The 121,896-nt window shown below is 40.7% G+C and overlaps 1 protein-coding gene across 1 annotated transcript; it reads right to left on the bottom strand.

The window, feature by feature from the left end:
* Positions 1-8,322: 8,322 nt before the first annotated feature.
* On the bottom strand, positions 8,323-70,111 carry LOC126297528 (lysosomal Pro-X carboxypeptidase). Its single transcript, XM_049988436.1, has 9 exons — positions 69,942-70,111; positions 62,695-62,835; positions 58,214-58,315; positions 57,900-58,090; positions 51,430-51,587; positions 44,085-44,257; positions 28,737-28,892; positions 9,131-9,318; positions 8,323-8,929 (listed from the first exon to the last, which is right to left on the bottom strand). The coding sequence occupies exons 1-9, from the start codon at positions 70,020-70,022 to the stop codon at positions 8,728-8,730; spliced, it is 1,392 nt and encodes a 463-aa protein (XP_049844393.1). The 5' UTR covers positions 70,023-70,111; the 3' UTR covers positions 8,323-8,727.
* Between the last annotated feature and the right edge of the window lie 51,785 nt (positions 70,112-121,896).

Here is a 121,896-nt window from a genome sequence, read left to right as displayed (position 1 = left end):
AATCTGAACTATATTTCTGAAGAAGGCTTTTGGCTGAAATTTTCAGATGTTGGTTGATCAGTCTTTTCATTGTGCCTGTCTGTGATTCACTGCTTCCTCTGTATGACATCTACAGCAGTACCTCTGTCCATAGGAAATTTACCAACCACAAGCAGTACCACCACTTTGATAGCTGCCACCCAGTCCATACCAAGAATTCCCTTCCATACAGCCAAACCATCTGTCGTCATTGATCCTGTTGTGATGAGCAGCCCCTCACCAAATATGCCAAGTGTCTCACTGAGATCTTCACAGACCAAAATTACCCTTTAAACCTTGTATGGGAACAGATCTCCCAGTCGCCCATCACCTCTCATACACTCACTGCCTGGCCACAAAGGAACACTCTGGATTCTCCCTACCAACACCAGCCGTCCTGAAATGTGCAAGTTGGAAGTCACCCTAAAATACATTATTCTTTTCTGTAACCCTCCACTAGTTCCTGTCCTACACCTGCCTTTTACTTCCACTGCTCCCACTCCAGTACTACACATGTCTTCTCTTTCACCAACACACCCACTAGTCTTTTACCCTTCTTTGCTTCTCCACTTTTCCGCCTCTCCCCCCACCACAGCCTATGACTCTGCACTTAGCAGGCCTACCCTGTCCCCACCTTGTCCATGCAGGCTCCCACTAGTAGCACACCTTTTCTGACTCCTACACAGCTATCCCTCTCTGCCACATGCCTCCTCCTTACCCCCTCCACCCACACCAGATGGCTACTCCTGTCAGATGCAGTTGCAGTACACAGTTTGGCTACAGTGGCTGGAGACAGCAGTCGTGTGTGTGTGAGTTGAGCTTCTGTGAATGTGTATGTGTTTTCTATCTCCAAAGAAGTCTTTTGGCCGAAATCTTAAATATTTAGTAGTCTTTTCTTTGTGCATGTCAGTGACTCATGCCTATATATGGTGAGTAGCAATCTATCCTTTTTGTGATATTGTTGTTATTCCACCCTGGACTTTCCATTATTTAAGTTACTTCTCTTAACACTAAAAGATAAATGCATACATTGATATAAATAGTGAAGATCAGAAATTATGGAAAGGATAGTTCCTACTGACCATATAGCGGAGATAGTTGTCTATTTCTGATGAAGGTCTTGTTGGCTGAAAGCTCACTTTCTGACAGTCTTTTTGTTGTGCCTATCTGTGACTCATCACCTCAGCTATATGGTGAGTAACAACTATCTTTTTCACAATATTGTTACATTCCATCCTGGATTTTCCATTGTTTCAAGATCAGAAATTATCAGTTTTCTGTTACAAAAACAAGCTTTTGGTTATAAACACTAACAGTTTTACAAGATTACAGTACAATTTGAACAGCGTTCCTCTATTAATAAGAGCTTCATTTTATTCTTTAATGTATTTAAACAAATTGTCTTAAAATTGGGTGGTAGTCTGTAAAAAACAACATTCCTGTGGTGTGTGGATTTGTTAGTATTAAGCATACTGCTTTCATCTGCCAATAGTTTTTGTTCTTTGCCTTTGGAAATGATAAAATTTGCCTTTGATTGATAGTTGCTGGTACATTTAATGAGCTATAACAGAAATATTTTGCTCCACATCTGCCTTCAATATTGTATCCCCTCATTTGGAAGAAAAGACCTACAGCAATGTTTCAAACATAGTAACTGATTTCGAAGACAATACAAATGTTGAATCCATATCACTTAAGCTGGAAGTACCTAACATGAGAGAGATACAAGCTCCATCAGGTTTTTCTGATGAACATACAAATTCCACACAAATAAATAAAGATCCTGATTCCAGTGCCACAAATTTATGTAAGAGAAAGAAGATGAGTGCCAAGGACAAGATGTATCTGCTGTTCACAAATAAACAGATTGAAAAGGGAGAAAGCATTCCCATAATGCAATATAAATTATATAGAGGCAACTGAGAAGGAAGATGATGTAGAGTGCTCCTATGGAACATGGGTATGACTATGAGAACATTCCATCCAACTATTTCAGCTGAGTAAAAAAGTAGCTAGGCATTTCAATAAATACTGCTTATATTATATTCTTTATCTCTGTGTGACTATGAACCCAATGATAGTGGGAGAGTAAATTAATATTTTTATCCCAATGATTCAGTATAAGGTTGAGAATTTTTTTTTAGAACTGCTCTGGTGTAGTGCTAAAAGGTTATGCTCATAAGGTATACAACGGCCAGTGTCTTCTTTTTCTCCCCTTGGATACAGAAACCATCGAGTGGCAGGAATTTCCAGAATGATAACAAAGAGATTTTCGAGGAGTAATGTTTCCTGAAACTCCAAAATACAAACTTCTACAATCAAGGTCTCCATAAAGTGATCAATAACTGGAAAAAAATGTCATGTCGAAGGCTGAGTGTGTAGAGAAGGACTAACACAGCACTTAGTTTCATGGTCACAGCTTGATTTTTTTATTTTTTTATTTTTATTTATTTATTTATTTTTTTGAGGAGATAATTAAAACTCTATGACCACCCCTAGTACAGGACCTTGCGAGATATGCCATTTCTTAAGCTACTTCTTGAAAGTCTCTCCTGTCAACACTCAGTTCACTTCTTAGTGAATGATGACGCTGCTCCTTGGAAAAAAGGATCATTTTTGTCTATGCCTATCTTCTACTGATCATGTGAAAAATCTGTGCTTTGTATTATGATTCTGAACTTGGAAGTTCCTACTCTGTATAAATAACTAGACAATATAAATAAGTAACATAAATTATTGGAATATTATAGTTATTTGACATATTTTTAGATAATATGTTTTTGTTACAATCCTCATGGCTCTCTTCTGCAAAATAAACTTGTTGTTTTCATGAGAGCCTCTCATCTTTGTACAGACTCAAATATTCATATACTGAACAGATGGAGTCCGCGATCTCTTCATTCACAGCAATTTCTTTATTTGATGCATCTTGTTTAATGTAAATGACACTTGTTTGGGCTGGATTAATTATTAAATTGCCTTTCTTGAAATGTTTTCTTATAATTTATAAACACCCATGCAGTTATGTACTTTGATTAGCTGTCCTATCTGCCAAGTAGATGCCAGACATATTGTTGGCATAATGAGGGGTTTATTGCCATACAGTACCTGGAAAACAACAATTGGCATACCCCAAACAGGAATGAGCCCAAGATGGACTCTTGAGGAACAAAGGAGACAGTATCTAGTATCTAAGAACAGCTCTGATGTTAGAATTGTAATGCATTACAAATAATACTGCATAATATTGAAGCAGCTTTATTATGAGAAAAAGATAATTACATCAGGCAACAAAATAAAAAACTCTATGGGATATGGTGAAGGCAGAGACAGGTGGGGCCAAAAAGTAAGAGGTACAGATAGCTCTAAAAATAAATGAGACTTTGGTAACAAGTGCATGTATTGTTGCAAACCTCTTAAACAAATACTTCATTTCTGTTACTGACAGCTTGGCGTTTTCAGGTTCAAAGAACACTGCAATGGAGTATCTGAGACCAGTTTTTAAAAATAACTTCAGTAAAATGGAAATGATATGTCACCCAAAGAAGTAGCATCCATCAAAAAATCATTAAAATCTAAGAATTCCAGTGGGTATGACAACATATCAACAAAGTTAATCAAAGAGTGCTCATGTGAGCTGCGTTCTATCTTCATTATTTGTGTAATCGATCTTTTATCAGCAAAGCATTTCCAGACTGGCTGAAATATGCTGAAGTTAAGCCTCTTTACAAAAAGGGGGATAAAGAGATACCATCAAATTATCGACCAATTTCTCTTTTGCTGGCTTTCTCAAAAATATTTGGAAAGGTTTTGTTCAAGTGTCTCCTTAAGCACTTGACTGAAAATAATATATTGTCCAAGTCACAGTTTGGATTTCTTAGTTCTGATATAGAAAAAGCTATTTACACTGACAATGATAATTACTTAATTCATTAGATAATAAATTAGAGGCTATTGGCATTTTCTGTGACCTGTCCAAAGCCCTTGACTATGTGAACCATAGCATTCTCTTAAATAAATTAGAATATGCAATGTTGCGAATTGGTTTGAGTCTCATATGTCTAACAGGAAACAAAGGATGTTGTTGCAAAATACCTGTGCAGTAAGCAGTCAGTCTTCACCTTTGGAATTAATCACATGTGGTGTTCCTCAAGGTTCCATCTTGGGTCAGCTGCTTTTTCTAGTGTACATTAATGGCCTCTCGTCTGTTATATTGCCAGATGATAAGTTTGTTTTGTTTGCAGATCATAGAAACATTGCAATAAGTAGCAAGTCAAGTACAGATTTAGAAATAGCTGCTAATCAAATTTTCACTGACATTAATAAATGTCACTGTCATTAAACTTTCAGAATACCCACTATATGCAGTTCAGAACCTGCAATAGATTTCCTTCCAGCACATGCATAACATATGAAGACATGCAGATCGAAGAGGTTGACAGTGTTAAATTTCTGGGATTTCAACTTGACAATAAATTCAGTTGGGAAGGGCATACCACAGAACTGCTTAAGCACCTAAACAAGTCTGTATTTACAGTGAGAATGATGTCAGATATAGGAGATAAAATATAAAAAAACTTGCATACTATGCTTGCTTTCATTATATTATGTCATATAGGATTATATCCTGGGGTAACTCATCAAAATGAGAAAAAGTTTTTAGGGTGCAAAAGCTTGTGATAAGAATAATTTACAGTGTAAATTCGAGAAAATTATGTAGAAACCTCTTCAAGAACTTTGTTTTCTAACCACTGCTTCTCAGTATATTTATTCCTTAATGAAATTTGTTTCAAGTAATATATCTCTATTTCCAACCAATAGCTAAATACATAGTATCAGTACTAGGAATAAGAAAATCTACATAAAGACCTAAAATCATTTACTTTGGTCCAATACGGGGTCCAATATTTAGGAATACACATTTTCAATAAATTGCCAGCAACCATTAAAAACTTGGTTTCAGACACAGCACGGTTTAAACAGAGTCTGAATAACTTTTTGATATGCAACTCCTTCAACTCTATAGATGAATATCTTAACGGAGACTGTTAAACCAGCTTAAGTAAAAATGTCTGTTACATTTCAGTTTTGACAGCACTTGGTCACAACAGACAAGATTAGGTATTTTGTTTATGATAAATTTATTAATAGTGTGTTTCATTCTGACAGCGTGTTAATTCTGTAAATATTAGCTGTTCCAGTTTACCACATTGTATTCACCTATTTCGACAATCTCCTGATAAATGATCAGGGTAGTAAGTACTATATTCAAATGTTTTATGTTTTTATTTTATACTTTCTGACATGTTCCACACCCACAAGAATCATCTCATTTTTTGGGCCTGTGGAATGAAAACTGAATCTAATCCTAAAATGTATGTTTCTTATCATGAACCTTGTTCTTTCTATTACTTCTCCATCATCATATCTGACTTCTGAGTACTGTTTAATAACTTTTTAATACCATTGTATTAATAGCATGACTTTTACAGTAATCATTATGTGCAGCTTTAGATAACAGAACACAACAGTGAAAGATATCAAACATTTTTGAGAGGTTTAAGGACACTTCTGTTGCTGGGCATTTATCATAAGTCCTTTCAGTTTCATAATGATCAAGTGAGCTGCTGTTGACATAGTATTCCAGCAATTTTTGAAACTGTGCTAGAGATAATCTAATATCAAACAATGGAAAATCTAGGATGGAATGTAACAATATTGTGAGAAGGAACGATGCTACTCACCATATAGTGGAAATGCTGAGTCACAGATAGGTATAACAAAAAGACTCTTACAAATGTAGCTCTTGTCCGTTAAGGCCTGCATCAACAATAGACACACACACACACACACACACACACACACACACACACACACACACACACACACACACACACACACACAACTGCAGTCTCAGGCAGCTGAAACCACACTGTGAGTAGCAGCACCAGTGTATGATGCGAGTGGTGACTGGTGGGGGTAAGGAAGAGGCTGGAGCTGGGAGGTGGAGGGATAGTATGGTGGGGGTGGTGGACAGCAAAGTGCTGCAGGTTAGACTGAGGGCAGGGGAGAGGTGGGGATGGGGGAGGGGGGGGGGGGAGTAGCAGAAAAGGAGAGAAATAAAAAGACTGGGTGTGGTGGTGGAATGACGGCTTTGTAGTGCTGGAATGGAAAAAGGGAAGGGGCTGGATGGGTGAGGACAGCAATTAATGAAGGCTGTCGCCAGGAGGGTTATGGGAATGTAGGATATATTGCAGGGCGAGTTCCCACCTGTGCAATTCAGAAGAGCTGGTATTGATGGGAAGGATCCATATGGCATAGGCTGTGAAGAAGTCATTGAAATGAAGGATATCATGTTTGGCAGTGGTTCAGCAACAGGGTGGTCCACTTGTTTCTTGGCTACAGTTTGTCGGTGGCCATTCACGTAGACAACCAACTTGTTGGTTGTCATGCATACATAGAATACAGCATAGTGGTTGCAGCTTAGCTTGCAGACCACATGACTGGTTTCACAGGTAGCCCTGCCTTTGATAGGATAGGTGATGTGAGCGACTGGAGTAGAGTAGGTGATGGTGGAAGGATGTATGGTACAGGTCTTGCATCTAGGTCTATCACAGGGGTATGAGCCATGAGGTAAGGGACTGGGAGCACAGGTTGTGTAAGAATGGACAAGTATATTGTGTAGGTTCGGTGGACGGTGCAATACCACTGTGGGAGGGGTGGGAAGGATAATGGGCAGGACACTTCTCATTTTAGGGCACGACAAGAGGCAATCGAAACCTTGTCAGAGAATGTAATTCAGTTGCTCCGGACCTGGGTGGTATTGAGTTATGAGGGTAATGCTCCTCTGTGGCCGGACAGTGGGACTCTGGGTGGTGGTGGAAGATTGGAAAGATAAGGCACGGGAGATTTGTTTTTGTAAAAGGTTGGGAGGATAATTACGGTCAGTGAAGGTTTCAGTGAGAACCTCGGTATATTTCAAGAGCCACTGCTTGTCACTGCAGATGCGACAACAACAGGTGGCTAGGCTGTACAAACAAGACTTCTTGGTATGGAATGGATGGCAGCTGTTGAAGTGGAGAGGTAATGCTGGTGGTTAGTAGGGGTTGATATGCATGGAGGTACTGTGAACGTTATGTTCCTATAACCCGTCTGGACTCAACCTTCGTTAGTCTCTGTCCTCACTCATCCAGCCTTGTTCCCATTCCAGCACTACACAGCCATCATTCCACCACCACACCCAGTCTTTTTATTTCTCTCCTTTTCCGCTACTCCCCCCTCCCCCCCCCCCCCCCAATCCCCACTTCTCCCCTGCCCTCAGTCTAACCTGCAGCACATTGCTGTCCGTCATCCCCACCACATACTATCCCTCCCCTCCCTGCTCCAGCCTCCTCCTCAACCCCACCCCCCACCCAGTTACCACTCCCATCATGCACTGATGCTACTGCTCACAGTGTGGCTTCAGTTGCCTGCAGTCGTATGCGTATGTGTGTGTGTGTGTGTGTGTGTGTGTGTGTGTGTGTGTGTTTAATGTTGATGAAGGCCTAAACAGCTGAAAGCTATAATTGTGAGAGTCTTTTTGTTGTGCGAATCTGCGACTCAGCATTTCCGCTATATGGTGAGTAGCAACTTTCCTTCTCATAATACTGTTAGATAATCTAATATATTATACAAAAACATTATCATAAAATACTAGCACGTCTTTTGTTGTTCAAAGAGCCTTTTAAACACTACTTTTTCAATCAGTTGCTCTGGGAACAGATTTCATTCAGTAATATGATTATTAACACTCAACTATATTATTATTGCATTTTCTCTCACTTCATTTAACACAGACCACAGAATGTAGAAATGCTTTACAAGTGTAGCTGTTTAGTGCAGCTCACTATAGTGACTGTACGTTGAGTGTAATGTTGAGTTTATGTTGCTGATTTAGAGAGAAGGATAATGGGTGAATGTTGGTGCTAGCACATAGCTAGCTCCTCTTGAGATTTATCATGGACACATGATGTTAAACATCCCATCTGAAGAATGAATCACCATCAAGAGTGTCACATGCCTCACTCCTTGAGATACTGTGGAGTGGTCTGGGATTCAACCATCTAATCAAGGATAAGTACAGTACCTGGTGATCAAGAACTGTACTCTATCACCTCTTCACCCTTTGCCAGCCAAATAGTGGTGACGAAAGTTTCTAACATTACCAGAATTGGAATCACCAAGCTCCATTGCACTGGCATGTGTTAGCAACCTCATTTATGGCACTGTTGTTGATCACCATCAAAAAAGTGTGGGGCAAATTGATTACCATTTAGAAAAGGATTTATTAACAATAAATTAAAAAAGACTTTATGAATGTACAAAATTTTCAAACAAATATTACATTCATGTAAAAACAAAAGTGTGAATGATGTTATGATAAATAAAATGTTGTTTCTTAAGGAAGAGATTGGAAAACTTACTGATGCTGCTGATTGTTACACTGTTATTTCTTACTTGCAGTAGATATAATATTGTGTCTTAATTTTATATAATCTATAGTATCATTTAGATATAACTAATTAAGATGTTTTAAGTCATCGATTACAAAGTCCACTACAACAACAATCAGTGTACAACGAGTAACAATGACACATAATGGAATTAATGTGCGTGTAAATCACTTTAATATTCAGGATTAACACACAAGACAGAAGTACAAAGTGGTTTTCAACTCTTATAATGTTGAGTTATCCATGAACTAATTGAGCGTTGATGAAACCGTCGAGCCCACTTCACAGAGGAAGGATCTGCATCATTGGATTCCCTCAAGTCAAGATGATGAGCACCTTCTGGAATAAGAACTGCCACTGCAGTCTCTGAGACATTTTTCAAAACACCACCACTTGACCATGGATCCAAGAGACCATTGCTGTTTTCCACAGAAAAAAAATTATTAACAAATACTAGATGGTCAAATACTGCTATAAAAATCTATTAATACTCAGTTACCTAAATAAATTTTGATCAGTATAAGCAGAAGCATATGATATAAGTTTCCAGACATGCTCCAAATGTTTTAAAAGACATTGACATAGAAGTATTTTAGACATGAAATACATTATAAGGCTACCTGAACACAATGTTTGATGCTGTGGATATATCCTTTCCACCATATGTTTTTATAGCTAAGTCTGCTTGGGGATATACTTTCCACTTCTTGTAGCAAGACTGTGAAAATGATGTGAAGTTCCACTTCACTTTGTCAAACATATCTGTAACTCCATTGGAACACATCGGCATCACCATTTCTGTACATGCCTGAGGAAGAGAAACACAGACTGAACAGGTTGCATTTACTTGCTAAAGAAACACATGGAAGGAATTTTTATTGTTGTCACAATAGTAACATGTATGACAAATTAATTAAAGAACTCAATGAAAGATTAGAAATTTCAAATTTGAAAATATGAAGTTCAGAGCTTCTAATTAACTGTTTCTTACAAGATAGCAAAATGTGGCAGTGTGGAATGTCGCAGGTAGATTAATACGACAACATTTGGAAAGAAAAATGCAATAGTCAGTATCAAAATATAGAGCTCAATGAAATATGAGAACATGATGTGTTAAAGAAAAAGCTCAGTATAGAATGGAAATGATTATCCAGATAATTAATCCATTTTGAGAGCTAATTAATAGCAAGAGAAAAAGAAGAGAATGCATAATTTGACATGTACAACTGGGGTAATATGTGGCAAAACTGAAGTAGATGAGATAGCCTATGAACTTCAAAGCATGGTCCTCCAACTAGGTTTAGTAGTGTGCCAAAGAATGAGAAAGATGTATTGCCTGTTACAGTTGCTGAACAGAAGCATGGTTCATGTTGATAAACAAATGGAGAAAATCAAGTGTATGCTTATATTTTTTAATGTATAAGAAAAAAATCTGAATAGCAGTATAATAAAAACAAATCTAAAGAAAAATCAGATAAAGTAACAAACAAATACACTGTAAAAAAAGAAAATGATTAAGATTCATGAGACTCATTACAAACTGAAATTACAAACTTTGAAAACTGACATAATGCTGTAAGGGAACTGATATTGATTGTACCAACGTGTGATCTACATGCTCTCTCATGTACAGGATGCCAGCCAGTTGAAGAATACTTTAGGGAATTGGTCGCTTTTTTTTTCCAGGCTGCTATTTTCCATTAAGACTTTCAAACACACTCCTAGAGCACCAGTCTCTACAGTTCCTTTGAGCCCAGAATCACAGAGCTGGAATTGCGGTGTCATACAGTATCAATACCACACCAGACACAACACATCCCAAGGTTGGTAGTAAACTACATGATGCCTAATCTACAGCCACCTTGAAGCAACACCTCCACCTATATGTGCATGTAGAAACACAACCAGTCCAGAATATGAAGACACCACAACAAGGCCAGCCCAGTTGACTACCAGTCTAAACGCAGAGTCAGCTGAAGCCTTGACAGTTTATAGTAGGGTTTCTGTATTGGGATCATTTTTGAGGATTAGGCTCTGATTAACAGACCATCTCTCAGACTTGCTGTTCAAGTAAAGTAAAGTTATAGTACCATTCAGATCATGTGTGCTTCTAATCATTTCTGCATACTGTCTAAGCATTCACCTATTCCTCAGTACCGGAATGATCTTAGTACTCTGCACAGTTCAACGACCTCTTGAAGGCATGTCATATTGAAGGTAGGGACAAGAAATCTGATTTTCTTGCGACAGTCAGAGTGTCTGTCTACCAGCTTGCCTGCAAACTCTTCCCTGCCATTTGCCCTGAATATTTTCCTTATGACAAACAAATTTCCACTCTAGACAAGTACTGTGATGAGCAGATTAATGTTACCAATTTTTTTCAGGTGAGGAGACAACTTCATTAAACTCATAAGCAGTGGGTAGCAGACTTATAAGGGCTTACAAGTCATGACTTTTCAAGAATCATGAACCTGGTTTGCAACAGATTTTGGAACTAGTGGAGCATCAGGCTTCATATGACAGTGCAATAGTAGACTTTGATTTCACTCCTACTCATGCACTACAGAGTAGTGGTCATAATAAACAGGCGGTGCCTGTAGCTCATGCGCTGCAGCATGCCAAGTCTCAGGAAGGGCAGAAATGTAAACAGACTTAGTGTGCTATGCAGAAAACTAGTAGTGTTAAATCTTGTCCTCACTGTTTTATGGCTCACAAGCAGCAGGCATGTCCTTGCCATGATGCTAAGCAATATCACTGTGGCAAGTGAAGTCACTTTCAAGCTGTCTGCAAAATTGCAAGTGCAACATTCACTTCACATTTTCTCACAAGTTTCAGTCAATGGATGGATGTCAATATAATTTTTTTCGTACCCATGTAGTGACTCCAGTGTTACACAGTTCAAATCAAGTGCAACATTGAAGACGTCACACACTTTTTGTGTTCAGTGTCAGGCAAATATGTTGTTTGTCACTCTGCACATCGCCAATGGCAAAACATGTATGCAGTTGGACACATCTATGTCAATGACCTTGTTGAACAATAGCACTTATGAACTGTTAGGTAAGCCTTCTCTACACTAGTCACAGGCATCTCTTTCCGGTCATGGTGGGAATGACATTCCTGTGCAAGGTATTTGCAACTTACCTGCCACTTTTTGCAACATTTCAAAAACAGTTTCATTCACAATGTTGTGCTCATGTGACAGTAAAAATATTTTTGGTATGGATTCATTTGATTTGTTTGGTTTGCACATTCAAGATAACTCTTCTGGCCTACAGGCAAGGTAGCTCAACTTTGTGATGAATTTAGTGACTTTTTCAAGATGGCCTAAGCAAAGATAATAATTATGAGGCTCACATTACGATGAAAAACAATGTGCAACCACAGTTTTGCTATGCACAGCCAGTCTCTCATACTATCAGAGATCAGGTGACACAAGAACTCATATCTTTGAAGAACAATGGTATGATTTCCCCTGTTGCAGCTAGTCAGTGGACATCACCATTGGTGATAATAAAGGAGCCTTCAGGCAGATTATGTTTATGTGCAGATTTCAAGGCAACAATAAATCCACAGACTGTGACTGACTATTTTCCTTTGTAACAGCCTGAGGAGCTTATGGATAAACCTGGAACACGTTGCTTCTTTTACTAAATTGATCTTCACAATGCTTATTTTGCAGCTTCCCTTGAATGAACAGTCATAAGTTTTTGTGATCAATACCCATATGGTGTTATTTAAGTTTTTGAGGTTGCCCTTTGGCAGTACATCTGCACCTGCAATTTTTCAATGTTATTCATCACAGTTGATTGCTGTAGTTCTTTTTTGTTCAAAATATTTGGATGACATAGCTGTTTTGGGTTGTACTCCTGGTGAACATCTTTTCGATCTCAGGAAATTGTGTCAAGTGCTCTCAGATGCTGGATTAAAGTGTAATAAAGTCAAGTTCTCCTTCTTCCATACTGAATACTTAGAACATATGGTTAAAAATCAGGGGATCCAACCTTTGCAGTCACACTTCACTATCAAACAGGACCTCCAAGCTCCTAGGAACATTGATGAACTGGGTAAACTGACTTAACTCCGTTCCGCTGTCTTTGGTAGAAGAATGTTCCCTTTGATGTGAGGTTCTACAGGGTTGTGCCCTTCTTTTCTCACTGAACCACTTCTAGCAGAGAATCAGAAACATCAGTAATGGTTTGACAGCGAGTGGCTTGAAGCTTTAAACATTGGCAGGAGTGTGTTTTTGTTTCAGAGTAGACACAGATGTGAATCTCTTGTTTAGGTTTTGGAAGAAAAGCCACATATGATTAAGTTTTTCTATCTCCACTGTGTCTATCAGACTGATAATGGGATTACATGACTTTAGGCCTACATATGTGTACACAGTCACTAAAAGGCAATTAGGATCTACTGCCATAGAGAGCGTTAGAAAGCTTTATAATGTCGACCTTGTAAGATGACAGTATTAAACTTTCTCCATCTTCCCTTTCTCTTCTTTCTGCATCTCACTATACTTGCTCTCCCCAGGCTGTATTCCTTTTCTGTCTGTGCTTTTTCTTCTTCATTGGTAGTTGCCTGTGAACTGATTAATTCAATACTCATCATAAGGATGAAGTGCCCTTGTATTGAGTGGAGTACTACGAGTACATGATATAAGATACAGGTTCTTGTTGTGATGGTCTTTCCTTCTGCATCTTAACATTCAGCATACCTGTCCAAATGCGATTGAGAAAAGGTGATGCTTTTGTTTGTAACAGTTGGTGTAACGTTTCTTATGAAAGTTTAATATGTGATGTATACTGATCTTGATGTAGGTAAAAGTTGAAGTTGCCAGGACACAAGTCAGGGTACCATCTGAAATGTATAAAAGCCAAATTGCACTGATTGCTACCTGAGTCACGTCGGGGTCAAATGTCGATATCCTGAAGCAACAAGCAGTTCTGAATGTTATAGAGAAAGATATGTTTAATCGGAACATGGCCTTAGCTGAGAAGAATGCCTCGACTACCATATGTTAAGGTGATGCGTGATTATATAGTCTGTGAGAGATGTAAGTGCACTTGTACTGGATATTATTAAGTGAATTATTTTCTACTTTTACCACAGAGGACAGCAAAGATCTACCAAGTCGCTTGTTAGTTCTGTGTTAGTGATTCCCCATAACTGACAAAATGAATTTACTTTTGATGTTAACTAACACAACTACCCACTTTATACATATAAATGCTGATTACATATTGAAATCTCTAACTTGTACTCAGTTCCTCTTGATTCAGTTGGATCACTTTTGGTGTTTAATACTAATGAATGGAAATGCTTTGAATGTTAACTTTCTGTGAAATACTCAGTTAGTAGCTGACAGTGTTGAGAAACCAGCTTTAAGAACCCATACAGATCAGTGAACTTACATAGTCTGTTCTTATATTTTTAGATTTTAAATGTTTATAAACATTAATAATCTTTTTGGAATGAAGGATCAATTCATAAGTGTTTTTAGACTTATTGTATAGATCTTTGCCATTTTGCCAATGGCCTTGCCACAGTGGTAACACCGGTTCCCATCAGATCACTGAAGTTAACTGCTGTCAGGCTTCACTAGATTGGATGGGTGACCATATGGTCTGCCAAGTGCTGTTGGCAAGTGGGGTGCACTCAGCCCTTGTGAGGCAAAACTGAGGAGCTACTTGATTGAGAAGTAGTTAGCTCTGGTCTCAGAAACTGACATACAGCCAGGAGAGTGGTGTGATGACCACATGCCCCTCCATATTCGCATCCAGTGATGCATATGGGCTGAGGGTGACACGGTGGCTGGTCAGTACTATTGGGCCTTCATGGCCCGTTCGGAGGAGTTTGCCGTTTTGTTCTATTAAGCAGTCACATCATAAAGTTGTGTAGTAGAATTCCAATCCGCACTGCTAATGAGGAGAAATCTTTTAGAAGTTGATTTCTGTGCAGCGATAACTGTTACTTTATTTGTTTTACCTTGTACTGTGAACACTGAGAATGAACAGAAGACTTTGTCTTTTTCTAGAGGTGGCTTCTTAGTCAATGCTGAGAGTTTAACTCCACAGGGAAATTATTCTTTGACTATTTTGGGAAATGGAAGAATGTATGAAGTCTGCATTGCTACCCAAGTAGTTCTACGGTACTATGTGTTACAATTTTCCTTGCTTATTCTGTTTGCTTTTATTTTTCATTGGACTATTGTACTTTAAAATTTCACGTTACTCTTTGTAACTAATGTTGCACTGATCTGCAGATGAGCTAAGTTTATCTTATGTTAGATTCATTTATTTATATTCTTGTCTTTCAAGGCATCAGTCATGAGTTAAAATAATTGTGCATTTTTAAGTCTTATATCCGCTGAACTGACTGTTTCCCTTCAGCATTTTTCTATAAAATTTTCCTGCCTGGTGCTCATTAAAACTAATCCACACTCTGTTCCTGCTGCTCTAATTAGTGTAAATTTATTGGAAGTCTAAGTTACAATACTATCTGTGCACCTTGGTTCTTTCGTTATCAAATTTTTGACATCTCTAACAAACCTGTTGCATTTTCTATGCAGATGACAGATTCTAAGATAGAATCTTGGTCTGTGAAATTCAACACACAGGAGTGCAAAGGCACCATATAAAATTTAAAATTTGTGCACTCTGTTTCTATTATTTGCATTTCAAATTGATGTGAAATAGGTATTGTTGATCCAAAATACAAAACTTAAAACAGAGATACAATACGTCACCTTATTACCATCATCTGCTATTTCAAATTGAGGCTTTCATACTACTTGTTTTGCCTGTTGAGTCACAAGTGTAAAGATGAAATTTTGTTGTTGTTGTTGTGGTGATCTTCAGTCCAGAGACTGGTTTGATGCAGCTCTCCATGCTACTCTATCCTGTGCTAGCTTCTTTATCTCCCAGTACCTACCACAACCTAGATCCTTCCTAATCTGCTTAGTGTATTCATCTCTTGGTATCCCTTTATGATTTTTATCCTCCACATTGCCCTTAAACAGAGTAGGCTGAATGAATTTGAGTAAAATGGTTACACACATCTGTAAAATCATCAAGAACAAGGGAAACTGATACCATGTGGAGGGGGTGAAAATTCAAAAGTGAAAATTCAAAATAAAAAATATCGTCCAGGCAGAAATTTCAATATAAATATAAGTACTAAGGATAGTAAGTTTTAGAACCTGACAGTATTTCATCAAAATGTACAATCCCTATCCAACAAAGTAAACGAATTTCAAATTTTGTTGGAAAGTGACATGAAAAACACCTCTGTATTATGTTTTACTGAACATTGGCTTGACAAAGAGAAACTTCATATGCTATGCATTCCAGATTTTGTATTGGGTAGTTATTTTTGTTGTAAGTTCTATAAACATAGTGTTAGTTGCATTTATGTTCAAAATAGCATAAATTTTAAATGTATGCCGTATGTAGCAAAATTATCCACAGAGAAAGATATTGAGGTAAATGGAATTGGAATCACATACGAAAAAATTGCTATAATTTGTTTATACAGGGTGCCAACTGGCAATATTAACATTATGTTAAAGAACCTTGAAAATATCTTACACAAGATTACACAAAAAAATAGAAAACTTTTTATATGTGGGGATTTCAACATTGACTTTGCAAGTGAGTCTAATGAAAAAACTGCTTTAATGAACCTCTTAGCAACTTTCAATTTAAAGGCTACTACAGAAACGCCAACACACATCAAAAAAACCTCAGCCACAATCCTTGATCAAATATTTACAAATGTGCCCTTGAAACATACAACACAAACCCACAATACAGGCTTTGGGGACCACACAGCCCAAGAAATTAGTATAATATTAGGAATACTGCTTAGTTCAACTGAATGTCTAACTAATACATCTAGGAAATATAATGACCAGAATATACAACATTTCCTTAACTATCTGCATAAAGAAACTTGGGAAGACATCTATGAATGTGAAAGTACAAATGATAAGTTTGATAAATTCCTAAATAGTTTTACCTATTATTTTGAACTTTGCTTTCCACTCCATAAAAAGACAGTCACAAAAAAGGATCTGAAAATAAAATGTGTCACAACAGGGATACAAATATCTGTGAAGAAAAAGAGACTACTTCATGAAATATCTAGACAGCACACCACATCCTCAGAATTTGATTCCTATTTTAAGAATTACAAAAAGATTTTAACTAAAGTCATAAAAGAAGCAAAACAAATGGCAAATAGTTCCTTCATAGCAAATGCACAAAATAAAATGAAAGCCATATGGGAGATTGTAAGGCATGAAACAGGAGTAAAACCGAGAGAATACCATAATATCAAACTGAATGAAAACACTTCTGTAATATCTGATCCCCAGCAGATAGCAAATAATTTTAACTCATATTTCTCTGAGGCAGCTGAGATTCTGGTGAAGCAAAACTTTCAAAATGCTGTCACTGCAAATCAGATTAAAACTATCCCTAGTAACAAGCCTCTCTTCCTACAACCAACAGATGAACAGGAAATGCTAAAAACAATAGGGGAGCTAAAATCAAAATTTTCCTCTGGTACTGACAAAATACCAGACCATATCATTGTACGGACGCAGGAGGAGCTGGCCACTCTTCGCGAACAGCTGAGCGTGTTGATGGCCGCGGTCAGCCGTCTTCAGGCTGCTGCCTCGGAGTGTAGCGGCAGTGGGGAGTCTGGTGCGTCGCATGGTGCACCCCAGGTGTTAGATGCTTCACCCACTGTCCCTGCTGTCAAGACATCTTCGCGGGTACCGGGCGCGGTTGGGCCACCCTCTCCCCAAGGGGAGTGGCGGGTTCAGCGGCGTTCGCGGCGCACGAGGCGGAGGGTCAATGTGGAGGCTGGCCGTGTGGCATCGCCCGCTCTGCCTGTGAGTGGACATGTGGCTGCTCCTTCAGCAAGGTCCGAGCAGGCACACGGGGGGAGGGGTTTATTAGTTATTGGGAGCTCCAACGTTAGGCGGGTGATGGAGCCCCTTAGGGAAATAGCGGAAAGGTCGGGGAAGAAGGCCAGTGTTCACTCTGTCTGCTTGCCGGGGGGTCTCATCCGAGATGTGGAGGAGGCCCTACCGGCGGCGATAGAGAGCACTGGGTGCACCCGACTGCAAATTGTTGCTCATGTCGGCACCAATGACTCTTGCCGTCTGGGTTCAGAGGTCATCCTCAGTTCGTACAGGCGGTTGGCGGAGTTGGTGAAGGTGGAAAGCCTCGCTCGCGGGGTGGAATCAGAGCTAACTATTTGTAGTATCGTTCCGAGAACCGATCGCGGTCCTCTGGTTTGGAGCCGAGTGGAAGGCTTAAACCAGAGGCTCAGACGATTCTGCGGAGAGCTGGGGTGCAAATTTCTCGACCTCCGCTATCGGGTGGAGAAATGTAGGGTCCCCCTGAATAGGTCAGGCGTGCACTACACGCCGGAAGCGGCTACGAGGGTAGCGGAGTACGTGTGGAGTGCACATGGGGTTTTTTTAGGTTAGAGAATTCCCTCCCTAGGCCCGACAAGACGCCTCCTGAGACGCGGCAAGGCAGGAGTAGGCAAAATGCAACAAGGAATAACAATATTAATGTGCTAATAGTAAACTGCAGAAGCGTCTATAGAAAGGTCCCAGAACTGCTCTCATTAATAAACGGTCACAACGCCCATATAGTACTAGGAACAGAAAGTTGGCTGAAACCAGATGTAAACAGTAATGAAATCCTAAACTCTGATTGGAATTTATACCGCAGAGATAGGCTGGACAGTGAAGGGGGAGGCGTGTTTATAGCGATAAGAAGTGCAATAGTATCGAAGGAAATTGACGGAGATTCGAATTGTGAAATGATTTGGGTGAAGGTCACGGTTAAAGCAGGCTCAGACATGGTAATTGGATGTCTCTATAGGCCCCCGGGCTCAGCAGCTGTTGTGGCTCAGCACCTGAAGAATAATTTGGAAAATATTTCGAGTAGATTTCCCCACCATGTTATAGTTCTGGGTGGAGATTTTAATTTGCCGGATATAGACTGGGAGACTCAAACGTTCATAACGGGTGGCAGGGACAAAGAATCCAGTGAAATATTTTTAAGTGCTTTATCTGAAAACTACCTTGAGCAGTTAAACAGAAAACCGACTCGTGGCGATAATATATTAGACCTTCTGGTGACAAACAGACCCGAACTATTTGAATCAGTTAATGCAGAACAGGGAATCAGCGATCATAAAGCGGTTACTGCGTCGATGATTTCAGCCGTAAATAGAAATATTAAAAAAGGTAGGAAGATTTTTCTGTTTAGCAAAAGTGACAAAAAGCAGATTACAGAGTACCTGACGGCTCAACACAAAAGTTTTGTCTCAAGTGCAGATAGTGTTGAGGATCAGTGGACAAAGTTCAAAACCATGGTACAATATGTGTTAGATGAGTATGTGCCAAGCAAGATCGTAAGAGATGGAAAAGAGCCACCGTGGTACAACAACCGAGTTAGAAAACTGCTGCGGAAGCAAAGGGAACTTCACAGCAAACATAAACATAGCCAAAGCCTTGCAGTCAAACAAAAATTACGCGAAGCGAAATGTAGTGTGAGGAGGGCTATGCGAGAGGCTTTCAATGAATTCGAAAGTAACGTTCTATGTACTGACTTGGCAGAAAATCCTAAGAAATTTTGGTCCTATGTCAAAGCGGTAGGTGGATCAAAACAAAATGTCCAGACACTCTGTGACCAAAATGGTACTGAAACAGAGGATGACAGAGTAAAGGCCGAATTACTAAATGTCTTCTTCCAAAGCTGTTTCACAGAGGAAGACTGCACTGTGCTTCCTTCTCTAGATTGTCGCACAGTTGACAAAATGGTAGATATCGAAGTAGACGACAGAGGGATAGAGAAACAATTAAAATCGCTCAAAAGAGGAAAGGCCGCTGGTCCTGATGGGATACCAGTTCGATTTTACACAGAGTACGCGAAGGAACTTGCCCCCCTTCTTGCAGCGGTGTACCGTAGGTCTCTAGAAGAGCAAAGCGTTCCAAAGGATTGGAAAAGGGCACAGGTCATCCCCGTTCTCAAGAAGGGACGTCGAACAGATGTGCAGAACTATAGACCTATATCTCTAACGTCGATCAGTTGTAGAATTTTGGAACACGTATTATGTTCGAGTATAATGTCTTTTCTGGAGACTAGAAATCTACTCTGTAGGAATCAGCATGGGTTTCGAAAAAGACGATCGTGTGAAACCCAGCTCGCGCTATTCGTCCACGAGACTCAGAGGGCCTTAGACACGGGTTCACAGGTAGATGCCGTGTTTCTTGACTTCCGCAAGGCGTTTGACACAGTTCCCCATAGTCGTTTAATGAACAAAGTAAGAGCATACGGACTATCAGATCAATTGTGTGATTGGATTGAGGAGTTCCTAGATAACAGAACGCAGCACGTCATTCTCAATGGAGAGAAGTCTTCCGAAGTAAGAGTGATTTCAGGTGTGCCGCAGGGGAGTGTCATAGGACCGTTGCTGTTCACAATATACATAAATGACCTGGTGGATGACATCGGAAGTTCACTGAGGCTTTTTGCAGATGATGCTGTGATGTATCGAGAGGTTGCAACAATGGAAAATTGTACTGAAATGCAGGAGGATCTGCAGCGAATTGACGCATGGTGCACGGAATGGCAATTGAATCTCAATGTAGCGAAGTGTAATGTGATGCGAATACATAGAAAGATAGGTCCCTTATCATTTAGCTACAAAATAGCAGGTCAGCAACTGGAAGCAGTTAATTCCATAAATTATCTGGGAGTACGCATTAGGAGTGATTTAAAATGGAATGATCATATAAAGTTGATCGTCGGTAAAGCAGATGCCAGACTGAGATTCATTGGAAGAATCCTAAGGAAATGCAATCCGACAACAAAGGAAGTAGGTTACAGTACGCTTGTTCGCCCAATGCTTGAATACTGCTCAGCAGTGTGGGATCCGCACCAGGTAGGGTTGATAGAAGAGATAGAGAAGATCCAACGGAGAGCAGCGCGCTTCGTTACAGGATCATTTAGTAATTGCGAAAGCGTTACGGAGATGATAGATAAACTCCAGTGGAAGACTCTGCAGGAGAGACGCTCAGTAGCTCGGTACGGGCTTTTGTTGAAGTTTCGAGAACATACCTTCACCGAAGAGTCAAGCAGTATATTGCTCCCTCCTACGTATATCTCGCGAAGAGACCATGAGGATAAAATCAGAGAGATTAGAGCCCACACAGAAGCATACCGACAATCCTTCTTTCCACGTACAATACGAGACTGGAATAGAAGGGAGAACCGATAGAGATACTCAGGGTACCCTCCGCCACACACCGTCAGGTGGCTTGCGGAGTACGGATGTAGATGTAGATGTAGATTAAAAAATGTGCACCCTTAGTAGTTAAGCCCATGGTAGACATATGCAATAGTTCACTTTCTCAGGGAATCTTCCCAGAAAGGCTAAAAATAGCTGAAGTGAAGTCATTGTTCAAAAAGGGTGAAAAAACAGATATAACATAGGCCAGTCTCTCTACTATCTGTTTTTTCTAAAATAATTGAAAAAATCTTTTATAAAAGACTCGTAGATTTCAATGAAAAAAATAAACTTTTCTCAGCTACACAGCATGGTTTCCGAAAATGTAAATCCACTGAGACAGCTGTTATTGATTTATTAAATGAAGCTTTAAATGTATTAGATAAAAAAGAACACATAGCAGCAGTATTCCTAGATCTTTCAAAAGCATTTGACATCATTAACCATGGTCTTTTGCTTAGAAAGCTAGAAAATGTTGGTGTCAGAGGCCCAGCCTATGAATGGGTAAAGTCATATCTACAAAACAGACACCAAATAGTTGAAGTCTTGTACAAAGGAGGAAAAAATTTGACTTCCTATCAATCAAAAAAACAGTGTGTTAAATATGGTGTGCCCCAGGGTTCCGTACTGGGACCGATTCTGTTCTTGCTGTTCGTAAATGACTTGGAACCATCCATCCCTAACTATAAGTACATTAAATATGCCGATGATACAAATATACTTATCAAAGGAAAGACCCAAGGAGAGCTCCAAAATGAAATAAAAAAGAGCACTACACATGTATCAAAATGGCTCGCAATGAACAACTTAATAATAAACACACATAAAACAAACACTATGCATCTACACACAGTGCAGAATAAACAGCCTTTAACTGCAACCATAGAACTGTTAGGCAAAAGACTTGAAATTGTAAATAGCACCAAATTTTTGGGAGTTTGGATCCAAGATGACCTAAGGTGGCAGAAACACACACAACACCTATGTAGTAAATTAAATACCATTTGTTATAGTATAAAAATTCTTGCTGGATGCACATCTATGCAAGCCATAAAAAATGTGTACTATGCCCAAGCAGAATCATTACTAAGACATGGTTTAATTTGTCGGGGAAATTCACCACCCAGCAAAAGCTGTTTTATTGCACAAAAAAGAATTATAAGAGCCATAGAAGGCTTAGTACCTCGAACTTCATGCAAACCCACGTTTAAAAAGCTCCATATTCTTCCATTACCATGCCTATATATCCTAGAAACAATAATGTTTATAAGGATAATTGTAGATGAAAATAACAAGATTGCTCCAAAAAACCAAAATATCCATTCACACAACACAAGAAACACTAAAACAAAAAGGACCCTAGCAAGCAGGAAAAAAAAACTGTATAACAAACTACCCAAAGAAATTAAGGCAATAACTGGCATGCATAAATTCAAAACTGCAGTGAGTGACTACTTGCTACAGAATTGTTACTATAGTGCTGATGAATTTTTATCCACAATGTAAATATGTGAAAAATTTAAATAGTTTATACACTTAAGGTCAAAATAAGAAATGTGTACATTAGATTTATCTGTGTATTATATGTGGTCTATTACATAAATGTGTGTGTCTGTATAATCAAGGCCAAAAGTATGAAATGTGTGCGTGTAAAATTTACTTGTGAAATGTTATTCCCATATGTTAAAAGTTATATTGCTATATACTGAAAACCATACAACAGCTTTTTTTTGTTAAACTTAATTGCAAATTATTTGACTTGTCCTATATCATTATGTACCCCTGTACAGTGTATGATTTACAGGACCAATAAATATACAATACAATACAATACAACTAAATTGGTGATCCCTTGATATCTCAGAACATGTCCTACCAACCAATCCCTTCTTCTAGTCAAGTTGTGCCACAAATTTCTCTTCTCCCCAATTCTATTCAGAACCCCCTCATTGCTTATGTGATCTACCCATCTGATCTTCAGCATTCTTCTGTAGCACCACATTTCAAAAGCTTCTATTCTCTTCTTGTCTAAACTATTTATCGTCCATGTTTCACTTCCATACATGGCTACACACCATACAAATACTTTCAGAAAAGACTTCCTGACACTTAAATCTATAATCCATGTAACCAAATTTCTTTTTTCAGAAACGCTTTCCTTGCCATTGCCAGTCTATATTTTATATCCTCTCTACTTCGACAATCATCAGTTATTTTGCTCCCCAAGTAGCAAAACTCATCTACTACTGTAAGTGTCTCATTTCCTAATCTAATTTGCTCACCATCACCTGATTTAATTCAACTACATTCCATTATCCTCGTTTTGCTTTTGTTGATGTTCATCTTATATCCTCCTTTCAAGACACTGTTCATTCCATTGAACTGCTCTTCCTGATCCTTTGCTGTGTCTGACAGAATTATGATGTTATCGGCGAACCTCAAAGTTTTTATTTCTTTTTGGTGGATTTTAATTCCTACTCTGAATATTTCTTTTGTTTCCTTTACTGCTTGCTCAATATACAGATTGAATAACATGGGGGATAGGCTACAACCCAGTGTCACTTCCATCCCAACCACTGCTTCCCTTTCATGTTTCTTGACTCTTATAACTGCCATCTGGTTTCTGTACAAAATGTAAATAGCCTTTCACTCCCTGTATGTGACCCCTGCCACCTTCAGAATTTGAAAGAGAGTATTCCAGTCAACAATGTCAATTTTACTGTGTTAATTATTCCACCTCAACTAATAGCTGTTCTAGTTTTGATTATTTACGTTTGATCTCCTGTTAAATAACAATGTCTTATTCTGTTTAATGTGCACCTAGAATCATGTCGATGGTTAATAGTACCAGCTGTTAACAGGACCTGCAGCACCCATCTCAAAAAAATATGGCTCTATGATAAAAGATGCCATCAATCTGCACCACACAATTACCTTTGCAAAATGAAGCTGTGTGAGCGGATTTTCTGCTGCACATATTCTGCAATTGTGTGTACTGACATCTCCTTGGAAAAGAAAATGGGCTTGGTCTGTCAACAAAATGTTCCATGGCCATTCGTTGTCCACTTCCATGTGAGCCAGAAATTTTAGAGCAAATGTTTGTCTTACTAGCACGTCAGCACGAAGCAACTGCTGAACAAGGGAAATTTTGTATGGATTGTAATGCAGTATGTTTTTTTTTAGAATTTTATGCACCATGCTCAAAGGCATGTCCATAGTTGAGGCAATTCCCCATGCACAGCAAGTTTGCACACTACTGCTCCACACCTCCTGAAATGCTGTAACCACATCTACAGAAAGCGGATAAGTTGTTTTCCTCCCTCTGCCACATCGCATTTTGAATTTCTTAATCATTTTCTTCAGACGCTTGTCAGACATTGGACCAGTGCCCCTCCTCATATTCTCGAGTCTCCAGAACTTTTGTAGAGCTGCTGGTGCACAGTCACCATTCCAGAACTACTAGTGCATGGTCACCATTCCTGTAAAAGAGCTTTACCAGCAGCACATCTGCACTGATACAATCATGCTGAGCATCTCAGATGCCAACTGAGGATTAGCCATGTACCCTGTGACTTTTGTTTTGCATATTCTTCTGCATACAGCACCACCTAGTGGTACAATTTTCATTATTTTTTTTCCACACTGTTTCCCCCTTCAATAATATTCCACACAAACTGAATATCATTCTGACTAGTGGTTATTTTTAACATCATTTTGAAACTGGAACTTTAATTATAATCACCTTTTAGACTGAAAAGTTCTGAAACATTAGCAATATCATTGTGAAATGAGATTTCTGAGCATTTACCATGTCATTTCCAACAACTAGGTACAACACAATTTTTGTGGTTACTTTCTTTTTCTTTTAATTTCTGACTGACATTTTCCTTTGAGGCTTTCAAACATACTCCTAACATCAGTCTCTACAATGCCCACATGCCAAAAACAGTAGAACTGGTATCACACCACATTTCCTGTCAGTTGCCAAAATTAGTATCACACCATCCTTTCAGCCCTCTGCTGGATTCACTGCATATCCACATTACCACCTAGCTGATAGGAAGATTGAGGAAGAGTCATGGATGTGGTTGCTGGGCAGTCTTGGAGAGCAGATCACAACTGTTGCACTCTTAGTAACCAGCTTTCAAACAGGCTAGATGTCTCTCTCGGGAGACAGAGTCTGTGGCTCTGCACTCTGTGACCAGCAGAAATCGAAATGAACTGCTGCCACCTCTCGCTCTTGCTATTTGATTATATTTTGGTTCACATATGCTAGACTGGTCTTCAACCTGAAATTTTCGCTTCAGGGCGTGCCTTGTGTAACCCTACTGTGGAATGTATGTTTTCTTTATCACAAATCCTTTTCTTATTATTTGAAATAGCCATTCTGGAAGCCCTCTCCCAAGTCCTGATCCCTTTATGTTTTGTAAATTTATCTGACAACAGAGATGTTGAGTATGCACATACAGTTTGACACACAAGTGGGTAAAGTACTGGTTTTTGTGGAAAATTGTCAAAGTCTGATTTTGGTGAGATGAATGTTTTTAGGCTAATGAGTAATAAATCATGTTTTGAAAAAGAGTGACGGTTTTTTCCTAAATAATCTAACTGACAGTGTTACATCCCAACTAATGTTAATCTCATTGTTGATTGTGATTAAATGTTGTGGTAAGTCAGTAGTGAATTTTGTTACATCTTCAGACACAGATCCCAGTATCAGCCAGTATAATGTGCACTGAATCCAAGAATTAAGTTTTAGGCTCGACAGGGTGTTGATTATTGCTGTTGAATAATTAACTCAGTTTGAGAATGTAGTTTTTGTGGCAATGTTCTTGGATAAATGCTTCACGGATTTCTTGCCATCTCAGATTTGCATATAATCTCAAGATTTTGATGACTTTCTCTGTCATCATCATCAAGAGTTATCTGTAGGTCATGTGGTACTTTATTTAATTGGCCAAATTATATCATGGAATATCACAAAGTCACAGAGCTTCCATGATTGAACAACATTGGCAGTGATGCTTATTTCTTGTGAAATTAGTGTACATACAGTATATATGATTAATGAAGAGGTGAAGTCTTGATCCCACGTAGAAAGACCACAAATGTGAAGGAAACATAATGACAGACACAAGATGGATGAAGAGGAGCTGAATTTAACATGCACTCTTTGAAATTCTGTATAAAGAAATTATCCACTGCTAGAGACAATGACTATGTAATCAGCTGTTTCATAATATTTACAACTTCACAAAAAGTAGGTGGTTGTCAAAGTATGGTGAAACAATTTACTACTCTCAGGAGAGAAGTGGCCTGCTGACAGCTTTAATGTATCTCGAACAGGGTTGTTTTTGAGCAAAGAGACCATATCCAAACTGCCCATAGTTTCGTCTGGATTTGTAATGATTTGTTTAATTATGTTACAAACATTTAAGAGTTTTTAATATGATGAGTTTTGTAACTTGGTAAGATATTTTACTAGCCTATACGTGGGAAAACCTATAATAATATCAATAGGTCACAGCGGAATGTCATCTTTGTGGATTTCAGGCAAACCATTCAGCCTTAGAGCCTAGGATATCACATTTGCAGATTATTACATTGTCCAGCAGGCCAGAATTCATCAGTATCTTCTCCACTTTTGTGTTAAGTGATAAAGTAGGATCACCATTTTGTAGTTTTGTATGCAATATCTGCCAAAAGTAGTGATGCCTACCATGATATGTTATGTCATTAACGATGAACATTAAATTTCACTTGTCAGCAGGCTGCACAATATGATCTTTATTTCTCCTGAAATTACAGAGCCTATCTGTCTTTGTTACTGTGAACAAGCTATTATCTTAGTCATCTTGAAGAAATGAAAACATGGAAATACTTAATCATCACAATATGGTCAGCCTAAAACATTTATTACTTTCTTTAGAGCTGCAACAAATAAAAGAGGCAGAGTCCTCAGCAGATAAGATATTCAATCCATTTTCTCACCACCCATGAGAGTTAAAGAGATGCTGTATCAGTAAAAGGTAGTGGTCCTGGAATTTTTAAAATTCCTTGTGAATGCAGAAGCAGTTACATTGGTCAATACAAGCAGTTTCAGAATGCTGCACAGAGCACCAGTACCACATTAAATATCACAATTTCAACAAATACGCTATTGCTGAAGACAGCCACACTAACAAACATATGATTATGTTTATCCCATGCACCCACCTACTGACATTCTGTCATCAAAGAAGCCACTGAGATCAGAATGTGTAACAAACACGTTAGCCAGGACAGCAGCTTTATCTTTAGTGGTGTATGGAAGTGAACATTTCATCCCAAAAGGCTACAGAGAAATAACAAAGTATGCATCATCTCCAGAACGAAATTTTTACTCTGCAGCAGAGTGCGCACTGATATGAAACTTCCTGGCAGATTAAAACGGTGTGCCTAACTGAGACTCGAAGTCGCGACCTTTGCCGTTTCCAGGCAAGTGCTCTACTGACTGAGCTACCCAAGCATGACTCATGACCCACCCTCAAAGCTTCAATTCTGCCAGTACCTCATTTCCTACACTCCAAACTTCTCAGGAGCCCCCTGCAAACCTTGCAGAACTAGCACTCCTGGAAGAAAGGATATTGCAGAGACATGGCTTAGCCACAGCCTGGGGAATGTTTCCAGACTGAAATTTTCACTTTGCAGCAGTGTGTGCACGGAAATGAAACTTCCTGACAGATTAAAACTATGTGTTGGGCCAAGACTCAAACTCGGGACCTTTGCATTTCATGTGCAAGTGCTCTGCATGTCTCTGAAATATCCTTTCTTCCAGGAGTGCTAGTTCTGCAAGGTTCACGGAAGAGCTTCTGTGAATTTTAGAAGGTAGGAGACGACATACTGCAGAACTGAAGCTGTGAGGGTGGGTCATGCTAGCTCAGTTGTAGAGCACTTGCCTGCAAAAGCCAAAGGTACTGTGTCAAAGTCTCAGTCCGGCACACAGTTTTAATCTGCCAGGAAGTTTCTAATGCATCATCTAACAAAATCAGCATCACTATCAATGTTCCTTCATCACAGACATTGACAAATCTCTGGTAGCATACGGAAGTTCCATCACTTGACAGCTCCATGATACAATTGGAGCAACTAATGAAATACCACATGCTTCCTGATGATGACAACAGAGAAAGTCATCAAAAGCTAGAGATTACATCCAAAACTGATATGCCAAGAAATCTGTGTTGAATTTATTAAAAAAACTCAGCTGTTTTTAAAAACTGTTTTATTTCAGCTCTCCTATGCCCTTGTATTTTGATAGCTGAGCAGTGGATTTTTTTAAATGAGCATATGCTTGTTCTCAAGCTCACAACCATAAAATATGCTGCATCATAGTTCTATTAATACCCCACTCCATAAACATCTGTTCATGAACATCAGCTAAAAGCTCAGAAAAATGGGGGATAAAATTTCTTATATTCATCTGGGGAGAGAGGGTAGAGATGGGAGTTTATATCACAATGCAAATGATGGAAAGAAATGTAGGATATTAGCAATTGACAAGAGAGTAAAGGTGAATGAAGGGGGAATGAGGCTGGCAGATATACTGGACAGAAGTTCAGAGCTTTCAAATACCAAATTAAAAAATATTATATGACAACAGATCTCATCAGCAGAATATCAGAAAAATAGTATTAGAAAAGGAAATGGGAGAGATTCTTATATACGTGCAAATGTAACATTGTTTGGTATATTTCAAATTTTAACGTGTGTTACCTTAAAAGCACACATGAAGTTGTTCTTGGTAATAGTTTAATAATATAACATTGTAGCAGTGGTGAAAGAAATACATTTCAAAACAAGAGTATTTAGCGATTTTTATCTGTTTTTGTTTTTTAAAATATTTAACAGAAAATATAAGATAATTCATACCTGAAAGTCCCAGCCAAGTTCACCAAGTTTTGGTGAAGCATCTACACTGATATTCAAACATTTCTCTTTACCGGTATACACATTCAAACCACTGAATAGCATTTGCAGAAGTGGTTTATCTGGTAAAGATGAATTATACAGCTTGCTACACATAGTCTGTAAGGTAACAAAAAGACAGTTCAGCGGAAAATAGGATAAACAATGAAAAAATACCATGATATTTTATCAAGTACAAAAAATTGTTGATTACATTTCATTTTAAATTTCTGTTGCAGTAAACTGAAGTTGTTGAATGTGGCAAGGTGTCTGCAGTATTGTATAATTAACATAACTGAAGAACATAAACAATGTTTTTCAAAGTTCTTTATGCACCAGGAGTAATCCAATGGAATCAAATAATTCCAAACAGTGACACCCACAATGCTACAAATGGTCACTAAGAATTGTACAGTATGATGATGAGTCACTAGCACCTTGACATTGGTAATGGGAAAATAAAAATTCTACCATCACCAAAGGTAGCTGGTTGCAGTCATTTTTGAAAACCTTTATTTGTCATAGTGACAGTGTTCCACAACCACAATGGACAAAAGTTTTAGTATTTACAGGGAGATGGGCCTCCTGGAGGGAAGAAAGGAAGGAATAATACAGTTTGATGTCTGGTTAATATTGAGGTTATTAGACACAGAGCATAAGATTGGATATAATTACAATGAGGAAGAAGATAAATGACATCCCTTACAAATGAACCATCACCATAACTAATTTATGAAAACTACGTAAAACCTAAAGCTTGATGACAAGATTAGAAGTGTAATCCTGTTGCTCCTGAATGAAAGTCCAGTGCCTCAATTGCAGTGCTGCTTCACTTGTTGCATAATATGCAGATAAGTACTGGACAGACACACTGTCTATATGACAGTTTAACAAGTACTTTTCACCTCTGACCCACTGACTATTTCCAGCACCTTTATTTAGGCTAGCAAGTCACTCATTCTCATCTTGTGGCAAATCAACATCCTGACAAAACAAAAATTAATGGAACAGGGCTGGATTTCATTGCTCTCGGAAGTGCATATTTTAAATTTACAATTAGCAAACAATGTGGCAAGCTATACCAAATGTTCCTCTAAATCCTCATTTTGTAACAGTCAACCAAACAGTTATGTTTTACTGTAATCTTCAATGATGGTTATAATTATGAGACACCCTAGTCTGCTTTGTCACTTCCATTAATAGTAATCCAGAATGATATAAGAATAATATTTAGTATACTTCATCAAAGTCTTACAAGTATTACCGAGCGAGGTGGCGCAGTGGTTAACACACTGGACTCGCATTCGGGAGGACGATGGTTCAATCCTGTCTTCGGCCATCCTGATTTAGGTTTTCCGTGATTTCCCTAAATCGCTTCAGGCAAATGCCGGGATGGTTCCTTTGAAAGGTCACGGCCGATTTCCTTCCCCATCCTTCCCTCACCCGAGCTTGCGCTCCATCTCTAATGACCTAGTTGTCAACGGGACGTTAAACACTAATCTCTTTCTCCTCCTCCTCTTACAAGCATTGGAATGAATGTTGCTCACTAGGGGTATTTTGTTGGCTGTTTCAATCCCGATATGTGCTCTCACACCTGCTGAACAAAGGTCCTAAGGCACAATAAATAAAAACAATCCACAGAATCCTGTACATACTTCTTTTATTGTCTGGCACTTATATACACAGTGACAATTAACCCATGAACCTTGGACCACCTAGGCTGTCGTAAAGGAAATAAATTCAATTTTTCTCCATACCAGGGCATAAAGGAAACATACACAAATGGACAAACCACCGAAATAGTAAAAGATGCTTGCAGGAAACACAATCTTCAATTATGCAACACTTGTGTGTTCGTATTTCAGAAATAAACTGCTTTCAGCAATATACAAACTTTTATTTACAGGAACCTGACTGATTTCATGATATCAGGTCATATCTTCAGGTGTACATCTACAAGATAGGAAACATACAATAGATATTATGATAAAAAGAAGAGAGGCATTATGTGGAGAAAACCTGTAAGTTCTTCATGAACAAACAGATTGAGGAATGTGTTAGGGACCCAACTGCTAAACATGCTGATGTATTAAAAAAGTACTTTAAGAATACTAAGGTCTTCCCTCAGAAGTTTAAAATTAAGAAGTTAGTTCCCATAAGCCTAAGGTCTTCCCTCAGAAGTTTAAAATGAAGAAGTTAGTTCTCATGAACCTTGGACCACCTAGGCTGAGAACCACATTTAAGGTGCACAGTGGTGGGCTCCAGTAAGTACTATTGTTAAAACAAGAGGGAGGGGGGCAGGGAGAGTTGGGTATCAGAGTAAGCAAGCACTAGCAAAATACATAAATGAACATTATTCTCACCCGAGTAACTTTAGTATTCATAATAGAGAACAGCTAATCAATAAGCTGTCAGATTTGAATATTCTGCAGGGCATGCATATGGCATAATAGATATAAAAAACATGTATACCAACATTCTGGTCAACATTGTACAGGGTATGATTGATCAAAACTTGAGGCATTACAGAAGATGGCCTGCTGATGAGGTTGATGATGTCCCTAAGCTACTGAGTGCAATGCTCAGCTATCATTATTTCATGTTTAGGGATCCTACCTACATTTGGAAGCATGGGCTCTCTGTTGTCATATGGCAGTGCTAATATATTTATGACTAACTCTTAAAATGACATTGGTGCTTTGCTTCCCACCTATGCCAATAATATTGTCCTATGGTGCAGATATCTTGATGCCAAATTTCTGCTGTACAACAGTTCTAAGGTCGAATGCTGTGATTTTGTTGATAAAATTAATGCTGTACATGAGAAGGTACAGTTTATCATAGAATACAGTGAGGGAGGTTGACTACACCTACATCTACATCTATACCTACATAGATACTCCACGAGCCACCATATGGTGCGTGACAGAGGGTACCCTGTTCCACTACCAGTCATTTCCTTTCTTGTTCCACTCGCAAATAGGACGAAGGAAAAACGACTGTATATATGCCTTCGTATCAGCCCTAATTTCTTGTATCTTATCTTCATGGCCCTTACATGCAATGTATGTTGGTGGTAGTCTCTAAACTTTCTCAATAGTGTTTCTTGAAAAGAAAGTCGCCTTCCCTCCAGGGATTTATATCCAAGTTCCTGAAGCATCTCCGTAATACTCATGTGTTGTTTGAACCTACGGGTAACAAATCTAGCAGCCCACCTCTGAATTGCTTCGATGTCTTCCTTTAATCTAACCTCGTATGGATCCTACAAACTTGAGCAGTACTCAAGAATAAGTCAGACCAGAGTCCTATATGTCATCTGCTTTACAGGTGAACCACTTTTTCCTAAAATTGTCCCAATAAACCAAAGTTGAGCATTCGCCTTCCCTACCACAGTTCTCACATGCTTGTTGTATCTCATACCGCTTTGCAACACTACGCCCACATATTTAAATGACTTGACTGTGTCAAGCAGGAGATTATATCTGAACATTATACATTTGATTTGCATTACCTTATATTTTTCCACATTTAGGGCTGGCTGACATTCATCACACCAACTGGAAATTTTGTCTAAGTCATCTTCTATTTTTCTACAGTCACTCAACTTCGACACCTTACCGTACACCATGGCATCATCAGCAAACAACCATAGACTGCTGCCCACCTTGTCCACCAAAGCATTTATGTGTATAGAGAATAACAGCAGTCCTATCACACTTCTGTGGGGCAGTCCTGATAATAACCTTGTCTCTGATGAACACTCACCATCAAGGACAACATGCTGTGTTCTATTACTTAAGAAGTCTTTGAGCCACTCACATATCTGTGAACTTATTCCACATGCACATACCTTCATTAACAGCCTGCAATGGGGCATCTTGTCAAACACTTTCCAGAAATCTAGAAATGTGGAATTTGCCTGTTGCCCTTCATCCACAGTTCACAGTATATCATGTGAGAAAAGAGCAAACTGAGTTTCGCATGAGCAATGCTTTATAAAACCATGCTGATTCATGGACCTAACCTTCTCAGTCTCAAGAAAATTTATTCTATTTAAACTGAGAATATGTTCAGTGATTCTGTACCAAAGAGAAGTTAGGGATATTGGTCTTAATTTCACGGGTCCATTCTTTTACATTTCTTATATACTGGAGTCACCTGCACTTTTTACCAGTCACTCAGGACTGTGTGCTGGGTGAGAGATTCACGATAAATGCAAGCTAAAAGCACTCCGTCTTCAGGACACGAGTGGCCTACCGGGACCATCCGACCGCCGTGTCATCCTCAGTGGAGGATACGGATAGGAGGAGCGTGGGGTCATAAATGCAAGCTAGGTAAGGGGTCAATGCTGTAGAACAATCTTTGTAAAATCGAACTGGTATTCCATCCAGACTTTATTTACTTTCAAATCTTTCAGTTGTTTCCCTACGGCAGGGATACTTACTTTGTTGTCCATATGGGAGTCTGTCCAATAGTCAAATGATGGTATGCCTGTATGATTTTCCTGTGTGAATGATTTCTTGAATATAAAATTTAAAACTTTAGCTTTCGTTTTTCTATCTCCAACTGCCACACCAAACAGGCCAACAAGGGATTGAATGGAAGCCTTAGAACCACTTAGCAATTTTACATAAGATCAAAATTTTCTTATGTTCTCTGCCAGATCTTTTGCTAAGGTGCGACGGTGGTAGTTGTTATATGCTTCACGCATAGAACTTCACAGATGCCTGAATCTCTACTAGGCTTTGCTTATCATTTGTGCATTCCCTTTTGAACTGAGTTGAAACAGCCTCTGCTTCCTCAGCATCCTCCAAATTTCATTATTAAACCATGGTGGGTCATTTCCATCCTTTATCCACTTACTAGACACATAACTCTCCAGACCAGAATTTACAATCTGCTTAAACTTTGCCCATTATTTTTCTGTGTCCATCTTATTGGAACCATGTGATACCAGTTCCCTATCTAAGTGAGATACTATAACAGCTTAGCTGTTCTATCTAGCAGAAATACTCTCCTAGACTTCTTAATTGACATATGAACTTTTGTAATCATAGTTGCTATAATTATATCATGATCACTAATCCCTGTTCTATTCTGACATTGTTGGTAAGGTCTGGCATATTTGGAGCCACAAGGTGTAAGATATTTCCATTGCGTGTGGGCTGCTGAGCTATCTGCTCAAGACAGTTCTAAGAAACACCTTTAAAAGTATTTCACATGACTGTCTGCCTGTACCCTCTGCAATGAATCCATAGACATCACAATCTATACTCAGTAGGTAAAAGCAGCTTCCAACTAGTATTGCATGCTCTGCGTATTTACATGCTATTGACCCTAGACTTTCTTTGAATGACTCTAGAACTGCCACAGCAGTATTGGGTGGCCAGTAAAAATCTCCAACAATTAATTTGGTTTCACCTCACCTGCTGTATGTGACCAGATAACTTCACTGTCACACTCAACTTTGACCTCAATAGAGACAATATTTTTGTGAAATGTAATGAAACACTCCCCCTCCTATGGTCTCTAAATGGTCTTTCCAATATACATTTCATGACTCACTAAATATCTCAAAGCTTTCCAACTCAGGTTCTTACAGCTCTCAGACCCAAGAAATTTATTACGAATACTTCATCTACATCTACATCTACATGACTACTCTGCAATTCACATTTAAGTGCTTGGCAGAGGGTTCATCAAACCACAATCATACTATCTCTCTACTATTCCACTCCCGAACAGCGAGCGGGAAAAACGAACACCTAAACCTTTCTGTTCAAGCTCTGATTTCTCGTATTTTATTTTGATGATCATTCCTACCTATGTAGGTTGGGCCCAACAAAATATTTTCGCATTCGGAAGAGAAAGTTGGTGACTGAAATTTCGTAAAAAGGTCTCGCCGCGACGAAAAACGTCTATGCTGTAATGACTTCCATCCCAACTCATGTATCATATCTGCCACACTCTCTCCCCTATAACGTGATAATACAAAATGAGCTGCCCTTTTTTGCACCCTTTCGATGTCCTCTGTCAATCCCACCTGGTAAGGATCCCACACCGCACAGCAATATTCTAACAGAGGACGAACGAGTGTAGTGTAAGCTGTCTCTTTAGTGGACTTGTTGCATCTTCTAAGTGTCCTGCCAATGAAACGCAACCTTTGGCTCGCCTTCCCGACAATATTATCTATGTGGTCCTTCCAACTGAAGTTGTTCGTAATTTTAACACCCAGGTACTTACTTGAATTGACAGCCTTGAGAATTGTACTATTTATCGAGTAATCGAATTCCAACGGATTTCTTTTGGAACTCATGTGGAACATCTCACACTTTTCGTTATTTAGCTTCAACTGCCACCTGACACACCATACAGCAATCTTTTCTAAATCGCTTTGCAACTGATACTGGTCTTCGGATGACCTTACTAGACGGTAAATTACAGCATCATCTGCGAACAATCTAAGAGAACTGCTCAGATTGTCACCCAGGTCATTTATATAGATCAGGAACAGCAGAGGTCCCAGGACGCTTCCCTGGGGAACACCTGATATCACTTCAGTTTTACTTGATGATTTGCCGTCTATTACTACGAACTGCGACCTTCCTGACAGGAAATCACGAATCCAGTCGCACAACTGAGACGATACCCCATAGCTCCACAGCTTGATTAGAAGTCGCTTGTGAGGAACGGTGTCAAAAGCTTTCCGGAAATCTAGAAATACGGAATCAACTTGAGATCCCCTGTCGATAGCGGCCATTACTTCGTGCGAATAAAGAGCTAGCTGCGTTGCACAAGAGCGATGTTTTCTGAAGCCATGCTGATTACGTGTCAATAGATCGTTCCCTTCGAGGTGATTCATAATGTTTGAATACAGTATATGCTCCAAAACCCTACTGCAAACTGATGTCAATGATATAGGTCTGTAGTTAAATGGATTACTCCTACTACCCTTCTTGAACACTGGTGCGACCTGCGCAATTTTCCAATCTGTAGGTACAGATCTATCGGTGAGCGAGCAGTTGTATATGAGTGCTAAGTAGGGAGCTATAGTATCAGCGTAATCTGAAAGGAACCTAATCGGTATACAATCTGGACCTGAAGACTTGCCCGTGTCAAGCGATTTGAGTTGCTTCGCAACCCCTAAGGTATCTACTTCTAAGAAACTCATGCTAGCAGATGTTCGTGTTTCAAATTCTGGAATATTCCATTCGTCTTCCCTGGTGAAGGAATTTCGGAAAACTGCGTTCAATAACTCCGCTTTAGCGGCACAGTCGTCGATAACAGTACCATCGGAACTGCGCAGCGAAGGTATTGACTGCGTCTTGCCGCTTGTGTACTTTACATACGACCAGAATTTCTCCGGATTTTCTACCAAATTTCGAGACAATGTTTCGTTATGGAACCTATTAAAGGCATCTCGCATCGAAGTACATGCCAAATTTCGTGCGTCTGTAAATTTTAGCCCATCTTCGGGATTTCGCGTTCTTCTGAACTTCGCATGCTTTTTCCGTTGCCTCTGCAACAGCGTTCGGACCTTTTTTGTGTACCACGGGGGATCCGTTCCATCTCTTACCAATTTATGAGGTATGAATATCTCAATTGCTGTTGCTACTATATCTTTGAATTTGAGCCACATCTCGTCCACATTCGCATAAACTTCCAACAGTTTACTGATAAAATTATGGCAGTCGAAGTGTCTTTTGACGTCCCTTGCTGCATAGTGATTGGCGAGTGTTCATCAGAGCACCTCAAACTACTGCCTGGCCTAAAAGACCCTTATGAGCACTCCACAAGTACTTGGCTATGTGAGTAGCTGCTTCCTTTGTGTAGCACACCCCTGACCTGTCAAGGGGAGTCCTGCAAATCCCCACATGATAATGCAGATCTAGAAATCTGCAGCCAACATCACAGAGTTGACAAAGCCTTTGGTTGAGACCCTCCACTTATTTATTTATTTCTCAAAATTTCCTTACAGGATACAAGGATTGGGTATGACAGTTTTAGAAAGGCTACAATGATGGATACTGTCATACACTGTAGTTTTAGTACCCCACTTGCATACAAGATGGCAGTTTTTAGATCAATGTTTCAATGCGTTCACAGTGTACCCTTGTGCCACAAGGTGTATCATTGAGAATTTTAGTGTATTCTACATGTTGTGTATGTCAACAGATATGATGCTATTGAGATAATTAAATATTAATAAATGTATACTGTGCAAAAAGGAATTTTCTAGGAATAGGCAGAGATCAAATGGTAATGAATTCAAACTACTGAGGTTGGACAAGGAGGAAGACAAATTCATTGGTTGCCACAAGATACCATACTTTGGCACGATTTCACAGAAAGTAGACAAAAAGCTAATGACAAAAAAAAAATGAAGCCAGTGTTCTTTATTCCACAGAATCTTGGCCAAAGACTTGTACACAGAGAGAAGGTAGCTTGTAAAAAGTATAACGCTACTGGTGTATATTCCATCAGTGCAGCAACTGTCTTGCCAGGCATGTGGGGGAGACTGACAGAGGGTTTGGCATAAAGTTCCGAGGACACCAAAGTCTGAGGAATTCAAATTCTACTTTAAGTAACCACTCATGTGATACTGGATACTCCATAACAGGTTAGCTAATAATTTAAAAGCCTTACCCAGAGAAGTAAAGGGGCACTTTAAACATTCTGGAAGAGATTGGAATTATACAGAGTCTAAAGCTATACCCTTAACACACCCTTAATAATCGTGTGGAGTTAAGACAGTACAATGTACTATCCAACTTTGCCTTTCAAGGAATAATGTCATAGTTCTCTGTCTCCTTAGTTACTGATCCTAGGTTTGATGTTATACACTCTAGTGTCTGGTCTAATTGGTTTTATCTATTTTATATGCTGAAGTATTCTATAGTTTATATGGTTGTGTTAAGTAATGGGGGGGGGGGGCTCAATCATTTCCACCATACTTGAATGTGCACAAAAATGTTTGTAGCTTTCCCTGTTATGTGTAGGGTGGCACTAGTGCCCTCCAAGACACACATGAGCATATTGGCTAGCAGTGTGCCCCTGCACAGCAACATGGTTGGAGGCTTGCTGTGCACTGCTCCCTGGTACGAAGTGAGTTTTCTTAACCATTGGGCTTTCAGCATTACTAGCTGGGATTTTTTAGGTTTTTTTTGTTGTCTTATTTTGCTCTTTCTATTGTAGGTTAACATGCTTTTAATATGTCAGTTTTTCAACTGGCCAATCTGATGCCCTGCTTTTTGTGAGTAACAGTATTTTATTTTGAGAAGGTTGACTCCCCTTTCTTCCTGCATCATGAGCTTAATGTTTTACTGACATGTGAGTATTTCATATTGATTGTCACAGAGCTTAGATTATTAGGATAGGTTTCCAGAATGAGATTTTCACTCTGCAGCGGAGCGTGCGCTGATATGAAACTTCCTGGCAGATTAAAATTGAGTGTCCGACCGAGACTCGAACTCGGGACCTTTGCCTTTCGCGGGCAAGTGCTCTACCATCTGAGATACCGAAGCACGACTCACGCCCAGTACCCACAGCCTTACTTCTGCCAGTATCCGTCTCCTACCTTCCAAACTTTACAGAAGCTCTCCTGCGAACCTTGCAGAACTAGCACTCCTGAAAGAAAGGATATTGCGGAGACATGGCTTAGCCACAGCCTGGAGGATGTTTCCAGAATGAGATTTTCACTCTGCAGCGGAGCGTGCGCTGATATGAAACTTACTGGCAGATTAAAACTGTGTGTCCGACCGAGACTCGAACTCGGGACCTTTGCCTTTCGCGGGCAAGTGCTCTACCATCTGAGCTACCGAAGCACGACTCACGCCCGGTACTCACAGCCTTACTTCTGCCAGTATCCGTCTCCTACCTTCCAAACTTTACAGAAGCTCTCCTGCGAACCTTGCAGAACTAGCACTCCTGAAAGAAAGGATATTGCGGAGACATGGCTTAGCCACAGCCTGGGGGATGTTTCCAGAATGACATTTTCACTCTGCAGCGGAGCGTAAAGTTTGGAAGGTAGGAGACGGATACTGGCAGAAGTAAGGCTGCGAGTACCGGGCGTGAGTCGTGCTTCGGTAGCTCAGATGGTAGAGCACTTGCCCACGAAAGGCAAAGGTCCCGAGTTCGAGTCTCGGTCGGACACACAGTTTTAATCTGCCAGGAAGTTTCATATCGGCGCACGCTCCGCTGCAGAGTGAAAATCTCATTCTGGAAACATCCCCCAGGCTGTGGCTAAGCCATGTCTCCGCAATATCCTTTCTTTCAGTAGTGCTAGTTCTGCAAGGTTCGCAGGAGAGCTTCTGTAAAGTTTGGAAGGTAGGAGACGGATACTGGCAGAAGTAAGGCTGTGAGTACCGGGCGTGAGTCGTGCTTTGGTAGCTCAGATGGTAGAGCACTTGCCCGCGAAAGGCAAAGGTCCTGAGTTCGAGTCTCGGTCGGACACACAGTTTTAATCTGCCAGGAAGTTTCATTAGGATAGGTATCTGCCTTTTTATCATAATGTTGATTGTATGTTTAGCATCTTGTAGATGTACACCTGAAGATGTGATTTGATATCACAAAACAGTCATGCTCCTGTAATAAAAGATCATATACGGCTAAAGCAGTTTATTTCTAAAACATGGATACTTCAGGGGCAATTGACCTCAACAACAAAAAAACTATTTGTAACTTGTGTGATTGTATTTCATTGCAACTGAGAATAAAGCTGGTGAGTCAATGGGAGAATGAGTGGTAAAATGTTATTCTATAGGTTTTTAGTCTCTCAAACAGAAAGAAGTCTTAACACAGTTACTGATATGGTACTACCCTTATCTCATTACATAATGCTGTGACATACCTGTTCAAAGTTTTACATTTTAACTGAATGCATTTATACAATAACAAAAGAGAAAACAATGGGTACCATTTTTAAAAATTTCCTGTTCTAAGAGGTCTTTTCTGCATCACCATGTCACACAGAATGGCTGGTTCATGAGTTTTTCTGTTGCTAGGTGATGTCTCAGCTACATATATCTGATACAATGCATTAACTTTGTTTTATACTACATTATAGTTTTTTAACATACAAATTGATAATGATAATAGATGGTAAATGGAAGGAGAAATCATGCAGAATGGCTAAGCTCAGATGATGAAAGAAGCACACAATGAAGTTAAGCAGTTGAAATTCAAAATCATGAGAATTGGGCACTACATCGTAAAAAGAATGAAGTCAACTAATCACAGAACATCAATTGATTATAAGGAAAATGTAGCAAAATATACTAAGAAATGCAACAATGAGTCAGTGGAACAATAAAGGGAAAGAAATCAAATGACAAAGTTAACAATAATAACAGTGATAATAATAATGGTAATGGTAATGGTAATAACAATAACAATACTCCACACACAATTCATCAAAAAGAGGACAAAATAGGTTTCCAGTACCTCAAACAGAAAGAAGAAGCCTTGAGAAAATTACTAACTTCATCTCAGAGAAAACTGATATGGCACTACCCGTATCTCAGAGGAATTTCATTACTATAATTAGAATATAAAATCTTATCAAAAGTTTCTCTGGACATATTAAAGCCTCAATTAAATAAACAAGCTGGAGACTATACAACTGGATTTAGTAATAGCAGATCCTGTCCAGAGAAAATTCTAAACCCCAGACAAATAATTAAGTACATGAAGAAAATATCAAATAAAAAGGAAGGGTCAATATTTGATTTTAAAAAGGCTTATGTTTTGACAGGCAGAGACTCTCTCCTCAGAATCATGAAAGAATTTAGAGCATATAGGGAAACTCTGAAAATAACTAAACACACTTTTACAAACACAGTATCTAAAATTAAATTTTTGGGAACAAGTTCTAGTTCCTTAAAAACTGTACCAGGAGTCAGACAAGGAGATAGTTTGTCACCTCTAGTTTTCAATTGTGTGTTGGGAAAACAGCTGTAAGAGAATGGAAAACCGAGGCGGAAAAAAAAAAGTTGATAACTACTTTAAGCTGAGTAAATCAAAAGAAGCAATACATTCTTTGGGCTTTGCCAATACCCTCATAATAATAGAAGGGACCTTAGAGAATGCAAAGAAAGGACTAGAACTTCTGAAGGACACAGTTGAAAAGGCAGGTCTACAAATAGCTTTTGAAAAGACAGAATACATGACCAGTGACACTAACTCACCAAAATTTTTAAAAAACCAAGGAAGACAGACCACTGCAAATTTTTGGGGAAAAATAGAAATAAGCAATTAAAATCAGAACTGAGGAACTGAAAAGAGCATACTTAAAAGTGAGAAACCTGCACACTAAAAAAATTATGTTCCAGAGATGTTAAATTACGGCATCACATTACAGTTTTAGAACTGGGAGTCCTCTATGAGTTGGAAACATTACTTTTATCTGTATACAAAATGCCATCAGATGATTTGGAAAAGAAAGAAAAAAAAAATTGTACAACCAAGAACAAAGATGGCAATTGTGTTTTCAGATCAAATAAAGAAATAGACTAATTTTGCTCTAAAGTAACAGATGAGATCAGGAAAAGTCATGGTAAACTCTATGAACATCTAGAGAGAATGAAGGAAGACATATTAACCCTTTAAGTGGGAATGACGGATATATCCATCCACACACTGCAAATTCACAGTGGGTTGGATGGATATATCTGTCCGCTGGATTCTGTGGCTAGTAGCTGATGGGAATGATGAGTTATTGGCCTGCCATTGAAACTGTGGTACCAGTTGAGCTTCGTATACTATATCATAGCTCTCTTCAGGCATCAAAGCATATTCTGGGCTAGTTACAATATTTTCCATTTTTTTGTCTTTGTTTACCAGTGCATCAGTGAATGATATTTTGCAATAGTGAAAAGAAATCATTTAGCAGATTTGGAGAGAGACAGCTGCTTTTAGGACATGGTGATAATTTCAGTAACAGTTCTGAAAGTTTTCAAGACATGGACATTGAGGTTACCGCAAGTGATTTTTATTCAGAAACATCAGACATCAAGACACCGTTGCCACACGTAGTACCTAGTGCATTTGTGCATGCTAGTTCAGTTTGTGATCAATATTTGTTCAGTGCTAGTAGTGGTACAGGCATGCTTCTAAAACAATATGATGTGATGAGTTGTTTTATGTGTTTTGTGGATGGTGCTTTGTGCAAAGTAATAAATGAACATACAAATTTATATGCACAATAGTTCATAGCTTCTTATAAAAATTTATCAGCATGCTTCGGGGTTTGCAGTTCGCACAATACTACAAGAGATGAGATAAAAACACTTATTGGAACACTCACACTTCAAGGAATTCTCCACAAACCAGAGCACAAGATGTACTTTTCAAAGCAAGAATCAGCTGACACACCTTTCTTTAGTGAACTGATGAATGAAAAGTGGTTTCATCTTTTATTGAAATTCCTCCACTTTTCTGACAGTGCCTCATACAATCTGCTACACACTGTCAGCAGAAAATTACTCAAAATTCACCCAGTTATGGAGTATCTGCACCATAAATTCATTTCAGTATACTTGCCAGAAAGGAACATCACCATTGATGAATTGTTGTTACTTTGGAAATTATAGCTTGGATGGAGGCAATTTAGTCCAACAAAGTACAGCAGATTCTACACTTCTGTGTAAGCAACTCCAAGTATGTATGGGACTTCATTGTTTACATTCGAAAGGACACTAATTATGGTAGCCACTATCCAGAAGGAACAATAACCTCTAAACCGGTTTTGAGTTTGCACATGATCTACTTGGGAAAGGCCACTGCATTTATCTAGACAACTAGTACACCAGTCAAGATATGGTGGACAAACTAATGTTGGCACAGTGGAACAAGACAGGAAGGGGGTTTCCTAACTTCATAAAAAATGAAAAACTGAAGAAAGGAGAGTACATAACAGGGTACAGATGCAAGCAGATGGTAATGAAATGGGACAAAAGATATGTTGTTATGGTCAGCACTTTCCATGATGATACATTTTTAAATGTAAACCTAAAGAAGGGTATCATTCAGTAACTGCAATTCTCAGATGCACAGCTACCAGATGGCCAGGAGCAGGCTGAAAAAAATATTATCAGAAGGTTTCCCAATACAAGTTCGACACTGCATGATTCAATGCAGATGTTCTGTACAAGATGCATGGTGTCAAACAAAGTAAAATGAGCTACATGGTTAGTCTTGGTGGACAACTTGCCATATCTTCACCATAACAAGCGCCATCAGTATGATGCCCATCTCTAACACTGAAAGCAATATGCCTTATAGTCAGGCATTTTCTAGATTTTCTACCACCCACAAAGAATAAAAGGCACACAAGGAGGTGTACGATGTCCACAAGAAAAGGCATTCACAAAGAGACTTGACCCTGGTGTGCAGAAAGCTAAGTTTCCTTGTGTGCAGCACCTAAATTTAAAATGTTTCACACTGAAAATGTCTTGTAAAATAATGAAAATATTTTTTTTGACTTCTGCAATATATTTTGTTCATTCCCAACCAATATTAATTTAAATTAAAAAATGAAAACATGATGGAAAACTTTTATGTATGAGAAAAGTACACAGCACCACCATGACAGTATGGGCTGGTGCAAATTACTCAGTGAGGATGAGGTGCGAGCACATGAACTAACCACTTAACAGGTTAACAAAGAAGATCTTCACATTCTCCCAAAACAGGAAAACAGGAAAGGAAATTGAGTGGGGATGCAAGACTAGAGAGGGCTTAGAAGAAATAAAGACTGAACAGGAGACCTTATTCAACAGAGACAAATTCAGACCAGAAGTCAACACAGGAAGACAAACCAAACAGAAGAAAAACTGGAGTCAAATGGTCAGAGGAGAAGAAAAGAGCTAATTCTGAGAGAATGAAAGTGTTTTATATACGGAAGAAAGAAAAGAGAAATGAATAGTTATTTTGATGTGGTCATTAGTTGGATAAAATAATAATAATAGTAATAACAAATACAATGGTAGTGATGTTTAGATGACAAATAAAAAGGAAGTATAAAATGACAGGTAACAAAAATATATGGGAGAAAAGAAATAAAACCAGTTAGTGACATAAAGGGAAGGAAGCGAAAATGTTGGAATAATAACATGCAAGCAGACCATTAAAAAGACAATAGGGAACAGAAAGAGGAAAGGCATAATCTGTCGAGAGTATATTATGGTTTTCATATTTGCTTCTTCACAAACACTTTAACTAATTTGTGTTAATCAGTTACATGGCAGCTCATGTTAAATATATAATGAATAGAAACTTAACTTTTTTCAGAATGTACACTGAATGTAGAATTACCTTTATAGGGTAAGCTGGAAGAGGAAGAAGAAAATTTGTGGCATATGGGTAGTCTAGCATTGCTAGATTTGTGTACACATCAGTTAGCCAAGACATTAGAAGATCTGCGTCAGCTTCAGACTGAAGTGGTTTACAAAGTGTCCAGTTGGTTGACAGCCATTTTCGACCTTCATCTGGAATGACAGTCATCTAGAGGTGTTACTCTGTGATTCACTAACATAGTTGAACATTATATTTGTTAATTTTCAGCAGGAGTTATATATGAATACATAACAATCAAATGATGCAGTACCTGCAAACATGCAAATAAAAATTAAATATTACAACTCAAAAAGGCATAATTAGTAAGTTAAATAATGTTCTGTGCACTGACCATATATGGGCATATTAGTGTGAGCCCGGGTGGCATATTGCAGCAGCTGACAGCAACCGAGCATGGGATAATGTTACCGTAATAATTCAATGAGCCCTTCACAATTTTGTGAGACATGTGAGCTGGCTGAAACAGCGGACTCAGCAGTATTGCACAAATGTGTGCAGCAAGAGGCAAGACAGGTTTCCACAATGGCAGTGGCAGTAATGTTATGTGACTGGGAGTGGTGCATATGCACAACAAGTGCATAAATACTGAGCATTTTGTAACAACATTATCCTCAGTCTCACAACTCTACCAAGATGAAGGAGCTGTGCCAGGCAAGGTTGACACACGGAACTGCAATTGAAGTCACTGATTCAAGGCTATGATGGGGCAACAGCTCTAAGAACTATCTGGACTTAGTGTCATGGCCAGCAGGCTATCCCAGGCCTACTCCAGTAGCACATCCAACTCCTTGGGTCACTTCCTGTGTACACCAGCCATCTCCCACCATTGCAGGACTAGTGCCTCATTGTGGTGGAGTTTCCCCATTGTGATGCAGCCGAGGTGCCACCAGGTGCTGCAACAGATATGGCGTCGGTGAGTGTACATGCCGCTGGCATGGAAGTCTTGCTGCCAGATTACATAATGAGACTGCAAGCGCACGGCGGAGTCTCCGCTTCAGTATCACGGAGCATTCAAGCAGCCAGCCCAGCAGAACTCTGTAGCACACTGGGCTAATGACCAGCTGACCACTCAGTGCAAATGCTTCAACAGAGAACTTCTATTAACTTTGCAGCCACCTTTCTCTGGAGCCTCCTGGGCTTCCCCCTCGCCTCCAATACCTGTTTGCACCATTCTGGCTCATTGCCCTCCCTACACTTGAGGGCACTATAAATGGAAGGAGTGAAAGTAATGAAACAAGACAAAGTAGAGGTGCTGAGTGGCCACTAAGCACATATACAAGACTGGAAATATTGCTAACCTTTTATACACACACACACACACACACACACACACACACACACACACACACACACACACACAGCTATAACTGACTACACTATGTTGGCACTGCAGCTTAACTTGAGCAAGAAAGGATAAGGATAGCAATGAAAATATATTATGCCCATTTCAAAGGAACCATGTTGACATTTGTCATAAGTGATTCACAGAAATCACAAAGAACCAACTCTAAATGGCTAGACAGGGATATGAGCCACTGCCTTCCCAAATACAAGTTCAGTGTCTTATCACTGCAACACCTCCCTCAGTTTTTGATGAGGAAGCATGTGGGAAGGGGGAGTGGGGGATGTACGAAGGGATGACAAATAGCTAGCAGGGAGAGGCAGCAAGCCCACTGGATAGGAATGTGGTGTTGGTGAGCTTGCTCTGGCATAGCTAGCAGAGGGTGTGTGTGGCTAGCAGAGGGTGTGTGTGTGGTGCACAATGGCCTGGAGAAGTGACTGGGAGGGGAAGACAAAACAGAAGAACAGGAAGACTGCAGACAGGAAGGTATCAGAGTAGAATGAGTGAAGTGGGTGGGGGGGGGGGGTGAGCCATGGGGTAGTGGTGTAGATGGGTGAGGAACAGGGGTTAATGGCCATAGAGACAATGAGGATTGTGGGATTGAAGATGGAAAAATGTGTAGTAAGAACAATTCGCATCTATGTAGGTCACAGAAGCTGATGTTATGGGTGTGGGAGTGGGGGGAGGGGAAAGAGGGGGAGGGAGGAGGGGGGAGGGGGAGAGAAGTAGAAGACCCATATTGCACGGGTTGTGAAGCAACTATTGAAGTTGAGCATGTTGTGTGCGGCAGTGTTTTCTGCTACTGAGTGCTGAACTCTGATCTTGACAACAGTTTGGAGGTTGGGAGTAGTTGTGCCCTCAGGAACTCCTCACATATTTTATAGATGGGTGGGTCATAGAATACCATTTGAGAGACCACCTCTTCCCCATTAACACCTGACACTAGATCTCTATGCACCTATATTCTCCGTGCCCATGTCCCCTTCACAACCTCTGGCAATGTCCTACTGAGTCCATACCCATCATCTCATTTCTTACACACTTCGCGAACTACACCCTTATCCATAACTACTTCTCCTTTGAGGTGAAGACATACAGATGAATAGATGGCACAGCCATGGACATCTGCTTGGCACACTCCAACACCAAACCTGTTACTGGGCCACAGGAAACCTTCCCAACCACCCAAGATCCCAAACTATTTGTTTGGTTCAGGTTTATTATGAAGACATAAGATTAAGACATTCTATCTTTGTTCCTCCACAGACTTAACACATTCTCTCCCATTCACTTGCCTGGTCCTTCTCAGCCCAGTATGCCACCTTCCTGGGTGCTAACCTCTGTGTCAATATTAATTCCATTAACCATCAACAGTACCTCCATTTTCATGGCATCCATCAATCCATAATGAAAAGACCCTCTCAAAAAGCTTGCCCACCTGTGGACAGTGCATCTGAAATAATGGACAATCCCTTGTCCAGAATGAGAAAGGTCACAGACAGGCATTACTTGCCAAACCTAGTCAGCAAACAGACCTCTTGTGCCACATCCACACATGCCCCTAATATTCCGACCATCCCCATGAACCAGTTGCAAATGAACGATCCTTGCTCCCCTTTAAGCCAATACCACTACAAACTGTAAAAGTTTAACTATATTATTTGCCAGGCTTCAAATTCTTACCATTGCCATGCCACCCATACTCCAAATCCTTTTTCACGTGGTTCACACTCTTGTGGAAGACTCAGGTGCAATATCTGTCCTATGCACCTACCCAGCACATACTATCACAGTTCCATCAGAGGCAAACCTCATCCTATCAAAGGCAGGGCCACCTATGAGAGCAATCACATCATGTATCACCTCTGTCACAACTTTTCCACAACCCTTTATGTAGGCAAATCTACCAACCAACTGTTCCAAATAAATGGACACCACCAAACTATAGGCACAATCAGAGTTGACCAGCCGTTTGTAGAGCACTCTGCTGAGCACAATGTGCTCAACTTAAATGGGCACCTGGCAGCCTGTGTCATGTGGATCCTCCCACCCCATCCTCAATATCAACTCCTCTGATCTGTGTAGATGAGAACTGTCTTTGCAACACATCCTTCTACCCCACAATCCTCCTGGCCTCAATCTCCACATGCCCTGTGCAACACCCCCTTTCACTCCTGTCTCCATATTCCCCACTTCACTCCCTCTTCTTCTGTTCAATCTCCCTCTACAATCTCCCTCTCTTGAGTTCATGTCACTGTGCATCACACTCAACTCCCACTTCGTATCTCATGTGCTTGCTAACATTCCCTCTGCCACCTTTCTTCCTTGCACCAAAACAGGTGGCACAGCAGTAAGCCACGAGGCTTGTACTGTGGAAGGCAGCAATTCAAATTCCCTATATAGTCATGCAGATTGAGTTTCTGTGATTTTCCTAAACTAATGAAGGCAAATGCCAGGACTGTTCCTTTGAAATGGACACAACCTATTCCCTTTCCCATCATTTCTCAATCTGAGCTTGTGCTTCCTCTCTAATGACTTCATGGTCAATGGAACATTAAATCCCAATCTTTCTTCTGGCTCTCGCCTCCCATCCTATCTGAAATAAACACTCACTGCAGTTAAGCTGCAGTACCTGCAATATGCATTCAACAAAGGCAATGTGTGTGTGTGTGTGTGTGTACTATTTGTGTATAAAGAAGGACATCATCTGCAAGTTTGGTAATGTTTTCATTCTTGTTTAGGTGTTTCTTAACTAGACAATATTTCAACTGTAGGGTGAGTAGTTACCTTTGTTCCTTTCATTATCCACATTTCAAAAATCTTTTTCCATTTCCATATTAATAAATAAGTTAGTTAAAGGCAGTTGATACGTAATAGTGTGTAAGGTTACAAATCAAGTGTGCCACACAAAATTGAATTACTCACTACTGAGGTACAAATATGCACAACCAACAAATGACATTTCTTTTTCAGATTGTGATATAAAGCGTAAGAAAATGTGGAAACATGCTTCTGATAATCTTCTTTGGCTGCTTTCAAAATGAACACTCAGAAGAGATAAGTAAGGTAGACACGGTCATTCTACTGGAAAAGATACTGCTCCTAATCACTTCCTGAAAGGTAACAGTAGAGGTGTTAGAAAAAGGATCTTGATAACTTTTCATATTCATATTTGTGTTAAATAATAATGGATTGGACACAACAGGAAGAATAAAGGTAATGTACAGCTTTTACTGGAAAAGTTACTGCTCCTAATCACTTCCTGAAAGGTAACAGTAGAGGCGTTAGAAAAAGGATCTTGATAACTTTTCATATTTATATTTGTGTTAAATATAATGGATTGGACACAACAGAAAGAATAAAGGTAATGACTCACCAGAATTGTTGAACTGTTGAGTGGTAGACATGCACAATAAATTAAACGCTTAGCTAAGCTTTCAGGCAATGACTTTCTTTGAAACTAAAACACACACACACACACACACACACACACACACACACACACACACACACACACACAGGGCTACATTGAACCAGTGCTGCAGCCTTACTGGGGTGAGGTGTTGTCTTATATGGAATGAGTATGAAGAAGAGAGAAAGGGAAAGAAGGGATGAAGGGGGTGGAGGCTGGTAGTTAGGGGGCAGAATGGGGGACGCAAAAAGGGTCTCAGTCTCTGCTCAACACTGTCCCACATCCACTTCCATCAGTATCACCATAATCCCCCTCTCCCCCTGCCGTACTTCACACTAGCTGATCCATCTATCTATTAAACTATGCCCACATTGTTTTCTTTGCAGTCTCCCCCTGTTCTATCCTGCCTCCTCCCTCCCCTAGTCCACTCCTGCTATTTCATCTGGTACCATGTACAGCTTGCCTCCTTACACCAATGCTATCTCAACAGTGCATGAAATGTATTCTCAGTTGCAAATACTGACAACTATGAGCTCTATAATGGAATGATGACAGTGAAAATTTGCGCCCGACTGAGACTCAAACCTGGATTTCTCACTTTATGTGAGTGGTTGCCTTAACTGCTTTGGGTATCCAAGCATGGCCCATGGCCATTCCCAAACTTCCATATGTTCTCATTCCTGTGTCATAAATCTGTACTAATACACACATTATGTCATTCCTGGAAGACATTTTGATTAAAACTCACTGCCTGGTATCGGTCAATAAATACAATATTGCAGTGCCTGTGTTGTTAAGAACAAGGATGCAATGTTCCTTTGCACATGGATGCATGTCAGAAAGAACATTGCAACATTCTTCTTAACAACACAGGCACTGCAATATCGTATCTCATCAGTGACACAACCCTTTGTCATCTTTACACCCCTAGCTATGACTCTCTCTTCTCTTCATGCTTCTTTTCCCTCCTTGTTTCACACCCACTTTACCTGACATAAAGCTTCATACCAGTGGGCTGCAATGGTGTAGCCATGAGTTATAGTTCTGCGATTGTTCTGTTGACCATAATTGCAACACCTTGCTAAGATGTGGAACAAATCAGTTTTACAATTATCAACAAAAAATATGGCACTATGGTGAAAATCTCAATGATTTAAGTTGTTTTTTCCCCACATATATACAGTAATTTATAGATAACTATGTTCAATATCTCTGTCTCTCCTCCTCCCTTCCCCCCCCCCCCCTCTCTCTCTCTCTCTCTCTCTCTCTCTCTCTCTCTCTCTCTCTCTCTCTCTCTTCTATGGAGTAGAAGGAATTGTCAAGAAGATATCATTTCAGTTTTTATTTGAATCTATTAAATTCTTTATATCAGTGTGTAGGCAACCAAAGATTTTTATAGATAAATACCTCACTCATTTCTGTGTCACACTAAGGTAAAGTGATGGAAAGTGTAAATCAGTGTTATATTTATGAATGATAATGTTTTCAAACTGTGCTTGATTGTTGAAAACAAACTTCATAAAGGAGTAAATACTCTGCAGTAGTGTTGTAAGTATGCCTAACTGTTTGAAGAGCTGTCTACAAGACGCTCTACAGTGGACACTATATACTACTCTTGTTACATGCTTCTATGCAACGAGTACATTTTTCCTAAATGACAAGTTATCTCACAATATGATGCAATAAGACATTAGTGAATGAAAACAGAGAAAGTAAGTAACATTTTTTTACATTCTCACTGCCAAAGGTAAAATCAATGGCAGTCAGTTTGCACAGAGCCAGTTATTAATTTTCAAGAAAATGTTATTTACATTTTCAAGTGTTGCAGTTACTCCCTTAGGTTTGATTATAATACTTACTATGTCATCAAAGAGAATTTGCTTCGTGGATATATGATGGAAGATTATTTTTATACAATAAAAACAAGAGTGATTGCCAAATATCTATCTTTGCAGTATGCACATACTGATTATACCTCATTCTGAAGATGTATTTCATGGTGAGTACTCCCAGAGGTTCTTAATACAACTGTCTGCATCCCTTTGTGTGTGTGTGTGTGTGTGTGTGTGTGTGTGTGTGTGTGTAAAGATGGGAAAGGAAGTCGGCCATACCCTTTCGAAGGAACCATCCTGGCGTTTGCCTGAAGTGATTTAGGGAAATCACGGAAAACCTAAAACAGGATGGCCAGACGCGGGATTGAACGGTCGTCCTCCCAAATACAAGTCCAGTGTGCAAACCACTGCGCCACCTGTGTGTGTAGTATTTACACATGTTGCTGGTCATTTAAATCATTTTTACAAGGTGTACTATATTTATGGGGAGCAAAATTTTTCACTAATTAAGTCATACAATGATCTCATTTTGCTGTACCAGTAACTATAACACTGCATTAACTAAAACACTGTTACTTTAATGGTATGACCACTACTAAAGAAACAGGACATCAAAAAAAAATCAGAAAACACATATAAAATGCAGAAACTAAACTTTATTTCAGCAATATAGTAGTTCACGATGATGTAATCACGAGAAGTAAAGTCTATTCATACCTGTCTTGCTTAGCTTTCTGATGATATCCCATGATTTTCTTATTGTATTAGAGCATTCTTTAGATTCTGAACTGAAATCTGATGTAACAATTCTATAAAATGCTTCACATGGAACAAGCCCTGGGAATTGCAAAATAGGAGCCGAGGCTGCAATTGCTCTGTGAAATGAGAATACAACAGAAGAATTAAATGAATCCATTCAGGATAAAAAGTAGTTTCATTCTGTTCTTCTAGGATAAATTTAATATTTCTACTTGTTAATGTTAATACTTTAATGTTTCCTGTAAAGAATATGAACATATTAAATATTCTGAAAAGGATTATGTATTATTGCATTGATAGTTTTATTTCTGTCTGAGCTGATGAATGTATTTATTACATAATGGTATTTTATAGATTAGGCCAGGATAAAGTGTGACATATGGTGTCTTACAAAAGTACACTCAGTGCCAAACCAGGCTTCTTCCTTTATATAGCCAATGAAGCACATACTATGCTTCTTCTTCTTCTTTGGTAGATCTCTCTTATGGCTGGTGTCGACACTAAAGGTCCACAGAATCACAGAAGTTTTGACTCTTAAACGTAAATATTAATAATAATAAATATAAGTAAGGTTCACAGCATAAAATTTCTCAAGTTTACAAATATTAATAAGATGCACTTTGACTGATCAACTGTTCAGCTACATGAACTGGTTCCTTCATTTCTACATCTACATCTACATATGCATTCCACAAGCCACCATACGGTGTGTGGCAGAGAGTACCCTGTACCGCTACTACTCATTTCCTTTCCTGGGTGAGAGGAAAACAACTGTCTATATGCCTCCATATGAGGCAGCTATCATTGCAAGCCGATGCAAGAAGCTTTAGCGATGCCAACCAGATGGGGTGCTGGTTGGTGTTCTTTTGCAAGAAGTTACAGATGGGCTATGCTGACAGTAACAATCGCCACCTGGGCCTTACAATAGGAAGAGTTATCACATGTTCAGCCTTGACACCACTGCTTAGGCTGCTATACTGCTGACACAACAATGTGCAGCAATGTACAGGAACCAGATTGCAGTAGTAATGACCTGGATTGTCACACGCTGCACCACTATTGTGGCCTATGAGATGAAGAATGAGGTCATGTCAAAACATGGGTGTAGCGAGCCACAATAAATACTGCCTGTTTCCGCTATGCAGTGTCAGTCATCATCTGCAGTCAGCTCTGAGAGGTACTCCATGTCAGTCATTGACCTGATGTGGGTCATCCAGCCTGCTTTTACTAGACACAGCCTCTGCTAACTTTGGAACTACAGCTATGCCTCAGTCCAGATGCCACCAGGAGCTAAAATGGTGTCTCCCAGCTGGAGGGCCACCTGCTGGTTGACCACTGCCAACTTGAGGGCATCTACCTTGGGGTCCACAGTAGAGAGCAGGAATGAGCTCTGTAAACTTGCTTTGTATCCCCAGAGGGTTCCATGACATCACCTCAGAATTCACCATCTCTATATGCTAAAATACTTGACTCATCAGACTCCACCATTGCCCACTTAACCAAAAACTCATAACTTGAGTCTGTTATCAAGTACAAATGTACTATACCAGGGTAGAGGAGGTAGTGAGTACAAGGGTTTATTAGTATAACCAAGGACTCATCGCATTGTTCCTACAATGCAAACATTCAGTCTGATGATTATTATATACCAACACAATGAATGATCGGTTAGCACTGAATGTTATTTTGCTCATAAGTATATAGATGTTCCTACAATGCAAACATTCAGTCTGATGATTATTATATACCAACACAATGAATGATCGGTTAGCACTGAATGTTATTTTGCTCATAAGTATATAGATGTAGGTGCATATACTGAGCTGACAAAAGTCATGGGATACCTCCTAATCTCGTGTCAGAACTCTTGCCCGGCTTACTGCAGCAACTCAATTATGTCCCATAAATGTTCGATGGGATTAATGTCGGATGATCTGGGTGGCCAAATCATCCACGTGAACTGACTAGAATTTTCTTGAAACCAATCATGAACTGTTATGGCCCGGTGACATGGAGCATTGTCATCCATGAAAATTCCATCATTGTTTGGTAACATGAAGTCCATGAATGGCTGCAAATGATCTCCAAGTAGCCGAACATAACCGTTTCCGCTCAATGATCGGTTCAGCTGAACCGGAGGAACCAGTCCATTCCATGTAAACACAGCCCACACCATTATGGAGCCACCACCAGCTTGCACAGTGCCTTGTTGACAACTTGGGTCCATGGCTTCGTGGGGTCTGCATAGTGCTCGGACCCTACCATCAACTCTTACCAATGAAAATCAGGACTTGTCTCACCAGGCCCAACTAATATGGTTATGAGCCAAGGAGAGCTGCTGCAGGTGATGTCATGCTGTTAGCAAAGGCACTCGTACTGGTCATCTGCTGCCACAGTCTTTTAATGCCAAATGTCACCACTCCGGTCTAATTTATATGTTTTTCATACATCCCACATTGATTTCTGTGGTTATTTCATGCAGTGCTGCTTGTCTGTTAGTGCTGACAACTCTACACAAACACCACACCTCTCGGCCGTTAAGTGAAGACCATCAACCACTGCATTGTCCATTATGAGGGATAATGCTTGAAATTAGGTATTCCCAGCACACTCTTGACACTGTGGATCCCTGAATATTGAATTCCATAATGATTTGTGAAATGGGATGTCCTGTGCACCTAGCTCCAACTACCATTCTGCATTCAAAGTCTGTTAATCCCCATTGTGTGGCCATAAACACACTGTAAACCTTTTCACATGTGTCACTGAGTACAAATGACAGCTCTGCCAATGCAGTGCCCTTTTGTACCTTGTGTACATGATACTACTGCCATCTGTGTACGTGCAAATCACTATCCTATGACTTTTGTCACCTACGTGTATGTATGTACATATGGATGGATGGATGGATGCATATGTATGGCTATATATTTATATATGTTTGTATGCCTGTACGTATTTATGTTTATGTTTGTATGTATGTACATGCTTAAAACTGTTTTGAAGACTGCTGTTAATTTACTTTAATATTTAGTCTCTATTCAGACAATGTCAAACAATTATGTTCACATACACACACTTTCAACACATTACTGGGTCTGTGTTGACAGTAAATGAAAACAGAATGGTGATGGTGATAAATTATTAAAATAAATTTGCAACAGTCTTTGGAAAAGTTACAGAATGATAAGCTACACAACTCATTATTAGTCCACAAACGCAACTTGCCACGATCAACAGAATGCACAAATAGCAAGATTTTTGGTCGCAAGTACAGAACAGTGACACTGCTCTGTACCTTGTTTTCATATGTCAAAGCACAAATGTTTTCTCATGATGACTGTGGCATAAATAAGAACACAACAATTTTGTTTAAACTGGATGAGCACTATGTTTCCCATCTGAAACATGGACTATAACATCAAACTTTTTCCAGGCCTCACCCTTCCTCTTATGGGGCACATTTGCAATTGTATACACTGCATCATTTAATTTTCTTCTTACACCCTCCACAGTCTCACAAAACACAGTTTCATTATAGGCCATCTGATAACAACAATCGATCATTCTTGCCCTGTCAGTGCTACACTACAACAGCAATATTGTGCAATCAACATCTTTACTAAGTCACGAATAGCCTTACAGTGCAGCATGCTTCAGTTAGAGGAAATGGTCAGCAAGTAGTAAGAAACCACAGTGCCACCATTCTGAGACTCATCACATTTGTAGAACTGCAGCAGGAAGAAAAGAAGCGAGGAAGGAAGGAAGACAGGCAGCATAACAATGATGTTACAGTGACACCTTGGTTTCTAATGTATGCAACCCTCAACATTGGACTCATACTCATCCTTTTTCAGATCTCTAGTCCGTAATGTGCACCTGGGCCTAACTAGCTGCTGAGCCACCATCAGCTCTTTGTGGGCACATCCTAATACTGCAGGCTTATCTCTGTGGGCCACTGTTGCTGTATAATGTGCTGGAGTCTCTGGTTCACCTCCGCACTCGGTGGTTATCTGCGCTTAGCCACACTTCTACATGAGCTGGCATGACCTCCTTCTACAGGGCCTGTCATCCCTGTGTGCTGGGCTTCTGTTTGGGGCATGATGCCACACTTTGCTCACCAGAGTGTTGACAACTTGAGTCCGCACTGCTACCACCTGTTAGGTGGGGTGACACTGTGAGCTGGTTATGTTTATGAAAGCCGCGTACTGATCTCTGCTAACTTCCCACACTCCAGGGCCAGCTTACATCCCTGCGTGCTGACCACAGCAAGATGACATTCAGGCTGCTGTACCTTATGCACTGAATAAACACGCTACTGTATACTGCTTCTGCAATCTGTTGTTTGTTGACCATCTGTCTCCCATACACCTGCTGCCCTGCCAACTGGCTCACTAGATCATTGCCATCCTGACCCCTCTTACAAAACAGTTTTATGGAATGTGATTTTTTTCTGATTTCTGTGAACTCCTTTTAGAAAGAAAACTTCTGTAAATATAAGGAATGTGTCAAGAAAAATACATTGAAACTTAATTTCTTGAGCAGCTACCTGTACCATTCTTGTAGTGACTATTTTAATGCCAGGAACTGTAGAATACTATACTCATGGAATTGGGAATTGCTTTTTATCATAGAGTAAACAAATGCAATCAGAAACTCTGAAGAGAACAACAAGTGTGAATAACAATTAGGAAAATAGAACATACAGAATTATGTCAGTTCAGAGCCACCACAGAATATGAAGTGAGAAATGAGGATGACAAATGTGGACCAGCAATGCAACTTTTCAAGTATAGAAGTATGTTAGGAAGGAAAAATAACTTGAGGTTAAGGAACAAAATGTATTTAGAGTGAAGCAAAGAACAGGTATGGATCCAGGGTTAGGTTCTGTGGTGATTATGGTTTGTTACTGTCTCTGAATACAAGCTGAATGATAATAAATAGCTTAATTACCATGAAATACTTTACTGTAATAATAATAATTTAATCATTGCTTTACCATAATGTGCAAGAAACTGCAATTCAGAAAAATGCATCCTTTGAAAGGTATACATCTGAAAATCTGAGAAGTATAGAAGTATATGTGTCACATGATTAATTTATGAACTATAATAGCAATGAACTCTCACAACTTCAGTAATTTCATAATTTAAACAATATAAAATACATGTTTGCAATCAAAATTATCAGTATTTCATTACACACCATGACTGTTTACAAATTATGGTTATGCAAGCATGTAAATGAGAGGGATGCCATTTCTTTCAGTTGCTTCTCCTCTTATTTTTTTCTTAGTGGGGTATGTCTCATTTTGTCTCCCACTGCTAAACTTCCTATAACAGGGTAGTTTGTGTTGTAGCCCCAGATGATGATTACACGAATATTTTGTCAGGATTTGTAAGCGGTGGGACCTTGAGGTATGGCAATACGCGAACACGAGAAGTAAGTTTAAACAGTTTTCTTAACAAACACGGATTATAAAACATGCACGCTAAGCGCACCCATCATCACTGTGTCTGACATCCTAACACTGGCTAATTACGGTTGTATCGAAAGGCTCCATGGTGAGCTAAGAAAAGAGACATATTCGCGCCCCAGGCCGCACTAGTTAATTCTGCGCGCTGCGGACAGCGGCCAGTCGCATACTTTCTGTCACAGTGTGGCCAGACGTGCGTCTACTGACCAAGCAAATTGTCAGCATTCCAGACAGGTCAGTTGGTGAGCGCGAGTTAACGTACCGTACGGTTGCGTGCAAGCCGTAGACCCTTAAGTAGTTTGCCAGTTCAACCTGTGGATTCATGAGCCATATATGATCTCTTGTTGACAGCAGACACAGTCAGACTTCACCTGACTGGAATGTTAGTGGTCAGGCAACAAGGCCACCCATGTGATCAGGCACTCGTACAATCAATTGAAAATTATCGTATCTTAAAAATGTAGCTTGCGAGTTCTGGAATTTCTTGCCATTCTCAAGACTTCTTAGTTTTCATGCCGCTTTTTCTCTGAAAATTAGTTTATGTAAAAATAAAAATTTGTCTACAAAAAAATTTTTTTAGTGTGACTGTGGGAGGGAGGAGGAATGCGGGGGGGGGGGGGTTCAAGATCCCAAAGAATGACTATGTAAACAATCCCTGAAAATATTTTAAAACTATGTTTAAGTACATTTCAGACTAGCTGCACTGATGAAATGTTACATGAGAAGAATTCGGACTAGAAATTAAAAAAAAATAAAAAATACAAAAATTATTGTATTGGATCATTATCTGATAGTCAATATCAGTTACCCAGGACATGGGAACCATTGTAATTGCAAGAAGAAAGACAAAAAAATTCAGAGAAAATCTATTTAAAGGCTAATGAAAAAGAAAGTTAAATTAAAAATCAAACAATATATCACTTAGCAAGAGATTAAATATTAGAATAATTACCCAGAAACAATATGTGGATATTTCATGCGGATCCATGCTGCAAGCATTCCGCCATATGACCCACCAAAAGCTATAACTGGATTCTGCCGGTTAAATGGTCTTGATAATTGTTTTGATTTTATATGCTGTATTAGATCCACATAGTCAGCCAACGCTTGTTGTGATGTTAGGTAGCCTAAATATTTCGGGTCCTGTAGTGCAGAAAAATGTGTCACTAAGTAACACGCCAAAACTGTATATCTAACAAAAATGTTCTTCACAGGATCAGGTTACATTAATTTTACAAGCACTGCACATATGAACATAGCACTTACAGAAAAAGATTTATTGCCATAAGGCAGGGAGTCACCATAATAACGATGTTCTGCAAAGATGATAAGAGCCTTGAAGTCAGGTGCTGACTCCCAGATAAATCCCTGTAACAAAACAAGGATTGATAAGAGATGAGAAACTTAATGTCATAAAGTGTGAAGGGCATTAATATTTTATTTCTTCATTGGGTAATTGTTCTGTATTATTCATGATAAAATATATTACAAGGTGTACAACTTTGCTTCTGCTGTTTGCCGATATGTGGCGACAACGGTACGTAGCGGTCGAAAGACACAGATCGCAGACGTCAGGCAGTTAGCTTGGACCTTGGTCAACTTAACCTCATTCAAACATTAGTCAGTTTTTGTCTGCATCATAAATTTGTTCTTGATTGAAAATGTCAGTTTACAAGCCTAATTCTCATCATTTGCAGGAGGTGTTACTGTTTTGTTTCAATATGAAGAAAACAGCAGCTGAGTCTCATCGAATGCTCTCAAGTACATATGGTAAGGACACTATTAGTGAAATAATGTGTTGTGAGTGGTTTGAAAGTGTCAAGAATGGCGAGTTTAATGTTGTAGACTGGCATAGTGGTGGAAGAGAGAATGTTTTCGAAGATGCAGAATTGGAGACATTCCTCAGTGAAGACTCGCATCAAACCCAAGAAGAATTGACACAATCAGTAGGAGTGACACAGCAAGTCATTTCAAAATGTCTCAAGGCTATGGGCATGATTCAGAAAGAATGAACTTGGGTCCCATGTGAGCTGAAACCACGAGACATTGAACAGCATTTGTGTTTTTGTAAATAGTTGCTTCAGAGGCAAAAACGGAAGGGAGTTCTGTGTCACATTGTGACTGGAGATGAAAAATGGGTTAATTACAACAACCCTAAATGCAAAAAATCATGGGAATATCCCTGCCATGTTTCCACGTTGATGGCCAAACTGAATATTCGTGGCTCCAAGATCAAGCTCTGCATTTGGTGGGACCAGCTCAGTGTCGTGCCTTATGAGGTGTTAAAACCAAGTGAAACAATCACAGGTGCTCATTATTGAATGCAATTAATGCATTTGAGCAGAGCATTAAAGGACAAATGGCCGCAATACAGCGAGAGGCACGATAAAATGATTTTGCAACATGACAACGCTCCACCCCACGTTGCAAAAGAGGTCAAAACGTACTCGGAAACATTAAAATGGGAAGTCCTATCCCACCCGCCGTATTCTCCATACATTGCTCCCTCTGACTATCACCTGTTTAGATCAATGGCGCATGGTCTGGCTGACCAACACTTCCGATCTCATGAAGAAGTCACAAATTGGATCAATTCGTGGATTGCTTCAAAAGATGAACAATTTTTTTGACGCAGCATTTGTATGCTGCCCGAAATATGGGAGAAAGTAGTGGCCAGCAGTGGAAAATACTTTGAATGATACACGTGTAACCAATTTGTTTCATTAAAGCCTAAAATGTTGGGGAAAGAATGGCAGAAGCAAAGTAGTACACCTTGTACATATAATGTGCTTTGCACAAGACTAGATTTTGGTGCTGAAAGCATCTGAAAGTTTGCTTACTTTACATACATGCATTAATGACATATGGAATTACATTATGCCTGTCTGTACCATATGTTCTAAGCATATGTGTCTTGCACTTATAGCTGAAATTTATCATTATTATCACAACATAATAAGGAACTTTTTGGTTTATGTTCTCCATGTTTTCGCTGAAGCATGAAGCCACTAAGGCACCTCAAGGAGGTTGTCTACAAAAGCAACCAACAAGAATGACTGACCCAAGTTCACCAAGATTATATGGTCTCCATAAGATACAAGAGAATGAGATAGTCAGCAATCTGGGTTCTCCTAGTTATCACCTGGTCAAATGCCTTATGGGTGTTCTCAGTTCAACCATCAGGAAATGTGAACACCATAAATGAGACTCCACTGACTTTGTACAACATTTGCAAGGATTACAGCTTCAGAAGAGATTTGTCATGTTCAGTTTTGACATTGTGTCACATTTCACTTAACTGCTGTGGTAGACTCATTCCAGCTAATTCCACAGAAATTTGATATGATCATTACAGATTTCAAATGAGTAAACAGTCTCTGTTGTAATTATGTAACAGCATTATAAGTTTCCCTTTCCTTAATCACAATATTGTCCTCTATTTTACATGAAACCTCTATCACACCATTTTCTCTTTTTACCCCCTCTTTTATCCCCCCCCCCACTCCTTTATCCCTTTTCTTTGATATTAACACATAATGTTCCCCGCGTATTTAACCTCATCCCCTTTACATCCTCCTCCCCCGCTGCCCCCTCCTCCCCATGCCTTCACACGTCATTCATATTCTCATAATGGGAGGATGACAGTTCAAAGCAGCATCCGTCCATCCAGACTTAGGTTTTCTGTGATTTCTCTAAATTGTTTAAGGCAAATGCTGAGATGGTTCCTTCAAAATGGCAATGTTAAACATTAATCTCCTCCTGCTGTATATTCCCGCTCCTCCAGCGTCACCACTTGGTGGCCCTCAACTCACACCGTTCCCCATCTGCAATTTCACTATATGCTATACCATTTCTGTGTTTACCGTCAGTGAGGGCAACAGGGCACTGCAGTTCCACCTATTAAGATCTTCTTTCTACCATGTTGAGTTTTAATTACATGACATCTTCTTTTTATTATGATTATATTTTATTTACCACCGCTCACCCAACTTGTTATACTCAATATTTTTTTTAATTTATCTATTTACCTCTTTTTAGGGTTCCCCTACATTAACTTGTAGTTTATGACAAGGCTGTTCCCCACCGCCATTTTATATGATGACATGGCCCCATACAAAAAATTTCCAGTGTCTAATCACGTAAGATTTAGAGCTTCTTCTTAAAACTCATTCAACTTTTAACGATATTGTATCGACTGCTTACTAGGTTCACATGTCTGAGCTGTAATTTATTTCCTTATTGTTCCAGTCTTATGATGTGCTAACCATGTGAGATGCATAATTGGAATTAATATAGTTACATAATTGCAACAGACTTTTTACTCATTTGAATCACGTATCTACTGTTGATGCATTCCACAACTGAATGGAATATATATTACTGATCTCTTCAAAAATGCGTTAACATCCATCTATTTTCTATTCAATGGTGCATATTACCAACAAATTGAGCTTCATTGGCTTCATTATCTGTGGTTGCCAATACAAACCATTTTGATGGCAGTAATTTCCACTGAAACTGACCTGTTTGTTTATAGATCATATGTTTGTACTGTGGCCACTGGTGCAAGAGGAACTCAATAAGCTTTTAGATTACCTTAACCATACACAGTCTAAGATCAGGTTCACCATTGATCAAGAAAAATATGGATAACTACCATTTACTGACTTTCTGATTAAACAAAAGAATGGTGGATTAGATGAATTTAGAATTTAAAGACAGCCCACAAAAGCCAATACATATGAACATGGCTCCTGCTGTCACCATCTGGCACAGAAATACAGTACAATCAACAGACTTGCATACAAAGCCCCCATACTTCCAGAATAGCTATGTCTTCCAAAAACATCTAAACATTACGTTTAAGGAGAATGGGCATAGTAAGACACACTACCTGTCCTAGACCATGGTGGCAAACAGTCAATAACAAATTGAGTCTCTCTGAAACAAGAACTTTCCTGTGACAAAAATTAGATGGCATCCTTTACTTCAGTTTCTGATTACATTCCTAGTTCATGTGCCATTTTGCACTTGTGCTACAAGTGAACTCTTATTACTACTAAAAGGAAAGGATCTGTTTAGGAAATATGGCACATGAAGGCTGTTCAGTACATCTTCCACTACTCTGTATTGCCAAGGACAAGCATAACTTTGTTCTGAAACCTTCCTCAAATCATGTGAGGATTGGTATTAGTATTGTGTACTATTGGATTTGCTGAGTACACAAGTGAGGCACAATTAATGTTTTATTTCCTATTTTTTAAATTTTATTTATTATAAATAACTGTCTACTGTATAAGGCTGCACCACGAGGAAAGGACAGATATTCTCTCTCTCTCTCTCTCTCTCTCTCTCTCTCTCTCTCTCTCTCTCTCTCTCTCTCTCTCTGTGTGTGTGTGTGTGTGTGTGTGTGTGTGTGTGTGTGTGTGTGTGTGTGTGCCACTGGTACCATGTACTTCCCTATGCCTGGCATTCTACAATTAACTGATTCTGAGTCATTTTCTCTCAGTATGGCATGACATTCTGAATACTTTAGAATAACACCTGGAAACTTGAGTTCTAATATTTCTTTTAAGACGTATCTTTCTTTTATGATGTATCTTAATACTGCAATCATCATTTTAACTATCACCATTTTGTTAAGTATTTTGGTTTCTCTCTATCCAGATACATACAATGTTTTTGTGGTTGGCATAAGTGTGTGTACTATGAAATTCTGTTTCAAAAATTACTTATACTGAACTCACCGAGTTGTTTGCAAACATTTCAATGTCACCTTCATTTCCAGTGTAGAAGAATATGGATCCTCGTTTCTGGTCCCAGTATGAATTGTTCACTAAGTAACGTATTGTGAAAGTGTCTGAATTAGCAAAACTGAAATGATCAACCTGTAAAGGCACAGAAAGCAATAGTATTATGAAATAATGATGCAGAATAAAACACTCATAATAATCCAGAAATATAATCAAGTAAAACAGGAGAATGGCAAAACATAGTTGTAGAAGCTCAGCTAAAAAGATTCTTATAATCCAGAAATTTCTGGACAGAAAAATAAAATGATCATGGCAGGGAACCATTAACATCAGAAATGAACTGTTGAGTAGCTTTAGTATAAATAACATAACTATTACAGTCGTTTATTCGACATAAAACTGCTAAGCTTAATTAACAAAATGCGTCAACCATTTGATTTCTTGTTCAGATTTTTACAGTATTACTCAGATATTCTTCTAAGAAATAATAGAATTTCTGTACTAACAACTTTTGTAGCTTTTGTTTCAGGTGCCCTAGCTCCAAGCTGTGGATTTGTTTCTTTTTGAGAATGTTGTAAATTTTCATGTCCATATATTCTGAGGTTTATACATATAGCTTTAATCTGTGAGTGGGAAGCATGAAATTGCCCTAGTTCCTAGTGTTATATCTATGTTTAAAATTATTGTCTATGAATAACTTGGGGTTACTGTACACAAAAATAATCAGTTCATTAATGTACAAACAGCGGGCACTTGATATTTTTAAATTTTTTTAACAGTGGGTGGCTGTATTTGTTTTGTTTTGCATTATACATATTTCTAACAACTGATTTTTGTAATTTAAATATTCTAATCATTTTGCTTGTGTTACCCCAAAAAATAATGCCGCACCTTATAACTGACTCAAAATAGCTGTGGTAAACTACTTTTCCCATCTCCATGCTAGTTGAATATGACAGAATCTTCATTGCAAGAGTCAGGCTGTTTAACTGATTTGTGTGAAGATCAGGATACAATTAGATCCAGATGCATTCCTAAAAAATTAACAAAGCCCAGTTCTTTCAGTTCTTGGTTTCTATGATTAATGTGGGTTTCTTTTACCCTACAGTCTTTAGTTTTAAATTGCAGTATATGTGTTTTTCCAATATTCAATTTCAATCCATTTAGCTGGAATTAGTTTTCTAAACTATCTGGTAGAATTGTGACAGTTAAGGGAATTTGTTCCAAGTCATTGTTTTCAACAAGGCCAGAAGTATAATTGGTGAATAAAATTGAATGTGAATTTATGTTTAGGGGCAAGTTGTTCATATTAAGTAGAAATGACATTGGACCCATAACTGAATCTTGTGGAACGTCTTGCGAAATAATCCACTGAGAGAAGGAATTTTCCTTGCTTGATGATACAACTATGCTTCATTTTCTGTTTGTGAGAATGCCCTAAAGCATTCTAAAGCGCAACCTCCAACTCCGGATCTATCCATTTTATAGAGGAACAAGTGATGGTTTACACAATCAAATGCTTTTGTGAGATCACAGAGTAATCCTGCAACTTTTCTAGACTTGTCTACAGCAGAACTGATATTTTTCACAAACTCATTAATGACTGCCATTGTGCTTTTGCCTTTTCGAAAGCCATATTGATTTTATGAACTTGTTTGATTTTCTATAGTTCTTTTAAAAATTTGTATTACCATTGCTGTTTCAAATGTTTTTGAAAAATAGAGACTGGGAAGTAATTCCCCATATCTTTTCTTGAGCCTTTTTTAAATAAAGGTTGTACCTCTGAGTACTTTGTGGCATCTGGAAATGAAATCATTGTGTGGCACTGTTGGCCAGGATGCTCCACCTGGGGAAGTTCAGCTGCCAAGTTGCAAGTTTTATTTCAGACAATGGCACACTGGGAGACTTGCATGTCAGTGATGATTAAGACAACACAACACCCAGTCCATGAGGAGAGAAAATCTCCAACCTGTCTGGGAATTGAAACCGGGCCCGCAGCAGGGAAGGCAAACATGTAACCACTCAGCTAAGCAGGCATACGGGCATCTGGAAAGCGAACTTCTTCAAGTGATTTAGCAATTATTGAGCAAAAGGGGTGAGCTATTATCCTGACAGCTGCTTCAACTATTTGGTTTGTATGCCACTTCACCCTGTGGAATTTCTGTTCTTTTTTTTCTTTCTTTTTGTTAGCTGTAATATAGTTTTCTCTATATCTTTGGCTGAAATTTTGTCAAATTTGTTTAAGTATTCTTCTGTCCTTTGACCTAAATGTACTTTTTCTGTATAAGCATCTACATCGACATCTGGTTCTGCTACATTTATAACAAATTAAGTGATTCTGACAATTGACCAGGATTTGTTACCATTTTATTTCCCTCCTTCATTTTGGAAATGTCTTTGCTGTCAGCTCTAATTCCCAGTTCTGATTTTATGACAGGCCACAATGCCTTTGATTTGTGTTCAGGAGCCAAGACGAATTTACTGTTAACAATTTCTTATGATGCTTTCACTGCCCTTTTAAATATGCTTTTGTACCATTTGACACAATTAATGAAAACACGGTCTTTGTTGTATTTCCATTCCTTGTGCAGTTGTCTTTTTTTCCAATGGACAGTTTTACTCCAAGAATGATACTCTTTAGTTTACTTGAAACTTTTGTGTGGCATACTCTAAGTGGAAATAATTACTTAAATGCATGAACATTTTTTTCTAAAAATACATTAAAATACAGTGGTGTGTTGGGGCTTATGGGCGCTTAACATCGAGGTCATCAGCGCCCTATTAAAATACACACAGATAGGAATATCATCTTGAACTTGCCACACAACCTCTTCTTATTTACAGCAGAACAATTTTAAATTTTCAGTAGTAAAACGTCTTTTGCTATAAGATTTTTAGTGCTTGGTTAATTTGCATTAGTTGTTTTATTAAACAGAGCAGAGTGGTCTGAAAGTCATAAGTCTACACATAGCTTCCTGGTATCATCAAATTTATAATTTGTTAAAATATTACCAATACAGGTTCCTTGAGTTTCTCTTATGGCTTCCAAGACGTTTACCTTGAAACAAATTTTTTGGATTAAGTACAGAATCTGTATTGAGTCAGGGAGAAAAGATACAGAGCAAGAGAGAGCAAGCAGAAAGATTGGGACCCAAATGAGAAATTGGAGAACAAACAATAAGACACATATTAAAAGAAGTAGAAGTGAAAGATATGGGTGGAGAGGCAAATTTGCAAAAGTTTTAAGAGGGTAAAAGAAACAGTAAGACAGAGACTAGTTTTACCCCTGGAGAGTAGCAGGACCATTACATCTGTATAGCAGCACGAACTAGAGCTGTAAGGAATAAAAGAGGGAGGGAGTGCAAGAGAATGAGGTTCCGCAGATGGCATGAGCCCCAAGCGGCTGTATATTTATCATGCAATAAATCATAAAATAACAACATTGTGTGTGTTAAATCAAGTAGACAACATATGACTGACATTATGTACATAACTGCCTAAACAGAATTGGTAACAATTCTTTGATATGCCGTCACATATTAAAACATGCCACCAGAGCTGTTTCCCAAGATATATATGTCCCATCATATTAGACAAGAAAATTTACTTTTCTTTCCTTTCTGCATAATGCTCTAGGCATGGCCTGTTTGAGGCACAAGCGACAAGCTGCTGCTTGGAGCACAATGCTGAGAGGGGGTGCCAGAAACACCACAACTGCAAAATTCCAATATAGGATGAATTACAATTAGTAGCAGCTGCTTGGGGCGCCAAAGCTGAGACAGGTGGCTAAGTGCAAGTTTTGTATACTGTGCATATCCCAATTATTAACAAAAACTGACATGGGTGAAAGTCTATGAAGGAAGAGGGGGGCAGGGGGTGGCACCAATGATAAATAGCTTGTGTGGAAAAATGATTTTGGACTGGCCGCAGCCAGTGGTGGTTCATTACAACTGTAATTAAAGCATGTAGAACAACATGATCATCAAACTTATATTGTAATAATTGCACAACAACAGTAAATTATAATTGTGTTTCAACAGGTGATTACCAGTAATTATTTCATAGACCTTATTACCAGCAATGGCACTGTGAAATTCATCTCAGATGATTTTATGTTGGCAGTAAGGCAATAATTACCAGAAAAACTAACCTACAACTAAGACTGTGCAGTGGTCAAGTAAGGAGACTGGTTTAGTTTACCATCCAGCTATCTGTATTTAAATTTTCTGTAACTTCCCACAATCACTTATGGCAATATGGGCATGTTTCGTTTGAAAAGTTGATAGTTGATTTTCTTCAACTTGTATTCTATCTCTACTGAATCTCGTCTTTTACTAGGTTATATAATGATAAAAATGTTGTATGGAGCAATGGGTTGGTGCAAGACTTCCAAAAAGACATCACTTCAGAGACTGCCACGTCCCTCAATCAGCAGCACCTGGTGTATCAGGTGTTCACCCATCCAAATACTATTTGGGCCCAACATTGCCAAACTTCAATGGTCGGGTGGGAACCAGCAATTCCAACATGGCAAGGCTATTGGATACTAGATAATTGATGTATAGTCTTTCAGTTTGGCATTTTGAGTAGTCCTCTCTGAAGTTTCCATATGCAATTTACTAATATAATCATAATATCTAATCCACAATACATCATTCGTTGAGTATGGAGATTCCTAAGAATGAATATCTGGCCGACCAAATTAGCAACACCGTTGTATCAGTCGATTTGAAAATAGTGTCGCTGACTGAATGAGGAATAAGTAAAGATAGGCTTCAAATTGTGAGTTGGTTTAATGCACCACACTGATCTGCTAAGTGTGGTCATCTTGGAAATGACATGTCCTTAACTTTCACCTACTTGAGGACTGTGTGCTGATTTACTCAGCCAGTTAATTATTAACAGGACCTGCAGTTCAGTGTGCAATACCTACCACAGTGTAGTTTGAAATTTTTTCGCAGGCACAAATGACTCTGGTTCGTTAACTTAAAAAGTGAGAAGGATCGTCATGGGCTTGAACCCTGTACATTAAGAACTTGTCACACTGTGCAAGAAACACACACATACAAAAATATCCACTTGTTTTAGCTAAACAGTTGCTGATACCGTTGTGAACAACACGCATGCAATTTGAGAACCCTGTCCATTCGGAGTTGTCGGCCCTAATGAGCCTAATTCGAACCTTCGCGGAAAAAAAAAAAAAGTCATCAGTAGTACCTACTTGACTGCCACGGGGAACGAGTGGTGGTGGCATACAGTTCCTGAACACCAGGTTGTAAGCCACTGTCTGGGTTATATCGTAATCCTCTCTGCAATATCGCATGTAATGTGGGAATGTCGTCGATGGCGATCATTCACTAGATGAAATGAATTCATCGTATGGCAATGATGGCCGGGAGTCCCCATCTGGGAAGTTCAGCCGCCGAATTTCAAGTCTATTCAGTTGACGTCACACTATGTGATCTGTGCGTCGATAATGATGAAATGATGATGAGGATAACACAACACTCAGTCCCCGAGTGGAGAAAATTGTCCGACCAGACCCACAATCGAATCCTGCCCTGCTGCATTCCAGCCTGACGCGGTGACCCTTTTTTCCCTCTCAGTGTTCTCGGAATTTGGTCTGGGTGACACATGACACCCCCTTCAAGTTCATTATTGAATACTTCACTCAGTAGTGGTTAAAAACAGTCTTGGTTGCAACTACTGTTAAGCACTGGTTTGCTGTATGCCACATATGGATTGGAAGAACTTCACTCAGTTTTCTTCCCTGCAGATGGCAGCTAGCCCTCTGACGGAACACACTGAGCTACCGTGTCGACGTACCACGCAGTTTAAAGGGCGGACATTGCTAGAGGATGATGGTGATGTTTGGTTTGTGGGGCGCTCAACTGCGCGGTCATCAGCGCCCTTACAAAGTCCCAATTTTTGATAAGTCCAATTTTTATTCAATCCAGTCTATCCACTGTCACGAATAATGATGATGATGATGATGATAAGGACAACACAAACACCCAGCCCCTGGCAGAGAAAACATTGCTAGATGAATGCCCCCTTGGTTCTCTGTAGGTGTAGGCTACGCGTCCTTACCAAGTTGCATTGTCTGGTTTGATTTAATTCTGTACTAATGCATTACACAAAAATTACTCCGCTGCATAAGATCATACAACGCCACCTCCGTGAGGAACAGCATTCTCGAACTGTATCTTTAATCTTTCCTTCGATTCTACTGGATTTCGATATTCAGCAGCGGCAATATTGCCATTACGGCAGTATCAACATAGAGGAACTGAAAATCCACTAGTTGTTGTGGAACATCTGTCCTTTCAGAATGTTCAACAGTTTTTGCACATTGCTTCACGCATCAATTTTCGAAAGCCTGTATCTAGTTACCATCTTAATCGTTTCTCGTTACTTTGTGTTCGCCCCCGGAATCCCGGACGTCGCTGTCTTCTGGACTGTTTTTCAAGAGTACTTAGTTAAAATTTATCTTGCCTCTCAATGTTGGAAAATTATATATAACTTACTAGTTCAAGTTACTGGAAAAATAAGTGTGGACAGAAAAAAATTGAAGTATTGCATTGCACTAACGCGGGAAATAGTGTCAGATTCATTGCTGACGCAAATATATCTTAAAATCAGTAAACGTCGCATCGATGGGAAACAGAAGAAAATTAATCGAGTCTGTGTAAAAAAGGGATCAGTAACGGTATGAAATTCGACCATCAAAAGTTCGATGAAATGCTGAAGGGATTATCAGAACATATTTTTGGAAGTTTCTATATTATTAGCAGCTCGCAAAAATGTTTTATAATATTCGATTTACGCATGGACTTCATCCCACATACACGTTATGTTGGTAACACTCACAATGGTTTTCTTGTAAAACACACAATCATGTGACATGCGCACAAGACAATAAGCTACAACTCGTGGTTTAGCACAACCAGTTTACTATATGTAATAAACACTTAGACAAACGCTATCTTCATTGTCAACCTCTACATAAATGAATAAGTACTTGATCATGTATGCATTTCTTTTCTTTAACAAAGGAAAATTCATACAGGTAAGGATAGAACAGTTAGAACTGTTGCAAAGAATCAGCTGACATACATATTTGATCCGAGTGCAAAAGGCAGACAGAAAAGAGGTTAGGATAGTAAATAATTCACATTACAGATCAGTACAGTAACTCGAACAATTTTAGCGATACTTATTGATTGCATGTGATTTCATACCGGTACGGTGAATCTTTTTACTTCGTAGTAATAGGCAGCGCAAGAGCCTGCAAGCAGGACTATTAAAACCACTTTCATCATCTTGTGACAGACGACAACTGAGCGCACCGGTAGCCTACAGCGTGTAGTACGTGCGACGCAGTGCTGCCACACTACAAGAGCACTGCCCCGGGGCCAGTCATCGGCGGGAAGGAAACCCGGCACGCAGTGAAAACAATTGACTGACGATAAGCGCAAGGTAGTCCTCGCTAAACAGACCAGTCCCTGTCACAGGCGCGACATTTTAAAATATTGATAACTGACACGTCGTTTTCAAGCAATTGTATCTTGTCTTCGAGTACTTCAAAATTGAAGATACGGAAAGTGAACGAAATAGATACGGTAGCTTTTCACTGAAGAGTTATTTTACGCATTGTTAGTTCAGTGCCTTCACTAGCCTACCATACTAATGTTTTGTATTCAAAATTTGAGCATAATTATGATTGCAACTCGTAATCAGGGTAGTTAAGGTCTCTAAAACCAACATCAACAATAATTCTGCAACGCTTCCTAGCGAAAGCCATAAATCGTTTTTTTCGGTCGTGCAAATATGAAAAAAACACGAACTGCGATTATCGTATCCTGGAAATGCCTATGACTCACAAGCGAAAGCAAAAGTCACTAAGGAACTACCTGAGAACGACGATTATGGAAAACTAAAATATGTTACGTCATCTGTCTTATTATATAGCGTGTCCCCAATTTTAGGTCAAAATTTTATACATGATAGAGGATCTTAAACAGAATATCTTGACATCAGGAACCAATAGTCAGAAACGAATATTTCGGGCTACACATGGCTGTATGAGCCATGAGTGCCAGGCACGTGTTCGTAAACGGGTAGGGATCTATCGACGGAGCGCATGCTAGCCTCGCAGTCTCAGAGGCTCCGCAATTTGGAGACCGTTTGTACACGTTAGCGTCTCAATCGGCGAGTTATGTATGCGGATAATTCGAAAGAAGAGAAAGGCGTGGAAAAATCCGTCCCCGTGGTCGGGTTCGGTAACGCACATTTGTGCGCTGGTTCTCGACCCGCGGATGAGGCGGTTCGAATGCTGTTGGCAGAAAAAAATTTTCACTGCCCGTATTTGGTCGGCAAGGGAATGAGAGGTGGCAACGTATAGTTTCTGATCACCAGACTTTGCGCCAATGTCATGGTTTTAATACCAAACCCCTCCGCAGCGTCTCATCAAGTGAGGGCATGTGACACAATTGATGGTGGTCGGTCGGTCGGATGGAGACGTTAAGATTGACGGCCCCCTTGGTGCTTTTCACGAGGAATAGCCTACGAGCTGCACCGGGTTCCACCCTTCCCTTCTTTCATCATCATTCAACACAAACATTACACTACACTCCACACACACACACACACACACACACACACACACACACACTACACACATGTAGTATGACAAATATTGTACTGGCACATGTTGCATATAAATAAACAAATAAAAAAGACCTGGAAGATTATTCATCTTACCTTACTCTTCCCTCAACAAAAGCAGGGACACCTTGATCAGTTCCTGTGCATACACAGTCTAAATAGGTAGTGGTTCAAAAGTTTTATTCCAGTTTGTGATACAGATACTTGTTATTCGTAAAAGGCAATCCGAATAAATTGAACAATAGTGCTGGCCCAGCTACAAGTACATTACCCGGTCAAATGTATCCAGACACTTCCTACGTAATCATCGATCGAGGTGGCGTAGTGGTTAGCACACTGCACTAGCATCCGGGAGGACAAGTGTTCAAACACCAGTCCGGCCATCCTGATTTAAATTTTCCGTGGTTTTCCTAAATCGCTTCGCCCGCGCGGGATTAGCCGAGCGGTTTAAGGCGCTGCAGTCATGGACTGTGCGACTGATCCCGGCGGAGGTTCGAGTCCTCCCTAGGGCATGGGTGTGTGTGTTTGTCCTTAGGATAATTTAGGTTAAGTAGTGTGTAAGATTAGGGTCTGATGACCTTAGCAGTTAAGTCCCATAAGATTTCACACACATTTGATTTTCCTAAATCGCTTCATTTAAATGTCAGGATAGTTCCTGCGAAAAGTACGGCTGACTTCCTTCCCTATCCTTCCGTAGTCTGGTGGGACTGTTGACTTCGTTGTTTAGTCCTCTTCCCCGAATCAACCAGCGAAACTACGTAAAGCGGAATCGCTCGCTAGATGTCACGAGTCGCGGATTCGAAACTATAAACGGAGGCTGGGAGTATTGCATTGTGTCGCCAGTAGAGAATTAGAACAGTATAATTGGCCAGACAGGAAAGCTCAGTGGCTGCGAAAGTATTTGAAATGGGAGCGACACACGTGGTAATATTTACGTGAAAGCGTGCTTTTTCGAGCATTTTTGGCAAGTGTCAGCTTTGAGTAGTCATAGAAGTCATACCGTAATTACGAGACGAATTTCCTTTACTCAGTTTAAAGATACAACCATGTTCTACTTGCAGGAGGAGTTTCGTAATTTCCTGATTAGCCGTTTCAGCGCTATGAAGTTAAATGAAAGACGCTGAAATTGAGCTTATCGTTGTAGTTACTGCGGAGGAGAAAGCATCGGTATATAACTTGAGCTTTTGTTGGTTACATCGTATGTAATACTAATGAAGACACCCCGTGTTTGCCAGTTAAGAGTTCGTAAAGCAATTCCGTCAGTAGCTGCAATATACAGTATGTTCGGAAATCTCGTTACAAAACTGTGGGACTTGTAGAGCGGAGTGATTAAACAATAAACTGAAGCGTCAAAGAAACTGGTATAGACATGCGTATTCAAATACAGAGATATGTAAACAGGCTGAATACGGTGCTGCGGCCGGCAACGCCTATATGTGACGACAAGTGTCTGGCGCAGTTGTTGATTGGTTACTGCTGCTGCAATCGCAGGTTATCAAGATTTAAGTGAGTCTGAACGTGGTGTTATAGTCGGCGCTCGAGCGATGGGACACTGCATCTCCGACGTAGCGATGAAGTGGGCATTTTCCGTGCGACCATTTCACGAGTGTACCGTGAATATCAGGAATCCGGTAAAACGTGAAATCTCCGACATCGCTGCGGCCGGTAAAAGATCCTGCAAGAACGGGACAAACGACGACTGAAGAGAAATGTTCAACGTGACAGAAGTGCAACCCTTCCACAAATTGCTGCAGTTTTCAATGCCAGGGCCATCAACAAGTATCATCTTGCAAGCCATTCAACGAAACATCACCGAAATGGGCTTTCGGCGCCGAAGACCCACTCGTGTACCCTGAATGACTTCACGACACAAAGCTTTTCGCCCCGTCTGGGCCCGTCAACACTGACATTGGACTGTCGATGACTGGAAACGTTGCCTGGTCGGTCGAGTGGATGGACGTGTACGGGTATGGAGACAACCTCATGGATCCATAGACCGTGCATGTCAGAAGGCGACTGTTCAAGCTGGTGGAGGCTCTGCAATGGTGTGGGGCGTATGCAGTTTGAGTGATGTAGGACACCTAATACGTCTAGCTACGACTCTGACAGGTGACACGAACGTAAGCATCCTGTCTGATTACGTGCATCCATTCATGTCCATTCCGATGGAATTGGGCAATTCCAGCTGAACAATGCGACACCCCACGCGTCCAGAATTGCTACAGTTGTTCCAGGAACACACTTCTGAGTTTAAACATTTCCGTTGACCACTAACCTACCCAGACATGAACATTATTGAGCATAACTGGGATGCCTTGCAACGTTCTATTCAGAATTGATCTCCAGCCCCTCGTACTCTTACGGATTTATGGACAGCCCTGCAGGATTCATGGCGTCAATTCCCCCCAGCACTACTTCAGACATTATTCGAGTCCATATCACTTCGTATTGCCGCACTTCTGCGTATTCGCGACATTAGGCAGGTGTAGCAGTTTCTTTGGCTCTTCTGCGTATTTTGAAAAGGAACCCATATTCGGAAACGTACCGTTTCCGTTCTTTGACAGGTTCGGTTCAGATGAGTAACGCGTCCACGTCCGCCGAGGAAAAGAGAGAGGTCTGAGTTGCTTGTCGTGATATGGAATAGAATAGATTAGATAACGTGTACTACGTCGTATGCAAAGTTTAATTTAGGATACTCCTGTAGGGACAGAGGAAGATCTGCTGGCATAGCCGCTGCACTAGAAATTGAAGAGACACCAGGTGGGATGAAGAGTGTGTACCAGAACACGCTTCGTAGATAATATGTCTGTAACAACACTGATGGTCACCACATCGAGTCGCTGTTGTAATGCATCAGTACTGTTCTGTACGTATTGTCTGCTGGGCTCTGTTTTGTTTTGGAATTATGTAAACACGTGATGTTGAAGTGTTAATGCAAAAAATGGTTCAAATGTCTCTAAGGACTATGGGACTTAACATCTGAGGTCATCAATCCCGTAAACTTAGAACTACTTAAACCTATTTAACCTAAGGACATCACACACATCCATGCCCGAGGCAGGATTCGAACCTGCGACCGTAGCAGCCGCGTGGTTCCGGACTGAAGCGCCTAGAACCGCTCGGCCACAGCGGCCGGCTGTTAATGCAGACAAATGTGCTTAAGTGGTAAATGGACGTTTCGTTATCCTTTCTTTCGAATTGTTACTTAATAATTGTACTGTGTCACGCCTATTTAAATTTCTCAAGCAGAAGTGGATGAGTTAAACATGTGGATTGAAACTGTTGGAGAACGGAAACGGTACGTTTCCAGACATGGAATTCTATTCAAAATATTATGTGCTCATTCCCCTCTACAAATCCTAGAAGTTTGCATCGGGAACTTTTGAATATCCTGTAGGCGACGCTGTGGTGCAGCGTAATTGTCATACGAGTGCACCGCCACTTTCGTGGTGCGCCTGTTCATTCAGTTGGCGTTGCTAGCAGAGGGAAATAATATGAGAAATTTGAAGTGAACGCTCGATACACAAGCAACTCTCAATAAATTAACAGTGTAATGTATCGCACACTTTAACATTAATGCAAAATCGAGTACCTCGAGTAAATTTTGCAGGAAAGAATGATGAATGAAATAAAAGCTATCTTAATCACTTTCGCTGCCGGCTGAGCTCCGGCAACTGCCATTGGAGTCACGTACTTGGATCATCAATGGTTCGATTGCTACCTCAAGACACTGGGCTCTATTTGCCTAACTGTTTTCAAATTTCTGTGCCTGATGAGTCAATGAATTCCTCCAGACACTTCGGGGAACACTTTCCAACGCGAAGCAACGTAACTGTAAAGTATGATTCATGTTAAAATTCTTGGTCTCCTTCGCTATTGATCTAGTCCCAAGTAAGTTCAATGGCGTTGAATTAGCAACGCGTCACAGGCAACCACAGGAGTTTAATATAGGAATTTAATTTCCTTGTCGACTGATCACAATACACTTTCCTGAAGGTATTTTTGTGACCTGGAGTGCGGTCGGGCGCGTTGTGATAGGCCTACTTTAGTAAATTTCTCATATGATGAGTCATTAGGCGGAAGCTCTACGTTATTTCTTTCCAGCAATTCAATAATAGAATCCTTTTTCCATTTCAATGATGGATTTCATCGTGCAATATGGCGCCTCATCTGACTCGCAGATCTGTTTGATAAGTCTTCGATAACACCCCTGAACCACTTTTCGTAGCGTCTGTCATTCATCTTAGAATGATTATCTGCACCTTCTTTTTGCCCAATAAAACACAAGCCAGCATTTTGCGCGAACCCATCTTAGTCCCCAATGAGGCACATTGCACTCCTTTTCCAGAATTGGACCCCGTTTGAATTCCTCCATTCCAGCCATTCCACTCTTGAACACTTTCTCTGTGATAATCTTACACATTTCCTGATCCTTAAGGCTCAAATGGTTCAAATGGCTCTGAGCACTATGGGACTTAAATGCTATGGTCATCAGTCCACTAAACTTAGAACTACTTAAACCTAACTAACCTAAGGACGTCACACACATCCATGCCCGAGGCAGGATTCGAACCTGCGACCGTAGCGGTCGGGCAGTTCCAGACTGTAGATCCTTAAGGCATTTTTTTATTTCTACCATCTAAACTTTCTGGAATTATTTGCACAACACAGTTTAGCCAGCGTCTTATTTCCTTCAAGAACTCTTATCATTTTTCCGCTATCCGGTTAATTTCCAGCAGTACAAGTTTGTCAAAACTTTTTGTATATAAAACCCAACTTCCGAATAGCACGCCAGAGAGTTGTTTCACTCATATCAGGAAAGTCTTCCACTTCAGTCTTCAACTTTTCCAATACGGCTGCTACAATTGGAAACTACTTTTCTACGTAGAAGTCGTAGGTTTTCTCTTCTTATGACTTACTGTGTATCTGTTGCCTGCCAGCACTCTTTTGTGGTGATAGAAAACATGGAGCTTCTCTATATACTCTCAAAACTTGCCTCACAGTACTTTCAATAATACCGAAAAATTCGGAAGATCTCTTTAATGGCTGTGATACGGAACAGCTCGTGCCATGTCCCTCTTCAGCCTCAATGTTATCACGTGCACAATGCCCATGGGCTTTTCACAGTTCCGTAACTGCTGCATGGTTTAACACACATACAAGACAAGAGATTATGTTATGATGACTGTCTCACGAGAGTTCATAACAACGAATGGGAGAACGATTGTTTTCTATCTGACGGAAAGCCCCAATGTAAACACTGCAACAATGAACAGTGAAATGGGAATAATGTTCAGAGATCCGGCAACAGGACGTGAGCAAGCACGCGGAGCATAAAAACACAAAAGCAAATAATTTAAAGACGTGACATTAGCGCATTAGGTAGATTTGAGTGCAAAAAAATATAACAGTTGCGTAAGGTAACAACAGAGTTTGCATTTACACTTTTCATCTTGTTAATACATATTACCGTTAGAGTGCGGCAGAATACATCTACAATTGTTAGGTCAAAATGACTAACAGTAAAGCAACAAAAATTCGCCTGCAAGTTGAGAATAATTGCACCTTTAAACTGTGCAAAGAAAATTTTCCTCCTAATTACCGTCTGACTCCTATGACTCCCAAAGTTGACGCTTGCCATAAAATTCTCGAAAAAACGCGCTTTTTCTTAAATACTGTCGCTCATGTTAACCCCATTTCAACTAAAATGTAGTATTCATACATCAAATAAAACTAGGCATTTGCAAAATCCCGGCAAGGTACAACACATCGGTGTTCGTCACACAGAGTAACCAGAATATGTGCTCCAAGTCAGGGGTCAATCATTATGCAATGCGTATCAGTCACTGGATGTCACCTGAGCAGCATCTACATCTACACCTACATAGCTACTCTGTGTATCACACTTAAGTGCCTGGCAGAGGTTTCATCCAATCAACTTCAATAATTCTCTATTATTCCACTTTCGAACAGCGCGCAGAAAACACCTATATCTTTCCGTGGGAGCTCTGATTTCCCTTATTTTATTATGATGACTGTTTCTTTCTATGTAGGTCAATGTCAAAAAAATACTTTTGCATTCGGAGGATAAAGTTGATGACTGTAATTTCTCGAGAAGATCCCGTCGCAAGGAAAAACGCTTGTATTTTAATGATGTTCACCCAAAATCCTGTATCAAGTCCGTGACACTCTCTCGACTATTTCTCGATAATACAAAACGTGGTGTCCCTCTTTGAACTTCCCCGCTGTACTCCGTTAATCTTATCTGGTAAGGATCCTACACAGGGCTGTAGTGCTCCGAAAGAGGACGGACAAGTGTAGTGTAGACAGTCTCTTTAGCACTGTAGATCTGTTGCATCTTCTAAGCGTTCTGCCAGTAAAACGTAGTCTTTCGTTCGCTTTCCCCACGATATTTTCTATGTGTTCTTTCCAATTTAAGTTGTTAGTAAGTGAAATTCCTAGGTATTTAGTTGAATTTACGGCCTTTAGATTTGACTGATTTATGCTGTACCCGAAGTTTAACGGAATGCTTGTAACACCCATATGTATGACCTCACACTTTTCATTATTTAGGGTAAATTGTCAATTTTCGCACCATACAGATATCTTTTCTAAATCGTTTTGCAATTTGTGTAGATCTTCTAATGACATTACTAGACGATAAACGACAGCATCATCTGCAAACAATCTAAGTTGGCTACTTAGATTGTCTCCTAAATCGTTTATATAGACAAGGATCAAAAGAGTGCCTATAACACTATCTTGGGAACGTCAAACGTCACTTCTGTTTTACTCGATGACTTTCCGTCAATTACTACGAACTGTGACCGCTATGACAGGAAATCACGAATCCAGTCACATAACTGAGACTATATTCCATAGGCACGCAGTTTGATTTCAAGCCGCTTGTGAGGTACGGTATCAAATGCCTTCTGGAAGTTTAGAAATATAGAAACAACTTGAAATCCCTTGTCGATAGCAATCAAACAACACTTCGTGTGAGTAAAGAGCTAGTTGTCTTTCACAAGAACGATGTTTTCTAAATCCGTATTGACTACCTGCCAGTAGACCGTTCTTTTTGAGGTAATTCATAATGTTCGAACACAATATATGTTCCAAAATCCTGCTGCATATAGATGTTAATGATATGTGCCTGTAATTTGGTGGATTACTCCTGTCGCCTTTCTTGAATATTGATGTAACATGAAAAACTTTCCAGTCTTTAGGTACGGATCTTTCGTCGAGCGAGCGGTTGTATATGATTGTTAAGTACGGAGCTATTGCATCAGCATACTCTGAAAGGAACTAACTGGTATACAATCTTGACCGGAAGACTTGCTTTTACTAGGTGATTTAAGTTGCTTCACTACTCCGAGGATGTCGGAATAGTACGGAAAACGGATTGTATGAACACATAACAATGGCTAACCGGAGAATAAATGTGGGATAACTAAACCGGCGATTCTGACAGTCTTAGTGAAGTTAACCGAGGAATAAGTTTTGACAACGGCAGGAATAGTTACAGAATTAGTAATGACAAGATTGTTTGTGAGAACGAGGAAGAAGAAGAAGAAGAAGAAATCGGGACATCAAACAAATTATATGGCATAATGTAACGATTCCAAATTTATATAAAAAATCTGTACTACTACCACTTTTCGGTCTCATGCTTGAGAAACTGGAGCATATAAACGAAATGTGAAACTATTTCCTAACATAAAACTTTTTAGAATGAGATCTTCACTCTGCAGCGGAGAGTGCGCTGATATGAAACTTCCTGGCAGATTAAAACTGTGTGCCCGACCGAGACTCGAACTCGGGACCTTTCATATCAGCGCACACTCCGCTGCAGAGTGAAAATCTCATTCTGGAAACATCCCCAAGGCTGTGGCTAAGCCATGTCTCCGCTATATCCTTTCTTTCAGGAGTGCTAGTTCTGCAAGGTTCGCAGAAGAGCTTCTGTAAAGTTTGGAGGGTGGGAGACGAGATACTGGCAGAAGTAAAGCTGTGAGTACCGGGCGTGAGTCGTGCTTCGGTAGCTCAGATGGTAGAGCACTTGCCCGCGAAAGGCAATGGTCCCGAGTTCGAGTCTCGGTCGGGCACACAGTTTTAATCTGCCAGGAAGTTTCATATCAGCGCACACTCCGCTGCAAAGTGAAAAAAATCTCGTTCTGGAAACATCCCCCAGGCTGTGGCTAAGCCATGTCTCCGCTATATCCTTTCTTTCAGGAGTGCTAGCTCAGCAAGGTTCGCAGAAGAGCTTCTGTAAAGTTTGGAAGGTGGGAGACGAGATACTGGCAGAAGTAAAGCTGTGAGTACCGGGCGTGAGTCGTGCTTCGGTATCTCAGATGGTAGAGCACTTGCCCGCAAAAGGCAAAGGTCCCGAGTTCGAGTCTCGGTAGGGCACACAGTTTTAATCTGCCAGGAAGTTTCATAAAACTTTTTGCTTGTAGAAGGCCTAACAGGCATTTGACATTGGTACTTCGTGAATTACTTTCTGTCGTGTTATTTATGTAAATGAGGTAGATGAAAATGACCATTTGTGCCAAAAGAGTCTCGTTTACTGAGCGTCTGTTACAGTTGCTGTAATATTAGAAAGGCCTATTTCGTTTTAAAATGGTTCAAATGGCTCTGAGCACTATGGGACTTAACTTCTGAGGTCATCAGTCCTCTAGAACTATTTAAACTTAACTAACCCAAGGACATCACATACATCCATGTCCGAGGCAGGATTCGAACCTGCGACCGTATATGTCTCGCGGTTCCAGACTGTAGCGCCTAAAACCGTTCGGCCAGCCCGGTCGGCTATTTCGTTTTATCTAGCATACAGTGACAAAATAGATGTAATCAAATTGAGAAACGACATCAGTCTTGGGTACTATTCGTACTAACAGCTTTTTCAGTATTACACAACGACATTTTGATTTTTCATGTAGCAGAACGTTTTATATGTCAAACTCTTCAGAAAGCTGTGCACTACAAAATGAAAATATTTTTGCAATTTATTTGTTGCCTTTTGATTTACTATCTCAAATGCTCGAGTCTGAGGGGCGCCACTATCAAGTTTTTGCCCCAGTTCGGAAATACTGTAGATCCGGGACTGAACATCAGTGACGACGGAAATGCTTCCTGGCGTATGGGAGGAAGTCGAGTGTCGATGTGGTACTGTTCGTGTCACCGGTGGAGATCATATTGAACACCTGTAGCCTAAACTTGGGGGATTCAGAAATATGCGTCCAAAGTTGCACTACTATATTCCTTCCATTGTACTCAATGTATGCGTTCGAAATACATATAATCTATTTGAAACGTCCTATATGAAGATGAAAAGAGGTGAAGAAGTAACTAGCAGTGCAATCATAGGCGGTAGTGAATATTGTCTGCAGTTTTCAGGCTGCTTTAAAGCACTGAATATCTACAACTACATCCATACTCCGCAAGCCACCTGACGGTGTGTGGCGGGGGTAACTTGAGTACCCCTATCGGCTCTCCCTTCTATTCCAGTCTCGTACTGTTCGTGGAAAGAAAGTTTGTCGATATGCCTCTGTGTGGGCTCTAATCTCTCCGATTTTATCCTCATGATCTCTTCGCGAGACTTCCACTGGAGTATATCTATCATCTCCGTAACGCTTTCACGATTACTAAATGATGCTGTAACGAAGTGCGCTCCTCTCCGTTGGATCGTTTCTATCTCTTCTATCAACCCTATCTGGTACGGATCCCACACCAGTGAGCTGTATTCAAGCAGTGGGCGAACAAGCGTACTGTAACCTACTTCCTTTGTTTTCGGACTGCACTTCCTTAGGATTCTTCCAATGAATCTCAGTCTGGCATCTGCTTTACCGACGATTAATTTTATATGGTCATTCCATTTTAAATCACTCCTAATGCCTACTCCCAGATAATTTATGGAATTAATTGCTTCCAGTTGCTGAGTTGCTATATTATAGCTAAATGATAAAGGATCTTTCTTTCCATGTATTCACAGCACATTACACTTGTCCACATTGTGATTCAATTGCCATTCCCTTCACCATGCGTCAATTCGTTGCAGATCCTCCTGCATTTCAGTACAATTTCCCATTGTTACAACCTCTCGATATACTACAGCATCATCCGCAAAAAGCCTCAGTGAACTTCCGATGTTATCCACAAGGTCATCTACATACACTCCTGGAAATGGAAAAAAGAACACATTGACACCGGTGTGTCAGACCCACCATACTTGCTCCGGACACTGCGAGAGGGCTATACAAGCAATGATCACACGCACGGCACAGCGGACACACCAGGAACCGCGGTGTTGGCCGTCGAATGGCGCTAGCTGCGCAGCATTTGTGCACCGCCGCCGTCAGTGTCAGCCAGTTTGCCGTGGCATGCGGAGCTCCATCGCAGTATTTAACACTGGTAGCATACCGCGACAGCGTGGACGTGAACCGTATGTGCAGTTGACGGACTTTGAGCGAGGGCGTATAGTGGGCATGCGGGAGGCCGGGTGGACGTACCGCCGAATTGCTCAACACGTGGGGCGTGAGGTCTCCACAGTACATCGATGTTGTCGTCAGTGGTCGGCGGAAGGTGCACGTGCCCGTCGACCTGGGACCGGACCGCAGCGACGCACGGATGCACGCCAAGACCGTAGGATCCTACGCAGTGCCGTAGGGGACCGCACCGCCACTTCCCAGCAAATTACGGACACTGTTGCTCCTGGGGTATCGGCGAGGACCATTCGCAACCGTCTCCATGAAGCTGGGCTACGGTCCCGCACACCGTTAGGCCGTCTTCCGCTCACGCCCCAACATCGTGCAGCCCGCCTCCAGTGGTGTTGCGACAGGCGTGAATGGAGGGACGAATGGAGACGTGTCGTCTTCAGCGATGAGAGTCGCTTCTGCCTTGATGCCAATTATGGTCGTATGCGTGTTTATCGCCGTGCAGGTGAGCACCACAATCAGGACTGCATACGACCGAGGCACACAGGGCCAACACCCGGCACCATGGTGTGGGGAGCGATGTCCTACACTGGCCGTACACCTCTGGTGATCGTCGAGGGGACACTGAATAGTGCACGGTACATCCAAACCGTCATCGAACCCATCGTTCTACCATTCCTAGACCGGCAAGGGAACTTGCTGTTCCAACAGGACAATGCACGTTCGCACGTATCCCGTGCCACCCAACGTGCTCTAGAAGGTGTAAGTCAACTACCCTGGCCAGCAAGATCTCCGGATCTGTCCCCCATTGAGCATGTTTGGGACTGGATGAAGCGTCGTCTCACGCGGTCTGCACGTCCAGCACGAACGCTGGTCCAACTGAGGCGCCAGGTGGAAATAGCATGGCAAGCCGTTCCACAGGACTACATCCAGCATCTCTACGATCGTCTCCATGGGAGAATAGCAGCCTGCATTGCTGCGAAAGGTGGATATACACTGTACTAGTGCCGACATTGTGCATGCTCTGTTGCCTGTGTCTATGTGCCTGTGGTTCTGTCAGTGTGATCATGTAATGTATCTGACCCCAGGAATGTGTCAATAAAGTTTCCCCTTCCTGGGACAATGAATTCACGGTGTTCTTATTTCAATTTCCAGGGGTGTAGATCTAGACGGTACTCGGTGATATATTCTCTGGTTGGAGATACGTTTGATGCTCCAATATTCTTGCGAGTATCGCTTCTATTTGATGAACTGTAGACAACTTTGCGATGTTTAGTTGTCGGTGCACAATGCTGATCAGTGTAAAATAGTTTATTACCACTGAGTGTAGCGTCTGTAGAAAGAAAGAACAGCTTGGGGGTGTATAAATTGAGGGAACTGTGTGTGCAGTTTAGCAATCTTTGCAAAATAACGACAGAAAGCCCCAGAAAGAAAAGGTGGATGGTGCTTCGATACCGACGGCGTTAGTAATTCGACAGGTAAATTCGATAAGAGCGAACTAGAACGCTCGATTGATTGTGGTGGGATATAGGAACGGTGAGAATATTTGCGTGTGTTGAGAGCAGGAAGGCTATCACTTTATGTCCAAGAGAAAGACTGGATTAGGCGATATTTTGGTACACAGGTTCTGTTAGGATAGGAATTTTGGCGCATAGAAGCTGAGACAAGAAGAAAGCGAGCGTTAACTATTTCCGGGGCACTATGAAATTATGCAGAGCTGGACTTGTGAAGTAGGAATAATATTGAGAATGTTTTAGATGGGGACATGTCAGTCATGTCGTGCGGGTATGTGTGGTTGAACGCGTGTGTGAGCATGCTCTGTGCTATTCTGCCTTCAATGGTAAAGACAAGTGGCGCCTGGAGATGCCTCCTATATGAGACTGGCGTGAACGGGCTTTGGAGCGCTATGACAGTATAACGGTGACTATATAGAGGCATGCAACTTTCACTGGTGTTCGACGACTCCAGCTCGGGGATTGTGACAGAGCACGGAGGACCCGAGCTGTGGCTGCCTCAATTCGTGGTGGTATGTAGCTACGCGTGGTGAAGTGTCAGTCAAACGTCACTTATGGTCCGTTAGAATCGCTAAGGGGAAAGCAGGTTTTGCTATTGTGGAATGGAATTCTGCAGCGTCCTCGTCGGACCGCAGTTAGAGTGAGGGGTAGCTAGGAACGCCCCATGTGTGTGGTTCTGCTTGGAGTGCACGTTATGAAAATAAGCCCCCGCTCCTGTCCGCTCATGTTATCAACGGTGGTTACATACAACTTTCGCCTGCTTGCAGGGACAGCTCGTGGCTGCGCTCTCGCCCAATCACGTCAGCATGTGTGTCTAGGTGAACACGTATTTGGATATGAATTTCTTAGAAATGAAGTATGAATTAGATGCCGCTGTTTGCGGGACATGGGCGGGGCCTGTGCGTGGTTTGAAAGTTGATGGCCTCGTCGACCATACGTGCGACCGCGTCGTCATTGGTGTCTAGCAGATAGGAATTTCTCATGTGTTACGTATGAATGGGGGTGTCGTCACCTCATGCTTGCGGAAGCCAAGCAGGGGCTGTGTGCGGTTTGACATCTGACGGATGCGTTACTTATCGCTACCTCCTGTGTACTCTACTGGAAAGGGGGCAGTGGACTGTGCTTCCACGCATTGAGTGCATTATTTCGCGAGCGGCTCTGTAGGCCATTCTATGCGCTATTTGGACTGTTTACGAGTTCTCAGCATGTCTACACATCAGTGTGAACAATTATTTAGGAGCAGTTTGCTATCGTGCACTGAAATTAGGAGTTGGTAGCATGTCTGTGGGCTGTGCAACATGACCCCAGGCACATCAAGGTGGATGTTTTGTGTGAGTGTGATAGATATAATTTATCCTTAGAGAAGTTGTTTGGAAATAAATAGAGTGCACTCCATCCTTACTCTCCCCAGCAGCCCAGAGCAGGCTGAGTCGTTTCCCTCATCATCTTGGTTTACATCACGAAAAGGACGACAACGTCCTCTGCTGGTGGTACTGAGTACTACACCTCCTTTATAACACACTGTTTGCAGCCATCATGGATAACTGTACTTGCATCATCGGCTGGTGTCACGGAGGTGTCCTTTGGCACCAACGAAATGTACTAAGACAGTTGGGGTCTGGAGCTCATGGTGAACACACTAGGTGGCGCCATCTTAGATTACGGTACTTGCGTTATCACCTGACGTCACTACAGCGTCCTCTAGTGGCAACGATATGAACTAAGTCAGTAGGGACTCCATCCCTAAGTAAATCCCCCCCCCCCCAAATAAATAAAGTACACTCCTTCCTCTCTCCATCAGCCTAGTGCGGTCTGAGTCCTTTTACCAGCAACCCCTAGGAAGAGGTTTCACCCTGGAGGCTTAGGTCAGTGGTGGTGAGCTCTGTTTGGAAAAATTTTCTTAGGTCGGTAGCGAAAGCAGAGGTGACCTTTCTTTACTGCCAGAATACAAACTCGACACCGGTTCCAAGGAAGAGGTGGTGGTCCGGACCTTGAAAAGTAGTTGAAACTAGGTAGTTGAAAGTATAGTGAAACCCTTTTCTTACTTGCTTGAAATTGGTTAAATAATGAATAGATGTACTTTTTTCCCGCCCTTTTCCTTACTTAATAGAGGTAACAGGGGTGGTGGTGCATTATCCTGTTGGAATTTGAACTTGGCGCCGTTTTTTTGTGGATGGGTTAGGTTAGTGGAGGTAACCCAATTGACCTTGTTCGTGCGATTTTCTTAGGTTAGCAGAGAAACGTCAAGTGACTTATCTTCCAGCGATTTTCTTAGGAGTGACGCATTATCCTGTTGAAATTTGAACTTGCCGCCATTTTTATTGGGGTGGGGAAATTGACCTTCTTCCCACCAAAATTCAAACTTCCCACAAAAATCCACCATCTTGATTAACGTCATTGGGGGGGGGGGTGTCTGTGACGTCATTGCCCCCACCTTGGATGGCGCCATCGCCGCCATCTTGGATAACGCTACTTTGCGCTCATACTCCTGTTGTCCCAATATTGTGTCGTCGATAATGTGTGCTATCACAAGTTCCAATACCCAAAGCCTCCACGAGAATAATGTCACGTATAAAAATGTGTAATTAGATAAATGACAAACACTAACTTCACTTAACGAAGGTTTATTCAGCACTTGCACAAATTGCCTCCCACCACAACACATACGGTATATATACAGCTACAGAACATTCCAGTAGAAGGCTTCTTGACATTTGTGGATACTTCTAGAATGTACTAGAACCGAATATAGAAATTCAAATTGTGCAGTCCTGGGGAGTGTTGAACTCACGACCCTCCATGCTACATTTTAGTACCACAACCCCTACACCACAGTGCTAATCAGCTTCTTCTGCGACGGTATGTTTTCACAGGCGATGTGTTTCTTCAGTTGGCTTGCCATTGGCAAACTTGTGCTTGGAAGATGCAACAAAGAGGAATGCCACTTTATTGACTGGGTACCGATATATCTAAGGTAGAGGCCAAAGACTTATTTTCACTTATGTAACTATGATTTGGGTCCAAAGTGTAGTTACGAATAATATCCAGATGCACTGACTGACATTCAAACATAATAAATAAGGAGCAGAGGAATTATTCGGATTTCGGACAGCCCTCTTCTACAATAACTACAGTAGTTATATTTGTTTTTCTGTTTTGTACGTACTGCAGACTAAAAATCCTACTCACTAGAAGCGATTCGCTTTTTACAGCAGCACCAGATGCTATTATCATTGTGAGTAAATAACATTTTTTTTAAACATTATACATTTAGAAACCGTTTTCCTTACGAAAGGTTTCATTGGCACCACCTCCATTACATAATAACACATAACAAGAACAACATGTCACTGGTTATTAAACACGAACATCCACAATGAAATTTCATAAGCAGAGATTACCATACAGTTTCAAAACAAAAAAGCGAATTGTGGAATAAAATATTGCATAATGAACAAAAAATCGGATTAAAAAAGTGGTTCAAATGGCTCTGAGCACTATGGGACTTAACATCTGTGGTCATCAGTCCCATAGAACTCAGAACTACTTAAACCTAACTAACCTAAGGACATCACACACATCCATGCCCGAGGCATGATTCGACCCTGCGACCGTAGCAGCCGCGCGGTTCCGGACTGAGCGCCTAGAACCGCTAGACCACCCTGGCCGGCTCGGATTCAAAAGCCGTGTAACACTTCACGCAGTATCCACTTTCGTTTTCTTTATGATGAGAACACAAGGCATCTTTGTTGGCAACATATGCCAACTGCTATGGAAACAAACCTGGGATGCAGTTCGTAACACAAAACACCTTCCTTGTGCCACTAGATGCATAACATTGCGTTTTGTAGACTCACGCTCGCCTTTGCTTCAGATATGTTTTGTGAGTGCCAACAATTATTTTCTTTCTTCAATTATTTTCTTTCTTCAACTCTTAACACACAATGGTCCCAATCCCCGTCTAGTCATCCTGATTGAGGTTTTCCATGATTTACTTAAATCGATTAAAGTAAATGCGAGGATCTTACCTTTGAAAGAGCTCAGTCGATTTCCTTCGCCATCCTCCCAAATCATAGCTTCATCTTGATTTCTAATGACCTTGTGATCCACAGTACGTTTAAATTAATCTTCCTTTCATTCCTATTTCTCCCCAACATTGTCCACTGAAAGCAAGCGTCCCACGACGGTTAAATGGCAGCAGTTCGTCTCATTTCTCAATAATCAGGTTCACTGACGTCGACCTCAGTAGTAAACCGTAAAAACATCCTCCATCATAGCCCCTTGTCCTTCTTGATTGAGAAGAATAAGTCACATTGAAATGATATTACTTCAAACGCGAAAACTACTTTCTGAGGTGATTTCTTCGATCCACTCACCCCATAAAAGGAAAAATGTTTCCGGCTCCATCCGCTGCCTGCACTCCCCTATGAAATCCAAAGAGAACAAAATGCCACAAATATTAGACGCTTCGCCACTTCACAGCCTATTTTGTAACGTTTAAAAACGTTTCTCATACCTTTCAAATCTGCAATATTTACTGAGCATCGCAAAAACACTTCTAGCACCTCCAAAAATGAATATTGATAAATATAATTATCCAACCTGGATGACAACATAGGAAAAAAATCGTCACAAACTTATGCACCAATTTTATTTTTTAGCTAAATTTTGCCCACAGTGGTATACTTCAATATTTTTCATGTCATATGCTGCACGAACTTCCGTGAACCATGGGCCTCGGCGTTGGTGTGGAGGCTTGCATTCCTCAGCGATGCAGATAACCGTGCCGAAAGTGCATCCACAACGGAGCGGTATCTGCTGAGAGGCCACATAAATGTGTGGTTCCGGGTGCAACAGTCTGAATAATTGACTGAACTGGTCTTGTAACATCAAACAAAACAGTTCTGGTACTGCGAACGGCCGAAAGCAGGGGGAAACTACTGTCGGGGGTATTCAGCTTTACTCTATGGTTAAATGATGATGGCGTGCTCTTGGGTAAAATATTCCGGAGGTAAAATAGTTCCGCATTCGGATCTCCCGGAGGGGACAACTCAGGAAGACGTCGTTGTCAGGAGAAACAAAACTGGCGTTCTACGGATCGGAACGCGGAATGCCAGATCCCTTAATCGAGCAGGTAGGTTAGAAAATTTTAAAATGAAAGTGGATGGATGAAAGTTAGATATAGTGGAGATTAGTGAAGTTCGGTGGGAGGAGGTTCAAATGGCTCTGAGCACTATGAGACTTAACTTCTGAGGTCATCAGTCCCCTAGAACTTAGAACTGCTTAAACCTAAGTAACCTAAGGACATCACACACATCCATGCCCGCGGCAGGGTTCGAACCTGCGATCGTAGCGATCGCGCGGTTCCAGACTGTAGCGTCTAGAACCGCTCTACCACTATGTCCGTCGTGGGAGGAGGAACAGGACTTCTGGTCAGGTGAGTACAGGGTTATAAATACATAATCAAATAGGGGCAATGAAGGGGTAGGTTTAATAATGAATAAAAAAGATAGGAACTCGGATAAGATACTACCAGCGGCATAGTGAGCACATTATTGTAGCCAAGATAGAAACGAAGCTCACGTCTACCGCAGTACTACAAGTTTATACGCCAACTAGAGAGACTGAAGAAATGTATGATGAGATAAAAGAAATTCTTCAAATAGTCAAGGGAGACGAAAATTTAATAGTCGTGGGTGACTGGAATTCGATAGTATAAAAAGAAGGAGAAGGAAAAGTAATAGGTGATCATGGACTGAGGGTAAGGAATGAAAGAGGAAACCGCCTATTAGAATTCTGCACAGAGCACAACTTAATCAGAGCTAACACTTGGTTTAAGAATCATCAAAGAAGGCTGTATACGCAGAAGAGACCAGGAGACACTGGAAGGTTTCGGATTGATTATATAATGGTAAGATAGAGATTTAGGAACCAGGTTTTAAATTGAAAGACATTTCCAGGGGCAGATATGGACTCTGATCACAATTTATTAGTTATGAACTGTAGGATAAAACTGAAAAAAACTGCAGAAAAGTCGGAATTAAGGAGATGGGACCTGGATAAACTGAAAGAACTGGACGTTGTAGAGAGTTTCAGGGAGAGCATTAAGGAACGACTGACAAGAATGGGGGAAAGAAATACATTAGAAGAAGAATGGGTAGCTTTGAGAGCTGAAATAATGAAGGCAGCAGAGGATAAGGTATGTAAAAAGACGAGGGCTAGTAGAAATCCTTGGGTAATACAAGAGATACTGAATTTAATTGATGAAAGGAGAAAATGTAAAGATGCAGTAAATGAAGCAGGCGAAAAGCAAAACAAATGTCTCAAAAATGAGATTGACAGGAAGTGCAAAACGGCTAATTGCGAATGACTTGAGGACAAATGTGAGGATGTAGAAGCATATACCGCTAGGAGTATGATAAATGCCATCTATAGAATAATTAAAGAGACCTTTGTAGAAAAGAGAACCACCTGTATGAATATCAAGAGCTTAGGTCGTAAATCAATCCTAACCAAAGAAGGGAAAGCCAAAAGATGGAAGGAGTATATAGAGGGTCTATACAAGGGCGATGTTGCGAGCTAACATCCCAAAGATGTTCAGGAGTATTGGGACAACACCGCTCTCCCCCCAAAGTACCGTTATCCAAGATGTCGGCGATGACGTCATCCGACCCCAAAGGCTGCCGTCACCCCAAAGTACCGTTATCCAAGATGGCGCCTGTGACGTCAGTTAAGATGGCGGTTTTTGGTGGTGAGTTTGAATTTTGGGGAAAAGTGCCAAACCCCCTCGCCCAGAAAAATGGTGTGAAGTTCAAATTCCAACATGATAATGTGTCACACCACACTTATCTTTACTAAGCAAAGAAAATGGCGGGAAAAAAGGACTTGTCTTTATTATTTAACCAACTTCAAGCTTGTGTGTGTATATGTATCACAGAAGCTTGTGTGTGTATATGTATCACAGAACACACGCTCTGACATTCCCCACAGAATACACACATGCAAACTACTCCTACATAACTCATGTATAAGGCTCTACACACTCTTGCTAATTGTAAACCGTCAAAAATAACGCATTGCACAGCCTACAGACATTCGAACCACTCATAAATAATGCAATAGATTTACGTCCAGATAGCCAGACAACTCGTAAACTGTCAAACTAATAATCCATCTAAAAGACTGTGCCTGCTAATCGTCAACTGTAGAAATCATACACCAGTCTTTATTTAAACAATTAGAGGCAGCACTACCACCAGGTGTATTCGCCACTGAGTCCATAGCCCAACTGACTTATTTCATATCGATGCCGCTAGAGGACGCTGTAGTTACGTCAGGTGATGACGCAAGTACCGTAATCTAAGATGGCGCTACCTAGTGGGTTCACCACGAGCTCCAGACCCCAACTGGCTTAGTACATTTCGTCGCCGCCAGAGGACGCCACTGTGACACCAGCTGATGATGCAAGTACAGTTATCCATGATGGCGGCAAACAGCGTGTTCTCCATGAGGTCTAGTACTCAGTACCATCAGCAGAGGACACTGTCGTCCGTTTCCAGACGTAAACCAAGATAGTTACGGAAAATGGTGGCAACACGACTCAGCCTGCTCTGGGATGCTGTGAGGAGTAAGGATTGACTGCACTCTGTTTATTCTGAAACAACTTATTTAACAACAGAATACATCTAGCACACTGATACAAAAGATACAAACTGATGTGCCTGTGGCCATGTTGCACAACCCACAGACACGCAACCCACTCGTAATTTCAGTACACAATATCAAACTGTTCCTAAATAATTCTTCACACTGATGTGTACACACGTTCAGTACTCGCAAACTTTCCAAATAGCGCATAGCACGGCCTACAGAGCCCCTCGTGACAAAATGCAATCAACGCGTGCAATCGCAGTCCACCGCCTCCTGTCCAGTAGAGTACACAGGAGGTGTAGTGATAAGTGACGCATTACTCAGATGTCAAACCACACACAGGGCCCTGCTAGCATCATGTGGTGGCACTCCCATTCATACCTAACACCTGAGAATTTCCTATCCGCCAGACACCTATGATGACGCAATCGCACGTACGGTTGACACGGCCATCAGCTGCCAAAGGACTCCCAGACCTCCACTTAGGGCCACGCGCGCCTGAACCCCCGTGAAGTGAGGCTGCCGCAGCTCGGGTCCTGCGCACTCCGTCACAGTCCCCGAGCCAGCGTTGTCGAACACTGGTGAAAGTTGCATGCCTCTGTACAGTCACGGTTATACTATCATAGCATTCCAAAGTGCGTTCACGCCAGTCTCATATTCGAGGCATCTCCAGGCGCCACTTGAAGGCAGAATAGCACAGACGTGTTGACACGTGCGTTCAACGTCACTTACCCGCCCCAGCGTGACTGACACATAGCCATCTAAAACATTCTCAATGTAACTCTTACTTCAAATCGCTTTGTGAAAAAACAATCAGCCAAATCCAGCTCTCCGTAATTTTATAGTGCCCCATAAATAGTTAACGCTCGCTTTCTTGTTGTCTCAGCTTGTATGCGCCAAAATACCTACCCTAACAGTATCTGTTTACCAAAATATCGCTTAATCCAGTTTTACTCCCGGACATAAAATGATAGCCTTCCTGCTCTCAACACACGCAAATGTTCTCACCGCTCCTATATCTTACCACAATGGCTCTTATCGAATTTACCAGTCGAGTTACTAACACGGTCGGTATCGAAGCACCCCCAACCTGTTCTTTCTCTCTACAGACGCTACACTCAGTGGTAATAAACTATTTTACACTGATCACCATTTTACACCGACAACTAAACATCGCAAAGTTGTCTACAGATCGTCAAATTCATACTCGCGAGAATTTTGGAGCGTCAAACCGATCTCCAACCAGGGAATATATCACCGAGTACCGTCTCGATCTAGTAATCAAGCAATTCATATCGCCCACCATGCGCGTTACTGTTTCCGCTTTCTTGCTCGCATTTCTACAGACATCTTCAGACTCGTCGATTACAAGAACACCTTTATTTTCGCCATAATATTATACAATTTTTGCTGTACTTCTCGATATCAAGCACACAGCAGCCTCCCGATCGCCAACGCGACATAATGCACAAGGTATAGACTGTAAATTATTTCTCCACAAACACCAAATGTTAGCGACGTGCAGCTTGCTGTAAACCATTGACTAATTAGAAACTAGTAGAGTAAACTGATATTTGCACCCTCGAATACTGAAGTCGGTGATGTAACATATTCCAGATGATCAATATTATTTACAAACTAACTAGGTTCTTTCCCATGTCTAGAGAACAGGCAAACGTGTGTCCAACACACCACAATCGATCTTCCCTCAATTAAATAAAGGCACCAAATGTGCTGAAGCAGTCGACCGGACAATTTATATGGGAGGGAATAACGCTCCACGGCAAACGCACCATGTCCTCAAAGTTACACTTGATCACAAAAGCCACCCAGCACATACTAAGTATTAATTTGCTATTCGGTCGTCTAGAAGATGGTAAAGTTAACTCTGATACATTCCTGCACTCCAACAGGCCTCTACATTCGGAAGACTGCTACCATTAACACGGGAACCCTAATCAATACCACCACTGACTTTGTATACACGGACATATTCTAGAAAACCCCTCACATATATCTTCTATCATTATACTTACAATTGAATCTTATGATCGCGGTCTCAACTGAATGGTATTCGGCAATGACCGAAGTATCGGAAATACACTCTGTTGATGACTAGACATATTCAAATCCATACGCTGCCTACAACAGCAAATAGACATTTCCTTTACACAAACACATATACTTTATAAACCTGAAGCTCAGGTGCGAACATATCACACACCCAGCACTAATACTAAGTATAATATTACCTCGTCAATTACTGGATACATACGATACCAAATAATACTGACCGAAAATCAACGATAGGTGTCCACGTCTGCCGGCCACGGTCGCCGAGCGGTTCTAGGCGCTTCAATCTGGAACCGCGCGACTGCCTCGGTCGCAGGTTCGAATCGTTCCTCGGGCATGGATGTGTATGATGTCCTTAGGTTAGTTAGGTTTAAGTCGTTCTAAGTTCTAGGAGACTGATGACAGCAGATGTTAAGCCCTATAGTGCTCAGATCCATTTGAACCATTTTTGTCCACGTCTCTTATGTTCTTCCTGAGTGTCATACCACCGTGTCATAGACGTAATCAAGCAGATGAAAGAAAAAAATCCCGATTCCAGCAACTACTGCATGTTACTCTCACACGCGCTCTTCGTTCTACAGGTGCACCCAAGTATCCATGTTAAAACCTACAATCGTTCTACGAATCGAGGTACGACATTACCTCTGAATGAGGTGAAGTTTTCCGGACAAATACCATGACCGTGATCGTAGAAATGTGTGTATTAACAGCTAACGATAAACTCAATGAAGTTTGAAAGTCATTCGGCTAAGGAACGTGGTATGCAAGCGCTATTTGCGACTCCGTCACACCGTACCGAACTACATAATTCATTAGTTTTTGCAATGCATTCTGTCTCGAGACCATAGCAGGCGTTCCACAACATATCCACTGAGTTATAGGCGATGACAGACAGTAGCAGTAGATGATATGCTGATAGAGGTCTTAAGAAGGAAAATATACACTAATTTCTCATATCTCTAGCCTTACGCTATATATTAGGAAAAAATGGCTCTGAGCACTATGGGACTTAACATCTGTGGTCATCAGTCCCCTAGAACTTAGAACTACTTAAACCTAACTAACCTAAGTACATCACACACATCCATGCCCGAGGCAGGATTCGAACCTGCGACCGTAGCAGTCGCTCGCTATATATTAGGAATTACGTCCATTGAAACACATACTTGCAGAGGCTCACACCCACAAGTCTGTCATATTTCATGCACTCTCATATGTCTAAACAAGTCACTTTCCTCGAACCTGTCTGCTACAGTAAAATACAAACTCTTTTTAATCACACCCTACACATCTTGCACTCGCACCCATTTCTACAACTTTCCACAAGTGCTAGTTCCAATTTAAGTCGGAGAAAGACATATCCAACACCTTCTGCAACCCGTGTTGTAGAAACAGATCGAGCTGAGTTACTGCAACAGGAGCGTGTTCGCATTCGGGAGGACGACGGTTCAATCCCTTCTCCCGCCATCCTGATTTAGGTTTTCCGTGATTTCCCTAAATCGCTTCAGGCAAATGCCGGGATGGTTCCTTTGAAAGGGCACGGCCGATTTCCTTCCCCATCCTTCCCTCACCCGAGCTTGCACTCCGTCTCTAATGACCTCGTTGTCGACGGGACGTTAAACACTAAGATCCTCCTCCTCCAGGACCGTGTTTTCAGCATTTGGTGGAAATGCGCGCAATGTGGTACGTACCCAGACTAGGTACAAGTACTACAGATCCTCAACATGCTATCTTCGTTATTCTATACCCACCCCAACATAGAAAATTTACGAACTACAAAAGCTCATCCTATTTCCAAGTCACCTAGGCGTCGATGCTGGCGCAATAACTTATAACTACGGTGGGTCTCCAGTGCGAAGAAAGAGATTTCACAAAACTTCCCTAGAATAGCGTAGCATGCAGCCATCCAGGCATTCCTAACGGTTCGCCAAGTCCGACACCTCAAACTGCAGCTGCCTATGTGTACACGATCATATTAAATATTACAAACACCACAGAGACCACTTTAAACTTTCATCACCTATACTCTACGCGAATTATCGTATGAGACACTCCCTCTGGTCCTGATTCAAACTGTTTTCTAACACGCTTTTGTACATCGACAAACATTTCGTTTTCTGCCACGACTTCAATGTTTGTGTCAGATTTTAAACTGACATTAAGAAGCTCTGATTAACGACTTCTCACAGAAAACTAGACACCACACAGTGTAAATCATATTCTTACGGAGGATACTGTAACACTGGATAATTTTTAAATAAAACACACTTACAACATAAAGAAACTAGAAGAGTTTCGCAGCGTTGTGGAGAGTTTCCAAACTACCGTCCGAAAGTGTCTGAAGACATCTACATTTAAACTCAAATGTCACAGTGACGGAATAGATGATGGCTCCGCGTTCCACTTCGAGTTATTCCTAATTTTGCACTCATGCACGCGATCGCAGTTTAGCTGGTAGCAACCCCCAGAAGTTGTCACCCATCCACAAAACTTCTTTCCTAACTCAGACAAGCGATGTCACTCAATCATTATGTGGTAACCAATGCACGGATGGACGGCAAAGACACCGCCGATTTACTGTAACATTAAGCAACAGACTTGCTAGCACGAAGAATTTTACACTAAGTTCAGCACCGACCAATGATGTGATAGCATGTTCCCCCAATTTCAGTATCATAGCTAAACCATGCCCTCTCCACATTGCGAGTATCATTGCAAACATAGATAGATGACTGAGCAGTATGTCCATTAACTCTTAAGTCTCCTTCATCCCAATAATTGTCTTTACAGTGGCTTAACCCTAGTTCTTAACGCATAAGGCACTGCGTGTCATAGACTGTACGGGGATGGACTGCTCTTCTTGCTATGTTGCCTATCTCTTCCTACCTCCTCCCTCTTTTTGAGAGTGACACTGCCGGCCGGTGTGTCCGTGCGGTTCTAGGTGCTTCAGTTTGGAACCGCGTGACCGCTACGGTCGCAGGTTCGAATCCTGCCTCGGGCATGGATGTGTGTGATGTCCTTAGGTTAGTTAGGTTTAAGTAGTTGTAAGTACGAGGGTACTGATGACCACAGATGTTAAGTCCCATAGTGCTCAGAGCCATTTGAACCATTTGAGAGTGGCACTGGTAATAGCGTTAAAGAGTCTGAGGTGCCCCAAGAGTGATTGATACATCCACCGTGTGTGACCGTTGTACGAAAAGGAAGTTGTAGCTTTACGCTGACTGGTGAAATAATTTCAATCACTTGATATAGAGCCTGATAATGAGTGAAGAATTTCTTTGTCTCTCCCTGCAGGGTTTATGGGCTCTTTAATATCAACTACTGTACTGTGCAGTATTCTGCCAATAGTGGTACTGGCATCTAGGATGTGTACTGACATACCGTACGAGGATCTATGAGCTATTAATGCGTCTACCTGCTTCTGCAAATCCTTATTATCTGCCCACAGTTGTGCCATCTCTTCTAGCAAAGCCTGAGCTGCCTCAGTAGTGGTAATTCCCAGTTTGCTCGGTTTGCTCATTGTAAAGCCTGTGTCTACAATACGAAAATTATAAGAGAGAAAGTACTACAGGAAATGACTTAATACTAATATCATTGTAGCACTTTCTACTACAGACACTTCTAGTGCCCCTTCGCCTGAGGGCTAATCATGCACATTTTTTACTTTCTGTGGCTTAATGCTTAGGCCTTTTATATTTAAAACAGGTCATTGCTATAGACTGGGCGCACAGTGCACTTTGCCCCAGTAAATTACACTGCTCACACCTAACTGGATCATCAGTTTCTTTAGTGCTTCCCGTAAAGTAACTCAAATCACTGACTGAATCTATTTCACTAGTCACACCTTCCAGTCAACAATCCAATCCAATCCAATCCAAACAATCAAACATTACCAATACAGTCGGATGGAAAAAAGTCAATACAGGTCATTCTGATTACCTCATTGAGATGTCATTGCTGACTGCTGTCCCACGACGTAACTTGTAGTGACTGTCTTTCTTCTGACACCAAGTGTACAAGTGCTAGGGGTGCGGACACCATTAATGCCACGATGGTCGACTCTGGATGACGTGCGCCGGACGATGGATTGCGTACTATCAGCTCTGGAATCAAAAGAGATCAGTTAGCAGTAACATTCTTTGCTCAGTGAGGCGCTCATACAGAGGCTGATGTTAGCGTCTTGTTGTATGCCTAGACCCCCGGGAAGCACTTGCTATCTCAGCACAACACAAAGCGGCGTACTTGTCCGCGAAAGTGCGCGGCCACCGGACACGATTGCTTAGTCAGCGAGTTAACAGCGAGTGCTGTGACATGTAGTTGCGAGGCTTTAGCCATGTGTCCGGCAAGTGTGTGTGATGAACAGCTGGATACTTCGGTGGTTGATCAGGCACATTGCACGCCAGAGCGCATTGGCCAATACCAGGATTCCTTGGGGATGTCCAGGAGTCGACTGGAGTCTTCCTGGAGGTGTCCCCTGTTGGTGACACCAACTCAATCTCGAGTCAACTGGTCAAGCACTGTCTCGTAGACGAGCAGCTAGTGGACGATGTGGCTAGATGTAGGAAAAGATGGCTTGGCCACATGGGACCGACGGCTAGCGTGGAGTATGTCTCAGGTTGAGAAGTAGTCGAACCTAAAGACTAGAAAACTGCACGAGTCAAACCAATACCCTAAAAGGGAAACAGGAGTTATCCGATGAATTACAGGCCCATATCACTAACGTCGATTTGTAGTAGGGTTTTGTAACAAATACTGTATTCGAACATTATGAATTACCTCGAAGAAAACGATTTATTGACACATAGCATGGTTTCAGAAAACATCGTTCTTGTGAAACACAACTAGCTCTTTATACTCACGAAGTAATGAGTGCTATCGACAAGGGATGTCAAATTGACTCCATATTTTTAGATTTCCAGAAGGCTTTCGACACCGTTCTTGACAAGCGTCTTCTAACCAAACTGCGTGGCTATGGAATATCGCCTCAGTTGTGCAACTGGATTCGTGATTTCCTGTCAGAACGGTCACAGTTCTTAGTAATAGACGGAAAGTCATCGAGACTTCCCCAAGGAAGTGTTATAGATCCGTCTGTTGTTCTTGATCTGTGTTAACGACATAGGAGACAATCTGGATAGCCGTATTAGATTGTTTGCAGATGATGCGGTCATTTGCAAAATGACTTAGACAAGATAGCTGTATGGTGCGAAAAGTGGTAACTGATCCTGAATAAAGAAAAGTGTGAGGTTATTCACGTGAGAACTAAAAGAAAACCGCTAAAATTCGATTGGCGATAAGTCACACAAATCTTAAGGCTGTAAATTCAACTAAATACATAGGGATTACAATTACAAGTAACCTAAATTGGAAAGATCACATAGATAATGTTGTGGGTAGAGCAAACCAAAGACTGCGATTCATTGGCAGAACACTTAGAAGGTGCAACAGGTCTACTAAAGAGACTGCTTACACCACGTTTGTCTGCCCTATTCTGGAATATTGCTGTGTAATGTGGGATCCGCATTGGGTGGGACTGACGGATGACATCGAAAAAGTTCAAAGAAGGGCGGCTCGTTTTGTACTATCGCGAAATAGGGGAGATAGTGCCACAGAAATGATACGTGAATTGGAGTTGCAATCAATAAAACAATTTCTCACGAGATTTCAATCAGCACTTTTCTTCTCCCATTCCGAAAACTTTCTGTTGACACCTACCTACCTAGGGAGAAATGATCATCACGATAAAATAAGAGAAATCAGGACTCGCACAGAAAAATTTAAGTGCTAATTTTTCCCGCGCGCCGTTCGAGAGTGGAACGGTAAAGAGACAGCTTGAAGATGGTTCATTGAACCCTCTGCCAGACACTTTATTGTGAATAGCAGAGCAATCGCGTAGATGTAGATGCAGAAGGTACTGCCAGGATCTGAGTGGCGTGTCTTTATAATGGTTCTGTCCAGCTTTTTTGTGGCAGGGCAACACCTTCGGTCATTTAAATGGTGAGCGACAGCTCGCCACTATGGCTATTCAGGAATATTCCAGCTCCGGCAGCAGGATTTCCTAGGCAGCTCGTTTGCCCAACTCGCCATGACTTGCGAAGTCTGCACATAGGAGCGTTGCAGCAACATATGCATTTGGTAGCCGAGGCAGCTGATGAATAGCGATGTGATCGAACGAGGAATGGCATACAGTATATTTGACAGGCTGTAATCCACCTCTGGGAAATCTGAATTCTGAACCATTGTTGCGTGTACTCCACTGCGATAAAATCATGAGCGAGCCGTACACAGATCTCGGTGGTTGGAGTGATTGTATTTTTAGTACGTTTTAATAGCTGGGTTCAATTCACACTCCAAGCAACCATTTTAGCAGCAGAGATCCACGAAGGGATTGTCTCTGGGTTCGAATCCTGGTACCACATGAAAATTTTCGTTATATCATTTCAAGCTGTAGTATCTGCACACGAAACTACTGGTGAAAATAATTATGTTTAAGAAAGCATTTTGGAAGTTAGTAAGCTTTGAGATGAACGGGGGAGTGAGGGGGGGGGGGGGGGGGGGGCTGTCATGAGTCTTGCTTGGGCAACTCAATTGGTAGAGCACTTTCCCGCAAACGTCAAAGGCCCAGTATCCGAGTTCCGTTCCAGCACATAGTTTTAATCTGCCAGGGAGATTCAATAATTACGATTTCTTATTTCTTTTCGTGTATAGTAAACAATAACGGTTGGTGCCAGTTTCGACTCCTAGTCGGAAACGAAACTTTTCATCGCATCATTTCACGTTCAAACAAGGTACTTATAGCTACTGGTGAAAAATAAATCAAGACTACATATACAGGTTTCGACTCCAAGTCAGCACGGAACTTTCAGTCACGTTATTTGTGGTTCATTCATGCGCAAATTTCGCTACTGGTGAAATAAATCGATATTTAACCTCTATTTGTGGCTAGAAAAAAAGGGCGGTAAATGCCGGAATCGAATCTCGTGAAGGCAAAGATTTTTCGTTTCATCATTGCTGTTTCAGTCACGTCGCTACTGGTGAAAAAATATGCTATCTAATATTTGACTGTGCTAAGTTAACAATCCGATTAGGTGATGGGATCGAATTCCCATCCAACACGATTGTTTATGTCACATCATTTCAAATTTAAACATGCACACACTTCGTTATTTGTGAATGAAACAATATTTAATATATTTGGTTTTTACTAATAGGGACAATAGTTGCTGGATAGGAGTCCCGAGTTCTGGTTCAGTATGTCAGTTTAGTAATAAAAAACTGTGTCACCTCTAATAACATGTATCTAGATATTTGCTGTATCGTGGTATTAGTTTGCATCTGGGTTGACTGCCATACAGACTAATGTTCTCTTGTGGTCTCTTGTAGTAGCCATTTTGTATAGTCAAACGACTGTACCGAAAAGAGGTTGCAGGACGTACAAGGAAGTTATGGCCGGCCGCGGTGGTCTCGCGGATCTAGGCGCTCAGTCCGGAACAGCGCGAGCGCTACGGTTCTAGGCGCTTCAGTTGGGAACCGCATGACCGCTACGGTCGCAGGTTCGAATCCTGCCTCGGGCATGGATGTGTGTGAGGTCCTTATGTTACTTAGGTTTAAGTAGTTCTAAGTTCTAGGGGACTGATTAACACAGATGTTAAGTCCCATAGTGCTCAGAGCCATCTGAACCATTTGAAGGAAGTTATGTTATGTGGGTTGCACATTGAAGTCGTCCACATAGTTTTGAGCATCATAATACATTAGTGTCCCATCACACATGGCAGTTACTTCCGCCATTCGTGCAGATACTGTGAATACGCTTGTTCTCTACGAAAGTAAAAGCACATATGTTAGCACCAATGAAATACGACCGGTATTCAGCGTTTATATCACGACAGACTGAAGGGGGATATCAAACTTACACAAGGAAATGCAGAACGAGTGGTCAGAGGCTTCGTAACCAGCGAGAGAGTGCTACAGAAATACTGAAAAATTGCAACTGGCAGACAATTGAAGAAATACGCCTAATGTCCTCCGAGAACAGATTTGCAACACTGAATCTGCGAACATTCATCCAGCAGTCAACATATTGCTACCATAGAAGCTGTGAAGGTAAATTACACTAATATCTCCAGTTTTCTCTCGCTTCATTCTGCTGGAGGGGAAGAAATATTGCGTATGTATGTAGGTGCACACGGATAAGAAATGTAGTGCAGGAAACGAGAGCGGCGATCATTGCGGCAGCACAGCTTTTCTCGAGGGCTGACAGTGGATCAGTGGTTCCAGGAGAAGTGCGGTAGCGTTCTCGCTTCCCGTGCCCGGGTTCCCGGATTCGATTCCCGACGTGGTCAGGGATTTTCTCTGCCTCGTGATCACTGGGTTTTGTGTGATGTCCTGCGGATAGTTAAGTTTAAGTAGTAGTAATTTCTAGGGGACTGATGACCATAGATGTTAAGTCCCATAGTGCCCAGAGCCATTTTGTTCCAGGAGAAGTCTCCTGGTGTGTGGATAAGAATGGGTGCATCAGTCGTATCGTGTTCAGATATTTCAGGAGGGTAACTCATTTTTGAGCATATTCTCCGCTCAGCTCGAATATTTCATCGTCCACTAAAGAGTTGCACTGCGACGTTGAAACAAGTGGATGATGACCGATGTGAGTGAATCTACAGTTTATCTGAGTTTGGTAGTACCTCATTTAAGTTAGAATGTTCTATTATTTGTAGTTACTACATTTCTTGGGACAGGAGCTGATGCTGCGTCTTGTCTGGCGGAGCAAAAAAAAAAAAAAAAAAAAAAAAAAAAAAAAAAAAAAAAAAAAAAACGACTTGGCACGTCTCGAAATATGATAGGAATTGTTACAGATGTGCGTACCACACCTAAATTCACTAGTACAGTCTTCCAACCATGTTGCTAAACTATTAGTATTAATGTACGACGAGGAGTGTGCAGTAGTCACTAACCGAAACTCTTGGTCTGTCAATAGAATACTTTTTTAAATTTAATGTAAGAGAAATTATGGAACATGCGGTTCTCTGGTCTCTAGAAACTGTGACTAGAAGAGATATCCATTTTCAGTTGTACACATGCCTAAAACCACCCGTCATCAAGATCCGACAGTTGGTTCTTTGATCTAGACAAGGCTCCAGAATATAGATTAAGACAGTAACGTACTGAACATTTCACTGTGGTAGCCCCTAAAGTACTGAACATGCTCCTTTACTACCCAGCGCACTAGCACTGTGTCTTGTTTCCACAAACGAAATCGCAGCTGACTGGATGCCCATTTGTCACAGATGACGAGCATCTAGACGCGGATGACGTTGAATATGACCAACTATCTAAATACACTGAAAAAATCGTTATATGAGTGGTTTTGAAGGGTGAGAAATTGTGTCGAGATTTGATGAAATGGTTTTGGAATTTTTCCTGTTTATAGACGTATTATGAGTAGTTTTCAAGCCAGATACAGATTAATCCAGGAGAAAAAATTAATAACAAGGTGGGAAGGTGAGTGATTAAGATGATGAGCTCATATTGATTAGGAACTGGAATGAATTCCATTCCGGCCAGCTTGATTATGGTTGACTGTGGTTACTCTAAATAATTTAATCGAGCTCCTGTATGAAAAAACTACACAATCAGCCCCTACCAGTTCCCTTGTAACTGAGCTAGTGCACGTTTCTAAAAACCCCGATGTCGGTGAGAAGTTAAAGCGAAAACGGGAATATGAAAATGTAACGCTAGACACGACTGAATTCTAAATTCGGTATGAGTTTCATGCTGGCTTCTGAAGAAGTGTATTTATGATCTGTCGAACGAGATAGTTGCTATGTCCAAGAATATTAAATTCTCTCAAGGGCCATTAGTCTGATCTATCAGGCTTTAAACTAATGTCCTCTTCGCCTGGAATATCGGACGATTACATGACACAAACCTGAGCAATTGTTGCATTATGGAACAATGGAAGATGCTGAATAAAGGTACGCGTAAACTCACGTGTGCGATATAAACTGCAAAGCGTTGATGGGCAGCTATTGATATGCAGCTGAGACATTACCGTAGGGATTTTTGACGTAAATAACAATTACAGAGGGGTGTGCGTTGTCTATCATACCTGGTCGACAGGTACTCGAGCAGTTATCCCCGCGCTGATAAAACTGATAGACGTGGAACATGTTCATTGCTCCCTGAGAACACGAACGCACATGGCTATTGTGTACTTTGCGTCAGGCTGCTCAGTGTGAAAGAAGTTATTATCAGTTGATAACGTCAAAAATGCGTCCACGATTACGCCAGCTACTTATAAACATCTATAGTGATGTGATAAACGCGTGGAGTTCATACATTATTTATAAACCTTATATGGACTGCGAGTCGTTTTCATAAGCTGTTCTTGTTCAGGCTAACTGTCTTACGAGTCAATGGGTTGCATGGTCGAACCCAATCAAGCGAGTGCTGATTTTATTTTGTATGTACTTTTGTAACATGAATCACTTACTCGGTAAAACTACTGTACCGGCCGTCGTAGATCACTGAGTAGACTGCGGAGACATCAAACCCAGATCCACCGTGGTGCTATGGTTCAAATCCTCGTCAGGTTACTTATTTTTTATATCCGTTCTGTAACACTCTTAGTTTATAAGCAGGACATAATTTTGTCACATGACAATAGCCTATCACTTGACACTGGAATCCATTAAAATGCATACATGTGTCTATTAATGGCGCAATGCTCTACCACATCTAGTCCTGTCTAGTTGATGTAAAGCAGCTTCCCGATGGAGAACACAAACGATGCATACGTCGATATGCATTAGGTGCTGGGTGCATCCGATAACCAAGCTGCTTCTGCTGCTGCTACTGCTCGTGCGAATGCTGCACGGTGCCCTGAAAGCTGCCATCCAACGTCCCATTCGCAAGTAATGGACAGAGGAGGTCGAAGGACTAGACGCACTCCACAAACAGAGGGCACGATTCTTGAAACCGTTCACCAGTCACTTTGGTGAAGTACCCCTGATATTGCAAGGCAATTCGAAATATCCCAAAGACTGTTGAAGTGTTGCACGGTGAAGAACTACATACATGTCATTACACGTCGTTAATTCAACGCCAGCGGGCAGAAGACCGCCTCCAACGAGTACATTTTTGTGAATGGCTTTAGTATCAAATGGAAGATAACGAATATTTTATAAATAACGTGATATATACTAAAGAATCTAGCTTCACCCATGAAGGTATTTTCAACCTCCACAATAGCCATTATGGTCCTTTAGTTTTGAAAGAAGTTCATGTTATGTCTTAATGTTTAAATAAAGGTAAACGTAACAGAAAGGAATACACAAGACACCGCATTGTGGAGTTGTAAACTGGATACAGTTTCATGCTTTAACTGAAAAAAAAATTGACGCGAAGGAGGCTCGAATACTTGCGAATCTGCATGCACTTTGTGCAAGGCGTTGCCTCGCCTTGCTGAGCTAATGGGACAGCTCCAACACGACACAGTGTTCATGCTACCTGATCTTGGCCACGCTGTACGCAGCTACAGTGCTGCCAGAGCCTCGTTTTTTAAATTGCAACTTCATTAAACCTATTAGCGGGTCCAAGTTTTGCTAGATATACTTTTGTCTTACTGAAATAGCTTTGCCACATATTTGCACTAAAAGGAACAAAAGGATTTGATTTATTGTGCTGAAGATTAGAGATAACAGATTCTATGCGTTAGCAAACTATCTACGTTTGACACTAGCAAGCTTTAGTAAATTCCACATCAAATACAATAGGAATATTATTAGAGTGAACTATAGTGATTCGAAGAACTGGCATCCATTATGACAGAATGTTTCATATAATGCCGTCTGCAAAAGATCTGCTTATGTAAGAATTAGTCTATATGCTGATCTGTGTTTTCTATGTGGAATGCTAATCGTTTAACTGTGGAGCTCCATCTTTATGTCTGTGCCTATCGTAGTCTAGAAAAGTACCCGAGTATCTCATGATAAACAGTGACAGACTAGTTGAACACTTTTGACAGAAATTGGATTTACTGGTATCTTCCTTCGCCGTTTTCCTCAAAAGAATAGTCGAATTAAAACTAGATAAGACAGCCATCGACAACTTGTTTCTAGATACAACATTTTATAACGACATAAAAAATATGAGTAAACGGTTTTCGCAACATGATGGCTAAATGTTAACAGTCACTCAGGTGTCAAATAATAAAATAAAAACGTTGCATGAAATAGTTTTAAATTTACATTCTGTTAACATAGAAGTGGCCATTGATAACGCACGGTGAAAGAAGAACTAATATTAACATTTTTTCCCCATCCGAGGTTCAGAAACAATCCTACATACCGGCAGAAAATATCAACAGGCTCTCGAATGTCACTTGATAATAAACTGGGTGTCCATATTTACAATGTGGATACACATTTCCTGCTATCCCAATGTTCATGCACGACGTGACTTCCTTTGTATTTGAGGGAATATAAGTGCAGATACGTCATATAAAACATTCCTGCTGCAGTGAATCAACGGGAAAAACTGAGTGAGCTAAAGCGGTAAGGATATTCGTATGTCAGTTCTGGCATTCCGTCAGACTTCACAAAACTTACGTATGCCTAGTTCCACAGTTACCGATGTTATTTTTACAGGGAAATGTGAATATATTACCAAAGCCAGTCACTAGTATGATCGGCATAAGAAATTATTTGGTAGTGACCTTCGACGCCTTCATTGTGTTGTATTCTGGTGTATAGATGATTCGGTCGATGAATGTTTTCTGGAAAAATTGTGTGAAACTACTTTACTTGGGGATTCTCCATTTACGTAAGATATTTAAACAAGATTATATCAACCAGAATGATACCTATAATAATTTTTTACTTGTGATATATCATCCCAAAAATTAAAGAATATGTACAGCAAGGGCTAGAAAGATGAGTTAGAACTGCTTAGAATAAACCACAAGAGAAAATCTAATAATGATAAATGCCGTAACAAGATTAAAATTACTTTAGCACAACAAAATAAACGCGAATATGAACCGAAATATAATGATCAACATGAAGGGGAAGAATATGATAATATGATATTGAGTGGGGAAAGGTACAAGAAATACAAAAAAAAATCAAACAGTTATAAATTTCTGCTGAGAACATAATTCAAGAAAGTGAAGCTTTACATACCATGCTGGATTCAAATGAATAAAATCTAGAGACTCAGAAACAATTACTTCCATATCATCATCAAGAACTTCTCGTAAGCACGATTCCAGTTTCTACAAAAAGAAAATTCGAAAAGAGTTTCTTCTGCAAAGATAATGACGTTTCTAGCGCTTCTATACCATCCATAAATAAATAAAGTGAGCCTGATGAAATACAATACACTGTGTAAAGAAATATGAAGCAAGAATGAGTAAAAATAAAATTATACCACAATCTAAATATATTTCAGAATAAAATACAACCATCAGTTATGTTTTCGTCACAGAAGTATAATGCCATTACATGTCCAACAAATGTACATATTGTATGTGATAAACCATCTGATAAACCAACAGTAAGCTTCTGAAGATGATAGATTAATCTTTCGAAATTGGTAAAGTAAAATAAAAATAACTGTGCAACTGATGACTGAATTTTCTTCTGAAATACTGTACATACAATACTACATTCATTGAGAAAATAACAATTGTGAATACAATTAAGAATGTAGATACATAGGTCCAACTATATTAATGTATTTTGGAATATATTGTGAAAGTGGAATACCTTATATGGGCTAATTCGCAGTAGAATTTGGTAAATACCACATTGTAAGTAACGATAAGAGATCTGTGATTATAGATGGTTTAGTGAAGTTACTGACCTATAATGCTGAATATTATAAATACTCTGAATCAGGTGGAACCACACATGAAGAAACGCCATTAACCAACTCAGTTTATTTTAACAGCAACCAAACTATGAGAAAACAAAAATCAATTAACTGTGATGAATTATACATACGATCAAAATCTTAATGTAGTAAAGCATTCGGTCTACATCTACTTCTACATCTACATGGTTACTCCGCAATTCACACTTAAGTGCCTGGCAGAGGGTTCATCGAACCATTTTCATACTACTTTTCTACCATTCCACTCTCGCATGGCGCTTGGGAGAAAGGAACACCTAAATCTTTCCGTTCGAGCTTTGATTTCTCTTATTTTATTATGATGATCATTTCTCCCTACGTATGTGGGTGTCAACAAAATATTTTCGCATTCGGAAGAGAAAGTTGGTGATTGAAATTTCGTAAATAGATCTCTCCGAAAAGAAAACCGCCTTTGTTGCAGTGAATGCCACCCCAACTCGCGTATCATGTCAGTGACACTCTCACCCCTATTGCGCGATAACAGGAAACGAGCTGCCCTGTTTTGCACTTTTTCGATGTCCTCAGTCAATCCTACCTGGTAAGGATCCCACACCGCGCAGCAATATTCCAGCCGAGGACAAGTGTAATGCAAGCTGTCTCTTTAGCGAGTTCGTCCATCTTCTAAGTGTTCTGCCAACAAAGCGCAGTCTTTGTTTCGCCTTCCCCACAATATTATCTATGTGGTCTTTCCAATTTAAGTTGCTCGTAATTGTAATTCCTAGGTATTTAGTCGAATTGACGGCCCTTAGATTTGTGCGATTTATCGTGTACCCAAAATCTATAGGATTTCTTTTAGTACCCATGTGGATGACCTCGCACTTTTCTTTGTTTAGTGGTAATTGCCACTTTTCGCACCATACAGAAATTCCCTCTAGATCATTTTGTAATTAGAATTGATCGTCTGATGATTTTACTAGACGGTAAATTACAGCGTCATCTGCAAACAATCTAAGGGGGCTGCTCAGATTATCATCAGATCATTTATGTAAATCAGGAACAGCAGAGGGCCTATGACACTACCTTGCAGAACGCCAGATATCACTTCTGTTCTATCACAACGTACTGTGACCTCTCTGAGAGGAAATCACGAATCCAGTCACACAACTGAGAGGAAGACTTGTCTTTTGTAAGTAATTTGAGTTGTTTCGCAACACCTAAGATATCTACTTTTATGTCACTCATGCTAACAGCTGTTCTGGTTTCGAATTCTGGAATATTTACTTCGTCTTCTTTCTTGAAGGAATTATGGAAAACTGTATTTAGTAACTCCGCTCAAGTAACTCCAGTCAAGGAATAATTGTAAATTGGATACATCCATTTAAAATACGTAAATGAATGATGTTAAGAAAATTAATTGACATATCCCTAGTTATTGATGGGAGAAGAAGAGTTGGAAATGGTAATCATTACAAAAAAAAGTAGGAAAATACAAGATGCTGAAAAAAAATTCTCATTGGCCTCATTATCAATAATTTAAAAAGTATTCTGTATGTGATAAGATTTTTAAAAAATTTCTCATACGTAAAATATGCATATTAGGTTAATTAAAATCATGTTAAATGAGTAGTCAACAAGTTAAAATACAAACTTCCTATCGAATTACACGTTCCTGGATTTAGTTAATATCATTCTCCGATAAATTAGATAAATTTGTGTGGACAAAGGAATTAATGTTGTAGATCATTCGACTAAAGAATATGACATTTCATTCAGATAACATAAAAACTTACATCGCAGCCATGAAGGTTATACGGGAGGATGCACAGAGTACACTAACTGGTCAAAAATGTCAAAAATATGTATGCGAAATCGGCCACTAGATGTCGCGAGAGATAGACCCGCTAGTGTAAGAGGAGGTGGGAAATATTGAGTTGTCGATAGAGAAGAAGTAACAGCTGAATGGCTCGTTCATGAGAACTCAGTGACTTCGAACGTGGACTACTCAATGGATGTTACTTCATTATCAGATCCATCAGGGACATTTCAACAGTACTAAAGCTGTTCAAGCCAACTGTTGGTGATGTGACTATGAAGTGGAAACGCGAACTAACAACCGCAGCTAAACCAAGACTAGGCAGAACTCGTGTATTGATGGACAGGGACCGCCGAGCATTGCGGAGGGCAGTGATAAAATATCGCACGAAATCAGAGGAGGAAATCACTCGTGAGTTAAGAAGTGCTAACAGCAGTCTAGATAACACAACGACTTAGTGTAGGGAATAAAAAGAATGGGTTGCACTGATAGAGCAGTTCTTCATACGCCACACTTTTCTGTAGTCAGTGCTAAGAGACGCTTGAGATGGTGCAAAGAGCGACGCCAGTTGAACGGCATGACTGGAAAAGGGTTATCTGGAGCGATAAATCGTGCTTGACTCTGTGGCAATCTGATGGAAGGGTTTGGGTCTTGCGAATGCCTGGACAGCGTTGCCTGCCTTCATGTGTAGTGTCAGCAGTGAAGTACAGAAGAGTTAGTGTTACAGCATGGCGATGTTTATCGTGGTTAGTGTGTGGTACCCTTATTCAGCTTAAAAATGTTAAATACAGAAGAATATGGACACATTTTACAGCGTTGTGTACTGCCTACAGTAGGGACCAGTTCGAAGACAATGATTTTTTTTGTTGTGTAGCTGACAATACAAAAAATGGTTCAAATGGCTCTGAGCACTATGGGACTTAACATCTGAGGTCATCAGTCCCCTAGAACAGAACTACTTAAACCTAACTAACCTAAGAACATCACACACATCCATGCCCTAGGCTGGATTCGAACCTGCGACCGTAGCGCTCACGCGGTTCCAGACTGAAGCGCCTAGAACCGCTCGGCCACACCGGACGGCAGCTGACAATGCAACTTGTTATAAAACAGCAATGTGAGGCAATGGTTTGTAGACAACAATATTTCTGAATGGACTTTCTTGCCCAGAGTTCCGACCTGAACCTAATGGAACACCTCTGGGCTGAGTTAGAATGTCGACTTCGTTTCAGACCCTAACGTCCTGTACCACTACCTTTACTGGTTTCGGCTCTTGAGGAAGAATGGGCTGCCATTTCTCCACAGACATTCAGACATCTCATGAAAGTCTTCCCTGTGGAGAGTTCAAACCATCAAATAGGCGAAGGGTAACCACACGACATGTTAATGTCCAATAATATGAGTTCGAATACTTTTTATCATATAGTGTATTTCGTTATACATCAGTAGAACTGAAGTCATTAACCTAAAATTAATGGAAGCAATATCTAAGGACATCTTGGGTTGTCGGGCGCTCTGCCGGATATCAGCGTCATACTTGCACGATATTTCGGTAGCGTAACTCGTTATCTTCATCAGGTGCGACCTGAGGCTACTCCTAGAGTGGACCTGGTGCAGTATTTATGCCTGTGCCCACCTGATGAAGATAAGGAGTTACGCTACCGAAATATCGTGCAAGTGCGACACTGATATCCCGGAAGAACACCCGACAACCCAAGATGTCATTAGATCGCCGGGAAAGCCTGAAGAATTACAATATTTAAGGAATCAATGAAAGTAAGTGGTATGAAATAGTATCAGTTGTAAGAAATACAGAAACGATTATGTAATGAATTTATCGTTACAAATGAAAGTCTGTGCCAGTTTGGTTTCCAACCCAGATCTCCTATTTATTACAAGCAGTTTATGCATTTCAGTTCAGTGAATTATATTCATTTGATGTATAACCTCATGGAATAAGCCACGCTCCTCCGTTATATCTGTCCTTTTGATGGGGCTATTTCGAAAGGTGGAACCTCTGGTAATTTTTTCGGAGAAACAGAGGGGAAACATAAATGACGTTAAATGTTTGGGTTAATGAGGGAGGCGTTTTCACATTGGGTTACTAGCTAAGGCAACTGCTCATGATGAAACGGAAAACGGGTTCCGAATCTTGGACTAGCACATTATTTCATTTGTCATGACACGTTTATCACATAAGTGAAGGAGTTGAGGACAGAAATTTCAGATGTATTATAGTTGACGAATTGCTTAGTTGTTTAGCTTGAACTTCTATATTTCAATTCATAGAATCATAAAGCATATTGCTGTATGTACAAGAGAAGTAAACATGAAACATAATAAACTGTAACTTTTGACAATAAACTATGAAAACTGCTGGAATAATGTGTGGAAAGATAAAAAAGAGTTAGCTAATAATGTGGAAACAAACGATACGAAGTTTAAAATATTTCTCTTAGCTTGAGAAATGGAAGAAGAGTATTAATGGTTTTAGATTAAGATTGATTATGTGGGTGATACATTTAATGATAAAGATGTACCGGTGGTTAATTATAAGTATTTTCAACCCACATCTGAACATTAACCTAATGCTCAGTACAAATAATTTGACTGTGCTCAAGAATTATACAGGGTGATTCAAAATAACGTTTACAAACTGATAAGACATATCGGGCATACAACAGGGATTAGTAATCACATACGAACCAGGGGTCGCAAAGGCGATCCGGGGTTACTAAATGGGGTTGCAGTAATTTTGTCACAAGTTACAATTGGACGCCCATTACAGGAGATGCTCAAAGCTTTGTCCAGATCCATTGAGACACGCCTGACATCGACGCTGAATTGAACGGCGCACGCCCTCAAAGATACCTGGTGTATCTCGAAGACATCCTGCTGCCGCAACAATACTGCCCACTAGATCCTCCGGAAATGTAACAGGTGTTTCATACACAAGGTCCTTCAGATATCCCCACAGGAAAAAATCGATTTGGGGCAGAGTGAGTGATCGTGGTGGCCCACCCCTACCAATCCATCTGGCCGGAAAGGTTGCCTGCAGATGTGCCCTCAACTGCCTGCTTAACAGCTCGGGATCTCCGTCGAGCTGAACTCGAATGTGGCGATGAACAGACATGGGAACATCTTTCAGCATGTCCGGCACGAATACGTGCGACTATCGAGTCGGTCCGGGAGAATGTACGGCCGAATTAGACAGTCTCCGACGATGCCAGCCCACACTTTGAGGGTAAATTTGAGTTGTGAGGCATACGTACGTTTAACATATGGGTTCACATCTGTCCACGTATGCAAGTTGTGAACGTTCATCACACCCTCAACTGAGACCGCAGCCTCATCGGTTAAGAGGACACTTGCTGTAAAGCTTCGGGCTCGTGACCGTAGGCCCTCTCGTGGCGTTTGCGACCCCCGGTTCATATTTTATTACTGATGACTGTTGGATGCTCGATGTGCCATGACAGGTTGTAAACGTTTTTTTAATCACCCTGTATTATAAAGGGAGATCTTCTGCCACATGAGACACTAATAAACAGACTTCAGAGAGTTCAGTACGATAAGTGAAGTTCAGAACTCGTAGCTGGTTATGAACAAAATCGTAAAAATTTTAGATTTAGATTTTGGATAAGAAAAATTATCATATTTGGTAACGACATAAACAAAGATCATTCGTGAAACATTTTGATATTAGTATAAGAAGAGCTTATCAATTATTTACAAGAGACTCAGACAATGGATAAATACCGCAACTGATATTTTGTTTTCTCAGTATATGTGTAAAATACGTGTACTCGTTTTATGTAATAATTTTGATATATGTTTCTCTTCAAATAAATGGGAAATCATAAACCTTAAACTGTAATTCATATACAGAGACTTATTACCTAAAGATAATGAAAAACAAGTGACGTTCTACGAGTCGAGGTGAGTAATGTAAAATCCCTTAATCGTGTAGGTGCGTTAAAATATTTTAAAATGGGTAGGCTGGGGTTAGATATGGTGGGAATAAGTGAAATGTTATAGCAGGAAGAAAAGGAATCTGGTCACATAAGTACAGGTTTATCAATACACACTCAAACAGGTGTAATGCGGGAGTGGGTCTACTAATAAAAAAGTGAATAGACATACTGGTGAACTATCATCAATAAAGTAGTGAGTGGATCGATCACCCTAGCCAAGGTAAACACGAAGACAGGACCCACCACAGTAGTACATCTGCTAGCACCGCTGATTATAAGGAAATGAAAAAAAAAGTATAGTGAGGTGAAAGGAATTATTCAATACATTAAAGGAAACGAAAATATTATTGTGATGGGAGACTGAAATTCGATATTAGGGAAAATGAGAAGGAAAAATAATAGTAGAACATATACTAGGAGTCAGAATGAAGGGGGAAGTCACGTGAGAGAATTTTCTGTGTGTCCATCTTTTCAGAGATGGTTGCGGGACTAGGCTGTTCGCTACAGAATGGCAAACCAAACTTCCTAATGTCCAAATATAAATAAATAAGCTTGGAAAGAGGGAATTTTGGTCAGAGTGCAATTTAACCATAGTTGAAATTGAGTTTAACAATCTCGAAAGAAGGTTGTACAGATGGGAAAGACTTAGAGGCATGTTTCAGATGCATTATATGATGGTAAGACAGAGATTCCGAAACCAGGATTTAAACATTTCCAGCACTGCTACTAAATTTGTATTCTGATCTTAATTTATTAGTTACGAAATGCAGATTAAAGCAATGATGCTGGATAAGAGGAAGTGACTAGAGGCTGCTGAGAGTTTGGAATTGGGCATTAGGCAATGGCTGACTGAAATAGGTGGAAAAGTACAATAGAAGATGAATGGGTAGCTTTGAAAGGTGAAAGTAGAGATACGATTAGGGAAACGAGAAGGCACACAATGGATCCTTGGATAACCCACGACATAAATTTAACTGATGAAAAGGGAAAAAATATAAAAAATATAACGAATGAAGCAGGCAAAAACGAACACAGATTAACAAAAACTGCAGAACAGCAACGTGGGACTGACTAGAGGAAAAATTCTAAGCTGTAGAAACAGAAACTTTCAAAGAAAACAGAAGCAGCTGTATGAATATTAACAGCTCAGTACTCAACAAGGAAGGGAAGGCTGATAGGTGGAAGGACCATATAGAAGGTATGTAGGGTGGAGGGACACTTGACAACAGTATTATGCAACGGGAAAAGAAAGTAGATTTATATGAAATGGGGGAGGCAATATTGTCAGAAGTATTTGAAAGCGCACTGAAAGAACCGAGTTGAAACAGAGCGCTTGGAGTAAGTGACATTGACTTAGAATTATTAAGATCCTTGCGAGAATCAGTCATCACAAAACTGTTCCATGTAGTATGTTGCATATATGAGACAAACGAAATACCGAAAAAGGCAAGTGCTGACATTGTAGTAAGTTATTGCTGGAAAATATTAACATGAAATATCTACGGAGAGATAGAACGACTGGTAGTAGTCGACCTGGCAAAAATAGGTTTGGATTACTGAGAAAAGTAGGAGCATGCGAGGCAGTACTGACCCCATGGCTTCTATTAGAAGACAGGGTGAAGAGAGGCAAACTCACGTTTATAGGACTTGTGGAATTAAGAAAAGATTGTGAATACTAGTATGTTAATTTGAATATCCTTTATCGAAATTCAAAAGTTGTTGAGGTCAAAATATAGGGGGGCACAAGGTTATCTACAGCTTCTACAGAAATCAAATTGCAATTATAAGAGCCGAAAGACAGAAATGGGAGGCTGTAAGCTAAAAGAGAGTGAGACAGGGTTAGTCAATCTCCACATGGAGCAGTTAGGAAAATGGGGAGAAATTTGGCAAATAATTAAAGTTCAAAGACAAGAAATAAAAATGACGACTTGCCGATGAAACTTTAATTTTATGAGAGACTCCAAAGGTCTTGGAAGAGCAGCTGATCGGAATGGATTGTGCCTGGCAAATATGTCGTAAGGTGAACATCAGTAAAATAAAACAAGGGTAACGGAGTGTAGTCGAATTAAATCAGTCACTACCGAGGGAATTAGATTAGGTAATGAGGCGGTAAAAGAAGTGGCAAGTTTTGCTATTTATGCAGCAAAGTAACTGACGATGGCTGAAGTAGACAGAATATGAACTGCAGACTCGCTATAGCACGAAAAGTGTTTCTGAAAAGGAGGAATTTGTGGACATCTAATATCAATTATGTGTTCCCATATCTCGCCATATGAGGGTACGTAATGCACCCAGGAACACTGTCTAAAATGACAGTTTTGGTGGTCCACATGTTACGTTGTAGAGAGGCATAACGTTGCAGGGCCTTACTGATCTCCGAATCTTTGAACTCATCCGGAACAATCAAGGAATGATTAATATGATCTCGGACTGAAATATATGTGGTGATGGGGGGGGGGGGGGGGGAGTGTTGGAGATAAAATTGTAGAGAGAGACCAAGGCTACACTGTAGTAAGAAGGTCAAAGGGGATGTAAGTTGCAGTAGTCATGCAGAGAAGAAAAAACTTTCACAGGATAGGATAGCGTGGAGAGCTGCATCTAGCCTCTCGTTCAACTTAAGACCACGTTTCTCATCCACATAAGGTTACACTCTAGAAAAATACTCCCAGAAAAGACTTCCTAACACTTATATTTATATTTGATATTAAAAAACTTATTTTTCAGGAAAGATTTTTTGGTATTAGGATCATTTTACGATTTCTGTTCTTACGCTGTTTTACATATCTGCAGGTGGTACATCATTCCTTGTGGACACGCTAGACACTGTGCGCTGATAAACCAAGAAATCAGGCAACTTCTCTCACAGTGTGGTCATGAGCATATCGATACACGATAGCTCCATTCTGCCATTCCGCGTCAACCCACATTGCTGTGCCTATTCCGAACAATAGATTGGCACATACACACCCATTTCGCCACCACGGTCAACGGTGGTGGGTCACATGACGGTCTGATGGCAGTTCTAAACCATGCACAGCATTCCAAAGCGGCTATTGCGCTCTTTTAAAGGGGATGAATAATATTTTTTGGTGAGCTTATAACTGGAAATTTATTATACAGTATTCTTAAATTAGATTCGTTCTGTACTTCTAATTTGCGTCCCCATAGATAAGAGAATCACATGGGGATGTACAGGGGATAGGCAAAGTAAAGTGAACAGTGGTAGTAATGGGATGGTTGTGTTTGACGGTCAACAACGCAGGTAAGGCTCGTGTCGCGCTGGACTGTGCGTGTTTGGTACGGACTAGGGAGCAGTGCAGGTTGTTTACGAGTAATGCACACTTCGTATTAGCAATCAGAGGCCGAGGTCGACGTGCAATAAAAGACCTAACAGAGTTCCAAAGAGGGCAGATTGTGGGGGCCCGATTAGCTGGAGCATCAGTAACCAAACAGCCAACTTATTGGATGTTTGCAGAGCAACTCTTTCAACAGTCATGACAGCCAACACAAAACATGGAAAGACATGATCGTGTAAACGTAATAATGGGCGCAAATCAAAACTAAATGACAGAGATCATCGTACGCTAACACGAATTGTGTCAAAACAACACAACACTACAGCGGCTAAAGTAACTGCAGAGGTCAATAGCCATCTTCGAGGCCTCGTATCTACTGACACTGTCTGCCTAGAACTCTATGAAGCGAATATTCATGGACGAGTTGCTGTATCGAAACCATTAGTGAGGATAATCAATGCAAAGAAGGGTACAACATGGTACAGGAGCATAAATCCTGGACGGCTGATCAGATGAAACACGTCATACGGTCCGACGACTCATCGTTTTCGTTATTTCCAACATCGGGCCGGATTTACGTCTGGAGAGCCAAAAGAAGCCTACAATCCTGATTGCTTGGTTCCAACGATTAAGCATGGACCTGGAAGTGTGATTGTGTGGGCAACCGTATCATGGTATTCAGCTGGTCCCATCGTTACCCTCAAAGGTCGTGTTACACCCAGCGATTATGTGAACTTTTTTTTTTTTTTTTTTTTTTTTTAGGTGCGCATCAGGTGCACCCTATGATTCAAATGCTGTTCCGCACCAATGATGCCATATTTCAGGACGATAATGCACCCATTCACACAGCCAGGGCCGGCCTCTGTGGCCGGGCTGTTCTAGGCGTTTCAGTCCGGAACCTCGCTGCCACTACGGTCGCAGGTTCGAATCCTGCCATGGTCATGGATGTGTGTGATGTCCTTAGGTTTAAGTAGTTCTAAGTCTAGGGGACTGATGACCACAGATGTTAAGTCCCATAGTGTTTAGAGCCATTTGAACACAGCCAGGACAGTACAATCGTGGTATGAGAAGCATGCAGCTGAACTGCAGCGTCTTCCCTGGCCAGCAAAGTCCCCTGACTTGCAACATTATCGAACCCTTGTGGGCGGTATCGGAGCGCAGACTCCGGAGCAGATTTCCGCCTCCCCCGCCACTACAGGAGTTAGAAGAGGTTCTGTTCGAAGAGTGGCATAACATTCCACTGAAGACTATACATTCATTATATGCCAGTATTCCAAGAAGAATCGCAGCTGTATTACAGGCAAATGTGGGTCTAACCCCTTATTAATAAGCCGTTCCCAAGTAAGGTGTTCACATTATTTTGCCTATACCCTGTGTATTAGCTTCTCCGTTTCGAGGATTCACAAAAGAAGAAGTTTAGAAATAAAAGAAAGGTTATGAAATCCTATAGGAGGAGTATCGCCTACTCGTTTAAAAGAGAATCTGCAGCTACGTCTGTATGCATACTCTGCAAGTCATCATATGGTGAATAGTAGAGGGTACCTTGTACCACTACTACTCAGTTTCTTTCTTGATCCACTCGCAGACTGAGCGAGGGAAAAACGAGTCGCCTCCGTATGAGTCCTCATTTCTCTTGTCTTGTCTTCGTGGTCACTGTGAAAAATGTACGTTGACAGCAGTAGAATCGTTCAGTAGTTAACCGTAAACGCCGGGTCTCTAAATTTTCTCAATAGCGCTTCGCGAAAAGAGCGTCGTCTTCCCTCCAGGAACTCCCATTTGAGTTCACAAAGCGTCTCTAAAATACTCGCGTGTTTATCGAACCTAGCGGCAACAAATCTAACACCACGCTTTGAAATTGTTTTCTTGTCTTCTTTTGATCCACCTGGTGGGGATTTCAAACGCTAGAGTAGAATTCAAGACTGGGTCGCAGTAGCACTGTATACGCTGTCTCCTTTATAGACGAGTTGCACTTCCCTAAAAATGCTTCCAATAAGAACGACGCCAACCGCTCTCTTGACCTGTGACAAATACTAATGATGAACGTTGTTTTCGCTCAGGAAGTGGAACCATTTACCGATTCAGCGACCTCCCCTAAGGGCTGCGGAGGCTGATGAAACAAAGCGCTCCAGGCCGTTGTGTAGCACGATAGCGATAGAGCGTTAACCGGCTGTGAAACAAGCTGGAAGAGAAATTATTGCTGCTTCTGTGCTTCAACTTTGCACACAAGGCTGTATGTAGATTTGTAACTGTTAATTACAGAGACGGAAAATGATCTGGACAACACTGGACTACTGTATCAGACGGGCTATACACGCTTTGTACATCTACAGCTACGTGATTACTCTGCAATTCACAATTAAGTGCCTGGCAGAGGATTCATCGAACCACTTTCAATCTATTTCTCTACCGTTCCACTCCCGGATAGTGCGTGGGAGAAACGAACACTTAAATATTTCCGTGCGAGCTCTTCTTTCTCTTATTTTGTTACAATGATTATTTATCGCTGTAGGTGGGCGACTACGAAATAATTTCCACTCTGAGCAGAAAGTTAGTGATTGAAATGAGAACATCCTGCCGCAACAAAAAACGACCCCAATTTGCATGTCATATCCGTAGCTCTCTCTCTCTCTCCATTATTTCGTGATAACAGAAAAGGAGCTGCTCTTCTTTGAACTTTTTCGAAGTGCTCCGTTAATCCTATCTGATGCGGATCCAATACCGCACAGCCATACTTCAGAAAAGGGCCGAAAGGGTACTTACGCAGCCTGTTTAGTAGACCTATTGCACTGCACAAGTGTTCTGTTAACAAATCGCAGTCTTCGGTTCGCTTTTCCCACAACATTATCTACCTGATCGATCCAGTTTAAGTTATTCGTAATTGTAATCCTTCGGTATTTAGTTGAATTTATAGCGTTTACATCTGTGTGATTTATCAAGTAACCGACATTTAGCGGGGTTCCTTTGGTACTTACATGGACGACTTCACAATTTTCATAATTTACAATCAATTGTAACTTTTCGCACCATACAGATATCTTGTCTGAATAATTTTGCAATTGGTTTTGACTATCTGGTGACTTTACAAGACGGAAAATGACAGCATTGTCTGCAAGAAATGTAAGAGTTGGGGAGCACATTGCTTATGTGGGAGCGATCTACATGCTTGTAAAACAATAAACTGGTAACCAAGATCGCAGGAATTCTTTTTATTCCATGAGTACCGGTTTCGGCGAAACTAAAGTCACCATCATCAAATTTAGTTTTGCCGAAACCGGTAATCAAGGAATAAAAAGAATTCCTGCGATCTTGGCTACCAGTTTATTGTTTTACAAATCTAAGAGGGTTGCTCAGATAGTCTCCTAAATCGTTTATGTAAATCAGAAATATCACAAGGCCTATAATACTTCCTGGGGAACGCCAGATATTACTTCTGTTTTAGTCGATGACTTTCCGTCTGTTACTACAAACTGTGACCCTTCTGAGAGGAAATCACGAATCTAGTCACACAACTAAGACGACATTCCATAGGCATGCAATTTGATTGGCAGTCGTTTGTGATGAACAGTGTCAAAAGCCTTTTGGAAATCTAGAATTATAGAATCAGTCTGAGAACCCCTGTAGATTGCACTCATTACTTCATGCGAATAAAGAGCTTGTTTATCACAAGAATGTTATTCTGAGTTCATGCTGTGTGCTATGTGTGTTACCTTCGACGTAATTCATAATGTTCGAACACAGTATATGTTCCAAAATCCTACTGCAAATCGATGTCAGTGGTAGGGGTCTGTAGTACATCGGATTACTCCTATTTCCGTTCTTGCATATTGGTGTGACCTGTGCAACTTTTCATTCATTTGACACGGATCTTTCGTCGAGTGAGCGGTTGTATATGACTGCTAGGTATGGGGCTATTGTATCAGCATACTCTGAAAGGAACCTAACTCATATATTAGCTAGACCGGAAGACTTACCTTTATTGTATGCTTTAAGGTGCTTCGCTACGGCGAGGATATCTACGAGGAGAGTTCAATAAGTAATGCAACACTTATTTTTCTGAAAGCGGATTGGTTTTATTCAGGATTCCAATACACCATATTATTCCCCATTTTTTGGCTAAAATACCCTATTTTTCAACATAATCTCCGTTCAATGTGACGTTGTTACGCCACCTTACTGGGAGGACCTTCATGCTGGCGTGATACCACTCTCCTGGTCGATGTCGGACCCAACATCTTGCTGAAATAACCTCCCCAACACTCACGTACTGCCACCCGCGGAGTGCATCCTTCACTGGGCCAGATAGTTGGAAGTCGGAAGGTGCGAGATTCGGGCCGTAGGGTAGATAAGGAAGAGCACTCCAGTGAAGTTTTGTGAGAGCCTCTCGGATGCACAGATTTGTGTGAGGCCTTGTGTTGTCATGAAGAAGAAGTTCGTTTGAATTTCTGTGGCGACGAACCCGCTGAAGTCGTTTCTTCAATTTACTGAGTGTAGCATAATACTCTTCAGAGCCTATCGTTGTCTATGAGGCAGAAAATAAAACAGAATAACCCCTTCAGAGTCCCAGAAGACCGTCGCCATGATTTTACCGGCTGAGGGTGCGGTAATGAACCTTTTCATTGGAGGAGATGTGGTGTAAGGCCACTCCATAAATTGCCGATTTTATCCGGTTCGAAGTGATGAGCCCGTGTTTCATCGCCTGTGACGACCTTCGACAAAAAAACTTTCACGGTCCGCACGCAATTCCGCAAGGGTGTCCTTCGTAGCTTCTTATGGTCTTCTGTTAGGCTGCGAGGAACCCAGCGGCCATACACCTCTGAGTACCCCAACTGATGGACCAGTATGTCATCATTACCAACAGAGACGCCTAGTTGAGTAGCGAGATGTTTAGTTATGATCACTTCGCATGGAGTGTCCACAGGTTCCAAGAACGCAGGAGTGACAGCTGTGTGCGGCCAGCCAGCAAGCAGGAGATCAGACAGGTCTGCGCCACCTTCTTGCGGATATGACAAACACCTCGCCAAACAACTCACCGTGTTTTGTTCACTAACAGGTCTCCCCCCACCCCCCACCCCCCACCCCATGAACCATGGACCTTGCCGTTGGTGGGGAGGCTTGCGTGCCTCGACGATACAGATAGCCGTACCGTAGGTGCAACCGCAACGGAGGGGTATCTGTTAAGAGGCCAGACAAACGTGTGGTTCCTGAAGAGGGGCAGCAGCCTTTTCAGTAGTTGCAGGGGCAACAGTCTGGATGATTGACTGATCTGGCCTTGTAACATTAACCAAACCGGCCTTGCTCTTGTTGCACTGCGAACGGCTGAAAGCAAGGGGAAACTACAGCCGTAATTTTTCCCGAGGGCATGCAGCTTTACTGTATGGTTAAATGATGATGGCGTCCTCTTGGGTAAAATATTCCGGAGGTAAAATAGTCCCCCATTCGGATCTCCGGGCAGGGACTACTCAAGAGGACGTCGTTATCAGGAGAAAGAAAACTGGCATTCTACGGATCGGAGCGTGGAATGCCAGATCCCTTAATCGGGCAGGTAGGTTAGAAAATTTAAAAAGGGAAATGGATAGGTTAAAGTTAGATATAGTGGGAATTAGTGAAGTTCGGTGGCAGAAGGAACAAGGCTTCTAGTCAGGTGAATACAGGGTTATAAATACAAAATCAAATAGGGGTAATGCAGGAGTAGGTTTAATAATGAATAAAAAAATAGGAGTGCGGGTAAGCTACTACAAACAGCATAGTGAACGTATTATAGTGGCCAAGATAGACACGAAGCCCATGCCTACCACAGTAGTACAAGTTTATATGCCAACTAGCTCTGCAGATGACGAAGAAATTGAAGAAATGTGTGATGAGATAAAAGAAATTATTCAGGTAGTGAAGGGAGACGAAAATTTAATAGCCATGGGTGACTGGAATTCGGTACTAGGA

Source organism: Schistocerca gregaria, chromosome X (genome assembly GCF_023897955.1).
Source record: "Schistocerca gregaria isolate iqSchGreg1 chromosome X, iqSchGreg1.2, whole genome shotgun sequence".
NCBI lineage: Eukaryota > Metazoa > Arthropoda > Insecta > Orthoptera > Acrididae > Schistocerca > Schistocerca gregaria.
Note: the sequence above shows the minus strand (reverse complement) of the source record. Positions and strands in the feature narration are given on the sequence as shown.

Bases quoted from the DNA above. Each gene is read 5' to 3' on its own strand.
- LOC126297528 (XM_049988436.1), bottom strand. From the start codon at position 70,022: ATGATGAAAGTGGTTTTAATAGTCCTGCTTGCAGGCTCTTGCGCTGCC. The intron at 51,588-57,899 runs GTAATTATTCTA...CTCATTTCACAG, and splicing joins TATCCACATATTGTTTCTGG to AGCAATTGCAGCCTCGGCTC. The intron at 9,319-28,736 runs GTATGAATTATC...TCTCTTCCTCAG, and splicing joins AACTTGGCTGGGACTTTCAG to GCATGTACAGAAATGGTGAT.